The following is a 121,482-nucleotide window of genomic DNA, read 5'->3' as shown; positions in this document are numbered from 1 at the left end:
GAACAAGGGGTTAGCAACAGGGTAGTATGAAAGAAATATTTTCTTTTGGCTAATATATAGCACGCGCCCTCTTCGTATCAGACATTGTGTATGGCACATATTGATACATACTAAGGTGGAATATGTTTAGAACACAACCTTCAAAATCTTCTAGGAAACCTCTACCAGGATAATGTTGACATAGAAAAGGGTATTTTTGGTAGATTTTCATCTATCCATCTTCAACCAAGATCAGCAGAGAGATACGAGAATATAACTTGGAAGGTTTTATTCTGGGCAAGTAAGGAAATGGATTCTTCTGAAGTGTCAGGCAACATGGTGTGGAAAGGATGGAAACCACTTAGACTTGAAAAAGCAGGAGCAATCCTCTCTTACTAATGATAAATGAATTGTGGCCCAAAAGTATGTTTAGGACTTCTTCTGGAAAGCTTTGGGTCAGTTAGTTTAGTTACCCTGAAAAATTTCTGGAAACTTTGTTCTACTTGGCAGTAAAACAAAGATGATCTCTATTTAGGGTTATACCAAATTCTTTTTAATTGATTGTTTTCCCTCCCAAATGCTCTGCCTTCCAACAGCAGGGATGCTACTGATGAAATATTCAGCATTGGAATGGTATTTGATGTATAATTAAATAGAATACATTTAGAAGTTCAGTTTTATAGACCTTTAATCTTCAGGTTAATAAATCTTCATGGAAGAATCTCACAAACAAAACCAAAATATTTTTGGAAATACTATCCTCTTTGGAAAAATACATAATCTTGAACATAATTACTATACATGGAATAGGAAACATTTATCAAGTACTTTTATATACCAGGCAAGGTACTAAATGCTCTCCACAGTATTTCATTTAATCCTCATGACCCTGTGAGGCGTATTATTAGCCCCACTATACAGATAAAATAACTGAGGCTCCAAGTAGTTTAGTCATTTGCTTAAGATCACAAAGTAACATATTTGCACATCCAGGGCTGGAACTCAGGGAAGATTCTGACCCTCATGCTTTTCCTTAAATTTCTACAAGAGTTCATTTCCAAAACACTCTCATTTACTATAATTCATTCCACCCTCCCACCAACACAGTGATATTGAACAGAATCTTAGGATTCTCTCTTTTATCAGAAGTCACAGAGCCGGGGCAGAACCAAGGCTTATAGCAATTGTAACTTCAGTGGCTTTCTATTGAGTGGTATGCTTCTATGTGGTACGCTCTGTGCTAAGTTGTTTTTTTTTTTTTTTTTTTACTTTTTTTCCATTTTAATCTTCACAATAACATTTTGAGGTGGGCACTATTATTATCCCATTTGATGGATGAGAAAACCAAGACACAGAAGGGCCAACCTCTTGCCTTACTTTATACAGTAGCAAGTAAGAACTAGAATTCAAGTTTGTAATAATGATAACATAATTGATAAAAGCAGTTGCCACTCATTGAGCTTTTGTCATGTGTTAGATATTGCTTCAATTTTTTCCCTCAATATCCTTTGAGGTTTACAACTGGCATCACTCTTCTCTTAAATATTTTATTTATGTATTTATGTATTTATTTATGTATTTACTTATTTAAAAAATTTTATTTATTCATTTGACAGAAAGAGAGAGAGCAAGAGAGCAAGCACAAGCAGGGAGAGTGGCAGAGCAAGAGGGAGAAGCAGGGTCCCCACCCAGCAGGGAGCCCGATGCAGGACTCAATCCCAGGACCCCTGGATCATGACCTGAGCTGAAGGCAGACACTTAACCAACTGAGCCACCCAGGCACCCCATTAGAGATTTTATTTTTAAGTAATCTCTACACCCAATGTGGGGCTCGAACTTACAATCCTGAGAGCAAGAATTGCATGCTGTATCGACTAAGCCAGCCAGGCCTCTGGCATTGCTCTTTTAATGCTCCCAACTTTTCAGATAAGAGGTAAGATTTATAGAAAATAGATTAATGTCTCCAAGGCATACAAATGGGAAAGGGTAGAGTTAGGATTTGAATGCAGGTCTCCCAGGAGCCTGGTTGGCTCAGTCAGTGAGCATGCAATGCTTGCTCTTGATCTTGGGGTTGTGAGTTTGAGCTCTATGTCAGGTGTAGAGATTACTTAAAAATAAATCTTAAAAAAAAAACAATAAAATAAAATAAAATAAAATAAAATCTTAAAAAATGAGTGCAGGTCTCTGATTCTAAGACCTATGTCCTTAACCATGAGGCTTTGCTCATTCCTGTTCTGTCTCTGTACCCTCTTGCTACCCAAAGCGTGGTCCCATCACATGGGAACTTGTTAAACATGTAGAACTCCAAGCCATGCCCCATACCTACTGAATCCGAAGTGTATTTTGACAATTCCTGCATGATTCTTGTGTCCATTAAATTTTGAGAAGCACTGCTCTGCAGTACCACCAGCAATACACAAAATAAACAGAGAAGAGAAGCCAGATTGTCAGATATGGAGATTCTTAAGCATATCCCCTTGGAAATCAGTTTTGAGCTGGAGGAAGCTATGTTCTGCTGCTAAACCTGATAACGGTAAACTTTTCCAAATTCGTAGATCAAATTAAATCAATGAATCATATTTTCTTGTCTTTTATTCCATCATTTTCTCTCCTTTGGAGCTGAATATCATTTGCCTGTTAGTAACTTCAGAAGATGACAACAAGGGCAGCCCCGGGGCGCAGCGGTTTGGCGCTGCCTGCGGCCCGGGGTGTGATCCTGGGGACCCGGGATCGAGTTCCATATCGGGTTCCCTGCATGGAGCCTGCTTCTCCCTCTGCCTGTGTCTCTGCCTCTCTCTCTCTCTCTCTCTCTCTCTCTCTGTGTATCTCTATGAATAAATACATAAAATCTTAAAAAAAAAGGAAATCTTAAAAAAAAAAGATGACAACAATTGAACAGTACTAAAGAAATACCTATGGAAAACTAGAAATGTTGTTCGTTGTATTTTTTCCTTTAAGGTGTAGGTTTTTAAATTCTCAGATTTTTTTTCTTTAAAGATTTGATTTTTAAGAAAGCTCTATACCCAGTGTGGAGCTCATACTCACAACCCCAAGATCAAGAGTCACTTGCCCTACCAAGTAAACCAGACAGGCCCCCCCCCCCTAAATTCTTGGATTTGTGATTGTGATTTTATGTTGCATAACAGAGAACAGTTATTCTTTGTCTTAGTAAACTAGTTCCTAATTCACACTACAGAAACAAATGTTCCTGTCTTTTGGGATTCCGCAAAAAGCACCTGATTTCCACCTATAGGAACATGAGGCTCAAAATTCCAGAATTCTGGGGAACCTGGCTGGCTCAGTTGCTGGAGCTGATCTCTTGGTCTCAGAGTCATAATTTCAAGCCCTGCATTGGATTTGGAGCCTACTTAAGAAAAATGAAAAGTAGGGCACCGGAGTGACTCAAGTGGTTGAGCGTCTGCCCTTGGCTCAGGGTGTGACCCGGGGTCCTGGGATAGCGTCTCAAATCAGGCTCCCCACAGGGAGCCTGCTTCACCCTCTGCCTATGTCTTTGCTTCTCTCTCTGTGTCTCTCATGAATAAATAGCTACAATATTAAACAAAAAAGAAAGAAAAATTAAAACTATAAAATAAATAAACTTAAAAGACCAGAATTTCTCTAGAAATCAAATCATCTAACTAAGAGGAACTTGTCATAGTTCCAAGAGGAACTTGTTCTTACTGGATAGTAAAAATATGAGTAGTTTTTATGTTCTCCTTTGTGCTTTCCTGAATATTTAAAAATATCTACAGTAAAAAAAAAATATCTACAGTGAACATTCATTCATTCAACAAGTATCTAAGGAACACCTACTGACAGGCACTGTTCTAGGTGCTGAAGAGAGAACAGTGAACAAGCCAGAAAAAAAATCCAGGCACCCCTAACCTGGAGATTTTAAACAGCTTTCAAAATTCTTATTTTAGGGATCCCTGGGTGGCGCAGCGGTTTGGCGCCTGCCTTTGGCCCAGGGCGCGATCCTGGAGACCCGGGATCGAATCCCACATCGGGCTCCCGGTGCATGGAGCCTGCTTCTCCCTCTGCCTATGTCTCTGCCTCTCTCTCTCTGTGACTATCATAAATAAATAAAAATTAAAAAAAAATTCTTATTTTAATCCCTGCCCAGGATGCAACCTGTATGTGGTAGCCCTGTTGTCCTATATCTCCATGGTGGGCAGCAGGGAGGGAATTACTGCCACCAACTCTGGAGACTTGAGGTATTCAGCAGGTATAAATCAGGTTGGGGACTGCCTCAGTGGCTCAGTCGGTTAAGCGTCTGCCTTCTACTCAGGTCATGATCCCAGAGTCCTGGGATTGGGCCCCACATCGAGCCCCACATAGGGCTCCCTGCTCAGTGGGGAATCTGCTTTTCCCTCTCTCTCTGCCCCTACCCCCAGACTTGTCCCTCTCTTTTTCTTAAATAAAATCAATCAATCAATCAATCAATCCAGGTTGGGCCTCAGCTTTTCCACTTTTTTAGGGTTCAGTTTTCTCCAGATTAACTTAGTTAACACTTGTCTGTTTGCTTTCCGGCTTCTACTTTTTTACTTTTTTTTTTTTTTTTTCCGGGGATTTTTTACTTTTGTTTTTCCTACTGGCTTCTCTCATTATTGTGGGTTTGTGCTTAAAAAAAATCCCATTATAGTCATATTCGTAGTGTCATAGGAGGGAACAAACGTAGATCTGTGTATTTATCCTCATTAACTGCTTAACTCTCATCACTTTTGAGGAACATTTTCCTACCCTAGTTTATTTTTTATTTTTTTAAGATTTTATTTATTTATTAGAGACAGAGAGGCAGAGACACAAGGCAGAGGGAGAAGCAGGCTCCGTGCAGGGAGCCTGACATGGGACTCGATCCTAGATCTCCAGGATCACGCCCTGGGCTGAAGGCGGCTCTAAACCACTAAGCCACCGGGGCTGCCCCTACCCTAGTTTAAATTCTCTCTGGATGCTATTCAAATCCTTATTCTCCTCCATTTGTCCTTAGGTACTTGAAAAAATATTTATTCTTATGTGTAGGGGATTGTGATTTAGGAAGAATTCACTGTCATTTACATATTTAAGATTTTAAGTAGCAGTAATTATCTGCTAAGATAAGTAATTATCTGATAAGAGGAAATTATCTCTTTCCTCAGCAAAGCATTAATAGAGATGAGACATACACATATTCAATTTTTTTTTTCAAATTTTTAAATTATGTGTGTAGAGGGATCCTTATGGCAGCATTGTTTGTAACGGCAAAGGACTGCAAAAAACCTACAGGCCCATCAGTAGAGGACTTGTTAAATAAAACATACCAATCCACGTGGTAGCATATTATACAGTTAAAAAGAATGAGGCGGATCTTTATGCTCTGGTATGAAAGAGTCTGTAAGGCAGAATTGAGTAACTAAGGTATGCGCTATCATCTCCATTGAAAGATACGTATCTATTTCTGCAACAGGGTTACCTCCTGGGAGGGGTACTAGGTGACTGGGAGACAGGAAGTAGAAGACTTAGTTTTTCCCTTGTATAACCTTTGTAGCACGTGCATTTTATACTACAGTTATATATTACTTCTTTTATTATTTTTTAAAAAGATTTAATATACTTATTCATGAGAGACACAGAGAGAGGCGAGACATAGGCAGAGGGAGAAGCGGGTTCCTCGCAGGGAGCCTGATCCGGGACACAATCCCCAGACCCGGGATCATGCCCTGAGCCGAAAGCAGAGCTTAACTTCTGAGCCATCCAGGTGTCCCTATATCACTTTTTTTTTTTTTTTAAGATTTTATTTATTTATTCATGAGAGACAGAGAGAGAGAGAGAGAGAGAGAGAGACAGAGAGAGAGGCAGAGACACAAAGGGAGAAGCAGGCTCCATGCAGGGAGCTCCACATGGGACTCGATCCCTGGTCTCCAGGATCAGGACCTGGACTAAAGTTGGCGCTAAACCGCTGAGCCACCCAGGCTGCCCCCCTATATCACTTTTTAAAAAAATAAAGTACTAGCAAATAGTTTTTTAAAGAGTGAGCAGGAGCGCCTGGTTGGCTCAGTGAGTTGAGTGTCTGACTCTTTCTCAGCTCAGGTCTGAATCTCCTGAGTTCTGGCCCCACGTGGGGCTCTGTGCTGGGCATGGAGCCTACTTAAAAAATAATAATAAATAAAAGAATGAGCTCCGTGGCCTTTATCTGACATAATGCTCTCTCTTGATGACATCCACCTTTCCAAATGTGTTACTTCTTCAAGATGGATGTTAATTCCCAAATCCCTTTCTGGACAGCTCCAGCTCAAGTACTCCCTCACCTGATCTCCTTTGTTAGAAATGATTGTGTGTGGTAAAATTGCCACACACTAATTTGCTACCATACTGCTGCTGCTTTTCTTTTTCTTTTGTAAGATTTGAGAGAGAGAGAGAGAGAGAGAACACAAGTGGGAAGGGCAGAGGGGCAGGGAGAGAGAGAATCTCAAGCAGGCTCTGTAGAGTGCGGAGCCAGATGTGGGGCTAAATTCCAGGACCCTAAGATCATGACCGGAGTCGAAACCAAGAGTTGGATGCTCAACCGACTATGCCACCTAGGTGCCCCTGCTGCTTGCTGCTTCTTTTAAATACAACCATCTTGTATTAAACTTTCCATCTTATATTTTGTTTGTGTTTTACTGAGCCTTTAAGGGGTTGCATGGGGGTCTTGCAAAATGAGGAGTGGCCAGTGGAGAATATGTGAGCCAGTAAAAGGGAGAGAGTAGATGAGAAAGAGTTTGAGGCTCCCCTCCTGACATATAGTCTTTCACAGGCACACACTGAGCGGAGATTCTTGTGAATCAGGGACCCCTTTTATAAACTCCTGCAAGTCCTTGTAAACATAAAGCCTTCACGTTTTACATTGAATCCACCCAATTATCGTGACATCACTTTGCTAAAAGCACTTGCGTTCAAGGGGTGAGAGGCTGGGAAACAGAAGCAAACATTTTGAAGCAAGACTCACAACATTTTAGATCCAAAAGGGCTTGAAGGTCAACTAGTCCAGACCCTTACTTCCTATGTCCAAGACAAGACATTGGAGGAATTCAGGCTCAAACTCAAGGTCTCTTCTTGAATTCGGTTGCAGGACACAATCCCGCCTGTTGGAGCAGAGGTCTGGCCCGGGTGAAAGATGGGGTCTTTCCATAGCTAGAAAGACAGGAGGGAAGAGGAGCAAGCAGGAGGCGAGAAAGAGGTGATTATTTTGTCTCCTCCATAATTGTGTCCAGGCTCCGTGGCAGTCTGTGTCCATAAGATTCTCTATTAGCAGAAGCCAAGTCAAGATAATCAGAACTGGTTTGGAAAGCTGAAAACCTCAACTTCCCCTAACCCAGCCCAGTCTGTTGACTTCCAGAAACCAATGACCTTCAGGTTCCAGCTCTTTAACGGCCCTTTCACATCCCCCCCCTTTTCCACACCTGGAGAAGGAATGTCAAGGAAAAAAAAAAAAAAAAAAAAAAGAGGACGCAATACAAACGGGGGCGGCTTCCCTATGTCTGGGGCATTTTCAGCAGATTCCCCAGTATCTCCTGTATCCGGAAAGTGAGACCCATTTAGCCATAGAGATGCTACTGGCCTCGGACTTTGTTTCCTTCCTTTTCTTGGCTATTGAAATCTTTGCTCTGATTTCAGGAAGACAGCTCACTCTCTTTCTCTCTCGTCTCTCTGCAGGGCGCGGGAGCGCGTTTTAAAACAGAGAGAGCGCGAGCACCCGAGCCGGTGAGGTTCATACGGGGAAACGGCCCCAGCCCTCGGTCTCCCCGGGTCGGAGCCGGCCCCGCGCAGACTACAAGTCCCAGGAGACCCCGCAAGGGACGGCGCGCTCTAGTGATCCTTCCGTCACTCTCCGGGGGACGGAGACAAAGGTTCCGTTGGCGGCGCGCTGCGGGTTGGTTTGCTTTCAGCGGCGGTGACGGAGGCTGCCGCCCGGCCGACTGAGGCGGGGGCGTCGGGAGCGTCGGGAGCGTCGGGGGGCGGGGGCGGGGGCGGGGCGGGCGGGAGGGAGGGAGGGCGGCGGGGCCGGCGGCCCGGGGACCCAGCCGCGCGCACGGAGCCGGCCGCGAGATGGAGGGCGACGCGCCGCAGCGGGGGAGCGAGCGCGTGTCGGGTCCCGGCCCCGGCGGCGGCGGCGGAATGATCCGCGAGCTGTGCCGGGGCTTCGGCCGCCACCGCCGCTACCTGGGCCGCCTGCGACAGAACCTGCGCGAGACCCAGAAGTTCTTCCGCGACATCAAGTGCTCGCACGGCCACGGTTGTCCCTCCCCCTCCACGGGCGGCGGCGGCGGCGGGGACGGCGGCGGGGACGGGGACGGGCGCGGCCCTGCCGGCGACGTCGCCGAGACCGGGCTGCAGGCGGGTAAGGAGGGCGGCGGCGGCGGGGACGGGCCGGAGGGTCGGCGGGGGCCAGGCCGCGCCGCTGTCCCTGCAGAGCGAGCGGCGAAGGGACACGGAGCGGGGCGGGCGGGCGGGCGGGCGGGCATCCCTCGGGCCGGGCGAGGGGCGCCCCGGGTCAGAGGGCGGTGCCCAGGCCCCCCCCCCCCCGGGGAGCAGCGGGAGTCCCTGGGGGGAGGGGGGCGCTGGGGTCGGCCGAGAGCGGCAGGCGGGGGCGCCCGCGTGGGTCGTGCGTGCGGCGCGCGTGGGGGCCGGTGCGATGCGGTTGGGGCGTCCTCCGGGTGGGGCTGGGGTCGCCCAGGCACGGCTCTGGATGCCGGGGAGTCGCCTGAGCGGTTGCTTGTGCTTATGCTGAAACAGGGAACATACAGTAGGGGAGACTCTGGGGCTGTTTTTATTTATTTTATTTTATTTTTTTTTTTGGTGCTGACACTTCTTGCCTTGAATCTCTCTGGGATGTGCTGGAGTCTCTAAAGCACTTAAAGTTCTTTTAAAATTTTTTTTAATTTTTTATTTATTTATGATAGTTAGAGAGCGGGGCAGAGACACAGGCAGAGGGAGAAGCAGGCTCCATGCACCGGGAGCCCGACGTGGGATTCGACCCCGGGTCCCTCCAGGATCGCGCCCTGGGCCAAAGGCAGGCCCCAAACCGCTGCGCCACCCTGGGATCCCTCTAAAGCACTTAAAGTCGCGCGGGGGCTTCGATCTTCCCTAATTTCTTGCTGCTTCTTCAACTGCTATTGGCGGGGAACGCGAGGGTTTGTTAAGTACTGCGTCTAATTAGGAAATAACTTAGATTGGAAGGGGGAGGGGACCGGCATCCCGTGTAGACAGGTGCCCTGGGGCCAACATAGCAAACAGGTCGGTGGGTTTAATTTAGTGACTCTCAAACGCAAGTGTGCACTAGAATGAAATTAGCATTAAAAGTGTCTTTTAGCTCTACAGATAGAGTAGGTTTTGTGGGTGGATCCTGAGAATCTACACATAAAACGCTGCTGCTGGGGATTCTCTCGCAAGTGGTCTGCAGACACGCTCCGGGAAACAAATTTAGATGCTAATAGCACATTTGAACGTGAAGCTCAGAACAGAATGAATGGTTGGACTGTTCCACGTTTTATGTTGGGTCCCCGTGTTTCCAAAGTTGCATGTCTGATATCCTAAATTTGTCCGAGACACCAGAAACGGTGATAAACATAAGATAGTAAGATTCTGATATTATCTTAAATTACATTATCCCAGTTAGTTGGGTTGGGTGTAATAAACATGGGAAGAAAGGCCTGATAGCTTTTGTGGAGCTGTGGTTTTGACATCATATGCGCAGAGATTTGCTGCTCTGAAAATGGAACTATGGAGGCTGTCAGAGAACTGGCAAGAAGGGCTAATGTTTTCAGAGATGATCCTCAGAATGTGTACTTTCACCCTCCCCCTTAGCAAAGCTTTCCAGCAGCTTCCCTGCTCCCAAGTTTTTCTTATAACTTACCTGAGAGAGTCTTTTTATTGCTGTTACTCTATAACAACTCTTTATTTTAGAATCACTACTGAAAAAAAAAAGCAAAAACAAAAACAAGAGATGGAGGTTATCAAGGCACCTGGACACGCTCTTGTTTTTTATTCCTTAAAAGCCAAGTTAAGAAAGACAAAGGTACCCTTTGTATTTTGCCTCATTGGCTTTTCTAGTTGACTGCATCATGAACTAATCTTTGCATATTGTATTTAACTCTTTTCACCCTCTGGAGCCTGTCCATCTGAAATAAAAACTAGGGTAGAGTGCAGATGACTGAACTAGGAACAATTTGATTTTTTCCCATAAAATGCTTCCATTCCTTTCAGTATGGAGAGTTTTGTCTTTGGAGGTGAAAATGAGCATTAGGGAAAATTAGTGAGGTTCGCTTACTGTGTATATTTTGGGAATGCCATGTTTCCAGTTGTTTAGGTAACTGTTAGAAAGTGGAAGCCACTCCTTAACTGACAACTAGCTCTTGTTTTACCATTTTACAGGCTGTATGTGCAAAGTCAAGTTCACTCAGAGCCTGTCTCAACTTTCTTTTGTGAATGTTTTTTTCTGAATAAGAACTCTAAGAGAACACTCAAAAAGTTTTTTAATTCCCTTTATCTAAAAAAAAAAATTAATAATAATAATTCCCTTTATCTATTTCACCCCAACCCCCCCACCTGCCTCCTCTCTGGCAAACACTAGTTCTGTTTTGTCTCTTTTTTTCTTTTGTTTCTTCAGTTCCACATGAGTAAAAGGAACAGTCAATTCCTAACCTAACAAACCTCTAGAAAGTTCTGTGTTTTTTTAAAAAAGATTTTATTTTTTTTAAGAGAGAGAGACAGAGATAGTGAAAGACAACATGAGCAGAGAGGAGAGGGAGAAACAGGCTCCTGGCTGAGCAGGGAGCCAGAAGATAAGACACGAACGAACATACGGGGCTTGGGATCCCAGAACCCTGGGATCATGACCTGAGCCAAAAGCAGATGCTTAACTAACGGAACCACCGAAGTGTCTCAAGAAAGTTTTAATCGTCATTTCAGAGTGGAAGCGTGCTTCTAGTTTGGATGTAGTGTATTTGAGCAACTGAAAATCATTAACTCCAGATTTTTATTATTTTACTTTTAACCACAAAGGAGATGGGAAGGGCCCCCAAATAATGTTTTCTTCTTAATTTTGACAGTTTCGTGTTGGAGGCAGTTTAGAGAGTATATAATGTATATGATGTTTTAGGAGCTAAAAAGTAGATTTGTAATCAAACTCTTAAAATAAGAGCAGCCTGGCCTGTACAAAGCAGAATGAATTACAAATGAAATTTCTTTAATTCCATTTCTCCTCTGCTGCCCAAATCATTGGCCTTTTCACTAGTTTAACTACAGGGTATGAGAGCCCCTTTATCTGTTAATTTTCCTCTCAGAAGCTTCAGAAGTAATGAGATAAAGGCTTTGAAAACTATTTTGAAAAAACGCAGAATGGAGTGCTACAAAGTAGCAAAGGGAAAAGTATTTTTCTTGTTTTGTGATCCAACAGATCCTTATTTGTTGCAAGGCATCATAAACATTTGAAATGAAGACATTGGAATGATCAAATGCGTCTAGTTGGAATGCTCTCTGCTGTGCTGCATTCCTTCCATCCTGTTTCCACTCCTTAGTAACTAGATGACCTTGGGCACAACTGTGCTGTGCCAGTTTCCTCATCTGGAACCCGGGATTATAACAGTAGTCTTGCCCCTAGGGTTGTTGGGAGTTGATATACTTTAACGTGTGTGCTTTAGTGTAATGCCTGCTACCGCGCTGTGTAGGTATTATAGGTAGGTCGTGTAATTCCATAGTTATTCAGTAAACATTTAAGTATCTGGTGTAGGGAACAGAGAGTCAAAAAAGACATTGGCCTTTGGTTAGTGGGAATCGGTCTTTCCCTTCTATACTTTTCTCCTAGGAAAGCAAAAAGAATTACAATTATCATCATTCCGAATGATGCACGAATGAGTGCACGAATGAGTTGTTTCTGTTGGAGAAGGGATCCAAAGACTAGGAAGACCTGAAGTCAGTCCTCTAGAAAGGTCCAGTCTAACTGCAGCCCTATATGTAGGCAGCACCTAAAGCAGAAAAATGGCAGAGAGCTAAGTAAGGTATGGTAGGTTATAGGCATTTCATGGGAGTTACAGTTCTTAGGTTTTTATAGCCCTTTGCCTTTGGTTAGTGAACAGATTTGTGTCTCTAACATTCTTTACCCTCTCTTTTTCACACCCTTATAAACTGGCTGCCAGAATTTAAAAGAAGAGGAAAAGCACTAGTGCAGCTATTGGAAGTAGACATTTTTCTTGGACTCCTTAGATGGAAATCAGAATAGGGAGTTAAGTGGCAGAGTGACATCTGGGGAAGAGACAGAAAATTGGGAGAGCGGAGATTATTTACAGCCCTGTTCCATGTGGCTGCCTTCTTTGGGGGCTCTGTGGTGGGAAGTCGGTGTGCAGGGTGAAACAGCAGGAGCCTGCAACCAGCATGCTCTCCAGTAGTTCATCCTGGTCTGTTCTTGCCCTTCAATATAATCTCTGCAGGGATGGTGCTATAACTGGTTCTTATTATTATCTCAAGCATATTGAAAACTTTTGCTTTCTCTCTCATTCTCTTCATATATGGAAGCAACAACAGTGGTCGAAAAGCGAGCACAAGCTTTGGAATCAAACCTGGGTTTCCTGTTGTAGTTTAGCCTCTTATTCACCGTGTGACTTGGGCAAGTTGCTCAATCTAGTTGAGCCTTGGGTTTCTCCTATGTGAAATGGTAGTGATATGACATGCTGTATATTGTATGATTCCATCTGTGTGAAATACCCAGAATAGGCAAGTTCATAAAGATAGAAGGCATGTTAGTGATTGCCAGCAGATGAGGAGAGAGGAAAATGCGGAGTGACTGCTAATGGGTGTGGGATTTCTTTTCGGAGAATAAAAATGTTCCAGAACTAGATTGTGGTGATGGGTGCACCACTTTGTGAATATTCGAAAAAAGACTGAATTACACACTTAAAAAGGGTGAATTGTATCTAAATACATACATACATACATACATACATACATAAAATGAGAGTGCTAATGTCTATCTCCCAAAGTTGTTGTGACATTTAGGGATGATCTACTTTAAAGCACTTAACGCAGCCATGTAGTGAGTGCTCAGTATATGCAGCTGTTACTGTGTATGTATGTAAGTTGGTGAGCACTAGATTAGGAGGTTGGAGCATGTTGGGTTGGTGGAAGAATAAGGGGATCAGAAAGAGGGAATGTGGGACAGAACAGTTTTGAGCTGGAGCCAGATACAGTCCCACGTCTCTAAACTCCCCATCTAGTCCTGCTTTTGTGACTCCTTCCTTGTTCATTTCTGACCTGGCCATGAGAATATAAAATGCACCCTGGCAGTGAAGAGATTTTGTTACGAATGAGTTGTAGCCCAGGCTCCATAGCTTGCCATGGAGCCGTAATTGACTTAAGTGGGAGACGTTATCTGATTGAATTGAGTATAATGTGACACTACCTACCCTAGCCTCCTATTCCAATTTCCAGTCCCTGACATTTAAGGTACCCGGCCCCTCTGTGCAGATTTTGCTACCTCCCCTTCCCTGCTAAGAGCCTGGGAGGAAGTAGCCTCCCCCAAACACAGTGGCTCTTTGCACCTTTCCCCTTTATAGCCTCTCCCTTCCTAATCATCCCTTCTAGGGATAATCTGTTTCCGTGGCCCAGGGCAGCCCACTATGAAAAGGCTTGGATAATTCTGCATGCCTTTAAAAGAAAAGACATACAGAAGCCTGGGTGGCTCAGCACCTGCCTTCGCCCCCGGGCGTGAGAAAAAAAATAGGAAAGAAAAGACATAATTACCTTTAAGATTTGCCATATATGAAAAAAAAAAAAAAAGATTTGCCATATATGGGCGGCCCCGGGTGGCTCAGCGGTTGTGCCACCTTCAGCCCAGGGCCTGATCCTGGAGTCCCAGGATCGAGTCCCACGTCGGGCTCCATGCATGGAGCCTGTTTCTCCCTCTGCCTGTGTCTCTGCCTCTCTCTGTATGTATCTCATTAATAAATAAATAAAATCTAAAAAAAAAAAAAAGATTTGCCATATGTGTAGTTTAGTCTGAAATGTCATCACTGATTTCAATACTTAGTTTTTCAGCCTTCAAGTGGTTTTAAGGAAAGCATGGATTTTTTTTTAAAAGATTTTATTTATTTATTCATGAGAGGCAGAGAGAGAGAGAGAGAGAGAGAGAGAAAGAGGCAGAGACACAGGCAGAGGGAGAAGCAGGCTCCATGCTGGAAACCTGACGTGGGACCAGATCCTGGGTCTCCAGGATCACACCCTGGGCTGAAGGCAGCGCTAAACTGCTGAGCCACCCGGGCTGCCCAAAAGCATGGATTTAAACAAAAATCCACTCTGGTATGTATGTATGTATGTATGTATTTATTTATTTATTTATTTTTTAAGACTTTTATTTATGCATGAGAGCCATAGCGAGAGAGAGAGAGAGAGAGAGAGAGAGAGAGAGAGGCAGAGACACAAGCAGAGGGAGAAGCAGGCTCCATGCAGGGAAGCCCGATGTGGGACTCGATCCCAGGTCTCCAGGATCAGGCCCTGGGCTGAAGGTGGCGCTAAACCACTGAGCCACTGGGGCTGCCCCACTCTGGTCTTTACATTTTGTTTTGCTCTGTCCACTTTCCAACACCTCTTTTTATTTCTGTATGCTTCTGTTCTCCATCTCACTTCCTACATTAAATGTACTTCTCAAAAACAGTCTCTTGAAAATAAAACCTCAAAAAAATATGCCATCAAGGTAAAGGGAAATATGAATTTCACCTTGAACCTTTTGTTCAATTTCTGTAGGTTCTGTATGTTGTTTCGTTTGTATGAATGCTATGCATATATTTGTTTTATCCTGCCTACTAGATTGTGAACCCCTAAGAGTAAAGACTCTTTTATTCATCTTTGTATCCCCTGCAATGCCTGCCTACATAGAGCTTTATATTTAGTAGGTAAATAAATACCTGTTAAATTATTTCCATGGCCGGTAGATCTTGGGGTGATGTTTTTTTCCACTTCAGAAGGACATTTCCTCCCCATATAAGATAGGGATTTTTGTAGATTTACCTGCCTTTTACTAGCTGGACCTCTAAAAAAGAAGAGTGATGCATTTGAGAGATGACTGATTAGGCTGGGTTGCATTCTGTGCAGATACCCAAATGATTTTCATGCCCCAAAGAATAAGTTGCATGTGATCCCAGTGTGCCAGAGCTTCTCTATGATATGGGAAGTTAAATCCTTAATATTCATTCACTCAACAGATCTTTATTAATGCCTAATTCAGTACTGGGTCCAGGATACACAGTGGTGAACCACTGTCCTACTAAGTGATAATATTCCAAGTTGATGTTACAGAAGGAAGGATTAGTGTTTTGTCATGTTCCCTCTAGAGGATTTTTTTTACAAATTGATTATTTACTTAACTATTAGCTGTCTTTGAGGGCATGAGATAGGCATATGGGAAGTTGTCAGATGAAATGACATTGACAGGAAAAGGAGTTGAGTACTAACTTTCTGACAGAGTTCAGGAAAATTAGCCCCCATCTGTCTTTGATGGAGTAATTGTAATTGTCTTGTTTGTATGGCTCAAAAGCAGAAAGCAATCACGAAGGTTAGAGCGGCTTCCATCTTCATATCTTTTCTCAGAGCTTACTCAGAGGGAAGCTGGCATGAAGAACATGAGTGTGTGGGTATGTATGGTTTTCTCCCTAACAGTCTTAAGACCTAAGGTGAGTTTGCTTCTTATGTTTTGTAGGAAAATAGTTCACCTCTAGGGATGAAGGGTTTTGCTTCCTGCACCATGCAGGGAGTCTGGTGGTGGTATACCTAGCAAGGGTGGAGAGGGTGAGTCCACGTGGGAGATGCAGGTTTTCTTTCTTGGCTCTCCAAAAGGTCTGCCTGGAGTCCCTCATAGGACTTAGTCCAGTCTAAGTCTAGGCTACTCCTTGCTTGAAAACAGATTCAGTTCTTTCCCAGAGGAGGATCGTGGAATCTAATACCTGAACAGAGAATAGCTGAAGCCGTGGTGGAGATCCGTGCCCCTTGCTCAGAGCCATCAGCCAGCCTCTCTGAGAAAGTCCCCTTAGAAGTGCTACTCCTCCAAAGCCTAAACCAGAACTCTCTAAAAGAAAGTTGATCAGAGCATGGAGACTCCTTAGTATCGCCTGTGGGCCCCTGGTTGGAGTGCCCATCACGTGCAGTGCCTTTCTGTGTCTTCTTTAGGGGTTGGCTGTATTCCCCAGCCTTGTGCCATGCTGCTGTGGGAACCTTTTGACCACAATTCTCTTTGGAGTTGGGCTTTGTAATGTGCTTCCGTTCCCTGGGGTGGTGTTCTCTGGGCAGGAAGATGGGAAGTAGGACTTGAGGATTGTTTTGCTTTTCACTTGTCTAACTAATAATGCCTCAAAACTATCCCAAAGAATGATGATAGGTTATGTATTCATAAAAGCTTTTGATTAAAAACACATACACAAAACTCACACTTGTTTTTTAAAAATGCTTTTATCCCATTCTTTATTTAGATGTAAAAAAAACCCCAGACAAACCCAAGTCCAACTTTAGCTTCATCAGATTAAGAACTTTAGTGCCTTATTTATGCTGGACATATTTTATGGTGTTTTTTACCCTTTCCAGTTGATGTGATAGGGAGAGAATTACATTTCCCAGGATTTTTTTTTTTTTTTTTTTTTAATCACGCCAAACTTTCCAAAGCAAAGACTAAGGGCCTGTCATAAATGCAGCTAGAGGGATCCCTGGGTGGCGCAGCGGTTTGGCGCCTGCCTTTGGCCCAGGGCGCGATCCTGGAGACCCGGGATCGAATCCCACATCGGGCTCCCGGTGCATGGAGCCTGCTTCTCCCTCTGCCTGTGTCTCTGCCTCTCTCTCTCTCTGTGACTATCATGAATAAATAAATAAAATCTTTAAAAAAAAAAATGCAGCTAGATTCAAGACTGATTTGAATAAAAGCTCACAGGCACCTGGGTGGCTCAGTGGTTGAGCCATCTGCCTTCGGCTCAGGTCATAATCCTGGGGTCCTGGGATCAAGTCCTGCATTGGGCTCCCCTTGGGGAACCCTGCTTCTCCCCCTGCCTATGTCTCTGCCTCTCTCCTTGTCTCTCATGAATGAATACATAAAATATTTTTTAAAATATTTTTAAAAATGAATAAAAGCTCACTATTTAAATTAGAGGGACGGTGTCTGAGCCAATATGGAGTGTATTTTTAAAAATATTCTGTACAACATACTGTAGCCTTAACTTTTTAAAGATTAATTTATTTGAAAAAAAAAGATTAATTTATTTGAGAGAGAATCCTCAGCAGGCTCCCCCACTGAGGCACAGAGCCTGAAGGAACTGGATCCTAGGACTCTTGAGAGCATGACCTGACCAGAAACTGAGAGTAGGAGGTTCAACTGGTTGAGTCACTCAGGCCCCCCACCCAACCTTTTTTAAAGGTTTATTTACTTAGAGAGCCAGGGGGAAGGGCAGGGGGAAAGGAAGAGAGAATCTCTAGCAGAGACTCCCTGCTGAGAATGAAGCCCTATGGGAGGGCTCAATCCTATGACCCTGAGATCATGACCTGACCCAAAACCAAGGGCCAGGTGTGCAACCTCTTGAGCGACCCAGGCAGCCCTAGCCTTAACTTATAATATGGAGATATATATGTGCAAGGGGGAATGTAGAGGGGAAACAGCCAGTAGGAGAAAAGTAATTTACTCTTTGGGCATATGAGACCCCCCTGGGGGAACCTGTTTCAGTTTCTCCTGAGGGAGTGATTGGCTTGTTCTGCTGCCTCTTATTCCATGGAAAGAAATGGAGGAGTTCTGCTACCTCAACTTGGAAACATGTTTTCCTTTCCATCCTTGGAAACTATAGGATACAAGTAGTTAGATAGTAAGGAGGCTTGTCCTTCAGAAGAGGTGGAGATATGTTTCCTACTGCTGAGTGATCAGAAGGGACCTCTGCAAGCAGTGTGAAGTCATGCTGCTTCTGGTGGTTTCTTGTTCAAGGAACGGGATGGTTATAGGTAACTTTTAGCATTGGAGCTAAGAGTTCGTCTGTATCGCTTAGCCCTTGAAGATTTAACATCCCTGGAGGTGTTAAGCTTGATCACTGGTTGTGTTAGTGTCCTCTAGGTCTCTCCACCTTAAAGTCACCTTTTTTTTTTCCCCTTTGCAGTTGATTAGTCTTTTGTGGGAGGTGTTCTAAGATTTCACTGAGAATCCTGTTCCTGAAAACAACTCCTTCCACTAGACCTTAGCACCCATTGACAACTCCCACTTGGCTTAGTGAGGTTTTCATATCCGTTGTCCCTTCTGTATTTCTTAATTGGTATTCTGTGGTAAGGAAGGGTTTTCCTTTTCCCTTTTTTGTTTTTAAAGATTTTATTTATTTATTTGAAAAAGCACACAAGTGGTGGGGGGAGGGGCAGAGGGCGAGGGAGAAGCAGACTCTCCGTTGAGCAGGGAGCCTGATGGATACATGGGTTGATCCCAGGACCCTGAGATCATGACCTGAATTGAAGCAGATGCTTTACCAACTGAGCAACCCAGGTGCCTCTTCCCACCCTTTCCTTTTTTGCTTAGCAGTTTATACCAGTGTGGACTTGTGAATTTTTTCAGTGAATTATAATCCCTTGCTATCATTTAAGAGAATGTTATGCCTAATTGTCCCTGATTTGGTCAGTGAGCTCCACTCTGAGCTGGTTCCTGTGTCCTTTTGACCCATTCCCATCATGGAATCATTCGTAATGGTTACTAGGTATCAGAGGCTACCTCCCAAATGACAGACGCTAAGCCCTCTGTGAAGCTTGGGGTTGGCTTCCTTGGAGGAGCTGCTTCCATCTCTGCATCCCATAAGCTACAGCTGCCCGCTGCCTTTCTGTTCCCTCTGTAGCATGACCAGCTGAGTTTTGCCCAGAAGGGAACTTGTCAGCAGGCTGCTGAGTGTGGGCTCTTCATTTCAGGGCTCCCATGGTATATAAGCTTCTGGGGGTGGTGGCCATCTCTCTCTTCAGATTCCAGGACAATCTACTTCTTAAAAACTCTTAGAGACCTTTACATGGCCTCCAGGTAGGAAAACTTACTGACATTTCTGCCAGCTTGACTTTTCAGCTTTCACCAAGAGTTTAGGCTACTTGAGAACATCTCAATCTCTAACCTCCAAAAACCATTCCCTTCTACCACAATGTCCTTGTACTGCTTGGATCTGAGGATCCTGAAAACCAGACTATTTGGGTATGTTTTCCTTAAATTCTCCTGGGCTCCTAATGTCTCCTCTGTAATTCAGAATCTTGTAAATTGGGCTGACGGTCAGAGCTTGCTTGGGAATGATAAATAAATGTTTCATGGCAGAGTCCGTTCTCGCAGCTCCTGGGATTTTTGTAGCTCAGTACTTTGAAGCTTGTAATAGAATTGATGGTAGTAGAAAAACTGTGACATTCATTTCTCAATTTAGGAGTTTGTCCTTTTCTTTACTCTTGGCACATGTAGTTTGTAAGAAATAAAAATGTCTCACTGCTTATTTGTGGAAATGCATATTTGTGTCACTGATAACTTGAGCGAGTTATTAAATTCTCCCATAAAATCCTGTATATGTTACTCCCTTTCCAAGAGGACTACAAGTTCACTGTTAAAAGCAAGGTAAACAAACTGGACCCAGTGGAGGGAAATCTTCAGGTGCCAGGAACAAGGCTGGCAGAAGTAACTATTGGGACCCTGAACTGCCTGTGAGTGGTCATAGTATGAGAAGACCAAGGTAGAGTCCCATTCACCTACTCCATGTCAGGCCTTCCCAACCTTGGCCATGGATTGCACCCACCCTGGCCCTCACCTCTCCAGTGTGTATTAGTGATGGGAATGGAAAACAGGCAAGGAGCATGCATGGACATGGATCCATTGTCATTACTCCGAAAACAATTTATTTTATTTAAATATTTTATTTATTCATGAGAGACACACAGAGAGAGGCAGAGACACAGGCAGAGGGAGAAGCAGGCTCCATGCAGGGAGCCCAATGTGGGACTTGATCCTGGAACTCCAGGATCATGCTCTGAGCTGAAGGCAGACATTCAACCACTGAGCCATCCAGGTGTCCCCACTCCAGAAACAATTTAAATAAAGTACCTATCCAAATGGGTCACTAGAGACATCAAAAGGTCATTAGCATTTCTTCCCTCCAGTTCTTCCTGTTTATAATAGTCTTAACCTCAAATGCAAAGGATAAAGAGAAGCATGAAAAATGTATCTCTGAAAATATATTTTTATTTTTATTTTTTTAGAGATTTACTATTATTTTAGGGATACCTGGGTGGCTCAGTGGTTGAGCATCTGCCTTCGGCTCAGGGAGTGATCCTGGAGTTCCAGGATCGAGTCCCACATCAGGCTCCTTGCATGGAGCCTGCTTCTCCCTCTGCCTGTGTCTCTGCCTGTCTCTGTGTGTCTCTCATGGATAAATAAATAAAATCTTTAAAAAAAATAAAGATTTACTATTATTTTAGAGCAAGTATACAGTGATGGGGGGGAGGGGCAAAGGGAGCCTGAGAAGGGGAATCTCAAGCAGACCCTGTGTTGAGTGTGGAGCCCAAAATGTGGCTTGATCCCATGACCCTGAGATCATGACCTAAGCTGAAATCAAGAAATTGATGCTCAACTGACCAAACCACCCAGGTGCCCCACCCCCCTCCTTTTTTTTTATTTTTTTATTTTTTTAGAAAAGGGACTCTAGAGATCTTAGGCAGAATAACAACTTTGTTTAAAAATGTGCACCAGCTAGTGTGCTTTTTCCCCCCAGGCTTTATTTATTCCTCGTGATTTTAAGAGCTTTTTTTTTTTTTTTTTTTTTTGAGATTTTATTTATTTATTTATGAGAGACACACAGAGAGAGGGTGCAGAAACACAGGCAGAGGGAGAAGCAGTCTCCCCGTGGGGAGCCTCATGCTGGACTCAATCCCAGGACCTTAGGATCGTGTCCTGAGCCGAAGGCAGACGCTCAACCACTGAGCCACCAGTGCCCTTGAGAGGGTCTGTATGAAACTTGACCGTTTTAATAGAGACTGCCAGTCTGCTTTATTTATTTATTTATTTTAAAGGTTTCATATACTTGTTTGAGAGAGAGATAGCAGAGCAAGAGAGAACGCGAGGGAAGGACAGGGGGAGAGGAAGAGGCAGACTCCCTGCCCAGCTCAATCCCAGGACCCCAAGATTACAGCCCAGGCGGAAGACATATACTTAACCAACTGAGCCACCCAGGCACCTCTATCAGTCTGCTTTAGATTGGGTTCCTGGGGCACCTGGGTGGCAGTACACACTCTCAAGTAAATAAATCTCTAAAAAAATAAAAATAAATTGGGGTCCTGCAATCACCAAATTATATTTGTTTCCTAATTAGGAAAAATGTGGTAGTGAGTGTAGGGGAGGAAAAGTTTCTCTGTCTTTTTGGAGTCTCCAGCCGGGCCTAAGAATTAAACTGGTGTAAGCAGGTACACAAGAGAAAAGCATTTGTGTTTTATTACGTTTTACATGTACATGGAGTCCCCACAAGAGATGAAGGACTCAAAGAAGCAGAGCTGAACATTTACATAATGAATTTTTTTTTAGATTTTATTTTATTTTTTTTTAGATTTTGTTTATTTATTCATCAGAGACACAGAGAGAGGCAGAGACACAGGCAGAGGGAGAAGCGGGCTCCCTGCAGGGAGCCCCATGTGGGACTGGATTTCAGGACCCAAGGATCACACCCTGAGCCAGAGGCAGATGCTCAACCACCCAGGGGCCCCTGCAAACTGAATTGGACAAAGAGAAGTAAATTATGAAAATGTGACAAGACACAGTGGGTTGGGCTAGGGCAGTTAGTGGTGGAAAAGTAACTAGGAAGATAAGGGTTAGTTTAACAAGACTTATTTGTTCTGATTTTTCTTGGCCTCGACTCCAGGTCTCTGTAGATAAGAATGTTGCTTTCCTTCTGGTGTAGGGAGTTCATCATCCGATGGGGGTTTTATCTCCTGCTTTCAGGAAGAAAAAGGGGAAGTCAGAGGGCTCTTCTTACAATGCTGTGTGTCAAGTGAGCCTTTGGGCCACCCTTCATGGCCGCTGTTGACCACCACGTATTTTTATTTTTAAAATATTTTATTTATTTATTCATGAGAGACGCAGAGAGAGAGGCAGAGGCAGAGGGAGAAGCAAGCTCCACGCTGGGAGCCCAATGTGGGACTTGATGTCAGGTCTCCAGGATCACGCCCTGGGCTGAAGGCGGTGCTAAACCGCTGAGCCATCCGGGCTGCCCGACCACCACATATTGAGCTGGCCCCTGACACCTAGGTCCAGCGCTTATACCGTCCTGTGCTCCAGTCTCTTATCTGCTTAGATAAATGAGAAACATGGGCTCTGTTTCGTTTTGTTTTTTAAACTACTGGCTCCTCATCTGTAAATGGGGATAATAATAGTCCTTGTCTGGTAGAATTGCATTAAATGAGATGAGGCAAATAGAGACTGTTACTTAGAAATGACTTAGTAAATGTTACCGGGGGGAGGGCAGTACCGGGGGGAGGGCAGTACGTTTTCCTTTGCCCTTCTTGGTTCTTGGCCAAGACACCCCTGTGATAAAAAGACACATTCACAGGAGAAAAACAAACAAGTTTAATAATGTGTATACCTCCTGTATGCCTGTTTTTCCTCCGGGAGAAATTCCAAAAAGACCCTATGCCACCACCTTAAACATTTCCAGCTAAAGACAAAGATATTGGGGCTGGGCGGGGGGTCAGTTATGGGAGGTTACCAGGAGGAACACTGTGAAAAGGGTAAACGTTATGAGTTAAGATAAGGGTCTCTAGAGATTTAGACTGGTCTTTCTCTTCCTGGTACAGAAAGGGAGACACTCTTGCAATGGAGAGTCCTCAGTTTACTACTATAAGTGTAAAAGGGTAACTTGTGCTCAGTTTTCAGAGTTTCATCTGTGTCTGCTGTTCGTTTAAAAACAACCAGCTTAAAATGACCTGCCAAAGAGACTTATCTTGGGTTGGTATATATGGCTCCCCTTTGTGATTAAAAAGAAATAAAACGGGTTGCTGCTATAGTTGATTTTCTCCTCCCCCTTCTAGTTAGAAACCTCTGTTTAGAAGTAACCCTGATCAAAATGATCTGTATTTAAGAAGCATCAAGGGAAAAAAAAAAAAAGAGCCTTGGCTTGCACGTTAGATAACTTGAGTTGAATTTTCCTGCAGCTAGAGCTGGCAGGGTTAATGTGCTCCAGCTGAGAAGCCCTGCTGGTCCCTTCTGGCAGCCCCAGATGCAGATACTGTTATATTAATTACAAAAGAAAACCCGATTAACTCGGAAGTCCTTAAACTATCTGTGAGGCAGCTGCTCCAGCTCTGAAGCAGGTTTTCTTCCTCCCTCCTACTGTCAGGCCACAGTTTGGAATCTCTTCTTTATAGAGCTGCTGAAACTGCACTTCTCCGTAGGTCCTCAGAGCCCCTGGTTAGTTCAGTCAACTTTTTGATCTGTTGTTATAGTAGTCCAGGGAGAGCTAGCATGATTAAATTCACAGATAATTTAAGATAAAAACAACCAGCCCAACCATCCGTCCCCCTCAATGGTTTTTCTTGCACCAGTTAAAACCTGATGGCGTCCTGGAATTTTAGAACTGGAAAGGATGTTAAAGATGATGTCATGCACCTCCCTGAGTTCACGGATGAGAAAATCCAAGGCCAAGAAAATTCGAATGAATTGGCAAAGTCACAGAGCTAGTGAGCAGTGGAGCCTGGGATTCACAATCTGCCCTTTTCTTCCTCATGCTTTTTCTCTTGCATGCTTTGCTCCTCCCTCCTGGACCATTTGCCTGGGAGAGGCAGGGAGGGAAACGATCTAGTGTTGACTATTTCTGTTTGTGCCCTTATTCAAATCTGGTAGACCTATGCCAGAGATCTAAAAGTGGAAAAGCTAACGATTAGTGGTGGAAGCGAAGAGCTTGAATAGTGACATACTGAAAAATGATGGCAATACCCATATTGCAGATTTTCTTCAGTCCACTATTTGCATGAAGAACCCCAGTGGAATGCATGGAAATGAAAATTAAAACTGGGCTCAGCACCAGCCCCCTCTCCCATGGTCCTGGTCTATGGTGGTTTATTTGTAGTAGCTGTTTTTGTCACGACAGATGGCGGGGGAGGGTGATCGTTTGGGTCAGATGATTAATGGGGTGTGTCTCCTGTGGTTTTGGCTGATGCAGCATGTTTTACTAGCTTTCCTATAGTTGACATTTTGTCCCAGAGGTTTTGTGATCTCACCCTCCGGTCCTGTAAAATGATGAGCTGGTGTTAGTTCTATGTGACCCACTCTTCACGTTCATTTTAGCTTCTTTTAAAAATTATATATCAACTTATGTTGTAGGAGTTATGAAGGTCGTCAGTGTGGGCTTATTATACCTGGGCACCTCTCTGAGCATCTGAGCGGCACTGGAAAAAGAGGAAGGGATAAGAAAGGATGGCTGAAAGTGATTCTATCTGGTGAATCTACCTTGCTCACAGCTCACGCTGACACCATTGTAGTTAAATTCTTTGAGGTGAACGGAGAGGTCCTATTCTGTTGTCCACGTCCATTCTGTGTTGAGATGAAGGTTTTTGGGAATGACCATTGCCCCTGGACCTTTCTGAGTACTTAGTGGAACTACTTATAGCTTTCAATAGATAATTCTCCACAGTAAATGAGTTCTTACATAGAACAAACAAGTGCATAACTTGAGTACTTACTAAGTGTCAGTCACTGTGTTAGGTGTTGAGGATACAGAGAAAAGTATGATGGTTCTTCCTGCTTTCGATCATTATAAATGGATAACTAGAATAGACTCTGGTAAGTGTTGTTTAGTTGTGAACAAGATATGAAGGGACTCAGGACTAGCCCATTGCTACTTGCTCAGTGGCCACACAAGCAATTGGCTACATCCCCTTGCTTTTATTTATTTATTTTAGAGATTTTATTTAAATAAACTATGCACTGAATATAGGGTTTGAACTCACAACCCCAAGATCAAGAGTTGCATGCTCTGCTGACTGAGCCAGCCAGACACCCCTGTCCCCTTGGTTTTATTTTATTTTATTTTTTTTATTTAGAGAGAGAGAGAGGCAGAGACACAGGAGGGGGGAGAAGCAGGCTCCATGCCAGGAGCCTGATGCAGGACTTGTTCCCGGGACTCCAGGATCGCGCCCCGGGCCAAAGGAAGGCGCCAAACCGCCGAGCCATCCGGGGATCCCTGTCCCCTTGGTTTTAGATTGTGGGTCAAAGATTAGACCAGTGGTCTGGTGTGTTACTCTTGTGGTTGGTAAATGCCTTGAATACAATTAGGCACTCTGTTACCATTCCTTGCCTTTTCAAAGGAACTGGTCTCTTTCCCAGAAGAGTCGATTTCCTTGTCTTGGTATCCTGATGTACATAAGCAGGCCAGGTGATGGACTTACAGACAGGCATGAAAGGACAGGCTTAATGTAATGCATGGAGGGGTTTGGGTGAAAGCAAAACCTTCTTGAAACCTTTTGGTGGTGCCATTTGTGGAAAAGAAGGAGGTGTTTGAGGATTTGTAACAGGATAGATAGATACAAACTGGAGTAGAAGAGCCTCTTAATTAAATCAGACCTCCCAAATAGGGTATGGATAGTTTAACAGCTCAGGGCAAAGTGATGAAAATGAATACTTTTCATTTGGTGCTACACCAAGTTTCTTTCTTTTCTTTTTTTTTTTTTTTACACCAAGTTTCAGTAAGGTTCTATTTGGCCCAGAGATAGGCTTCTTACAGCCTAAGAATCCTGTGTCTGTGTCTTCATGAATAAACACAGGGGTTGCCTGAATCACACACAGGAGTGGCCCCTGAACCAAATAAGTGCCTCTGAACCAAATGATTGCATTCAGAATCTGACACTTTCAGGTCAATGCGTTCCTGGTTCCTTTTCCCAGACAGCAGTTTCTCCTACTTTAGGAGGCTTTGTCTTCTCTCTTGAACACCATTTAATGTGTTTGTGGAAGCTCGCCATTTAGATGAACGTGGTTACCCTAAGTGGATGTTTCTGAGCTAGATCATGTTCTTCCTCGATTTACCTGGATTTTCCCCTAACAGGCAGTTCCTCCCTTTGTCTTAACTCAGTAGGACATGGCAGCTGGGATGCTGTCACCAGCTATTAGAGATATGAACTGGAAAAGATTCTGGAAATAATGCAAACTCAAGTAACATTGTATCTTGATGTATGTATATGTAAAGATTTGTTCTCACACACATACCTAGGAAAGATTAGCTCACACATTTAGTTATAAAAGATGTCATAAATGAGGAAAGTAACCAGCTAAAACTGCAGATGGTAGAGACATATAAAGGAGCCTTCTATGTTCAAGTGTTAGGTCTTCTGTCACGAAGGTTTTCATTTTGACATCTTTAGATATGGTTTCTCCTTGGATTCACGTCCTAGTTAGTGGAGTCTTTAGTGGCCCTGTCTGTTTAAGGACCTCATGATTGTAATGGAGTCCTTGTGTACGTGGGCTGGTCATTCACTGGATGAAAAAGGAGCGGGGAGGGATCAGGTCACTGACAACTTTCTAGGTAGAGACAGTTGCTCTGGGGACAAGTCAGGAAGGGGACTTCTTTTTGATATTTGAGGAGTCTTTCTGACCAAGATGTTTTCCTGATGTCTCCTCCAACCAAGAGCTCTCTAGAAATTTCTAACCTGGGGCCCTGCCATCCTGACTGGGTCTCTGGAAGAGTCTCCGTCTACCCCTCCTCACTGTCTCTCTGTACTCCTTTTTCCTTCTCCATCCTCCCCTTCCCCAACCAGGCCAGCTGAGCTGCATTGCCTTCCCACCTAAGGAAGAGAAGTACCTCCAGCAGATTGTGGACTGCCTTCCCTGCATCTTGATCCTCGGCCAGGATTGTAATGTCAAGTGCCAGCTGTTGAACCTGCTGTTGGGGGTGCAGGTGCTTCCCACCACCAGGCTGGGCAGTGAGGAGAACTGTAAGCTTCGACGCCTCCGCTTCACCTATGGGACTCAGACTCGGGTCAGCCTGGCACTCCCCGGCCAGTATGAACTAGTTCACACGTTAGTTGCTCACCAGGGCAACTGGGACACCATCCCTGAGGAGGATTTGGAGGTCCAAGAGGACAGTGAGGACGCTGCCCATGTTTTAGCTGAACTGGAGGTGACGATGCACCACGCTCTCTTACAGGTACCAGTCTCGGATTTATACAACAATTGCTCACATATGTACCAGCTTTTCCTGATTTGAGCTTTCTCACAGAGTGATTTGGCAATATATAGTCTGGGCTCTGAGCATTAGCTGATGGAGCACATAATCTAGGAAGTTGAAAAACAGACAAGGCCTGAACGCAGCAGGACTCTAAGCTATTCACTTATCTCCTTGCCCCCTTATCTCCCTTTCTACAATAGAAGGAATGTGCTGCTTGCATCTTGACAGGCTTTTACAGAGTAATTATGATCAGAACCAGAAATCCTTTTTCATTTCTCAGCAGGAAGGCATTGCTAGAATTGTCTACAGCCATCCCTGTCTGAAAGGAATGGTAAGATGGTGGATTATTCATGCTCCTAATCAAGTTGAGACCAAGTAAAGAATTCTGTGAGTTTTTCCTTAGATCTAGCCATTATTTACTAAGTGGGACAGATCATATCTCCTACTTCCTAAGGAATTGGAGAACCTGGGGACAGATCTGGCTCAGTGTAAGGAGATAGGGAGATCCTATCATCTTAAAGGATATCTTCTTGACTTCTCTCTTGAAGTAAACTCCTAAGAGAGAGCACAGCTCTTGTGGTGTCTTCTAAGAGATCATATCGACTAGTATTCATATCTCCGCTTACGAAGGATTCAACTCTTGTGCTAGGCTTCCTCTCCTCTACAGCTGGGGTCGGGCTATGTGATTAGACTGAGTGGGGATCAGCAAAGAATGTGACTATATCGGGTCAGGAGTGGGTAAGATGAAAAGAATGCAGACTTGCTCAGAACAGAGTCCCATCACCTTGATTAGCTGTGCCAGGAAGGAAGGGCTAGGTTAACAGGACTAGGAAATTTTGTTTCTTCTTTCTTACAACCTCTGCACCTACCCCTGTTCTAAAAAGCCTGATCTCCCAGTCAATGAATGAGTCCTTTGGTTGTGGCCACGGCCTCTGACACTCTAGAACTAGAAACTGTCATCTCATTTCCTTCCAGAGACCAGATTTCTTTTATCTTGATAAATGCTAGAGGGGCTATTTACACAAGCCAGCATTTTCTTGGAGCAGAGTTTCAGTGGTACTTTCCTCCGTTTTCAGAGTGAGAGCTCATACTCCTGAAGTCCAGGATGCTGAGAGGGTTCTTGCATAACGCTGACAAATAGCTCTGACAGTAATCCTTGTTTTTTGACTGAGGCTGCTGGGTTCGCTATGAACTTCTTTGTAGTTAGTAAGTATTTAAGCCATACACAATCTCTCTGACATACTGGTCCAATCTGGTTCCTTCAGGTTCCAATGGCTTTCAGACTTTTCTAGAGTTTCTTTCCCTGGGGTCACCTGGCTGGCTCAGTTGGGAGAGCATGATCTTGATCTTGGAGTTGTAAGTTTGAGCCCCACATTGGGTGTAGAGGTTACTTTAAAAAATTTATATATATATATGTGTGTGTGTGTGTGTGGTGTGTGTATTTATATATATATATATGTATATATGTATATGTACATATGATTTTATTCAGTGTAAGAAATAATATTTTCTAACAGGATCTAGTACGTATATACAATATACATTAAAATAACATTTCAGGGATCCCTGGGTGGCGCAGTGGTTTGGTGCCTGCCTTTGGCCCAGGGCGCGATCCTGGAGACCTGGGATCGAATCCCACGTCAGGCTCCCGGTGCATGGAGCCTGCTTCTCCCTCTGCCTATGTCTCTGCCTCTCTCTCTCTCTCTCTCTGTGTGACTATCATAAATAAATAAAAATTTAAAAAAGTAACATTTCATGAAATGATACTTTTACTTTTTATAAAACACACTATTGTCTGTTTTATTTGATTTCATTTTTAAAAAATGATCGTAGCTGCTACATTCTGTGTTACTGCTTAAAAAACACTGTTAGTAGCTTTCCTGACTGCTTGCTATAGGTTGGGTGGTGGTTCTTCCTGTTCTTGCCTTTTAAAAAACAATCTTGGAATGTGAACAAAGCCATGTGCAGGAGAAGCACATCACTTGATTGATTTCTCTGGGTCCCTTCATTTTATTGGTTTTAATTTTTAATGCTCATTTACTTTTGTTCCATGAATTGAGGCAATTGGAGCAAGTGCAAGGCAGGAGAAGGAGAGCCGTTCCCCAGGCGCACATCTGAGCACACAGCTCACCAGGGAGAGCTCCCCTGGCCTGCTCCTGATGTGTGTGAAGCACTGCACTGAGCTTCTGGTTGAGGAGGCTACTTGGTTGGGAAGTCAGTATACCAGATCAGCTTTCTCTCTGTACAGCTGAAATACATATTTTATTTCTTGAGGAATATTCTTCTCTTGTCTTGAGGAATTCTCTAGCCTCTTATGTTCTGTTTCATGTGGTTTTTGAGACTTCCTTAGCCAGTATTTCTCCGCATCTGCTTTATTCTCCAGTGGTTTTGATGTAGAAATAGCAACGGGCCCCAACGGTTCTAAGTTTGGAACCCCTTGATGCCAGGCCTCAGGGAAACCTGAGTAGCCTTTGTGGAGCTCAGGCCCTGCTCTCCCACTACAGTTGGGCTCCTGTCTTCATTACACTCATGGACCTCAGTGCTGGGGGCTCACAGCCGGGGGCTCTTCCTAGCTAATCTTGAAGATTTTTGTGTCAGTGAAAAAGATCTTTTTGTTTAATTCCAGCTATATTTAGGACCAGTGAGATAGCTCTAAACAGACATTGCATTTGGTTTGCAAAGAGGGTGGTAAAGAAAGGAAAACTTAGCTCAAGGAAACCAAGACTGAATTAGGGGAAATGAGATGTTCATTTTCAACTGTCAGATTATCAAAGCAGAGTTTCCCACTACCCCCTTATACAATGGTCATTCTTTTGATACGGTGCTTTAAAGTCCTCATAAATTAGCCAGTTTCAGTGTGTTCCAGAATAGTCTAACCCATGTGGACCCACAGTGCTCGGTATTCCCAGCTTTTTAGCTCTGGGTCTCCTGAGATTTTCAGTTCATAATTCAACAGCAGAGGAACACCATCACACTGTTAGTTTCTGTAACCTCATTTCATGTGGAAACATAGTAATTTTCCAACTGGCAGCACATTTCACCATTGACCAGACTTACTAGGTGTGTCTCCACATATATACTTCCCCTACCCCCTTCCTGGCATGTTTACTACCACCCCTTCCTAAGAGTCCAGTGGAACACGAGTGTCTGCTTTAAGTTGCCTCAGTCTGATATGTGTGTGTGTGTGTGTGTGTATTTTTCCCATGAACACCCATAAGAAAAGGGAGTATCAAGGAGCTGAGATGATGAAACGTTCGCAGTGTGAGGGGGCACTCCTGTAGCCTGCCTGTGGTGTTTCACTTGTGTTAACTTACAGAGCTGTCAGTTGTTCTGCTGGCCTGTTTATCTCCACCCTTTGGACAGATGTACATGTCACCTGGCAGCCAGACTGCCACATGCTGACATGATTCTTTGCTCAGAATGATGTCTGATGGGGTATCTTTGAGGAAACTGAGGTAGACTGTCATGTTTGCAAGTAAGTCTGATGACTTGCAAGTAAATTTTATTTTTAACTCTAACTAGTTGAAATAGTAAAGTTTTCTCTTTATAAAACCCTCAGTACTGGGTAGCCCAGGTGGCTCAGCGGTTTAGCGCCACCTTTAGCCAGGGGTATGATCCTGGAGACCCGGGATCGAGTACCGTGTCAGGCTCCCTGCATGGAGCCTGCTTCTCTCTCTGCCTGTGTCTCTGCCTCTCTCTCTCTGTGTCTCTCATGAATAAATAAAATCTTAAAAAAAAATAATAATTACATTATAACCCTAGTACCCTCTGTCTCAGTCAATAACTGGCAATGGAAATAATCTATTTTTAATATCATACAGACATTGGTACTTCTAAGTTCTCAGCCATTAATACTTTCACAACCCAAAATTGTTATAAAGGATTTTACTTAAAATGACAAAGGTTTATGCAAGACTTTAACCTCCAAATTTACTCAACATTGTTGCTAGAAAACTAGCCTCTCTCAATTTTTATCTATTCATTGGCATTTATGATGGTGCCTATAAAACTAAATCTGTTGTGTGTTGTTCACCTTTAGTTAGATACCATATCTTATCTTGAGTGTCTCTAGATTGAAAGATAACAGTTGATTGGTAAAAAAGGCGGAAAGAAGGCTGTGTGAAGGTCCTTGGGGCAAGAAGGTAACCTTTAAGAGGAGATAATATATGGAATTGGGTAAAAAAACAGCCCTTCCAAGGGAAAAGACCCAGAGTTGGGGTAATATGTATATGATGGAGAATGGCACTCTTGAAATACAATTACAGTAAAGAAACTGTGATTATACGGGGCAAAGAGAAAGGGGAGCTAAAGTGTTATGTTAAAAAAGGGTATTGGAAGTTCAGGCAAATGCGAAATTATAAATTCCTTCTAGGCAGTGAGCCTGTACCCTTCATATTTAACATCTCTCTTGGCTCTCCCCGAACACATACTAACAGATGTAGTAGAATATAAGCATCCTGCATATCTGCGTATGTTGCAGGTTAATTTCTCTATTAAGGAGGTTGGTGGTTTAGAGGCAAGTTTTGTTGTTTTAAATCCCTCTGCTCACTAAAATAAAAGTAAAAAAGAACAGCTTGGGGCAGCCTGGGTGGCTCAGTGGTTTAGCTGGTTTAGCACCGCCTTCAGCCCAGGGCGTGAACCTGGAGACCTGGGATCCAGTCCCATGTCAGCTCCCTGCAGGGGACCTGCTTCTCCCTCTGCCTATGTCTCTGCCTTTCGCTGTCTCTCATGAATAAAAAAATATATAATCTTTAAAAAAAAAAAAAAAGGACAGCTTGAATCTGAGGCTGTGTGTTTTTTCAGTTTACCACCAGTGATTCATTTGTGGCCTCCCAAGGTTAGCTCTTGGGGAGAAAATCTGGCAGAGGTTATAGTCTTAATCTTCCTCTCTTGTGTTGTTTCTGGGGTCCCATCTATCTCTTTCTTACACCCAGAGGCTTCCCTGTTTTCACCACCTCAAAGATCTGTGTGTGTTTCACCTTGAATCAAGGATGGTAGGGGTAGGGAATTCAGAGACTCAAGGGCTGAAAATACTGTCAACAGGCAGAAACTGTTGTTTGGGCTATTGTTCTCTTTTGGACTTCTTTCATGGTATCTCAATCAGTCCCTGCAGGATTGCCTCATGGCAGAGCCTTTCCTTTGTAGGATATATTTCTTCATCTAGAACACTAGGATCGTCAGGATCCCTAAAGTCATCTTGTCCTTCCTTTATTCATCTTTCAGAACCTGCCTAACATCAACCCAGACAATTCTTGACTGTTAAAACATCTCTTTATAGTCTAGTGGACCTGGATGTACATCCTGGCTTGTCATTTAACTGACGGTGTGACTGGGCTGGTTCCCTCTTTTGCAAGGTGGGGGAGCAATCCATATCTTCTAGGACTGGTGTGAGGCCACAATATGAGGGTGTGTGTGAGGATGTAGCACAGTGTCTGTCACAGAATAAGTCAGCTTCCTCCTCACCCTCCCCCCCTTTTTAAAAAAGATTTTATTTGAGACATAGAGAGTACACAAGCAGGGGGAGCTGTAGGCAAAGGGAGAGGGAGAAACAGACTTCCTGCTGAGTCAGGAGCCCGATGCGGGACTCGATTCCAGGACCCTTGGATCATGACCTGAGCAGAAGGCAGACTCTTAAATGACTGAGCCACCCAGGTGCCACTCCCTCCACCCTTTGAATGTATTAATCAGCATCCTTGAGAAGAGAATTTATCCCTCTCTCAGTCACCCATCCCTTCCCTAACAGCCATGGGGGTTAGGATGGTTAGCCATCCCTTCCTTTTGTCAGTCCAAAGTCCTTCTGGTTCCAACTTAGCTATCATTACTGTTCTGCTCTAGTTAGAGTCAAAGTTCTTCGTCATTCATTATGAAGTTCTTTGTAATGAAAGAAGAGAAAGATGTTATTAAAAGGTAAATAAGACAAAAGTCATAAGGTTAAAAGGTAAAGTTTTCCCTTCCTCCTTCTCTCTTTTCCATTAACCACTTTGTCTCTGCTTTGATGAATCTAGTAAGTGACAAGAATAAAGCTTCAGATTCCTGCTTTCATCTGTATCTCTGGGTACTGGATGTTCGAATACCCACAAGGTAGATCACATAGAGGCTATTCGATATGTATTCAGCCAAGTATTTTCTACAGTGTAACAAGAACAGAGACATATTTTCCTTCATATGTAATTAGTACTTAAGAGTAATCCTTCTGGGAACCATGTAGAAATGAAGAAAAATCAACCTGTGTAAAAACAAACAGGAAAAACATCTCAACTGCCCCATGAGAATGGCACGGGAGGAGAATGGACAGTAAAGGTAGGTAGACTAGAGGACAGGGATTGAGGCCATGCGCGACGTGGTCAGTTGCTGAGCAAGGGCACGGCTATATTATGTAGTTGTGTACTTCTTTTCTGTGTGTTGTCAACCCAAGGCTTCAGAACTGTAGAGGAAGTAAAGACCTTTGTGACCTGCCTGATCTCCTGGCAGTCTTATGTTTAACCATCAGTTTATATACTTGTCCTTGGCCAGAACTGAATTTCAGGGACGTGCTATGAGCCATAAGAGCCAGTGTTTTTAGGAAGTGGTCAGGCTTCTTCAGCAATCAAGCGATTTTTCTTGGCATTTGAGGTAATGTCATTTTATATCAAAGACAAAACCTAAGAGGGCAGTTCTAGTGTTTGCAGAGTAACAATCTCTGAGAAAATTGATGATTGACACACCAACCTCTGTAGATTCCATAGATTTGTGCAGAATGCATTCTATGAGAGAAATCTCTTTAGGAGTTCACTGTGACTCCCACTGGGAATTCTGGGGATACTCTTATTCCCTGAGATTCTTTTTCCCTGAGTCAGTTAGGAGCAAAATGCTTATTCACCACTTTATTCTTGGAGGAGGAGGCAAACAGCAGTTGTAGCTAAGTGTGTGGGATATGGGTTGAAAGATAGGAAGTTTTACATATGAGTATTGAAAATGGTTTTGAGCAGGTAGTGAAGGTGTTATTTATTCATCCATTCATTCCACACGTATTTCTTGGATGCTTACACAGTGCCAAGCACCATTCTAGGTGCTACGATGGCCAATAGCCTTTTACAAAACCGTCCAAGGTCAGGCCTCCCTCTCAGGTGGCCATAATAGGGCCCAGAACAGGCCTGGCTCATCCTCTCTATATTAATTGTTACTTTTTCACTCCTTGTCTCCAGGAGACAGTGCTGGCTTCCCTTTTTGTTTATAACTGTCAGGGATGAGTCATCCTTCACCCCAAGTGTCACCGAATCACATAGCACATTCCAGTCTGGTTTGTACTGCTGCCAGGATGTCAGGCAGGAGGCTCTTTCTGCCTGGCTCCCAGTGCTCATGGTCATCAGCACGGTGAGACCAACTGCACACATTAATTCACTGGGGAATGGAGAAGAACAAGTGTGGTATTGTTTTCTATCCATTTTTGTTTAGTACAAGATACATTTAGGAGTGGACAAGTTCTTTCTAGGTGCCAGTATATCGAACAGTACCTACCATTAGAAAGCCCTGAATCCATTTTTGTTAATTTATTTATTTTAAAGATTTTAATTTACTTATTTGACAGAGGGAGCAAGGGAGCACAAATGGGGAGCAGTAGAGGAAGAGGGAGAAGCAGACTCCCCACTGAGCAGGGAGCCCAGTGCGAGGCTGGCGCCCAGTGCAAGGCTTGATCCCAGGACCCCAGGATCATAATCTGATCCAAAAGCAGACGCTTAACTGGCTGAGCCACCCAGGCGCTTCCTGTTCCTTTCTTAAGTGAATTTGTACCTGTGAGCAAATAAAGTCAGCAGTCTCCTAGGGAGGATATTGGTTCTGCAAGTGGACCCCACAGCTTTTGGTGTTTGTGCACACAAAATGGTTCTTTGAAAAAAACCTAGAAATTTATTTTAGAATTTTAAGAAAATTGAGGTGCCTGGGTGGTTCAGTTGATTGTCTGTCTTCAGCTCAGGTCGTGATCCCGAGGTCCTGAGATTGAGCCTCACTTCAGACTGTGATCAGTGAGGAGCCTGCTTCTCCTTCTCCTTCTGCCCCCTGGCTCCTGCTTTTTCTCTCTCACTCTCTATTTCAAATAAATAAATAAATAAAACATTAAAAAAAGAATTTTAAGAAAATCTGTTATAAACAAGCAAACAAAATTATTCCTGACAAAAAACAAAACAAAACAAAACAAATTATTCCTGACAATTTTCTATTTAGAAAATACCTCTTATTTTGGTTTGCTTATTTAGGCTTTCTTCTCTTGATATTCCTGTAATAAATTAGACTGATTTATATATATATTTTTTAAGTTTTTCTTTATTCATGAGAGACACACAGAGGCAGAGACATAGGCAAAGGGAGAAGCAGGCTCCTCACTGGGAGGCCGATGGGGACTCAATCCCTGGACCCCTGGGATCATGCCCTGAGCCAAAGGCAGACGTTCAACCACTGAGCCACCCAGGCGTCCCGGTTTATATCTTTAAAAATGGTTTGCAACTTTACTTATTTATTTTTGTTTTTAAAGATTTTATTTGAGAGAGAGAGAGCTTGCGCGCATGAGTTGTGAGGAGGAGGCAGAGGGAAAGAAAGAAGCAGACTTACATTGAACAGGGAGCCCCAGTGCGGGGCTTGATCCCAGGACCCTGAGATTATGAACTAAACTGAAGGCAGAGGCTTAATCAACTGAGCCATCCAAGTGCCCTGGTTTGCAACTTTAAAATAAGTATTTTAAAAAACATTTTCACCTATAGTTCTCTACCTTACTGTAATGTTTCATTTTTTAGGATTCTCTCCTAGTCTTTATCAAATTATTATATGTATTGTAACATTGGCATTTAGGCAATTGCGTGTTCTACTCTAAGCCTTAAAAGTTCTTACCCACTTTTTGAATATGCCTCATGAAGTGATTCATACTCTAGCAGTGTGACTCAGGGTAGTGAAAGGAGGTTTGTTTTGAACAGTGGGATGAGTGTCAGACTAGTCTACCAACCAGAAAACATTTCATGCAATTCAAGGCTTAGATGAAACAGCAGATTTCTTCTTGGCCTAGTCTTGGATGGAAAGTAGCTGGATCTTTAGCTCAAATTAGAGATGATGAGATGCTAAAAGCACTTTTAGCTTTGGGAAGTTCAGAGTGGCCAGCCAAATAACAAGTGATCTACCTTAGAATTAAACTTACTGGTTCTTTATTGGGGAAAATGATGAGATCTTTGTAAAGCTTTTTTGGGGATGGGAGATCTCTCTCTCTCTCTCTCTCTCACACACACACACACACAAACACACACACACGGTACATGAAACAATAGGCTGACATTTCCCAGCCTTTCTTACTTATCTAGGGAAGGAGATCAAAAAGGAAAAGGTCCTAGGTTTTTATTTAAATTTTTTTTTTCGGGGGATCCCTGGGTGGCTCAGTGGTTTAGCGCCTGCCTTTGGCCCGGGGCGCGATCCTGGAGTCCCGGGATCGAGTCCCGCGTCGGGCTCCCGGCATGGAGCCTGCTTCTCCCTCCTCCTGTGTCTCTGCCTTTCTCTCTCTCTCTGTCTATGTCTATCATAAATAAAAAAAAAATAAATCTTTAAAAAAAAAAATAAAATAAAATAAAAATTTTTTTCATCAAAAATACTAAATAAAGAATGAAAAGAGAATATGAGTCTGAAAGAAGAAATAATTGCATATGTTTTACATTTTAAATAAGTACATTTTCAACATCTGATAAATGTTAAAGACACAATTTTGACAGTTTGTGTTAAATTCTTTTATAGCTCTGTAGAATGTGCTTGAATTCTGTGGAGGATTGATTTTGAGTTTGTAGATCCCTAAAGACATCCCACTTGGTGTGCATGCAATGGTGATACAGGCATGGGTTTCCAAGTTGACCTTTAGGTCTGGAATACCAGGCAGAGTAGACATAGATATAGATGAGCAACCTATGCAGTGGATAGAACCATATGCTCTTTAAGTGCCTCAAGATCCTCAGGAAAGAAGAAGAACACAAAGTAAAAACTATTGGCTATAAAATGACCTGTAGAGGTTTGTTTCTAAACCAAAAATCATACTTGAAACTCACTTTAGGATCTTGGCTATAACAGTCATGATTGGGTTCGGTCATATGTAACAGACGATCAGAAAAGTGGGCTTGCTTAAACAAGATAGAAGTTAATTCCACCCCCCCAGCCCCCCACCCCCCCGCACATGAAAGAAGTCTGAAGCTAGGATAGTGAAGTAGCTCTGGGGGTCCACTGATCAAGCCCTGCAGTCAGGCTCCTTGCTCGGCCAGGAGCCTTCTTTCTTCTCCCTCTCCCTCTGGCTCTACCCACTACCCCCAGCTTGTGCATGCTCTCTCTGTCTGTCAAATAAATAAATACAATCTTAAAAAAAAGAAAAAGAAAGAAAAGAGAAAAGGCTTTCCTGAAAGCCCACCCACTTATTTTCAGCCTTGTCTGTAAAGGCCATTGCCTTCCCGATAATGCAGAGGCTAAGTATTGGATGGGCAATCCTTAGTCTCTGTCATACCAAGTGATCATGAAAATAAAGGTATTATATTACCAAGACTTAGGTGGCTAAGACTTTGGGATACCTTCAAACCTTTAGAATAGGACAGTAATAATGTTTGGCAAACCTGGCTTAGTTTGTTGCTTGATTGATTCAACAATATTGAGGACTGTGTGTTAAGCACTGGAGTTTACCACAGTTAATAAGGTAGACATGGTCCCTCCCCTCAAAAGCATTGACAGGGTATTGGGGGAAAAATGACTTTTTATTTATTGTTTGTTCATTTATTAAAGATTTTATTTATTTGACAGAGAATGAGAGGGAAAGAGAGCACAAGCAGGCAGAGGGAGAGGGAGAAGCAGGCTCCCCGCCGAGCAGGGAACCCAACCTGGGACTCCGTCCCAGGACCCTGGGATCATGACCTGAGCCAAAGGCAGACACTTAACCAGTGTCTGGTTAACTGAGCTGCCTAGGCGCCCTGAAAAATGGGTTTTAAATAATTTTATAAATGTGTTGAACATTTTTAAAAAAGTTTTTATTTATTTATTCATGAGAGACCGAGAGAGAGAGAGAGAGAGAAAGAGAGAGACAGGCTCCATGCAGGGAGCCCGACGTGGGATTCAATCCAGGGACTCCAGGATCATGCCCTGAGCTGAAGGCGGATGCTCAACCGCTGAGCCACCCAGGCATCCCTAAATGTGTTGAACAAGTGCTTGGGATTGTGTACTAGGAAAGACTAAGGGTGTGACAAGCGTACACAGGGAGATTGGAAGATTGCTTGGGAATTAGCCACCTTAGAAATGTGGCTGGGAGTATGAGCAAAGATGAGAATGGGAGGAATGTTCCAGGCAGCCTCAATCCCGATCTGATCATTCCCACATCCATTCTTTCTCATTCCATTGTTTGTCTTACCCCTTCATCTGAGGGCATCAGTGCGTTCCCAAACACAAAGGAAGCCAGGGACTCAAGTCTTTTTATCTGAAATGACTAAAGAGACTGCCATCCTTTCTACGGACTTTTTTCTCACTCTCTCTAGATGAGTGTCTGCCTCTTAGGCTGCAGCAGGGAGTGTTGGGAACCCAGGAAGGAGGCAACAAGTGATTGGGGCAAACCGAAGCCCCACTGCCTAGTCACAGATCTGGATTTTGGTCTCAGTGTGGGACTTTGGGGAGGCCCTGGATTGGTTCTGACCTGGAAGTGCTGATATGAACCTCCCTTCCCCTTCCAGGATGTGGACATTGTGGTAGCACCGTGCCAAGGCCTCCGGCCTGCAGTGGATGTTCTGGGTGACTTGGTGAATGATTTCTTGCCTGTGATAACCTATGCACTCCACAAAGACGAACTGTCTGAGAGAGATGAGCAAGAACTTCAGGAAATCCGAAAGTATTTCTCCTTTCCCATATTCTTTTTCAAAGTGCCGAAGCTGGGCTCGGAGATCATTGCCTCATCTACCAGAAGAACAGAGAATGAAAGATCACCCCTCCATCACCAGCTGATGGACCTGGGCTATCTGAGCAGCAGTCACTGCAACTGTGGGGTCCCTGGCCAAGACACTAAAGCTCAGAGCATGTTGGTGGAGCAGAGTGAGAAACTGAGACACTTGAGCACATTTTCTCACCAGGTGCTACAGACTCACCTGGTGGACGCAGCCAAGGCCCTGAACCGGGTGCACTGCCACTGCCTCGACATCTTTATTAACCAGGCCTTTGACATGCAGCGGGACCTGCAGATCACTCCCAAACGTCTGGAGTATACTCGAAAAAAGGAAAATGAATTGTATGAATCATTGATGAATATTGCCAACCGAAAGCAGGAGGAAATGAAGGACATGATTGTTGAGACGCTTAACACCATGAAGGAGGAACTTCTGGATGATGCTGCCAACATGGAATTTAAAGGTAGGTCCCAGAGAGCTTGATGTGGGCTGCTCGGACCACAGGATTCTTTAACCCTTTTCTAGCTGGAAATCGAGTCTCATTAATTCTGAAGGAAACTCAGGAGAATCTCATAAACCTAACTGTCATTAGTAGGAGCCCACCTTAAATCACTTAGCCAGAGGCCTTCCTGGAAGATTCCACTGTTGTTCCTTCCCGGGGTTGGTAGTCCAACTTCTGATAAGTTCATCCTAATAGCGGTCTTTAATCTCTAGTTTGTATCTGTATCCCCTTGAACTTGATGGAGCTGGAAAATGTTACTAAGTCATGCTTTAACCTTGGCTTTAACCTTGGCATGGCCCATGCTTCCTTATTGGTTCTTTTTGTGTGTGTGTGATGGTTCTTCTTTCTAGGCTGCTCCTGAAACCCAGCTTAGGAGTATTTCCCAAAGTCATCTTTTCAGTCCCATTCTTCATGAATGGCTGTTTTTTTGTTTTTGTTTTTAAGATCTTATTCATTTGACTAGAGAGAGAGCACAAGCAGGCAGAGTGGTAGGCAAAGGCAGAGGGAGAAGCAGGCTCCCCACAGAGCAGGGAGCCCGACACAAGGTTCGATCCCAGGACCATGGGATCATGACCTGAGATGAAGGCAGGTGCCCAACTGACTGAGCCATCCAGGCACCCCTTATGAATGGCTATTAACAAAACTGGGCCAAAATGATTAGTCGGGTCTTTTAGGGCTGAAGTTTAGATGCGGCTGACTTTGTATACTGATTGCTCTATAAACCTCCCTGCAGGAACATTAGCCCTACCACCTATTAATTAAAGTGATGTGGTTTGCAAGTTACCCTTGAGGTTCTCACTCATGGCTGTACATCCAAATCTCCTGGGAGGCTTTGAAAATTGAGATATTTGCATCACCCCCCAAAGCACTCCAGACCGATTAGTCACAATTTCTCACATGGGATCTAGCATCAGTTTTTTCTTCAGTCCCCTATGTGGATTCTGCATATTGCCGTCTTCTTGATGAGAGAACTGAGGCTTAGGCAGGTTAAGTAATTTGCTCAAGGTCACAGCTACTGAAAAGTAAAGGAGAGTTTGAAACTAACGGTCTGATCCTGAGCCCAGACTCTGAATTTCCGTGCTTTATTGCCTCTGACTGTGTTCCCAGGCACTGCCACTACCATCCTCCTGGTAACCAGTTTCAGCACTTCGGTGTGGTCTCCGACTCTTAGCTGTCCCTTGTGCCCACATCCCGTCAGCAGCCGAGTCCCGATGCACTGTCTTTCATATTTCATATCTGCCTTTGCTATTCTGGTCCCCTCTCCTCTTTGGTCAGCCTGAACTGCTATTACGTATTGCTCTCCCAGACATCTTTCTCTCCTTTCTCCACCTCCTCTGCATTGGCTCCCTGTTCCTGTAGACGAAGTTAGGACTTCTTAGCCTAGTGTTACAGATCTTCCAAAGCCTAGCCCTGCTCAGCTTTCCCAGTCCTGTTTCCCCCTGGGCACCTTCCGCAAATTCCGATTTCAGTAGCTCTGGACTGCTTGCTGTCCTCCAGCTGCTTGCTCCTGTCCTGCTCTAAACCCAAAAGGTCTTTTATTTGTGAATTTCTAAATTCTCCTACCCTTCAAGGCCTCTTCTAAATAGCATTTTTCCTGAAGGTGTCTTTAGTTTTCTTAGCTAATAGTGATCGCATCCGTCTGAACTCCCACCACATTTCATGCATACCTGAAATTTCTTGGCGTATTTCATTTTCTTTTATTACAATTATTTATGTTCTTCTGACTGGCATCTAAAATTCTGGAGATAGGATCCCTGGGTGGCTCAGCGGTTTAGCACCTGCCTTTGGCCCAGTGCGCCATCCTGGAGTCCCGGGATCGAGTTCCGAGTTGGGCTCCCAACATGGAGCCTGCTTCTCCCTCTGCCTGTGTCTCTGCCTCTCTCTCTCTCTGTCTATCATAAATAAATAAATAAATAAATAAATAAATAAATAAATAAATAAATAAATAAATAATAAAATCTTAAAAAAATAAAATAAAATCCCGGAGATGTAGGAGAACAGGATCTGGTTTATCATCTTCTCAGAACAGGTAACAGAGAGTTTCTGTACACCCCCTCTTTGGAGTGTGAATGAGCATGTGAATGATGGTGTATGGCAGCGTCACAGAGGAAGCAGAGTCCACTTGAGCAGGCACAGGATGCCTTATTTCTTAGAGGTCTTTCAAAAGATGAGCAGAGAGAACTCTTTGGTGAATTCCCACTGTGGGGAAGACTTGCAGTGAAGATCTAAGAAGCCTTCTGACCAACTTAAGATGCTGGAGCACCAGCGCCGGCATCACAGTGCATGTGATAAAGGGTGGGCCAGCAGGTAGGTTGGACAGACTGTGAAATATTTGGTAGTTTATTATGTACCAGGTGTACCATGTCTGGGGCCTGGGATGCAGTAGTTAGTTTCACAGATGTGGGGGGAGCTGAGAACAAATAGATCAAACGTCTGGCCCGGTTAACTACATGGTGGATTTGCGAAGTCACTTTCCTACTTATCTGTGTATTAGGACTTCCATGTCTGCTTCTTCACCTTGTTCTAAGTTCTCTCTGGGGATCCTTGAGGCAATGATAAGTAGATTTAGAAGAGAGCTACCACATAGCCTAAGAAGCCAGATTTCTGGTACTGGTTTTTGTTTTACTATTTTTTAAAAGATTGTATTTATTTATTTGAGGGGGAGAAAGAGAGAGAGAGCATGAGTCAGGTGAGGAGCAGAGGGAGAAGCAGACTCCCCGTTAAACAGGGAGCCCAATATGGGTCTTCATCCCAGGACTCCAGGATCATGACCTGAGCCAAAGGCAGATGCTTAGCCTACTGAGCCACACAGGTGTCCCTGGTTTTTGTTTTAAAATAAAGGTAATGTTGGGGGCTCCTGTGTGTCTCAATTGGTTAAGTGTCTGACTTCAGTTCAGGTCGTGATCTCAGGGTTCTGGGATAGAGCCCCATGGCAGGTTCCCCGCTTGGCAGGGAGTCTGGTTATCCCTCTCCCTCTGCCCCTCCCCCTGTTCCTGTGCTTGCATGCATGTGTGTGCACATTCCCTCTCTCTCTCTCTCAAATAAATAAATACAAATCTTAAAGGTAATGTGTGCATGCCAGCTATATTACATATATACTCTAGAAAATGCATTTTTTAAAAGGTAATATCTACATACATAGTACTTCACTTAGAGGTATAAAGATACTGTCCTCCAGCCACTTAGTTTTCCTTCATATGCTCATCTGCCCTTTGCTTTTTCACTGAACTCATAGGTTAGAAATCTTCCCAAAAATGTACATATGGATTTATCTTCTAATAGATGCACCTGGTTTTATTTAACTATACCCCTATTGATGTACATTTAGGCTCTTTCTTTCTTTTTTCTTTTTTGTTATTACAAACTCTACTGCATTATCATTTACATACATATCTTTGGGACTTGTGTAGGTATATTTCTAGAAAAACAATTCTTAGAAGCAGAATAGTTAGGTCAAAGGGTATGTAGATATTTTTGTTAGTTTGATTAAACAAAATTTTTTTGATAGATATTATGAGATTTCCTACAAAGAGGCAGCACTGATTTAAATTCCCACAGTAGACATGAGAGTGCCTTTCTCGAAGTGGGGTTTTTGCAGGTAATTGGTCTTCCCTTAGTTCTGTCCTTTGACTTGCAGAATTTCTAATTCTTGGAGGTAGCAGGGTGGTAATGACATTTCAGTTTTACTTTTTATTTAGTAATTGATTGGCATTGAATCCCTGACTCTTGAATTTTTCCATAGTGTGAAATGTTACAAAGATCCAAGGCTCTGCAGTCCATGGCTTTGGGTTCAAATGCTAGTTGTATTACTTCCTAACTATACCATCTCCTTCCCAGTGCCCCCTCTGTCCTCTCTTTGAGGCTGTTTCCTGACCTATGAAATATGACCAGTAACCCCCATCTGACAATGTTGTGAGGATTAAATTTGATTACATACATGAAATTATTATGGTGCCTTTCTAATAGTCTGCACACAATAAATGTTCCTACTGTGCTATAAATGTGACATAAAAGCTGACAAAATCAATAGGCTCATTCTAGATGCAGCTGTTCCTTCTCAGTACTCTTAGATGCCCTGAGTAGTAGAGGACCATGTGGCCCCCGATCACGCTGAGGGTCAGCATTTGTCAGCCAGCTCTGTGTTTATAGCCATCATCATGGTGGCTCCTTGGCTTTGATTGGGAGAGGCCTTTATTCTGAGTGCCTGCCCTTCCTTCCCCTCACAGCCCACTGGCTTCTTTCTTTGCCCCCGTAGATGTCATCGTCCCTGAGAACGGAGAGGCAGTGGGCACCAGAGAACTCAAGTGCTGCATCCGGCAGATCCAGGAGCTCATCATCTCTCGGCTCAATCAGGCTGTGGCCAACAAGCTGATCAGTTCGGTGGATTACCTGCGCGAGAGCTTCGTGGGCACCCTGGAACGCTGTCTGCAGAGCCTGGAGAAGTCCCAGGATGTCTCCATTCACATCACCAGTAATTATCTCAAACAGGTACTGGAAGACTGGCTAAGACACCATGTCACAGATAGCACGTGAAATAGAACCCGCATGTACGTCCAACCCCAGTTTAGCCAGGAATTTCCCTTCTACCTTTTTGCCCACTGAGTTTGAATTTTATTTGGTTTTTCCATCGCATGACGACTGTCTGTCACAGGTGCTGGTGAACTGCAAAATTGCAGTTAAGGCAATATGCAGGATGGTGCAGTTCGAATAAAGGGGCCCAAAGAGACAAAATGGATGATCAACCTGCATTGACTCTGCACATTTATGGAAGGATGTATTTGGCAACCTTGAAACTGGGCTCTGTGCTTTAAGTAAATATTCTTTATCAGATTTTTTAATCGGCCACTCTACCCAGGGCATACTGATTTTCTTTTGTATGTTGTCTTTCAGATCTTAAATGCCGCCTATCACGTTGAAGTTACATTTCACTCAGGGTCCTCGGTTACAAGGATGCTGTGGGAGCAAATCAAACAGGTGGAGCTTATTAGACATTTTCTGCCCCCACTTGGCTTACATGAACCTTGGTCACTCCAATAACGACTGGTGTGTAGGGCATTCGGTTGGTGTAGGGTGGCCATTTGTCTTGGTTTTGCTTCTTAGGAGAGTTCTGGTTATGCCTGTTCTGAAATAATTAGGAACACTGCCCCTTTAATGATTAAAGTGATGCATTTAAATGAGATTTTATGCAGCCATAAGACCCTCCTTCACTAGCTTCTTCATAGTCTTTCTTTTCCCCAACCTAAATGTTTTCTCAGAACCAGGCGTTGTTGCCAGAGGCCATTTGTGTGGTTTCTTTTCTGGAATTTGATGTGACTCTTATTCCATGCTGAGTTCAGAAAGGGAATTATCAGCACTCCCCCCCGCCCCCGGCACTGACCATAGTCATGAGGGTTTGTGAGCATGTAGACTAGGCCTAGTGTTCTTTGATGCTTTCCCTTGGTCTGAGCCCTGAATGATGAGTCTTGGCCTTCACGTGGCTTCTTTCTTAATGGCCTACTCCTAATGCATGGCTAGCCCCTCAAGGAAGGGTTGTTGGTTCTTTTTGGTGGCTCCTATCTCGCACCCATGAGTGTTTTCCCTGACTTCATCCTGCAGATCATCCAGCGCATCACGTGGGTAAGCCCACCTGCCATCACGCTGGAGTGGAAGAGGAAGGTAGCCCAAGAAGCCATCGAGAGCCTTAGTGCCTCCAAGTTAGCCAAGAGCATCTGCAGCCAGTTCCGAACTCGGCTCAACAGTTCTCACGAGGCTTTTGCAGCCTCCTTGAGGCAGGTGGGTATGTGGGAAGAGAGAGAAGAACCTATCCGGTGGGGAATATTTTGCCCACTGCTCTTGATAATTTCTATAAAATCATCACTATATTTTCTTCCTGTCTGTTAAATGATAATATTATGTTACAAGAAGTTTCATCAGTACATTTTTCAGGGCACCTGGGTGGCTCAGTCGATTAAGCATCTGCCTTCAGCTCAGGTCATGATCCCAGGGTCCTGGGATACAGCCCTGCATTGGGTTCCCTGCTCCACAGAGAGCCTGCTTTTCCCTCTCCTTCTGCCTGCTGCTCCTGCTGCTTGTGTGCACATGCTCTCTCTCTCTCTCCAATAAATAAATAAAATCTTTAAAGAAAAATAAATTTTCATGTGGAGATTTTCTACCTCCAGGGAACATGGAGGGAAACTCAGTTAATTTGTCCCCATTTCACTGAGTGTGGAATGAAAATAAAGGGGTAGGAATTTTATTTAAGTTACTTAGTATTTTAAGAATGAGTCAAAGGAAGGGGGATGACTTTGTAACTTTCATACTGATTAGCAACTATGTGACATCTGCTTGTCCCCTCGGTGTATGTGTGTGCAGGTGTGTATGTGTGTACATATATAGAGGGGAGGGTGTGGAGATATGGTTCTACATCCAGGAGAAACAGCTATTATTTCCTGAGACCTCAACTGTGTACCAGTCTCTGAGCCATGTTAGGACATCTTGTGTAACTCTCACGGTTGCCCTTAGGAAGCAGCTGTTATTACCTCATATAATAGGTGAGGAAGCCAAACTGGGGACTTGATAAATCACATGACTTTTTTTTGTTTCCCTCCCAGCTAGAAGCTGGCCACTCAGGTCGGTTGGAGAAAACAGAAGATCTGTGGTTGAAGGTTCGAAAAGATCACGCCCCACGCCTGGCTCGCCTTTCTCTGGAAAGCCGTTCTTTACAGGATGTCTTGCTACATCGTGAGTCCTTGTTTTTCCCAAGTAAATGGGAAGAAGGTTCTAGATTCCTGACATTCTCATGTTCACCTTGGAGAATCCCAGTGGCTAAAGCTGCTTCCTTGCAAAGCTGCCTCAGCATCCCCTGATGTGTTTTTGAATCCCTAAAGTCTATTTGGTCCTGTTATTTACACAGTTCAGACAACATGACTGATGTTTATTTAAATCAGATCAGTTAGGTTAATTTTTTTAAAGATTTTTTTAGTTATTCATGAGAGACACAGAAAGAGAGGCAGAGACATAGACAGAGGGAGAAGCAGGCTCCTCACAGGGAGCCCTGATTGGGACTCAATCCCAGGACCCTGGGATCATGCCCTGAACCAAAGGCAGACGCTCAACTACTGAGCCACCCAGGCGTCCCAGTTAGGTTACTTCCTACTCCTTTCCAGTAGCATCAGAATTTCTGCCCCTTGCGTAATATGACTTTCTACTCCTAGGTCCACGTCTAAGAATCTTTTTTTTTTAAACAAGATATTTTATGTATATTTTTCAATGCGGTCTTCAAGATTTTATTTTTAAGTCATCTCTACACCCAACATGGGGCTCGAACCCACAACCCCAAGATAAAGAGTCACGTGCTTCACTGACCAAGGCAGCCAGGCTCCCCACGTGTCTGAGAATCTTAGGGAGGTTGCCCAGCAAGTTCGCATTCCTCCTGCCTTATCTCTGTCTTCATACTTTATAGGTAAACCGAAACTAGGGCAGGAGCTGGGCCGGGGCCAGTATGGTGTGGTATACCTGTGTGACAACTGGGGAGGACACTTCCCTTGTGCCCTCAAGTCAGTCGTCCCCCCAGATGAGAAGCACTGGAATGACCTGGCTTTGGAGTTTCACTACATGAGGTAGGTTCTCTTGTTCTTCATCTCTGTGGGAAAAGATCCAGAGAAGAAGCCAGAAGCCTGGTAGGAATTTTGTACAGAGAGCTAGCACACCTCATGTCTCCATTCCTGTGTCCCAAGATGTCGTAGACAATCCTTCTGTGTTGGTCCCAGGAATGTGCTCTCCTGCAGGCCTTGTCTGTGCTGTCCTCTCCCCTCTCCTCATTTCTCGGACTCTAACTTCCATGGGACTTCTTCCTTAGCCCAGAAGGCCTGTCAAGTTCTAGATTCCGTAATTCTCGGTCCTTGCTGGGGAGGCCATTCTCTTTGCCCTCCCTCTGGGCCTGGGCCGAGTGTGCTCCAGGTAACTGCCGCCCACATTGTGGCGCGCTGTGCACGCTGGAGCCAGAGTGTTGCAGCTGGGCCTCTCTGGTTGCCACCAGGTCTCTGCCGAAGCACGAGCGCTTGGTGGATCTGCACGGCTCGGTCATAGACTACAACTATGGCGGCGGCTCAAGCATCGCCGTGCTGCTCATCATGGAGCGGCTACACCGGGACCTCTACACGGGGCTGAAGGTGAGGTGGGGCAAGGGGCCGAGGCGCAGCCAGCAACCGGATCCGCAGGCTCCTCACTGGCCTGTCATCCTTTCTTGTTTATCCAGACCTTCTAGCTTTCACAAGACCGTGTTGGAAAAAATCAAGCCTTATTACTCTACTTTCCAAAAAACCCTTAAAAATTTCTCAGAATCTATTTTTAGCTCCAGTTTACATCCAGAATACTGCCAGTTCACCACTTACACAAATCCTTGTGGTGGTAGTAAAAATCTAGACTACTCAGAAGAGCAGAAATGCGTTCTGTAACTTTGCTATTCTTTCTTTTTTTGCTCTTGATGGATAAAGCCAGTTTTTGTTTAGTCAATAAATATTTATTAGTGACTACTTTGTATAAGACCCTGTGTAAAGCACTGTAAGGGGATATCAAAAAGTGTGATTGCCAGAGGTCCCTGGCTGGCTTGGTTTGTAGAGCATGCAACCCTTGATCTCGGGGTCATGAGTTCAGGCCCCACATTGTGCATAGAGCTTACTTTAAAGAAAATGTATTCACCAGAAACTTTTAAGAGACATGCAGTCAGTGACTATTTTGTGAAGATTTGGTATTTGAGTTTGATAAATCCACCTTGATGGGTAAAATTTGGGCAAGTAGAAGGAAGAGACCATAGCAGGGGGGGAAGGAATAGCATAATGCCCAGTGCATTTGAAGAATACTAGTCCTGTTGGAGCAGCTGTCTGGGAATAGGGGGGCATGATGTGCAGGGAAATGTTGAGAACAAATTCCAGAACACCAAAATGAAGAATTTCCATATTCAAATTTTGTTGTAGACCATGAAATGCTGAAATGCATGAAAGATTTTGAGTGAAGTACCCTCAGTAGGATGTTGAGTTTCCCTTACCCATAGCAGCCACCACTAGGGACATGGAGATGTTCCTTTGTCTGATCCCTCCACTGCAGCTGATTGGGGCTGGGGAAACTAACCCCAGAGTATCTGGGTAGGCCCCTTCTCACTGATGTGTCTTGTACCAGTTTACATGGAAGCTTCCTGATATAAGACAGGAACCCGGGCAGCCCCAGTGGCGCAGTGGTTTAGCGCTGCCTGCAGCCCGAGGTGTGATCCTGGAGAGCCAGGATTGAGTCCCACGTCGGGTTCCCTGCATGGGAGCCTGCTTCTCCCTCTGCCTGTGTCTCTTATGAATAAATAAATAAAATCTTTATTTAAAAAAAAAAAGGCAGGAACCCTAGAAATGATTGCAAGAACCATGAGAAATTAATAGGTTGGAGGAAATTACTCTCCCAGTAGCTCTTCATCTCAGAAGAGTTAAGCTCAGCACCTTCTGATGTTTTCCCATGAGTGGGCTAAGCTTTGGATGAGTGAAGTAGTTTTCTCTGGAATTCAAGAGGACCTAAGTTGGAGGCATGGTGAAAGTAAGATGAGTGACTTTGATATTTGAATCTGTAAAACCACACCTTGGCTAACCAGGCTTAAAAAGCAGCGGAAGTCAATCTGCTCAAGACCTAGAATCCTTTTTTTTTTTTTTTTAATTAAAAAAAATTTTTTTTAAGTAATCTCTACACCCAACATGGGGCTCAAACTCACAACCCTGAGATCAAGAGTCACATGCTTTACTGACTGATCCAGCCAGACAACCCAAGACCTAGAACTACTTTGAGCCTCAAGGGTAGTTCCAGGGTTTATTCCAGGATTGGAAATGAGCTCATGCCTTCAGTTGTTGGACTGCAGCTCTTCTAGTCATGTTTGGGTGTCATCGGCTGTCCTGAGTGCAACACTGAAGAGGCGTTATCTGGCCTCACAGCTTGTCCTTCCTCACTTTACCTCTGCTTCCTTCTCCTAACTGCTGTCCTCTTCCCTTCTTCCCTCTGCTTCTCTGTCTTTGTCCTCTGAGTGCCCTAGTGCAGACTGTCCCTCGGTGCCCTGCAGAAGGAACTCTTAGCTGCTTTAAGCACGTTGGACGGAGGAGTTGTCCTGTTAGTGATGAGTGAGCCCTTTTTTCTCCCTAAGGCTGGGCTGACGCTGGAGACCCGTCTGCAGATAGCTCTAGATGTGGTGGAGGGGATCCGCTTCCTGCACAGCCAGGGACTTGTCCACCGTGATATCAAGCTAAAAAATGTCCTGGTAAGTAGAGCTGTTTCCCTGAGATAACACCCTGCCCCTGTGGGTTAAGTGGCCTTTGCAGGGTCTGCCAAATGTGAGCTGGATCACAGGAAGTACCTGCCAGGAACGCAGCAGAGTTGATAGTGGAGTGGATTGATGGTGTCTTGGATGTAAAGCTTGGGGAGTATCCAGCCATGTCATAGACTGAGCTTATGTTGCTTAAAGGTTTTTTTCCCAACAGTGTTGGGAAAATGTAAACTTATGGAACAGAGTAGTCCAATGGACCCATATACTTATCATTCATCCAGATTCACGTTCTCTTTCTCCTGGGTTTGTCCCTCTCTCTCTCTCTATCTCTATCTTACATACACACACATTCTTTTACTCAACTATAGAAAGTAAGTTACAGTTAGCACATTAAATACTTGAGCTTGTATTTCCTAAAAACGGCATTTTTCTGGGTAATTAAATACTATTATCACACCAAAGAAATATAACATTGATAATGATGCTATTAATTAATATACAGTTTATATTAACATTTTCAGGTTACCCAGACACAGCTCATGTGTTTGCTTTTTCGATCCAGGGTTCACTCCAGGGATCAGAGAGTGTACTTTGTTGTCATGTTTACCTGTCCTTTAGAATAGTCCTTCTACCCTTTCTTTGCTTTTGTGACATTGATATTTTTGGGGATTCCAGGTCAGGTTGTTGTTTAGGGTTTGATCAGAGGTGCTGGATGAGGGCTGTGATGGGTAAGTGCACCATAAAGGGGAAAGTAGTCATGAACCTACCAGCCCTGGTATCTCAATTCTGAAGAACCTTCCGATGTACTCCTCTTGGAACTGTATTGGATTATCATCGAGGTGTCTCTGGCAGCAATTCCCTGACAACGGTGTGGGGTAAGGGGAAGATGGTCCTAAAATCATAGGCTGAAACCTGAGAGGCTTATCAGTCGTCAAATGAGGCACAAATTTATTCTCTTGGTCCTTTAGGAAAGGAGACTGCAGGAAATTCAGGCAGCTTCCTTCAGCTGACTGGAGGTCCTCAGTTTTTTCCTTAGCAACTTTCTGCCCCTGGGTTCTGGAGGTCAGAGGAGAATAATCAGGAACTGAAATTCTTTCCTCTATGTCCTTCACATTCATTCTTCCAAGACTTACTAAGCTTCTGTGATGTGCCAGGCACTACGCTAAGTGTGAGGTATACAAAGATGAAAAAGACAGCCCCTGCCATCAGGTTGCTTACAGTCTGGGGAGAAGATAGGTAGTGGGAATGAATCCGGAGACAGGGAGGCCTGCTTCTGAGCTTGTGTATGCAACTGAGTGCTGTGTGTAGGATCAGATGCAGGTTGACTCACCCTGCTTTGTTGGCAGCTGGACAAGCAGAACCGTGCCAAGATCACCGACTTGGGATTCTGCAAGCCAGAGGCCATGATGTCAGGCAGCATTGTGGGGACGCCAATCCATATGGCCCCTGAACTTTTCACAGGTAAGCTCAGGGCAGGGAGTGGGCTTCAGTGGGGCTCCGTACTTTAACCCTGAGTGCTACCCTTTGGGCTAAGTTGTATCCACAAGTACTACCAACAGGTCTGGGGCAGGTAGGGGACAAGCAGAGGAGGGAAACCTAAGGTAGGTGTAGAGGGAAAAGTAAAAAAGGGAGAGTGGGGAGAAGGAAGAGCACACACGGGAGTCACCAGGTCTTCTTTTGGATGTTTCTCTGAGCTGTTTGTACCATAATTGCCATAATCAACCAATTGATTGATCATAAAGTACTGATTGAATGATTTCCATATGCAGGGAGTTGGCCCTGATCATTAAGGAACCTGTAGATAACAGATACATTGAGAGAGGTAAAGTAATCAGGAAGCAGCCATTAAGGCAGCCTGTGACGAGGTGCTAGGACAGGCGTCACCTAACATGATGTCGGTATTCAGACAAGCGATACATGAAGGCTGAAACGTTTGACAGTTTTGTGGTAGAAGTGAGATGTTGGGTAGAGCCTGAGTCAGGTCTGGAAAAATTGGTCTTTGGGAAAGGAACTCATATGAAGTGTGGTCTTTGAACTGGGCAGTATGAGCATGCTTTTTCACAGCACTTCTGTCGTGATGGTGATGCATTCGTATGCCTACGTCACAGTGTAATGTCAAGTCCAGATTGGTGAATGTCAGAAAACCACCCCCCCAAAAAAAAAAGAAAAAAGAAAACCACCCCAAAACCCTGAGCTAGAGATGATGGAGCTGGGATTGGAATCTAGGTTTTTCTGGCTCTAGAATCTAACCATGTGTCATGAAGGAGAGAACATTCTGGAGGGTGGGGAAAGGGAAATATGAGGAAAATTGCAGCATAAAAATAAGCGCAACAGGAAAGAAATCTACATTGGGAATAACAGCAAACAAGTTTGGAGACGAAATCCGCCCAGAGGAGTGAAGGCTTGATGTGGAAGCAGTAAGGAACTTGAACTTTTGCGCAGGTGAGGGATGAAAACATCTTCACGGAAGGTTCACTTAGCAGCAGAAGGTGGAGGGGGTTCAAGTGGCAGGAACCAAGGTAGGCGGAGCAGTGGTACTTGTCTCCAGGGTCAGGCTGCTAGTAGCACTGAAACAAAACAAGTGTGCCAGGTGCAAGATCAGCTCAGGGGAGGAGTGGGCGGGATCCCGTGACTAACTGGATTGAGGACAGACAGCAAAGAAGGTCTGGACAAGGACCGGAGGGCTTGAGCCTGAGAGGGCGGGGGATGGGTGAGGGGGCATTGCTGAGGCAGATCTGAAGGCCTTAGCGGACCCCTCGTCAGCGTGGGGAAAAGTTAGAATCAGCGATCTGTGCAACCTCCTCTCACTAGCCTCACGCACAAGTCTGCCCCCAGCCCTTCTCGGAGCTGGGCATGTGAGGGTTAGGGGTTAGTTGGACCCACACAGCTAAGCACATGCTCGTTGTTTTTCTTTGTCTAGATTTACTTCTTAAAGAATTTCTATTCCTACTGCTGTTGTTTTGTTTTGGCTACTTCATATTTCACTTCCCTTGATTGTTTCTCTGCAGTCCTATTGCTGTCAGAAGAATCTTTCTCAGGGTGCCTGGGTGGCTTAGTTAGTTAAGCATCTGCCTTCAGCTCAGGTCATGATCCTGGGGACCTTGGATCGAGTCCTGTGTCAGGCTCCCGGCTCATTGGGGAGTCTGCTTCTCCCTCTCCTCCCTGCTCATCCTTTCTCTGCCAAATAAATAAAATCTTTAAAAAATAAAATAGAATACGTTCTTTGTGTCACCTCTTGCCTTAAAACATAAAGGACTTCTTGCTGTCCATTGACTCCAGACTTTTCTAACTTTTAAAGATCTTTATATTCCAGTTCTAGTCTCCCCACCCACCTGTTTCCTAACCTTATTTCCCAATCCAACCTTTCAGGATGAATCTTCTTGGCTGTTCTATCAAAATCAAAGGCTTGTCCTCCTCCTTTGTCAGGCTCTAGCCTTGGCTGTCCTGCCATCTAGCACTGCTTTCTCAGGGCTATGGTTTTGGGTATAATAAAAAAGGCATTATAAACAGTCCTGCCTGCCTGGGTTGTTAGGGGAGACAGTGGATGTTAAAAGCTCTAGAAAACACATGGAGGCCCCTGCAGATGGGGGATGGATGTAGCCACTCCCTGTCCCTGGCTCACTACTGTCACCCTTTCTCACTGCAGGAAAGTACGATAATTCGGTCGATGTCTATGCCTTCGGCATTCTCTTCTGGTATATCTGCTCAGGCTCTGTCAAGCTCCCTGAAGCCTTTGAGAGGTGTGCCAGCAAAGACCATCTCTGGAACAACGTGCGGAGAGGTAAGAGCCACGAGCCCTACCTTGTCCTGACCCCCCCTGTTGAGAGCAGGCACTGGAGGGGGCTTCGTGTCACCTGCTCCGGCCACCCCACTGCAGGACCACACACCATCATGGAAACCAGGAAGGGCACTGAAGTCCAGCCTTTGCTTTCAGGCAGCATTGTACTCAATGGTTTCAAGAAAGCTTTTTTTCTTTTTTTTCCTTTTTTTTAAGAAAGCTTTTTTTCTTGAAAATTTCCAGTTTTTCAACTTCCTATGCTAGTGCATTCCAATTTTTGTCAACGTTATTCTTAGGTTCTAATTGAGGTGTTTGCCGTTGAAGCCAGAACTCCTGAGCCCCGCCTGGGTGATCAATCTGTGAGCTGGCCAGGCCTCATAGTTGCACGGGCCCTCTCACTGACTCTGACCTTGTTTCCTTGTGCCTTTTTCAGGGGCCCGGCCAGAACGTCTTCCTGTGTTTGACGAGGAATGCTGGCAGTTGATGGAAGCCTGCTGGGACGGTGACCCGTCTCAGAGACCTCTCTTGGGCATCGTCCAGCCCATGCTCCAGGGCATCATGGAGCGGCTATGCAAGTCAAATTCTGAGCGGCCAAACAGAGGACTAGATGATTCTACTTGAAAGCAGAGACCTTTCTCTTTTACTATTTCTTTCCTTCCCCTCACCTTTTGGTCATGGGAAGAATTTGACATTTATTCAGAGAGCTCCCGAGGGAACTGATGCTTGTTGAGCAGCTTGAGACCTTTCCAGGCAGAGTTGCCTCCCGGATAGTGAAGAGTTGGCTGGCTGTTGGGGCACATTCAGCAGCTCACTGATGTCCCAAGCCATCCCATTAGTAAAAGATTGTCTAGGATGTGTAAATGCTGAAGAACGCAATGTTCCAGGCTCAGAACTGAAAAGGAGGCAAATGTACCATTGTCTGTTCACTGTATGTTGCTAAGACAGGTGGGGCACTGCAGTGGCAATAGTATTAAAAACTATATTTTCATAATTTTGTCTCTAGCTAGAAGCAGTTTGGTTCTATCCAGTCATCAGGACCCTTAGAAAATTTGAACTTAGTTCTGGGATTGTGAGAACATAGGAGCAAAAAAAATAACTTCCTGCTACCTGCAACCAGAGATCTCAGGTTGTAACAGCAGAGGCCCCAGTGAGGGAGCTAGAAACAGAGCTGTCAGTTCCTTACGGTGCCAGCGTGTTTACATTTATAGGACTGAATATCCCTGACTTCTGGGGAAGGGTTTCATGGTTACATCACCAAGAGGCCACAAAAAGAAAAAAAATGTGTACGTACACGTATGTATATATATACATATGCGATTGGATTCTGAGTTACTGCTAACTCCAAGATAGAATCTCTTCTTCCCTTTGTCTTGATTTTTTATTTTCTCCTTTTTAGTCTCAAGATGGGAAAACTCCAGTTAACATGGTATCTGGGGATGAGTGTCTGAGTAAAAGTGATGGGTGTGGAGTATCTGGTGAGGTCTGAGAAGTGGGCAGTGATCTGGAAGCATGGGCTTCCATGCAACCTACGAGAAAGATACCAGGCTGTTTCTAAACTTAGAAGAATCAAAAATTCCTGTTTTTGTGTTTGAATCTAACACACTGATGTTTTTAAACTCTGTCCATGAGCTTTTTAACCAAAATTTCTTTTCCAACTTGTCCCTTTTTACTTAGAATGTAGCGTAAGAAGAAAAGCACCAGATGAAAGAGAAGAAATGCTTTTCATAGCTCTGTTTGTGTGCCTCTCACCTCTGCGTGTTAGCATCTGGGATGGTTCTCCCTTGCAGTTGGGAGGTGTGGGGGTGGGCTTTTAGAGAGTTTGTCAGGAAGGGTGCATAATAAGGGGAATTCTGAAGGGGAATGATTTAAACATCAGTGCATCTCAGATGTTGACTTAAAGCCTCACTCAACCAAAATGGTCCATTAGATTTAGAATACCAGGTGGGTGAAGGAGTAGACAGTGGAGGTGAACAGCCTCCATCCGTCTGCCTAACTCCAAGCACTGTGGTCCCTGCCCTGTGCGTGGCCCCATTTCTGTGAAGCAGGTCCCTGAGTAGGTGTGTAAGAAAAAGGGCAGATTTGCTGCTGGAATTTTGTAGCGTTGTTTCTGAGAGAGTGACCATCTCTTAAACATTGACAGGGTATAAATGGCGTCTGCAAGAAATTTCTCATAAAACTTTTAAAGTTGAGTTTTAACCCTTTGGATGCACTGGGCTCTGATTATGATACTTTTGAGCATAATAAGCCTCCAAGCACTTGGAGCCCTTCAGAAACTTCATATAGTGCTTTTCACTTGCAAACAATGAAAGTGACTGAACCAGTGTCTTTGGGTTCTATGGGTTCCAGGCTTGTTTTGGTAGAATGTTCAGTAAATCTCTTAAAATTGTTAATACCCATTTATAGATTTACTTTTTCAAGTCACTCTGTTCTTGTCTGCATTAACTCGTTTGTCCTCCAGAGAACTATGATGGGGCTTCCAAGGAAGCCAGATTTTCAAGTTTAAAAAGAAGACGTGAGTAGTGTCTACTGGCCAGAAAATCAGTCTAAGTGTCTGTTCTGTATGAAATTTCAAGAAAGGTCTTCTGTAATTCCCTTTTCCAGAGAGTCTTCCTTGACTCCAGCTGGAATCAGGAGCCTGGCTTCCGGCGTGGAAGCCACATTCCTAACATTCTTCCAGAGCCTTAGCAGCGACCCCTATTCACACAGGGGCGGGGCCGGTAGGTTTTCCTGTACCTAGGGTTCTCTTTCCCTGCAGCTTAGCTGCTCCTCAGACACCAGTTTCCTAGCAGATTCCATTTGTTTGCCTGACTGAGGAGGGCCTAGATGCTAAGTAAGACAGGAGCTGTGTTAACAATTCATTACAAAAAAGGTATTTTGAGAAAAGGTGCAAGATACTCCTGAAGCTCGCCAGGCCAGCCAAAGTCCATGTAGAGATATTTGGAAGTGTTATTTGAACACTCAGCGGGCTGAGTGCAGGAATACATATATATAACATGCACATACTTTGCTTTTGTTTGATAACATTGTCAGCTAATTTTGGATTCTTTGTTCCTTGGCACCCATTATTATTAAAGTGATGGAATGCCATGAAATGTACTGTACTGTATATTACTTGGGAAGACACTAGGTATTCAAAGAAGTCTGGGGGCACTTGGGCTGTAGTAGGCTCAACAAGACCAAAGCCCTAAAGATTTTACCTCCTAGCTTTGGTTGTACGTGCTCCCAAGTGGTGAGGTGAGATTGTGGCTGGGGGAGGAGGAAGGACGGAATGGATTACCCTTACTGCATTCTATCCTTCTAATCAACTTTATTAGGGCAGTTTATCCCAGCCTGAAAATGATCGCCTGGCCATTTTTAACATGCTTGAAGTCCAGTCACTTATGTGACTTCAGAACTGAGTGAGGGACCTTCTTGCAGAGCAATCAAGAAATGGAGCCTGGGGCCCCAGAGGGGCTGACCCTGTGCCTAGGAAGCTGGCAGCCTGGCGTGAGTCAAGGAGTGCTCGTTTGGGTGAGGCTTCCACAGGCATACCCTACCCTGCTTCCTTGATCCTCTGTAGAGAGTGGCTCATGGAGCAAGTCTTCCACTTCTCTAGGAAGGAGGGCTGTGCTGGTTCTTCCCAGACCAAAGAGAATCACTTGTGACTCCCATCAGTTTCAAGGGGACAGAGCCTAGGCAGCAGCTTCTCCTCATTCTTAACACTAAAACTCAAGGAAATGGTGAAGGAAAGGATATATTGCTACCACAGATGGAAACGGGGAATGGTAGGACTCCCCACTAGTACCTGTCAGCTCTCCTGTGCATTTTGAAGCATCTTTGCTGAGCTGCCAAAGAGGGGTTGGAAGTTTTTTCCTGATGAGAGAAGGGGTTTGAGGATGGCAGGGCCCCAAAATAATAACTGCACTGAATGACACTTTATTTTTTTTTTTTTAATTTTTGGCTTAAAATTTAGCACTGAGAAGCCAAGAGGGATTGGTGATTACAGTAGCCCTCGAGGCTCAGAGGCTCCCTCTGGCCTTGCTTTGGAGAGAAGGCATGGTTGGTATTACCATCTGGCTGAAATCAGGGAAACTCCAAAGTCCAAACTGCCTCAGAGCGGGATAAATGGTCCTTCGCCAAAAGAGTAGTCACTTTCTTTGAGTTTTCAAAGTTTGATTTTTGGATTTGCTGGATCAAATGACCCACTTTTTCTTTAAAAGAAAAAAAAAAGGTGGATTTTTCCTTCTAAATAATGAGGGGAGTAGTTAGGGCTAGTGCCGGGTTAAAGTGGGTAAGGAGGGAGTAACCTTCAGAAACTTGTATTGCAAACTCCTTTGGGTGTTGCAAGTAGCACTACTGTTCTTAAAAGGGTTTTATTTTTAACTTCATCTGCTCTGTTAACAGCCAGGCCAGTCGAGATGTGCACAGAGACTATGCAAACACTCGGCATTGGGGGAGGCCACCTGACTCAGAGGGTTGAAGAGAAAATTGGTCTGGACAGCTTGTTGTCTTTTATCTTAATGTAATATTTTTGTTTGTTTTAAAGGACTAATGTCTATTACGGTGTTAATAAAGGTGTAACATACTAAGTGTGTAGAATAAAAGTGCAATGACAAGAGGAAGTTACCTTGGCACGAACCTCAGTCTTCGCTTTCCCTCCTTGTGCTCTTTCCATAATATGGCAACCAGGACCGTGTTGTGTTTTCAAGAGACAGGACTATGGGTTCAGCCCTCATCTAGTGTCCTTTCGAATGGTTGGCTTTGGTTTTATAGAATATTCTGTATCCTTGTGGGGATGCACACATACCACATATGCTGTAGAATAAAGATCACATTAACATTTGAAGTTTACCTCTCTTTGACTTTGTTTCCCTCCCCTCCCTGGGTTGGAAGGATGCCTCCCGCTTCTGTGGGACCTCTGCAGTCAGAAGTCTTTCAGCTTGCCTTGGAGAATGCTGGAACGTCCTACTCCCCCCATACACTACTCTGATTTCTGGGTATTTGACGTTACCGCTGCCAAAGGGTGGGAAAGAGAATGGGAGGAAGGCAAAGTAGGGTGATAGCAGTTTATCCTGGGGTCACGCCTTTTGCTGCACCTTCTCTCCAGCACGGACTTGCATGAGCCTGGCTACTCTATTTCATTTTGAGAGAATCCGAGGATGGAATCTACATGCTGGCCTGTCTGCATTTGAGATGTCTGCATTTTCTATTTGGGTTCACCCCCACTGTTTGGATCTGCTTGCTTGGCATTGCCTGATGGGCACCACCATCTGCCCTCAAGGCAGCCCCCACTGCGTAGTCCCCAGGGAATGTCAGCAGGCAGCTCACGGCATCACTTTTTGTTACTTGGCTTGTGCTGACTGCAACACAAGCTTGGCCAGGGGGTGGCAGCACACCTCAAGCAGTTGACGTGTTTGTGACAATCTTTCAGAAAAAAAGCTGCAGGGAACCTGAGTGGTTCTTAGCCCCTACACGTAGACGTTTCCTGCAGATAAGCCTCTTACCCTGGAGAAACTTTGACCGGCTCCAGCGACCCTTCACAGCTAAATGTACCCCATCTTAGACGCACATACTCTGTTCTAGTGTAAAGTTCAGCATGACAGTTTGCTTCACTTCCTCTCTTACCAGGATTACCTTGGAAAAAATAGCTGGTGGTAACACATTTTTAGACTGGGCATGCTTTCCCAAGAACAGCTCCCTCAGGAGGCTTTCCCTTGAGTAGCAAGGGATCTGGGGCAACTGTGGTGGCCTTCCTGGTCCTGTGTTTGGGTGGGGCTCAGATGGGAGAGCCACCGAGTTTCTGAACATTATTAAATTCAATTTCAAAATGTGTGCCTTTAGCAGGATTCCAAGGAGGCCACAAAGTACTGACCGAATAGCCTTCTTTCCAATGTGGGTACCAGGGGTGGCTGTTCACTGGCTGAGCCTCCCAGGGCCCTCCTAGGGATGGCCTGCTCCTCAGTCTTTTATTAGAGTAGCTTTTTCAAGTCAGACTATTTTATGAAACTGGTTATCCACCTGAGGAGAAGATCATGCAAAAGAGAAGGTAGAAATCTAAATGTAAAAAAAATGAAACGAAGGAGTTTTCTTTATGTTAGGCACTATTCGAAATGCTTTACATTTATTAACTCAATCCCCACCACCACAACCCCATGTTACCTATGAGAAAAGGCATAGAGAGGTGAACCAGGGTCCTGCAACTGACAAATGCCAGAGCTAGGATTTGAACCTAAGAAGTGCAGCTCCAGAATTTCTGCTTCTACAACTAACCATTACACCATGCTGCCTCTGGGGGAAAATGTACGTAAATATGTTCATGTATAGTTTAGGGGCAGGGAGAACTTTCTTGAGGGTGGTTAGGAACCCAAAAGCCATAAAGAAAAAAATTATAGAACTTACAAAGAATGTAGGGGCACCTGGGTGGCGCAGTTGGCTGAGTGTTTGACTCTTGGTTTCAGCTCAGGTTGTGAGATCGAGCCCCGTGTTGGGCTCTGCACTCACCGCAGAGTCTGCTTAGGACTCTCTCCCTCTGCCCCTTTCCCCTGCTCTCTCTATCTTTCTAAAATAAATCTTGAAAAAATGAAATTATAAAGAATGTATGTGCAGCCAAAGACACTGAAAATTTAAGACAAGTCAGTAATTTGGAGAGAATAATTGCAATATATAACTGATAAAATGTTCAGATTTCTAATACATGAAGAAATCAAGCAATAAGAAAAAATCTACAAGCAAATTATATAATACATTTTTGAAAAAGATGTGCATCCTCATCAATAGGGAAATCCATATGAGAAAGATATTTCCATCTATCAAATTACTAAAAACCTTTAAAAACTATTCATAACTGTGGGGGATGAACACTTCCCTGTTGTTGGGAAGTGGGTGTAGCTGCAGAAGGGCAATTTGGCAGTACCTATTATAAAAATTTTAAATGTATATGTCCTTTGCTCCAGAAGTGATTTCTATGTAGTCATTACCTACAAAAATATTTTCACTGGTATGCAAAACCATGTAAGTATAAGGGTATTCACAGCATCATTATTTGTAATACTAGAAAGTTGGAGGCGATGTTCATGTCTGGCAATAGATTAGGATTAAATTGTGCTCACCCGGTGGAATTCTATGCAGCCATTAAAAGGAATGACACAGCTCTCTATGCGCTGACAAGGATGTTTATCCTAGGTCATTGAGTGGAAAAGTATGTTAGTGTATATTTCATATGGTCCCTTTTTTGAATAATAATCCCATCTCCCTAACCCCAATTTCTCTAGAAATCTAGTTCCTCTCTCTCTGTATATGGCTAGAAAAAGGTTTGTAATATGTGTCAATTTGATACATATCATACTTAACAGTGGTTTTCCTAGGGAGAGAACTCTAACTCCAGTGGATCGCATTTCTGTTATTCTATTGTTATCTACTGTGAATATCTATTTTTCTTGCCACTTAAGAAAATGAATGGAATGGCTAATTCAAGAGGAAGGAAGTAGGTATTGGAAAGATATTACAGGCCCACAGAATCACTGGGTAGGAACCACAGTAGACCTGCAGGCGACTGCCGAGTGCCTGGCTAGGGCTGTGAGGAGCCACCTTCACTCCCTCATGAGGCGGCAGCCGAAGAATCTTCTCACTTGACTCGGCACAGGCCCCAGACCCATCTTGCAGCTGTATCGGCTCACAGCTGGAAGGCTCTGTGCCCTCCAGGTTCCGTGCAGGTGGCAGGGACCTCCATCTGTCTGCCCATCAAAACTGTGTTCAGTGGAGAAGATGGAATTCCTGAAAGGTAATCAAAGACTTGTTAGAAAAGGGACCCACGTTTAGGACAGGCTCAGAAGACGTATGTCCAGTGCACTTCACGTGTTGGGCTGCTCTGCATCCGGCCCCACCCTCTGGCACTACTGAGAGGCAAGGTGGTGAAGGTAGATTTGCAGATTGAAGCCCAGGCATGGAGGAGTCGCAGCTGGGTCTCTGGGAAGGACATTCAAAAGAAGACCCTCTTGAGTCTCTTTCCTTTCTGTCTTCCTTGTTGTCTCAGCAGGGCATCCTAATGACATCAAAGAGGGTCAAGCATCTAAGAATGTGCTAAATGACAGCCTTTCTATGTGTAGAATTCAGGAGTCGAAAAGGTAGAAGGATGGGGCAAAACCAGCCTCCAAGTGAAGCCACAGGCTCTGAGATTAAGTTAAGCTTCCCAGGGTTCCAGGCTGGGAACATGCAGAAAAGGTGGCTAGTCTGAGACCTCTTACTGAGCAGGATTTGCTCACAGTTTCTAAAAACTGCTACTTCTATCTGATACCTGCTAAAAATATATATGTATCATTCTTGAAAATTATGCAACACGATAAATTTTAAAACTGTGAACTTACCATATAATTTGTGGATCAGAACATTCCCACCGAGTTGATGCCCCTGCGTGCTCTTCCAGATGACAGTCCCGTGTCTCTCTCCCACCCCGGGTTACTATTGCGTTTGTCATTCTCTTGCTTTAAAAGCAAAAAGCTTTTCCAAATATACATGTGTTTTAAATGGTATATAGTTTGGGTTTGCATGTTCTTGAGCTTTAAAAATGGTATTACCAGGGCACTGGGTGGCTGAGTCAGGTAAGCATCTGCCTTCGGCTCAGGTCATGGTCCCAGGGTCCTGGCACGGAGCCCCCACATTGGGCTCCCCGCTCAGTGGGGTGTCTGCGTCTCCTGCACCCCCCCACTCCCCGCTCGTGCTCTCCCAAATAAATAAAACCTTTAAGAAAATGGTATTATTTGTATTTCATCTTCTATAACTGTTTCCTCTTCACTCATCACGTCTGCTTTTTCTCCAAGCTAACTGGCTGTCACTGCAGTACACTTACTCTCAACGCGAGAGATTATTCTCAGGTGTGAATGTACTGCGACGTGGCCAGCGACGTGGCCATCCTCTTCTTTCTCAGAGAACCAACTTTTGGTTTGCTTCTTTCTCTCACTGCACCTCTGTTTCCTAGCTCACAAATTCCTTCTCTTATTTATCATCTTGGTTCTCTCTTTAAGGGTGAGTCCATGGCCCACTGTTTTCCTTCTTCTTTTTAAAAGTTTTTATTTATTTATTAATGTATTTATTTGTGAGAAAGATAGAAACATCATGATCTGGGGGGGGGGGCAGAGGGAGAGGGAGAAGCAGGCTCCCCACTGAGCAGGGAGCCCAAGGCAGGGCTGGATCCCAGGACCGCGGGATCATGACCTGACCCAAAGGGAGACACTTAACCACTGAGCCACCCAGGACCCCTGACCCATCTTCCTAAGCTGGATGCTTAGCTCATGAATTTTCAAGTTGCTTCCTTCCTCACACAAACAATTACGTTTAGGATTTCCCTTGGATTACAACTGTTGCTGCATCCTACAAGTTTTTGTTTTTGTTTTTAAAGATTTTATTCATTTATTCAAAAGAGACACAGAGAGGGAGGCGGACACAGGCAGAGGGAGGAGCAGGCTCCATGCAGGGACTCGATCTCGGGTCTCCAGGATCAAGCCCTGGGCTGAAGGTGGCGCTAAACCGCTGAGCCACCCAGGCTGCTCGCACCCTACAAGTTTTACTATGAAACATGCTTGTTATAGTTCAGTTTCAGTATTTTCTATTTGCTGTTATAATGTTTTCTCTGCCCTAAGTTTTACATGGGTATGTTTTTAAATTTCCAAATGTGAGGAAGAATTTCTTGGTGTTTTTGTCAGTGATTTATAACAAGACATTGTGGGCAGAGAATGCGGTTTGTAGGATGCCTGTTTTTTATAAATCTGTTGGAACTTGCTCTGCGGGCTAGCTCGTGGTAAATCTTTATAAGCATTTTATGTGTTCCTGAGAATAATGGGTATATTCATTACTTTTTTTATGGTTCATTGCTGAAAGTCCAGTGTCCTCTTTGAGATTGTGAACAGCATGATGGCAAATGCTCTTCTGTTTTGCTCAGTGTCTGGCACACAGCAGGGATCGTGCTGAATGCTCTCTGCCCCTCCGCCTCCACTCTTTCCCCTCTCCACACAGCCCCCTGGCCCCTGTGCACCCCATCTTTTGCTCTGTGCTTCCAGTGGGGTTCAGCTGCACGCGTGGGAGTTTGGAGAGTGGTGGGAGAAAGGTTGGGGAATCTTTCACCCTAGCTCACCTTCCCCTGAAGGTCATAGAGCTCTGTCTGATGGCTATCCTGCAACTACAGTTGTTTTTTTTTTTTTTTTTTTAGATTTTATTTCTGGGGCATCTGGCTCAGTCGGTTAAGCATCTGCCTTCAGCTCGCTCAGGTCGTGATTCCTGAGTCCTGGGATTAAGCCCTGCCTCGGGCTCCCTGCTCAGTGGGGAAGAGTAATCTGGCCAATGTGTTTCTTCATTTCCCTTCCAGCCATGGGGTCTGGCAGTCTCTGTATGGCATCCCCATCCAATTTCAGGAATTAAGGAGGAGTGTATAGCCCTGAAATGCAAGAACAACTTTGGAAAAAGAGCTTTCTGTGCCAGAAATGGAGGTGAGGGGTGATAGTCTGGGCAGGTGAGCAGAGAGGCAGCCTGCGGATGATGCCAAGGGCCCACCAGTTGTAGAGTTGAGGGAGGTCACCAACTGGCCTGGGGTTTCTTTAAGGGGTAACTGCTCTATCCCCAGATACAGAGGAGGAGGGCCTTTGGCTGGAACACCCCATACACTGGATCCAGAAGAGCCACCACAGCAGGAAAAGGAGGGTCTGGTAGAGCAGAGAATGAGGGCTCTGGGCAGCTTAAGAAAGTTTCCATTGGTGCGGGAGCTAAGAGATTAAATCTTAGAAGGTAAGGCCTGGCCCAAGGAGGTAGAAGATTTGTGCCACTTGTGGCTTTCAATTGTCAGCTGATGGTGGCAAGGTCTGGATTTCTCAAGCTTGTGTTCAGCAGAGCTCTTTGTGCTGCCCCTCGGGTGTGGCCCTAGAAGTTGTTTCTAAGTAATACAGAAGGATCAGTAAGTCACAGGCCTGTCCCATTGGCCAAGCTACTGGAGGAGAGGGACAAAGATTTTCACATCGGCATTCAGATAGAGAAGTCAAAATGGAAGTGTCGGTGGATGCTGTCCCTGGTGCTGGATCCCTGTGGGGAAAGGGTTTGGGGGAGGTGTGAACCTGCTGGTCAAGCCGGACTGCCTTTCCATCCTTCCCTCTTGGACATGTGCTCTGCCCAGACTTGTATGCCTGACCATGAAGCATACCATTCTGTCCTTTGAAAACAGGAACCCAGATCCTCATGTTCAAGGACAAGGTAGGGGGAGAGGAGAGTGACTGAGGTACTGCCAAGATTAAGGGGCAAGTTTGAGTGGTCACTACCTCTGCCCCTCCCTAGACTGTGAACCTGGTAGGCAGAGAGGCCAGACCACTCACACCGTGGAAGGCCAAGAGCACAGGGGACAGAGGGCTGACAAGGTGGGCAGGAGCAGACAGGCAGGGGAGGAGTGGTGTTAAGTAGAGAGATCAAGAAGCTAATTCTCAGGAGGCTTGGTGGGACAAGAAGGTGGAGGCACACAGAGATGCTCCACCCTGTGCCTAACGCAGTCCTGGCCACAGGTGACAAAGAACTCAAGCACTAATGCTGTATTCTTTCCCCTGGACCAGGAGGGAGATCCACCAAGCTTGTGGCTGGTCCTCCTCACCTTTTACCCTCCTCACTCTTCCCTTCCTCACTCCTTCTGCTTCAAGTGATCTTCAGGAAGCCAAAGTAGAGGGAGAAGAAAAATCACAAGAAGGAAGGGTGGTGTAGGTTGACAATCTGCTGCATTTTGAGGCCTACACCCAAGAAGGGGTTGGCTTCAAGGAGCCGAAACCCTATAATGATGGACCTGTTAAAAAAAAAAAATCACTGACATTTGTGGAAGATGGTCTGGTCCAGCAGACTTTATTCTGGACCATTGTGAAAGGCAGAGGGAACACTGCAGGGAGATTTTACAGTGGAGAAGATAGAATGAGCTCAACTTTAAGCACAACAAGGGCAAGTGGGAATTTATGGCCAAGGAGTATGGTCAGTGGAATAGAATGTTAGTAAGAGAAAACCAGGAGGTCAGAGGGATTCAGGCTAACAGGACTCTTGCTGAAGACGGACGGGGGTGATCCAACATCACCTGGGTGTAGTGGAGGATGAGGAACCTGATCAGATATTGAAGCTGGGGGTTCTGGTTAAACTGACTTAGCAGAGTTCCTGCTAAAACTAGGTTTCACAAGGAAGTACACAGATGGGCCTAGGATGGGGTTCAGGAGTCTGACTAATTTCTGATCAGGCAAAGAATCTTTATCAGGCCCCACTCCAATACATTTAAGGACTGTGTCTGTTGAGGGATGGCAGGCTTCCTGAGGCGGGGGGGGGGGGGGGGGGGGGGGGGGGGGCAGTGGTGGTGGTGGTGCTCTGTCCATACTGTGGGCTGGGGCCATCAGTGAGCCTTTGAGGCTGGTGTTTCAGGAACAGATTAGCATTTGAATTGGTGAATTGAGTAAAGCAGACAGTCATCCCTTAGTGTAGGCAAGTATCATGAATCCATGGAGAGCAGAGGAAGGGTGAATTTACTCTCTCTGGGGCAGCCCAGGTGGCTCAGCGGTTTGGCGCCACCTTCAGCCAAGGGTGTGATCCTGGAGACCTGGGATTGAGTCCCATGTCGGGCTCCCTGTGTGGAGCCTGCTTCTCCCTCTGCCTGTGTCTCTGGTTCTCTCTCTCTCTCTCTCTGTGTCTCTCATGAAGAAATAAAATCTTAAAAAAAAAAAAAATTTACTCTATTTGGGCTGGGCCATCCATTTCTCCTGCCCTGGGATTGGAACTTCTGGTTCTCAGGCTTTTGGACTCAGACTGAATTACATCACCAGTTTTCCTGGTTCTCCAGCTTGCAGAAGGCATATCATGGGACTTCTTAGCGTTTATAATCATGTGAGACAATACATAGAATCTCTCATATATATTACACACACACACACACACACACACACACACACACTCCATTTCTCCGGAGAACCCTAAGCAGCACTTAGAGGGAAATTCATAGTACTGAATGCATATATTATTTTTATTTATTTATTTATTTATTTATTTATTTATTTATTTATTTATTTATTTATTGAGAGAGGGAGAGAGAATCTTTTTTTAAAAAGATTTTATTTATTTATTCATGAGAATACACAGAGAGGAGAGAGAGGCAGAGACACAGGCAGAGGGAGAAGCAGGCTCCATGCACCGGGAGCCCGACGTGGGACTCGATCCCGGAACTCCAGGATCAGGCCCTGGGCTGTAGGTGGCGCTAAACCGCTGAGCCACCAGGGCTGCCCAGGAGAGAGAATCTTAAGCAGACTCCATGCCCAGCTCAGAGCCCACGACTGAGATCATGACCTGAGTGGCAATCAACGGTTGGATGCTTCCCAGACACCTTTGAACGCATATATTAGAAAAAAAGAAAGCTCTAAAACCAATCATCTAAGTTTCCACCTTAAAAAACTAGAAAAAGAAGAGATTAAATCCAAAGTAAGCAGAAGAAAAGAAATAATAAAAAGTCATACTACATCACAAATCAATTACATTGAAACCAAGAAATCAACAAATCCAAAAGCTGGTTCTTTGAAAACATCAATAAAATTGATAAGCTTCCAGCTAAGCTAACTAAGAGAGATTAGTAATATAGAAGTATATTACAAACATCAGAAATGGAAGTAGGGACATGAGTGGAGGACATGTGGACATTAAAAGGATAATAAAAGAATATTATGAACAACTCTGTTCCCACAAATTTGATAACCTAGATGAAATGAAACAATTATTTAAAAGATATACTTTGCCAAAACTCACACAAGAAAAAACAGACAATCTGAATTGGCCTACACATATTTAAGAAATCAAATCAATAATAACCTTTCAAAATAGAAAGCACCAAGCCCAGTTGGTTCACTGGTGAATTCTATACAGTTAAGGAAGAAATCATACCAGTTATCTATAATCTTTCTAAAACAAACAGAGAGATACTTCCCAACTCGCTTTACCGGGGCAGCATTTCGCTGATACCAAAACCAGACAAAGACATTACAGAAAAAGAACTGCAGATTAATATTTCTCATGAACCAGATGTAAAAATCCTCAACAAAGTACTAGCAAATTAAATCCAGCAATATAGGGCAGCCCTGGTGGCGCAGCGGTTTAGCACCGCCTATAGCCCAGAGTGTAATCCTGGAGACCTGAGATCGAGTCCCACGTCGGGCTCCCTGTGTGGGGCCTGCTTCTCCCTCCTCCTGTGTCTCTGCCTTTCTCTCTCTCTCTCTCTATCATAAATAAATAAATAAATAAATAAATAAATAAATCTAAAAAAAACAAAAAAAAAACCAGAAGAGCCAGCACAGTATTAAAGGAAAAGAATGAAGTCAGAGGATTGACACTTATGTGACTTGCTATAAAGCTACTCTAATCAACACAGTGGAGAAAGACTTTCTTTCTTTTCAGCAAATGGTACTACAGTAGCTGGACATCCACGTGTAAAAAAAAAAAAAAAAAGAATCCAGGAGCACCTGGGTGGCTAAGTCAGTAGAGCATGCAACTCTTGATCTTCAGTTTGTGAGTCCAAGCCCCACAATGGGCATAGAGCTTATTGAAATGAAAATGAATCTAGACACAAACACCTTATACCTTTTTCAAAAGTTAACCCAAAATGGATCACAAAACTAAATGTGGAGCGCCTGGGTGGCTCAGCTGGTTCAGCAGCTGGTTCTTGATTTTGGCTCAGGTCATGATCTCAGGGTCGTGGGATTGAGCCCCACACTGGGCTCCGTGCTCAGCACAGTCTGCTGGTCCCTCTCCCTGCCCTTTCCCCCACTCTCCCTCTCAAATAAATAAATAAAATAAATGTAAAATACAGAAATACAAAGTTTCTAGAAGTTAAAATAGGACAAATGTAGAAGACCTTGCACATTGGAGTAACTTTTAGATACAACACTAGGCAGGATCTATGAAAGAAAGAATTGATAAACGGGACTTCATCAAAATTATAATGCTCTGTTCTGTGAAAGATGCTGTTAAGAGAATGAAGATAGAAGTCACAGACTAGGAGGAAATGTTTGCAAAAGACACATTTGATAAAGGACAGTTATCCAAAATATACAAAGAATTCTTAATACTCAACAAATAGAAAATGACCTGATTTAACAATGGGCAGAAGATCTAAACAGACAACTCACCAGAGAAGATATATAGATGGCAAATAAGCATATGAAAAGATGCCCCACACCACATGTCACCAGCAAAGTGCAAATTAAAATGAGCGAAACCACTACACACCTACTAGAATGGCCAAAATCCAGAAAACGGACAACACCTTATGTTGATGAGGATGTAGCAACTTGTCATTGTTGGTGGGAATGCAGACTGGTAGTCACTTTGGAAGACAGTTTGGTGGTTTCTTAGAAAACTAAACATATTCTTACCACACAAACCAGTGATCATACTTATTGGTATTTATCCAAAGGGAGTGAAAAGTGTGTCCACACAAAACCTACACATGAATGTTTTTGGCAGCTTTATTCCTAAGTGCCAAACTTAAAAGCAACCAAGATATCCTTCAGTAGATGAATGGATAAAATAAACATTGGTACATCCAGACAATGGAATATTATTTGATACTAAAAAAAAAGCCATCAAGCCATGGAAAAACATCGAGGAAATTTAAATGCATATTGCTAAGTAAAAGAAGCCAATCTGAAGAGGCTACATATTGTATGACTCCAACTATATGATGTTCTCTAAAAGGCAAAAAACAAAACAAAAAAACAAACCTATGGAGATCGCAAAAGGATCACTGGATGCCAGGGGGTGTGGGTACGGCAGAGTAAGTTGGCAGAGCCTGGAAGGATTTTTAGGGCAGTAAAATTACAGTGTATGACGCTATAATGGTGGATACATGTCATATCTTTGTCAAAACCCATAGAATATACAACAGCAACAGTGAACCCTAATGTAAACTAAGGACTTAGGGTGATAATGATGTGTCATTTGTTGTATGTTCATCAAATGTAACAAAAGTACCACTCTGGTGGGGGATGTTGATAATGGGGGGGGGGCTATGTATGTGTGGGGGTAGGTGGTGTATGGGAAATCTCTGCATCTTCTGCTCAGTATTGCTGACTACCTAAAACTGCTCTAAAAAAATAAAATGTATTAAAAAATAAAGACATCTGAGGTGTGCCTGGGTGGCCCAATCAGTCAAGCATCTTCCTTCAGCTTGAGTCACGATACCTGGGTCCTAGGATGGAGCCCTGTGTCAGGCTCTCTGCTCAGTGGGGAATCTGCTTCTCCCTCTCCCTGCCCCCTACTCATGCTCTCTCTCTCTTTCTCTCTCTCTCTCTGAAATAAATAAATAAATCTTAAAAAAAAAGATATTCACTTTTGACTAAAAAAAAACTATTTGAACTAGGAATAAAAAAAATGCTAACTTTTCAACTCATTTGATGATGCTAATGTGGTATCAATAGCAAAATCTGATAAAGATACTAGAAAAACTATATAGACCTATCTCAAGACCCAGAAATCATGACCTGAGCCAAAATCAAGAGTCGGACGCTGAACTGACTGAAGCCACCACCCTAGCACCCCTGTGTTTCTTTATATATTCTGTATATTTTCTGGTTGAATAAGCCTCTCCAAGAGAACCTTCCAGTTTCTGGGAGAACCGCATCAGAAGTCTCTGCGCCTCCTAGCAGATGAACACTGTCAGTACTTGGATTCTGGCCTGGGATGAGACAGACTTCAGATTCTGGTTATAGATCACTGAAGGTGAGGGACACTGAGGAATAAACTCCTCTTCCTTCCTCCTCTACGGACTTATTGCCAAACATGACAGTTGTTCTCTTTCCTTGAAGTGCCTGTAGCTTGAAGTCTGACTTGTATAACAAGTTACATAAGCTTTCTTTAAAAAAAAAAAAAAAAGAAAAGAAAAAGGTAAGGGGCATCCGGGTGGCTCAGTGGTTGAGCGTCTGCTTTTGGCTCAGGTCGTGATCCCGGGGTCCTGGGATCGAGTTCCACATCGGGCTCCCTGCATGGAGCCTGCTTCTCCCTCTGCCTGTGTCTCTGCCTCTCTCTGTGTGTCTCTCAGGAATAAATAAATAAAATCCTAAAAAAAATATTTTTAGAAAAAGGGCAAAAATAGGGAGTATAGAAGGAAAAATAGGTAAATGGGGAAAAAAAAAAACTACGCTGAAAACCGTATATCAGGGGTTTTATCTAATGTTTTTTTAAAGGTTTTGAATTTCACCAAGTATATTAATTAGCATCCAGTGCAGTAAAGATGATTGAAATGATTACATTGGATTGGAGACTCAGAGAATTGAGAGAAAAACAATGTGCTGTCTTCATATAATGTTTTTGTCGTTGTTGCTTTTTCCTTTATGCAATGTTTTCCTTTGTTTTTGGAAAGGAGCAACTGTGGGTTTTCTTTACTTAAAGCAACTTCGGGGGCACCTGGGTGGCTCAGTTGGTTAAGCGTCTGCCTTTGGCTCAGGTCATGATTTCAGGGTCCTGGGATTGAGCCCTGCATTGGACTCCCTGCTCAGCAGAGAGTCTGCTTCTCCCTCTCTTTCTGCTGCTCCCTCTGCTTGTGCAGTCTTCTATCAAATAAATAAATACAATCTTAAAAAAAAAAATAAAGCAACTTTGAATGGTTGTTTTGGTTTTAGAAATGGTTTTGTAAATCTTTTCAGTTTGAAATGATACTCCCTTCCCTCTTCCCTCCCAACAGAAGTGGGGTTTGAGCATTCTGCATCGTTGGGGAGCAGAATGAGTTAAGACTTTTGTAATCAACAAAACAGGTTTTGTACTAGCACAAGCAAAATGTTATCTGTTATAAAGGTCCAAGGATATTTATTTATTTTTTATTTTTATTTTTTTAAAAAGATTTTTATTTATTTATTCATGGAAGACACAGAGAGAGAATGAGAGACAGAGGCAGAGACACAGGCAGAGGGAGAAGCAGGCTCCACGTAGGGAGCCCGACGTGGGGCTTGATCCCGGGACTCCAGGATTGCGCCCTGGGCCAAAGGCAGGCGCCAAACCGCTGCGCCACCCAGGGATCCCCGGTCCAAGGATATTTAACAGAATGAGAGGATGTTCTTGGGAACAGATTGGATACAGAAAGTATTACTTTGATTTGCTTCTGAATCTCTGCTTTATTGCTCAATCAGAAACCAACTACCATGGCTTCCATCTGTTAGACGCCAGTAGCCCTGTCATTCATATCCATTCTCTTCAACAGACATGCCAGATGATGGGGGCCTCTCAGTCCACATTCCAAATTCTTGGAAAGGAATCTAATTGGGTTCAGCTTGGGTCAGAGGCTTATCCACAGAGCAATCAACTGTAGCCTGGCGGGACAGGGTGCACCATATGAATGAAGCTTCTCTTTCTGCTAAATTATGGTTGGCAAGTGAAGGCAGACTGAATTAACTACCTAATTTTTGGGGCCCTATGCAAAATGAAAACCAGGGCTCCCTTGTTCAAAAATTATCAAAGATTTCAAGATTGCAACAGCAGAACATTAAACCAAGGGTGGGGGCCCTTCTAAGTGTAGGGCCCTGGATGACCACACAGGTCTCGTCTCGCCCAAGAGGCTGCTCCAATGCTCTGCACCTGGAGGAAGAGCCCCCAAAATAAATTTCTAGACCTCATATGTCAAAACTTGGAACTAGTGACTCTTGTTTTTGAAATTTGTAACTTTGAGCGTTATGCTTTCTACCTTCCCCCATTCACTTCCTTATGTCCTCCTCAGATTCAGTAACTTTATGTGGAATTGCTTGAGTGTGAATAAGTTGTATTTTTAAGTCTTCTGTCTCTTCCTATTTTTTTTTTAAAGTGTTAAATCTTTTTTTTTTTTTTAATTTTTATTTATTTGTGATACTCACAGAGAGAGAGAGAGAGAATGAGGCAGAGACACAGGCAGAGGGAGAAGCAGGCTCCATGCACCGGGAGCCCGACGCGGGATTCGATCCTGGGTCTCCAGGATTCGCGCCCTGGGCCAAAGGCAGGCGCCAAACCGCTGCGCCACCCAGGGATCCCTCTTCCTTTCTATTATTAGGCAATGATCTTCTGGAAGGTTGTACAAAGTATGCATTTGGCTTGGGTCAGTTGTCCTCATAAGAGTTGATGAAGAAGCAGTTAATGTCCTTTTTACTGTTTTTTTTTTTTTTTTTTTTTTTTTTAGATTTTATTTATTTATTCATGAGAGACAGAGAGAGAGAGAGAGGCAGAGACACAGGCAGAGGGAGAAGCAGGCTCCCTCTGGGGAGCCTGATGTGGGACTGGATCCCAGGACCCTGGGATCATGACCTGAACCAAAGGCAGACGCTCAACCACTGAGCCACCCAGGTGCCCCAGTTAATGCCCTTAAAAAAAACTTTTACCTGGAATTATTTTAGACTTATAGAAAAGTTGCAAAAATAGTTTTCATATATTCGTCTCAAATCTTCTCTTAATGTTAACATCTTTTTTTTTTTTTTTTTAGATTTTATTTATTTATTGAGAGACACAGAGAGACAGAGAGGCAGAGACACAGGCAGAAGGAGAAGCAGGCTCCATGCAGGGAGCCCGATGTGGGACTCTATCCCGGGACTCCAGGATCACACCCTGGGCCGAAGGCAGGCGCTACACTGCTGAGCCACCCAGGGATCCCCTTAATGTTAACATCTTACAGAACTCTAGTACAATTGTCAGAACCAAAAAGATTAATGTTACAAAACTACTAACTAAACACTTTTCTTGAATTTTACCAGCTTTTTTGCTAGTGTCGTTTTCTTATTCTAGGCTCTTGACTGGATCCCACACAGCATGTAGTTATTTCTCTTAGTATCATGCAGTCTGTAAAAACTCCTGTGACATTGTCTTTCCAGACTGACTTTTTTGAAGAGTACTGACCAGTTATTTTGTCAAATGTCCTGCAATTTGGGTTTGTCTGACATTTTCTTATGATTAGGCTTAATATTACGGGTGACACTGTGTCCTCCGTGTATCCTATCAGGTTCATGATGTTACTTTGTCTTGTTACTGGTGATGTTGACCTTTATCGCCTGATCAAGGTGGCTTCTGCCAGATTTCCCACTGTAAAACTACCCTTTTCCTTTGTAGTTAATAGGTATATTGCAGCAGATATCTACTCAAATTCTGCTTCTCTTCACACTTCTGTCCACTTACTTTTTGCACTCATCAGTGGAGCTTGTGTGCAACAAGTACTAGTGTCTAGCTAATGGAGGTATTTTCTGCAGTTCTGTTTTTGTCTCTAGGCTTGTGGTATCCAACCTACGGCTCATGTTAGTTCTTCCCATCCTTTTTAGTGTAGCTTTTTTTTTTTTTACTTACAGTAGGTTCGCTTTTTAGTATTTTTTATTCCATTTGGGCTCTCTCCATGTCCCAGTTGGTTTTAGTTATTTATTTTGGGGGCATGGGAAACATTACCATTGTTCAGTCAAAACTACACAAATATGTACTCTGAGCATCACTACCCCCTCACGCCTGCTACCCTATTCTCATTTACCCCACTTTCCCATCTTTTTCCCACCTATCCCCTACAGGAAACAAATCTCCTTATTTTCTGACTTACCTTTCTTGCACAGCAGGTCTCTTGCACAAACGGACAAATACAGCGTATTTTCTTATATTCCCTTCTTTCTTAGGGTGGCATTCGTGCTTTGCTTTTTTCACTTAGAAATGTGTCTTGGCAACACTTTACATCAGTTCACAGAGTTCTTCCTCATTTTTTTTTAACAGCTGCTGAGTGCCATTGTATAATTTATCATAAATGTGCACTTAGATTGTTTCTAAAATATTGCAGTTACAAATACTACTGCAATGAATAACCTTATGTATGAGCCTTTTTCCCATTGTTGGAGTGTATCTTCACGTGAATGTCACAGATACATATATACACACATATCTTTCTTTCCTTCCAATCCTTCTCAACAGAACTGAGAACAGTGTTGATGTTATGGTCTCTTTCATGCTTTCTTTCTTAGCTCTAACTGCTTTGAAGTCTGTAATCTCTGACAGTAAGCATGAGTGGTGGTCATGAGTACATTTTTTCAGAAAGTCTTTGCTCCCTCACAAGGCCAATAATTTGAGTGACACCCCCAGTCTTGTACTACAGTAATGGTTCTCAACCTTGACTGAACATGACAATCACTAAGAACTTTTTAAATATACCAATGCTTAGGAATGCTCTCGGTAGGTTCTGCAATTAACGCAGAGTCTTTGGGTGTGGGACTCAGGCACCTGTATTATTCTAAGGTGCTGTAGAAATTCCAACGTACAGATAAGGTTGAGAATCACTGGGTTAAATCCTTGAAATGTGACAAAAATCTCCTGGCCCTTACTATATTCCCTGTGATTTGAACCAGCTGCCAGACTGTATACTGGGTGACTGGGACATATTCCACTAAGAGAATTCCTGACTTTTACCTGGAGGAGAGGTAAGTACCAGTGGCTTAATTTAGGGAGAGGTAAAGGTCTTTAATGAGGGGCACCTGGGTGGTTCAGTGGTTGGGCAGCTGCCTTCGGCTCAGGTTGTGATCCCAGGATCCAGGATCGAGTCCCGCATCAGGCTCCTGAGAGGAGCCTGCTTCTCCCTCTGCCTGTGTCTCTGCCCCTCTCTCTCTGTTTCTCATGAATGAATGAATGAATGAATGAATGAATAAAGTCTTTAATGAGATGTAAGTTCAACCCAGACAAGAAATAAGTTTTTTTCTCTCACAGAATCTGAATAACAGTGACAAGTTGCTTCAGGCCAGGAAGAAAGGATGTTCAAAATTTCCTTTTCTCCCCTTCAACACACAGATTGGGGAACCTTAGTTTGTAGTGGCAGTATTAACAAGCTCCAACCAACACTTGTAAAGCAGACTCCACTAATTATACTATTTTTCATCAAATCAAAGATAGTATGACTTATAAGACAGTTATCTTATGCAACACTAAAAAAAACAACCTCACTGCTAAATAATTGAGATACAATTAAATATAAGAGATTTAAAAAAAAATTTTTATTTATTTATGATAGTCACAGAGAGAGAGAGGCAGAGACACAGGCAGAGGGAGAAGCAGGCTCCATGCACCGGGAGCCCGACGCAGGATTCGATCCCAGGTCTCCAGGATCGTGCCCTGGGCCAAAGGCAGGCGCCAAACCACTGCGCCACCCAGGGATCCCCAATATAACAGATTTTTAAATGTAGGGAAATGTACATATTAGAATCGAAGTATAGTAGATCTTTACGCTAAACCTCTTCTTTGAACCCCAGGTTAGTATGGTCACTTGAATTTCTCAGACTCTTTAAATCTAACATGTCCCATGCAGTGTCTGGGTGGCTCAGTTGGTTAAGTGTCTGCCTTTGGCTCAGGTCATGATTCCAGGGTCTTGGCATAGAGTCCCGCATCAGGCTTCTTGCTCATCAGGGAGCCTGCTTCTCCTTCTCCCCCTCCCGTCCCCCTGCTTGTGCTCTCTCTCTCTCTCAAAAAAAAAAAAAGAAAAATAAAAAATAAATTTTTTTAATAGAAAGAAAGAAAAGAAAAAAAAGAAAGAAAAGAAAAGAAAAAAGAAAAAGAAAGAAAGAAAGAAAGAAAGAAAGAAAGAAAGAAAGAAAGAAAGAAAGAAAGAAAGAAAGAAAGACCGACCTGACAGGTCCCACTCTGGACTCTCCACCTGCCTTGCCAAAGCTGTTCCTTTTCCTGCATTCTCTGCCCTATCAAACCGAGTCCCCTGTCAAAGCAGAAGCATGGAAGTTGAGCCAGTCTCCTGACCTTCTTTGCTTTCCACATGCAAGAGGCCTCTCCCACTGTATCAGTTCTGTCTCCTCCCCCTCTCCTGAATGCATTGCCTTCCTCTTCCCCTCTGCCCCGACTTTGGGTCAGGTCTCCCTCATCTCTCCACAGGATTACTGCAGTGTTTTCCTACCTGTTTTCCACTCCTCTCATCAATCCTACTCCACACTGTCCTTGTTTTCCTTCCTAAACATGGATCTGATCTTATTCCTCCCTTAAGTATCCTACAAGGCAAACACCGCATGATCCAAAATACAGGCAAAGTGCTCCAACAGGCCACCTCCCAGAAGAGAAAAAGGCTCAACCTCTGAGCCACGCAGGCGTCCTCAGGACAAAAATTTTGGATGAAATCCTCCCCACGTTGTGGTCATGCGGACGAACGCACTTGTTCACATGGGGCGGAGAGCCACCTCCGCGGCCTCCAGGGAATGGAATAATTCTGGGTAAAATAATTCGTAAATAATAATAGCTGAGGTTTAGGGGGAGCACCTGGGTGGCTCAGTGGTTGAGCGTCTGCCTTTGGCTCAGGTCGTGATCCCGGGATCAAGTCCCGCATCAGGATCCCCATCTCCCTCTGCCTGTGTCTCTGTGTTTCATGAATAAATAAAATCTTTTGAAAAACGTAAAAAACACCAGCTAAGCTTCTACGGGACGCTTGCTGTTCCAAGCACTTCCTACGTGTCAGCTCATCGACCCTGCACAATAATCCTGCAGGTACTCTTATCAACACCCTCATTTTCACCTGCAAGACCCTCCCCCCCCCCCCCCCCCCCCGCAACAGGTCGGGTTGGTCAGGGACGGAGCTGGGATTGCAGGCTTTAAATCTGCATACAGGGATCTAGCTCCAGCCCCCCCCCCTTTTTTTCCCCCTTTTTTTTTTTTAATAGAAAGCCTATGCCATTCTTTTTTCCTTTTTCCTTAACGATTTTACTTATCTATTCATGAGACACCCAGGCAGAGGGAGAGGAGGCTCCCTGCGGGGAGCCGGATGCGGGACTCGATCCCGGGACCCCGCGGTCACGCCCTGGGCCGACGGCGGGCGCTGCAGCTCCACACGAGCCACCCCAAGCCCGGCCCACTCTTTTCCTCCGTCTGACAGCCCACAGACCTCACAGCGCAATCCAGTTTCTAGGGAATCCGCTCCTCGCGCGCGCCAGCTCCGTGTCCCATCGCAGTCCCGCCCGCCCGAGCCGCGGGGCGCTCCGCCGTCCTTCCGCTGGGTCCTCGGCGTCCGGTCCGTCAGGCTCCGAGGCCCGACTAGGGCTCGTGCGCGCTGCGTGCGACCAGTGGCCTATCTGTACGCGAAAGGGGTGACGGCCCCGAGACCGAAACAGACACGGCGAGCGCAGCCTGCAGGGCGGAGAATGGGCGCCCCGCCCCCCGCCCCAGCCCCGCGGCCGCCCCCTCCCGCTCTCCCGGGGCCGTCGGCGCCGCGCGGAACCTTTCCTGCAGCCCCGCGCGCAGCCGCCGGGGACGTCGCCGCGAGGCGCACCGCACGGCGAGGCCTGGGAGCTAGTAGTCTAGCCACATGCCTGAAACTTCCGGCTCGCGTCCACGATTCGGGAGAACGCGGCCTCCGATGTTCGCCCCTTCTCCAGTACCAGGCGACGATTACGTTTTTGTGCCTTAGTCAGTGGCGTCCTCCAGCGGCTCCGCGCGAGTTTGTTCGCCTTTTTGATCAGGCATCTCTGCGGACGGCCCATCCGAAACGAACAAGGAAGGCGGGGGAAGAAAGCGGAAGCCGCGGGGTCCTGGAAGCCAGAAAGTGTCCGGAGCCTGCGCCGAGCTCTCGGCGGCGCCCCCCGCTCTTGCGCGCAGGTCTCGGGAGCAGGCGGGGGAGAAGGCGTCGTTCCTGGAGCGGAGACCCGGCGGCCGGAGTCCTCAGGGATGAACCTCGAGTTGCTGGGTGAGGAGCGCTGCGCTTGGTGCGGGAGGCGAGGGCACCCGGGCGGGCGGGCGGGCGGGCCCGAGGCTGCACCCGTAGGGCCCCCGCCGGGCTGCGGGTCACTGGGCGCTGCTGTTAGGGAGCAGCAGCGGGGGGACGAGCCTGGCCGCTGCCGGAGCTGCATGCATGGTTCCCCGGCGCCGCTTCCAGACCAGTTGTGGGGCGGGGGGGACCGACACTTTGTGACCTGGATTTGATTAAAGGTGCTCAAGTCCCCCAGAGCAGCGGGATGGAGGAATCTGAGGATGCGAGGCTTGAGGTGAAGCTCTGCAGGCTTGGCAGGGGCTTGGGGACCTGGAAAGCTTGGATCGTTCTGTAGAAACACGGGATGCCTAAGGAGGGGAACGTGCGGATGTGAGCTGAAATTCCTCCTTGGGCGGATGAAAAAGGTCTCCGTGGGCAGGGACGGGGAGGCGCTAAGCGAGTTAATGGCATCGTTGACGCTGGAATCCAGGTACCTCGAGCTCCTGTTTAAGCTCCTTAACCACCAGGGACGGCGTGTAAGACACTGGAACTGAGTCATTTCCTCCCTCTTACCCAAGTTGTTAAAAACAAAACAAAACAAAGAAACTGTAGATCCCTTCTTTTAGGTTTTCATTAGGTGTTGATCAGGATAGCCTAGGGAATGGCTGAGGTTTTCCAGAATTCCTAAATGACTTGCTGTAAAGTTTCCTCTAAAAACAAACAACCACGAACAACAACAACAACAACAACAGCAAAAACTCAGAAGTCGTGCTGAGGGATCCCTGGGGGGCGCAGCGGTTGGGCGCCTGCCTTCAGCCCAGGGCATAATCCTGGAGACCCGGGATCGAGCCCCAAGTCAGGCTCCCGTGCATGGAGCCTGCTTCTCCCTCTGCCTGCGTCTCTGCCCCTCTCTCTCTCTCTCTGTGACTATCATAAATAAAATTTTTAAAAAATTTAAAAAAATTAAAAAAAAAAAAAAGAAGTCGTGCTGAATGTTTAAAGGGTTTCGAAGATTTTGAAGAAATGGTCCTTAACTGTAAGGAGCTTTCTGTTAAGCAAGGAGGTTAAGGTGGTTATCTAAACAGTCCTACTATATTGCAGAACATAGGCCTTTAAGGGTCATGACCAAATGCTAAGAACCTTGAGAAGGGGGAGTGGAATGTCTTTGAGGTGGGGGAGGAAGGATAACCAGGAACAACAACAACAACAACAACAAAAACCTATGGAGGAGTTGAAGTTTTGAGTGGGCGTTGAGGATTGGTGAAAAAGAGATGGACGCGTGAAGATACCAGGAGAAAGAGGCTTATTAGGAATATTTGAGCTGAGACGTCAGTGAGAAAGAATGTTCCCGCTTGGCCAGGTTGTGGGTACTGAGTAAAGAGAAGGCCAAGAGATGAGGTTGCTGCCATCTGTTCTGTGGAGGCTCTTGAATGCCCAGCTGAAAAGTTTGTGCTTTTTTTTAAGGAAGGTAGGGCAGATCCAGTGAAGGGTTTTGACCTGGTGAGTGACTTCATCACAGCTCTGGTTTTAAGATTTATCCGCCAGCAGCATGTTGTTGAGTCTTGGGTGGTGTGAGACCACTTTGGAGGGCTAGAGTAAATGAGTGATAGAGAAGGCCCGAGCTAGGAAATGGAACGAAGAGGCACCGAGGAGGTAAGAGTTGAGACAGAATTTGAGAATTGGTTGCATGTGGTGGGGGTGGGGAGGAACAGCGAAATGAAAAGGATGGGAGCCAATGGTGATATTACTGGTGACCATTTAAGGAGATTGGTCAGAGACCGCTTTGGACATGTTGAGTGTGGATCTGGGATTCAGGGGATAGCTTTAGATTTGTGAGAGTGATGGGTACTTTTCCTGCAGGTGGGCTTGTTGAAACATTGCTGAGTGGATGACAAGGCCAAGGGAGAGAGTGGGTGGGGCAGAAAGGGAAGACTGCTGAGGGCAGAATCTTGGACAGTTAGTTACGTATATTTAGGGGTTAAGAGGAGGAATAAATGATAATAAATTTTTTAAATTTTTTTTTAATTCATTTATGATAGTCACAGTGAGAGAGAGAGGCAGAGACATAGGCAGAGGGAGAAGCAGGCTCCATGCACCGGGAGCCCGACGTGGGATTCGATCCCGGGTCTCCAGGATCGCGCCCTGGGCCAAAGGCAGGCGCCAAACCGCTGCGCCACCCAGGGATCCCATGATAATAAATTAAGAGTTACATAGTACTTATGAGCTAGGCATATTTTTGAAAGGTTCCATTTATTTACCTACATAGAAGTGGAGGAGGATACACGACGTGCTCTCAGAAGCCAGTTGTAGAGCACTGGAGGCTGAGAACTGACAAAGGGCTGCTCTGTATAGTCCTTAGGCAGCTTGGCACCCCCCTTGGTGACTTGAGCGGAAGCTAGAGGCAGAGTGGAGGCCAAAGGTCCACCCTTCAGGATGGAGGAAAGGTGATAGGCTAGTACATTGAAAGAAATAGTTATGGGAAAGGTTTTTCTTGAATGACACAGAAGATTCTTGAGGGTGAAACTTACTAATACTTATCATTGGAAAGTTAGACAACTTATATATATATTTAAAGATATTATTTATTTGAGAGCGCGCGCAAGCGTGTGTGCCCCTGTGAGTGGGGGAGGAGCAGAGGGAGGAAGAACACACAGACTACACTGAGTATGGAGCCTGACTTGGGGGCTTGATCCCTCCATCCTGAGATCATGACCTGAACCAAAATCAAGAGTCAGATGCTTTTTTTTTTTTTTTTAAGAGTTTATTTATTTATTCATGAGAGAGACAGAGAGAGGCAGAGACACAGGCAGAGGGAGAAGCTGGCTCCTCACAGGGAGCCTGATGTGGGACTCCATCCTGGAACCGGGATCACGCCCTGAGCCAAAGGCAGAGGTTTAACCACTGAGCCCCCCAGGCATCCCAGATTTGAACTTATTTTATTTTTAAAGATTTTATTTATTTATTCATAGACACACAGAGAGAGGGGCAGAGACACAGACAGAGGGAGAAGCAGGCTCTATGCAGGGAGCCCGATGTGGGACTCCATCCCGGGTCTCCAGGATCACACCCCAGGCTGCAGGCGGCCCCAAACCGCTGAGCCACCGGGGCTGCCCAAGAGTCAGATACTTAACTGACTGAACCACCGAGGTGTGCCCCAGGAAAGTTAGACAATTTAAAAGAAGGCTGGACCCAGTAGATCTGCATTTCTATGGAAGTGACTGAGTTTTAAAGGAGAAGGTTAATTGCAGATAAAAAGCATGAAGGAACAGAAATGATGTGATTGTGGGAGCATGCCCAGGAAAGGATATCTGGCTGGATAAAGGAAAGGAATGATAATGTGTTCTTAATGTGAACACTCAAGATCCTAATCTTCTGCAGTCACCTTTAAGCCCTTGCTGTGTATCTGACAGTATGCATCTGAGATACAAAGTTAAGGAAGTTTTTCAAAACTATTTTTACTACAACTCACAGTAAGAAATCTTTTTTATTTTCCTTTTTCTTTAGAGAGGGAGAGAGACAGAAGGAGAGGGGAGGGAGGGGCAGAGAGAATCTTAGGCTCCTTTGCCCAGTGCTGAGCCCAGCCAAGATTGTAAAAATGAGTCCACTAGAAAGTGTTTGTAACACTGTGTGGAATGTGAAGAGTAAAAAAGTTTCCTGCTTCCTTGGATTGTGAGCCCAGCCCACAAGCTCACCATGAGATTGTGATCTGAACTGAAATCAGGAATTGGATGCTCAGCTGACTGAGCCACCCAAGTTGCCTAAGAAATCTATTTTCTTTCTTTTTAAAGATTTATTTATTTACTCAACGAGAGACACAGAGAGAGGGGCAGAGACACAGGCAAAGGGAGAGGCAGGCTTCTTGCAGGGAACCCGATGTGGGACTCCGTGGTCACGCTCTGAGCGCATGACCCCTGAGCCGAAAGCAGACAGTCAACTGCTGAGCCACCCAGGCATCCCAAGAAATCTATTTTCAATCACAACCCATCATATATACAAATATATATAACTAAGTTTTTCAAAATTATACTTAATCCCTGTTATGCTCAGTGTCCTCTGATGTCTTCTAATCTTTTAAAAAACTTGTGGCTCACTAAATTGATTTATCTATTTATGGTGGATTGGACCCTACTGTTTGAAAAACACCGAAATAAGATACAGCCTTTGCCCTGAATAAATACGTAGAACTAAGAGGAGTGAGGCATAAATAATTGTGTATAATACGGACCCATAATAAGTGAATACATTATGGGAGTTCAGCTGAAAGCAATTTATTCTGCATCATTGAGGTTGGCAGTAGAATTTAGGGATAATTTTACAGAGGAAGCGTCGTTTAACCCAGACAGTACAGTTAAAGTAGGGTTTTTCCAGAGGGTCAAGTCAGGGGAGGTACTTAGCAGTGCAGAGAATAGTTGGGACAAATGTTCTGAGGCATGACAGTGTGGTATGTTCAAGAAATGGTTAGTAGTCTACAGCTGGTGCTCAGGGTGGGTTATGTGAGGTTCTAAAGTAGGTGCTGATGGGAAGTTAGCCAAACATGCAGTGGAAAACACTGCTTGGGGCCAGAATGAAATCACTTTATAAAATTATACTTAGAAGTTTGGTATATTGTTGGGTGAGGAAGATTTTTAAGCAGTTAAGTGAGAGGTGACAGTCCGGTCTTAGAAAGTTGGCTGTGGCAGTTTTGTGAGGGAAGCGAGACCGGAGCCCAGGACCTGTAGTAATTATGATAGTGAAGGCATTGGATGAGGGTGGGATCTATCATCTGGACACCTGCAAGTTGCATTTCTCTAAAAGAAAAGCCACCGACTGTGTCCTCACTTGTTAGATTGAGGAAACAGAATGGAAACTGCTGCTGTGCACCTAACCATTACAACAGGGAAGAGTTGGTTGGAATCGAAAGTAACAGGGCCATTGGGGAAAAGATCTGTGCTGTGGTTTGAGAGCTTATGATGATCAGGTCTTCAAGGAGGTGGATGTTCAGCAGTGTAGAGAATAGACATTATTCCAGGTCATGAGAGCAGGAGGAAGAAGGCTAGAAAAGGCTTGGATGGCTGTGGGGGTGGGGCACAGTGTTTTAAGAACGGGGTCAGGAAAGCTAATGTAATGAAATATGTAATAAAGCCAAGATTGTAAAGATGAGTCCACTAGAAAGTGTTTGTAACACTATGTGGAATGTGAAGAGTAAAAAAGTTTCCTGCTTGATTGGACTGAATGGTGCAATACCAAATTTATTCATTTAGCACTCAGCAAATACCTTTTGTGGGCCTACGGTAGGCTTTATAGGCAAAGAGGCGGCGGGATGCTTGACTTCTAATTTTTCTTTTATCTTCTCTGAGAGAAGGGATGGTTTTTTTTGGAACAAATAAAGTGAACACTGGTTGTTGCCAAGAAAACCCCTCAGTAGGTAGAGATTCTAGGTCACTTACTCCTTTTTATTTTATTTATTTTATTTTATTTATTTATTTATTTATTTATTTATTTATTTATTTATTTTCTTACTTCTTTTGATTGACTTATATTTCTTGGCCTTGAGATTCGGAGAGAGAAAGGAAGATGTACTGAAGGAAAACAGATGGACACATTTTGATTTTCAGTAAAGGGTGTGTGATGTTTTACAGATAACCTTGAGGTCAAATTCCAGCAAGATTCTGGAGGCTTTTTAGTGTAGTTATAGTTAAGAGTGTGGTATCTGGATCAGGTTCCAGTTTTGCCACTTTTTAACTGTGTGAGCAGTTCCCTCCTTGGGAAGTGACTTTGTAGCCTAACTTTGTTCATCTGTGAAATGGGTTGTAATAGTGTCACTGAGCCAATGGGTGTTTGCCCCTTGATGAGTTACAGATCCACCAGGTAGTTGGTGCACAAAGGAAACTTTATTTGCAGCAAGTAAGATCATGGGAAGTAACTTCCAAAGCTGTCTCTCTGAGAGAGTGTGAATGGATTCCTTCTGTTTAGGGTTAGGATGAATATTTAGTTGGGAGGCCTTGTCCTCACAGGTATAGGTGAGCTCCAGGCCACACATGCGCCTTAAGGAAACATGCTTTTATCCATATATTGTTATGTAAATGAGGTTTGTGCTCCTCCTTAGGCAGGAGATTTTAGTATTATAATGAGGTAAAGGTATTAGGAGGTCCCTCTGAGGTCCCTGTGCACAAGCTGGAGTCCAGGGTTACGCTCAAACTGGTCCAGGTTGGGTGGTCTGGACCCTGTTGTTTGAGGGGTGGTTTCAGTATCCATTTGTCTGAGTGAAGAGATCAAAGGGGAAAGAAAAGAGCTTAAGGAAGAATGTGGGACAAAGGTTGGTGAGTACAAGCAGGTGGGCAGTAGAGATCAGGTCTTGGGGTCTAGCGGGTGACAGCAGTGGTCACTGAATAGTGAAGTGAGAGGACTGAATGAGAATTCTATAGAAAAGACCTTCGTACAGAGTCTGACACATAAACTCTCAGTAAGTAGCTAATCATAAATGCAGGTTTGCGCACTTCAGAGAAATGGTGAGCCCACTTGAGATTGAGTCTGGAAAGCTCATTGTGGTTCTTTCATTTCTTTTCAAAGAACAAATATAGCACGTATTTATCACAGCAGTGCAAACAGTTCACATGCATACAGATAAAAACTTTCTCCTGTTCCCCAAAAGGTACTGTCTAGAGTTTATCCTTTTTATTCCTTGCTCACGCAAACATTTAAACCGGTTTATTAGGGCTTTGTTTTTGCTTTTTTCCAGAAATAGAACCTTTTTATACACATTACTTGAAACTTGCTTTCTTCACTTAACACTATAGGATGCTATTCCTACACATTAGGAGATAATAGATGGTAGATTTTTTTTTTAATTTTTATTTATTTATGATAGTCACACACACACACACACACACAGAGAGAGAGAGAGAGAGGCAGAGACACAGGCAGAGGGAGAAGCAGGCTCCATGCACTGGGAGCCCGACGTGGGATTTGATCACGGGTCTCCAGGATCACGCCCTGGGCCAAAGGCAGGCGCCAAACCGCTGCGCCACCCAGGGATCCCTAGATGGTAGATTTTAATGCATTCATGTAGATACACATTCATTATATATAATTTTAACATTTTTAAAATGTATATGCTTTTTTAAAAAAAGTGATCTTTTCTTCTTCTCCTCCCTTTTGTTGATAATCCCGCATATTTCCTCCCATATTTTTCTCTATGCTTATATATACTTGTGTGTGTATGTGTGTGCAGATCAAGTTTTCCCATCTCAGAATGTAGATTGTCTTTTCATTTGTTTAGATTTTATGGCCTTAGCTAAGATTTTATAGTTTTCTTCATACATGTCTTTTGTCCTCCTTATTAGCTTTTTCCTTAAATATTTTATATGTTTGTAGCCATTGTGAATGGAGTTTTTCCTTGTATTTCTATTTTTGGATACTAATTGCTAAAGTAATCCCTGCACCCAACATGTGGCTGGAACTCATGACACTGAGATCAAGAGTTGCACGCTCTCCTGACTGAGCCAGCCAGGAGCCGCTTTCCTATTTTCTTATTAATTTAAATAATTTTCTTATTAGAGCCTCTTGTGTTTTCTGGGTATTCAGTGATAGCAAAAGAGTAATTGGTTTATCTCCTTATATTCAGTGGTTAAACCAGCTATCATTTTATTATTCCATTGGCTGGAGCCACCAAGATGGTATTAACTAATATTTATTGGCTTATATATATTATATATGACATATATAAAGTCTTCCTCATTGCTTAATATTAAAACCATTAATTAATGGTTTTAATTGAAATGGTTTTAAAGGACAGCCCACGTGGCTCAGAGGTTTAGCGCCGCCTTCAGCCCAGGGTATGATCCTGGAGACCTGGGAGTCCCACATCTTGCTCCCTGCATGGAGCCTGCTTCTCCCTCTGCCTGTGTTTCTCTCTGCCTGTCTGTCTCTGTGTCTCTCATGAATAAATATATAAAATCTTAAAAAAAAAGTAATGGTTTTAATATTTCACCTTTTGGAATGATAATCGTGTTTTTGTTAGAATGTATCATTTATTGTAGTCTTCTGTTCCTTTTATTAGAAATGATTATGGAGTTTTAGTAAATGTGTTTTTAGCATCTGCTGATAGGATTGTGGCTGTTACAAACATTCTTGACTAAGGATGTACATTGTGCCATGAAGGTATGTTAGGAGTGCCCTTGCCATAACCATGTTCTTTGTTTTTTCTGCTATACTGTAATGCCTTCTTACATGGTACAATAACAAAATCCAGATGCTTTGTGTTTAGAAATTGGGTATAATTGTATATATTGTTAGAAGTTACTTTTCAGGGCAGCCCCGGTGGTGCAGCGGTTTGGCGCCGCCTGCAGCCCGGGGTGTGATCCTGGAGACCTGGGATCGAGTCCCACATCGGGCTTCCTGCATGGAGCTCGCTTCTCCCTCTGCCTGTGTTTCTGCCTCTCTCTCACTCTCTCTGAATGAATAAATAAATAAAAATCTAAAAAAAAAAAAAGTTACTTTTCAAGTCTGTAGAATGTAAGGGTAAAATATCATGTACAGTTTATGTTAAGAAAATTCTTATTTTCTTTTTTGTGTTGTCTCTGATGTTTTGGTGTCAGTTATTTTGGCTTTGTAAGAAACTATATTTTTTTCTGCTCAGAATAGCTTGAATAACATAGTAATTGCTGCTTGAATCTCAAGGAGATTGAGTCTTAGGAGAAACTGCTCACAAAATCTTTATGGGCCTATTCCTTTCCCCCTCTTTTAATGGTTTGTCTTTAACAACCATTCAGTGTGTTTTTTACTGATTAGATCCAGTCAAGGATTTTTCTTCTATAATCCATTTTGGAAATGTTGTTTTGCTATAGAAGTCACTCATGTTTTTTGTATCAGGTGTATCATGAAGTGAAATTTCTGACCAGGGTTTTATTTCTCTTTGGCATCCACATCTTTGGGTATCTTTTCTTTCCCCCTATATGGTTTTTAAAATCTCAGAAATCTAATTGTCACATAAAATGGTAGATGGTAGCAAGATGGAGAATATAAATGATTTTGAACATTTTCTGAGGAAAGGGCCTTGTGGTTTTGTAATCCTGCTTGACGGCAATCTTGCTCAGGCCCTCCAACAAAACTGTTCTAGATTAGCCTAGTCTGTTTTTTTTTTTTTTTTTTTTTAAGATTTTATTTATTTATTCATCACACAGACACACACACACAGAGGCAGAGGGAGAAGCAGGCTCCATGCAGGGAGCCAGACGCGGGACTCGATCCTGGCCAGGATCACGCCCTGGGCAGAAAGCAGGTGCTAAACCGCTGAGCCACCCAGGCATGCCCTAATCTAGTCTTTTTTATATTTCACTTTCTCTTTATTCTCATTTAAGCACCTTATTGTAATTCTATTAACTAGCATGATTAACTCGCAAAAAAGAAAAGCCCATCATAAAAAACATAAATCAGAAATACAAGGGATAGTCTGTGTTGAGAGGTAGTCATACATTTAAATGGTCCATGGATTCTGGACTAGCTCAGAATCTTCTACGTGGCTTTACTTACCTCAACACAGCATATCACACTGTGCTCCTTTCCCAGTATTTTATATTTTCACATTGTGGTTTTTTGTTTGTTTTTTAAATTTTTGGATAAATGCTTTTTTTTTGTTTGTTCCTTAATCGTGTGAATATAGATCTGTCTTACTGATTTGGAAAGATGTATAAGCCAAATTACTGATAATACAAGTCACATTGTATGCGTAATGTGGCTTAGTGGTGTAGCGCCACCTTCAGCCCTGGGCGTGATCCTGGAGACCGGGATGGAGCCTGCTTCTCCCTCTGCCTGTCTGTCTGTCTCTCTAATAAATAAATAAAATCTTTAAAAAAATACAACTGTAAATATATGAATGCTTATATAAATACATGCTTCTATATTTGCTTATATAAATAGGCATATAGAAATATATGGAATATTTAACCTTGGTGAGTGGGTTGCACAGAGGAAACGATTTTTTAATTACACATTTCTGTATTACATGTATTACTTCAGTAACTTGACAAAAGTTCTTTCAAAAACCTTTTTTTTTTTTTTTTTAAGATTTTATTTATTCATAAGAGACACAGGGAGAGGTGCAGAGACCCAGGCAGAGGGAAAAGCAGGCTCCTTGCGGGGAGCCCGAAGCCGAACTCCATCCCAGGACCCTGGGATCACGCCCTGAGCCAAAGGCAGACACTCAACCGCTGAGCCATCCAAGCGTCCCCAAAAACCTTTCTTGATCTGGTTTCAGCATTTCAGGTCCTTCTTTCATAATTGAATGCAGTCAGCCACTCTAAGTCTGGTTCACATTAGATAAATCAAGATAATTACCTTTTGGGGACATTTACCTTTAGTGTTCTTTACTGTAGGGCTGGTGCTTTTTGATTACTTCTAATGTTTTCACTGTGGTTTTTTTTTTTTCTTCCTTTCGTTTTAAGTAATCTCTACACCCAACAAGGGGCTCAAACTCCCAACCCAGAGATCAGGAGTTGCCTGCTCTTCCAAGTGAGTCAGCCAGGGATCCTTCACTCTTTAGTTTTCAATCAATTTTTATAAAGGACAGAATAGAATGTCACATAAAACTGGTTTTCAGACTTTTTTTTCTTTTAAGTAGACTTTTTTTTTTAAGATTTAATTTATTTATTCATGAGAGAGAGAGAGGCAGTCAGAGAGACAGGCAGAGGGAGAAACAGTCTCCATGCAGGGAGCCTGATGCAGGACTCCATCCCGAAACTCCAGGATCACACCCTGGGCCAAAGGCAGGTGCTAAACTGCTGAGCCACCCAGAGATCCCTAGACTTCTTTTTTATTTTAAATGAAATCTGATTTGGGTGCCTTATGTGTGAAACAGCTTTCATGGACCTGTAGTTTTCAGTATAAAGACCACTGTAGTAAAATACTTAGGTAATGTTATAAGTAAATCCTGACAAAGATAGTGTTGCTGCTGATGTGACAGTTCTGAGAAGTGGGCGGTATCATCATGCCATCATCTGCAGCTTGAAATGTTTTTGACTTGTGTGTGAACACCACATTTCATATAGGAAAAGCATTTAGGCGTGTTGACCCCCAACTGTCATTTGCTTAAGAAATTAATCTAGAGAATTGCATCAGTAATCAACTACCAGATGATGTGACAATGCACATGTCATTAATAGGAAGGTAGATGACCACGGCTGGTTGGCTGCTGCTAATGAAGGTTTCAGAGAGTTCATCTGACTTAAGATAGTTTGACAGATTGGGTTTTTAAAAGTTTGTAATTCAGAATAACCAGCATAGCCCCGTTACCTGTTTATGTAAGTAACATTTTTATGAAAAATAACTTCTCTAAAAAAGAGTGGGAAGAAGAGCATTGTTTTATGAGTTGTCTTTTTAATGCATTGCCTAAGTAGAAGTTGGCAGAGTTCTTGCATCTACTTTTGCATGAATTCTGTTACAATATCACTGCTGATGTGGCCTCAGGAGAACTCATCTGTAAACTTAGGAGGTAGGAGAGTAAAGAGGCAGATGCCATCTTGAAATGATAATGAAAATAGGTGTGTCCCCCTCCCCCCCCCCCCCCCGCCCCCAAGTCCCAGAGCTACCCCCTGCTACCAAGTAGTTCCCCATCCACACTTTGTAGACCACTGCATCCACCAATTATGAGTTGGAGGATCCTTGGTATGTTGCACATGCTCCATGAATTCTTTCTTTGCTTTGTTGCAGAGTCCTTTGGGCAGAATTATCCAGAGGTAAGAGTATAGTATTATTGTGAATTTAGGAGTATGGTAACTTGATAGCTTTTGTGTTTGAATGGAAAATGTTGTTTGATCCCCCCCCCTCCTTTGACAACAGGAGCTTTAAGTATAATGATACCTCTTTTGCTATAATATGGAATTCAGTATTGAATTTTGAGGAGAGAAGATATAGATAGACAATATTGGTGGAAAATCTCACCATAAGGTTGTAAATCTTAAAAAAAAAGGTGAAGAATCTTTCACAAACAGTACCATCACCTGTACATAGATTTTTTTTCCTGTGTGTTTTTCTAGCTTTAGTCAGTGTTTTTGCATAGTAATAATGTGTATGCCCTAAATGTGCTTTACTTTTTTAAATGTAAAAATATCTTGTAATACTTTAAATATTTGTTGGTGTAACCATTATGGTTATTTTAAATGGGTTGACATGAATATAAAATAATGTATTTAACTTTTCCTGATGTTGCACATACAAGTTGTTCTAGGGGTTTTGTTATAAATTATTTTTCTCATAATAAATCCCAAGACTATGATTACTGGGTCAGTGGGATGACTCTTAATGAATTTTGTTATATTTTGCCTAATTGCCCTCTACATTGAGTACAGTTATACTAGTAATGTATGGGATTAATCACATCTGTTTCCAGAAATTAGCTTTTATAACTATTTCCTCGTTTTGGCTAGTTTAATAGGTGTAAAAACACAATAGAGTTTCTTTTGGTACACATCATAATTTAAATTAAACAAAAGTGTCATAGATGATAGAGAACCTTTGAGAAATAATTTGGATATCTTGGTATTATTGTCTATATCCTCGTATTCATTTTAATTTTTAGGAGGCCGATGGAACTTTGGATTGTATCAGCATGGCCCTGACTTGCACCTTTAACAGGTGGGGCACGCTGCTTGCAGTTGGCTGTAATGATGGCCGAATTGTCATCTGGGATTTCTTGACAAGAGGCATTGCTAAAATAATTAGTGCACACATCCATCCAGTTTGTTCTTTATGGTAAGGAATTTTAACATTAATATGTTTAATATGAGTTGAATCAGGGGGATGAATGGTGACTCTATAATTGCCAATCTCATTGTACTAGATTTTAATACTTAGAGTTTTTAAGTGTTCAGTCTTTAGTAGTACAATTTCTCATAGCATATGTAGACCTGGAATCCATGTTATCCTTGAAGTACCTTTGTGGGGGAGAAATTGAGTGTACTTGTAGATTTATATCAGGCTCTGAGAATATTGCAGTACTGAAATGAGATATTTACAGATTGCTGCTGTAGTAGTATTTGTGATATTGACTTTTCATTTAGAAAAGAAAATCTTGATTAGGGAAGCTAATCCCTAATTAGCTTGGAAGGGAAGCTTGGAAGTCTTCTACTTCAGCTTTGTCCAGGTTCCTGAATTCCAGCAGTTTGAATGATCATGAGCATGTCTGTTCCTTCACTGAATTATAGTTGAGGCTTTTTATCAAATAAATTGAGCTAAAATCTAGTTTAACATAAATTCCCATTGATTTCTTTCTTCCTCTCTGGGACTGCTGTATTTACTTCAGAAATTTTAGGACACCTTTTCTTCTAAATGAACTTGGGGCCAAAAAAAGGACCTAATCAAATTTAGGTTAAAAAGAAAAAAAGAGGGGATCCCTGGGTGGCTCAGCGGTTTAGCGCCTGCCTTTGGCCCAGGGTGTGATCGTGGAGTCCTGGGATCGAGTCCCACATCGGGCTCCCTGCAAGGAGCCTGCTTCTCCCTCTGCCTGTCTCTGCCTCTCTCTCTCTCTCTCATGACTAAATAAATAAAATCTTTAAAAAAAAAAAAAAAAGATTTTATTTATATGTTTATTTTAGAGTGAGCGAGCAAGTGTGCAAGTGTGCGAACTGGGGAAGGAGCACTGTAGGGAGAGAGGGACAAGCAGACTCTGCAGACTTGGGACGAGCATGAATCTGATGTAGGGCTTGATTTCATGACCTCGAGATCATGACCTGAGCCGAAATCAAGAGTAAGATGCTCAACTGACTGAGTCACCCAGGCGCCCCATAATCTGATCTGGATTTATGAAACTAACTTCAGCTATATTGTAATGGCAGCTATTGTAGATTGGGAGGAGGCCTGAATCCCAGTAGGTTTGGCTGCTAATGAACTCTCTTTGGCCAAAACTTGTCCCTAATATGAGAGAGTACCAGCCTGGAAGATCCCTTAGGGTTTTTCCATGTCCTTTGCTTTTTTTTTTTTTTTTTTTTAAAACTGTTCTTGCAGTAAAGATTTAAATAAACCTGTATGTTTTTAATAGCTTTATTAAAATATATGTAATTCACATACTATACAATTGACTCAGTGTATAGTTCACTGGTTTTTATATATTTAGAGTTGTGCAACCTCATCACAATCTTAATATTTCCTACCTGTTAAAAATACACAATTTATTTTTATTGTTAAATAATATGTAATCATTTAGAATATTATGGAAAATACACCAAAGCAGAAAGAACAACTGGTATCTCCCATAATCCCAACCCAAGTATTATTACTGTAAAGATTTTAGTATGTTTCTATATATAGTTTTTAAAGAGCAGAATTTGTAATTGTGCTCTATTTTATTTTTTTAAAGATTTTATTCATTGAGAGAGAGAGCAAAGGGAGGGGAAGAGGTAGAGGGAGAAGCACACTCTCTGCTGAGCAGGGAGGCCAACTCAGGGTTTGATCCCAGGACCCCAAGACCGCAACCCAAGCCGGAGGCAGACGCTTAACCAACTGAGCCACCCAGGTGCCCCTTTATTCTGTTTTACTTTATTTTATTTTTTTATTAAAAAAAGTTTTTTTTAAAATTTATTTATTTATGATAGTCACAGAGAGAGAGAGAGAGAGGCAGAGATACAGGCAGAGGGAGAAGCAGGCTCCATGCACTGGGAGCCCGATATGGGATTCGATCCTAGGTGTCCAGGATCGCGCCCTGGGCCAAAGGCAGGCGCCAAACCGCTGCGCCACCCAGGGATCCCTTTTCTGTTTTATAGTTTGCTTTTTTTCTCCCTAACACTGGATAGTTTCCTGTTTACATAGCGTCTTTTTTTTTTTTTTTTTTTAAGATTTTATTTATTTGAGAGAACAGAGAGTGAGAGAGAGAGCACGAATGCTGAGCAGGGAGCCTGAATTGGGGCTCGATCCCAGGATCATGACCTGAGCCAAAGGCAGACACCTAACTGAGCCACTAGACACCCTCTGCTTGCATAACCTCTAAAACTTTATGGCTCTTTATCTTCTCATAGATGAACCATCGTTTACTTAACAGTTTATGCTAGTTTCCCTGCTACATGTTTAATGAATATCTTTGTGCATAAACTTATATATTCATTCATTTCAGCAAACATGAATTACATAGTAGTTGCAAGTACTGAAGCTTTATGGTTCCTGTACAAGAACTGTGTTTTTAGATTTAGTGGAGGTGATGATTCATGTACTGGAGAACAGTAGTACAGAAAGGCTTTGTAGGTGAGATGATTTCTAACCTCAAATGTGTATGTAGATGTTTACCAATTGTATTCTACACAGAGGACACTGCACAGGCAAAGGTACATCAGCTTTAAGACCAGCACGATCAGATGGGGAACTGCAGGTAGTTCAAGATAGATGGATTGTGGTGTAGGAGATGTGATATGGCAAGAGTCAGTGAACTGAGATCCTCATGGAAGGTGATGAGCTTTTAATTAAAAAAAAAAAAAACAAAAAAAAAAACCTTTAGAACAGCATGTGGAAAAGAGATTGAAGGAGACGGAATGAAGATAAGGGAAATGCAGAGATCTCCGCTAGAGATGATGAGCACAGTTGCAGCAGGAATGGGGCTGAGCAGTACAGATAGGAGAGAGGGTAGAGAAATAAGAGTCCTGGTCATTAGTCAGATAAGGAGTCTGAGCAAAGTGCAGAAGTTATGATGACCCTCAGATTTCTGGGTTGGATGAAGATACTGATATAAACTTGAGGGGGAAATGGTAAGTTTGAGATCATGGTTGCATCTTTCTTATTCTGTTGCAAAAATTTGTTTTATGAGTATCTTCCTTGTGAGACGGTAAGTGCTGATTTATGAACCTTGTCTGCCGCTTTCCTGCTATATTCTCAGCCTCTAGTTTTTGTATTTGTGTTTGTTTTTTCCCCAGCTTCTAATTTGTGCCTGCTCATTTAGTTTGGAATTGTTGGGTATATTGTTACTATATTCTATTATTATATATTTTTTCAGTGGGAGAACCCCTCTTAGTTTTCATTTATTTCACTTAAAAAATAAGATTCCTTTTTTTTTTTTTTTTTTTTTTAAGGATTTTGTTTATTTTGGGGGGTCCCTGGGTGGCTCAGTGGTTTCACCTGCTTTCAGCCTAGGGCATAATTCTGGAGACCAGGGATCAAGTCCCACATCGGGCTCCCTACATGGAGCCTGCTTCTCCCTCTGCCTGTGTCTCTGCCTCTCTCTCTCTCTCTCTCTTTCTCTCTATGTCTCTCATGAATAAGTAAATAAAATCTTAAAAAATTTTTTTATTTATTTGAGAGAGAGAACCAGAGAGAGAGCATGAGTGAAGGGAGGGGCAGAGGCAGAAGCCGACTCCTCACTAAGCAGGGAGCCGGATCCAGCTTTAACTGATTGAGCCACCCAGGCACCCCATAGATTCTCTTCTATTTTAACAGAAATGCAAGCTTGCTATGGGAAAAAGAGAAAAGGATATTATAGCACAAGACGGTTCAAAGAACAAAATGGAATGATAGTTAACATTCTGTTCAGTTGAAAGAACAAAATGGAATGATAGGTAACATTCTGTTCAGTAGTCAGATGCTTCTCCCTCTGCTCCTCTACCCATCCCTTCTTATGCACACTCAGCAGCCTCTTTTTCTCTCTCTCTCTCTCTCAAATAAATAAAATATTAAAAAAAAAGAAAAAAGCTCTCCCTTGTTTGTCCCCACTCCCAGTATGGTCTGGTTCCCTGTGTGCTTTCATTTTTTTTGTCCTTCTGATAATTATTTTCATATATCTAAACAACATGTATATGTTACTTTTTTGGTTTGTTAATTTTGCTACTTATGATACATACTGTTACAGTGTATGCAAGTGTTAGCTCACCCTGTTACTCTCCTATCATTTGCTGAAATAGGTGGATCGCTGGCTTTTTGTTGTGAATCCTAACAGAAGGGCATCTTTATGCCTCATCTCTTATTAGATTCACATTCTCTAGAAGGATCCTGTAATTGCCTTTCTGAGGGGTAAGCATGACTGCAAGTGTTCTTGCAGTATGAGAGAGGTTCCAAAGTTCTTTGGTATGCAGACTTGAACTTCATCCCTTTATATTCGCTTCCTTATTTTACTCTTGCTTTTGCTCCTTGAATTCCAAGTCTGGAAATACATTCATCTTGTCTCTGATACAAATAATTGTTAATGATTTTTGAGCACTCATGATGTATCAGGCATTGACTAGGAGTTTTATATATACTGATCTTAATTCTGTCAATAGTCTTCTGCTGGGTAGGTAATATTATTGCTCCTATGTTGTAGGTGAGGAAATTGAAGCTCAGAAGGGTGTATAACTTGCCCAGGATCTCACAGATAAAAGGTGGTAATGTCTAGGCTTCAGCATAAGTCTGACTCTTGATCCTACCTTCTTAACCATGGAGATATACTACCAGCTAAGTTCCTCAGTAGCAATTTCTCTTCATTGTAAAATTTGGGTAAATACTGGTTGTGGGTTTCCTCCTCCCTTCTGTTTTTCTTTTTTTTTTTTTTAATATTTATTTATTTATTCATAGAGACACGAGAGAGAGAGAGAGAGAGAGAGAGAGAGAGGCAGAGACACAGGCAGAGGGAGAAGCAGGCTCTATGCAGGGAGCCTGATGTGGGACTTGATCCTGGGTCTCTAGGATCACACCCTGGGCTGCAGGCGACGCTAAACCGCTGCGCCACCGGAGCTGCCCCATGTTTTTCTTTTTTCTTTTTAAAATTTTATTTATTTTTGTCCCTTCCCCCCCCCCCCCCCCCGCCTTCATGTGGCTTTCTTGAACATTTTTTAGAATTTCACTTTATCTGTAATAGTCCCCCTTATCTGTGGTTTCCCTTTTTGTGGTTTCAGTTACCTGTGGTCAACCACAGTTAGGCAGCAGATGATTCTGACATACTGTCAGAAGGCCAGTAGTAGCCTAATGCTGTGTCATGATACCTACGTCTTTCCCCATGCTTCTTGTCCTCAACATAGGGATTTTATCATCTTGTACTATCATAAGAGGAGTGAGTGCACTGAAAGATTTTGAGAGGGAGACCACATTCACATAACTTTGATTACAGTATTTGTTATAATTCTGTTTTATTACCACTCGTTGTTAATTTATGCCTAACATAAATCAAACTTTATAATAGGTATGTTAGCTACAGGAAAACACAGTCTACATGGCATTTGATACTATGGTGGCTTTAGGAATCCATTGGGGGGGTCCTAGTATCCCCCATGGCTAAGAGAGCTACTGTATTGTATTTTTGAGGGTATTTGTATAACTTTTCAGTGGTTACTAGGTATTATATTCTATAACACCTAACTAATTGCAGTCTACAAGTGTTGACATCTTACCAATTCAAGTGAAGTGTAGAAACCTTACCTCCATTTATTCTCCTTCGTATATAATCGTCTTAGATATTTCCTCTGTATACACTCAGACCCACCATGTAAGACAGTGTTCTAATTTTTGGTAAGTGTCAAAACTAAAGGGAAAAAAACCCTGATCTTATCTTCCTATGTTTTTATTCTTTTCATTGTTCTTTTTCCCTCATATTCTAAGATTCTTCCTTTTATCATTTCCTTTCCATTTAGAGAACTTCCTTGAATCAGTTTTTGAGGGTAGATCTTCTGGCCAAATGTCTTGATTCACTTTTTTATACCTGAAGGATATTTTTGCTGATCATAGAATTTGAGTTATTCCATCTTCCAGTTCACTGATTCTTTCCTCTTTTTTCTTCATTGGCTGCTGAAACTGTCTATTGGGTTTCTTATTTTAGTTCTGTGTTTCATTTCTAAAATTCCCATTTCTGGTCTTCTCTGTATCTTTTATTTCTTTGCTAAGACTTTTTGTTTATTTTATTTTATTTTTCACTTATTTCAAGCATTTTCATAATTGCTTATGGAAACATATTTATGATGACTGCATTAAAATCCTTGTCAAATAATTCTAACATCAATGTTATCTCGGTGTCTTTTCTCTTTCAAGTTGCGATGATTTTTGTTCTTGAATTTTTTTTTAATATAAACTCAGTTTGCCAACATACACTGTAACACCCAGTGTTCATCTCATTTGCCGCCCTTAATGCCTATTACTCAGTTACCCCATCCCCCATCCACCTCCCCTTCAGCAACCCTTTGTTTCCCAAAGTTAGGAGTCTCTCATGGTTTGTCTTCTAGTTTTGGATTGATAGTGATTTTCTTTTGAAACTTCTCTTTTGGGATACCTGAGTGGCTCAGCGGTTGGGCGCCTGCCTTCAGCTTGGGGCATGATCCTGGAGTCCCGGGATTGAGTCCCGCATCAGGCTTCCTGAATGGAGCCTGCTTCTCCCTCTGCCTGTGTCTCTGCCTCTCTGTCTGTCTCTCTCATTACTAAATAAATAAAATCTTTTTTGTGGTTGTTGTTTTAAGATTTTACTCATTTATTCATGAGAGACCCGCACACAGAGAGAGAGGCAGAGGGAGAAGCAGGCTCCACGCAGGGAGCCCGACGTGGGACTCGATCCTAGGTCTCCAGGATCAGGCCCTGACCGAAGGCGGCGCTAAACCGCTGAGCCACCCGGGCTGCCCAATAAATAAAATCTTTAAAAAAAAATACAACACCTGTTTTGGATTGACAGTGATTTTCTTTTGAAAACTAACATTTTGGGTGTTGTGCTATGAGACTGTGGGGCTTTTTTAAATCTTGTGTTCTAGGGATCCCTGGGTGGTGCAGCGGTTTGGCGCCTGCCTTTGGCCCAGGGCGCGATCCTGGAGACCTGGGATCAGATCCCACATTGGGCTCCCGGTGCATGGAGCCTGCTTCTCCCTCTGCCTGTGTCTCTGCGCCTCTCTCTCTCTCTCTCTCTCTCTCCCTGTGTGACAATCATAAATAAATAAAAATTAAAAAAAAAAAATAAATCTTGTGTTTTAGCTGGCCTCCTCTGACACTTGCCAGCAAAGAAGAGAGAGTGCCATCTTGTTAATTGCCAGATGGGTGGAAAGTCCAGGCTTCTTACTTGGCTTCATTTTTTTTTTCAATATTTGTTCTTTTTGTTTTTTTTTTTTGTTTTTTTTTTTAAGATTTTATTTATTTATTCATAGACACAGAGGGAGAGAGGCAGAGACACAGGGAGAGGGAGAAGCAGGCTCCATGCAGGGAGCCCGACGTGGGACTCGATCCTGGGTCTCCAGGATCACACCCCAGGCTGCAGGCGGCGCCAAACCGCTGTGCCACCAGGGCTGCCCCTTACTTGGCTTCATTATGTTAGGTGGGGTTGGAAGTTCAGGCTCCCCACTGACCGCCTAGGCTGATACCATCCTGGCTGGAAGGGTAGAAGTGCCTTGTTCCTGTTCTCCATGTGGGCTCCACTAACACTGCAGTGGGAGTCCTCATTACAGACTGGTGGGTATGAACATCTGGCTGCCCACTGAGCTTTCTTTGACAGTAGTGCAGTTAGTGGGGAAAGGTGCCTTTCTATAAATAGGCAATAGTGAAGTTCTAGACTCTATTTAGATTTTGTTGATTGGGATGAAGGTGGAACTACGCTATTTTCCACATTGGTTGCTAGAGTATAGTAATTCTTGCCTAAAAGTTTTCTGTCTCTGTGAGCTGTCCTTTCCTGATCCTGTGGCCAGTGAAAGCAGGCTTGTCTTGAGGCTTTATTTGTGTGAGCCTGTTGGTGTAACAGGACTGTTGGCTTCTCCATCATTCAGTCTGGGATGTATAAGGCAAAAAGAAAATCCTGTGTCATTCCTCATATCCTGTAGTCTCTAGCCAGTCTGTCCTTGCTCTGCCCTCCAGAGTTTTTTTTTTGTGTTTATGTATGTTGTCCAGAGTCTTTAGCTGTACTTAGCAGGAGGAATTAATTCCTTTCTTAGTTATTTTATTTTGTTTTGCTTTGTTTTTAAAGATTTTATTTATTTATTCATGAGAGACACACACAGAGAGAGGCACAGGCAGAGGGAGAAAAGCAGGCTCCATGCAGGGATCCTGATGTGGGACTCGATCCCGGGACTCCAGGATCATGCTCTGAGCTGAAGGCAGGCACTAAGCCGCTGAACCACCCAGGGATTCCCCCCTCCCCTTTTTTAGTTATTTTAAGTAACAGGTACTAATTTTTATTGTTTTATTTACACTGTGATGGTGCTATTTCTGGGACAACCTTCAGAAAGCTCAGATACTGCCTGCCGACCCCAGTTGTTACATCAACATTTAAGGGCTAGCAGATTGTAGACTTTTTTTTTTTTTTGGATTGTAGACTCTTCTTAATGTTTGAATCTTTTATTCCTGGGGCCACTTGTAGTATTATCTTGAACTATTAAGAGCTTTTATTACTACATACAAAAATGTCATGAAAACATTCTTTTATTTACTGTTTAGTTGGAAAAGCTTGTGGATTTGAGTATATGTAAAAAAAAAAAAAAAAAAGAAGAAGAAGGGATCCCTGGGTGGCGCAGCGGTTTGGCGCCTGCCTTTGGCCCAGGGCGCGATCCTGGAGACCCGGGATCGAATCCCACGTCGGGCTCCCGGTGCATGGAGTCTGCTTCTCTCCCTCCCTCCCTCCCTCCCTCCCTCTCTCTCTCTCTCTCTCTCTCTCTCTCTGTGATTATCATAAATAAATAAAAAATTAAAAAGAAAAAGAAAAAAATAGTGTTGATACCTGCACCAAGGGCAGGATGTGCAACTCATGTATTTTTATCCATAAGAGTGGTACAGTGTACTTTAACTTAGGATATGTACTAATTTACTTCTTTTTTTTTTTTTCAGCTGGAGTCGAGATGGTCATAAGCTCGTGAGTGCTTCCACTGATAACATAGTGTCACAGTGGGATGTTCTTTCAGGCGACTGCGACCAGAGGTTTCGGTTCCCTTCACCCATCCTAAAAGTCCAGTACCATCCACGAGATCAGTATGTTTCACTGGCACTGTTCTTTCCTGGGGCAGGGTCTGATTCTTTGTGGCCTAGCTCCAGGCTCATGACAAGTTCAGTTTAAGGTTTAGGAGGCAAAAGCACACATCTATTCAAATCTTCTACATAAAATAATGTTGGAAGTTCTTTAGGTTGGCTTTACTGAATAGATTTTAAGGAGAGTGTTATTGTATTATATAATTAAAAACTGGGCAATATTAAGACTTTGGAAGTGGGCAGAGATAGGAATGAGAATAATAACTGGTCCTTGACCTGGAGCTTTTTGCCTGCTCCACCTCCCCAGTTATTTGAATTTCTTTAGAGGGAAATAGTTCAATATTAAAACTCATATAAATAAATAGATAGATAGATAGATAGATAGATAGATAGATAGATAGATAGATGGAAAGGGGAAAGGGAAAAGAAGAAAAGGAAAAAGAAAGAAAGAAAAAGAAAGAAAGAAAAGAAAGAAAGAAAGAAAAAGAAAAAGAAAGAAAGAAAGAAAGAAAGAAAGAAAGAAAGCTACATTTAAAACCACGTTTAAGAGAAAGAGTTATACACCATTCCATTACCCAGACATAACTGTCTTCATTTCTCTTGGCTCTTTAGTAGTCACGCTCTCTTTAAGCATAATGTTTATTATCTAGTGCTTTATAGTTCATAAAGCACATTATATACATATGAGATGTACATAAGTAATGTATTTTTGCATCATTTTATTTTATTTTAAAGATTTTATTTATTCATGAGAGACAGAGCGAGGCAGAGACATAGGCATGCTGGGAGCCTAATGTGGGACTCGATCCCGGGATGCACAACCACTGAGCCACCCAGGCATCCCTTTACATCATTTTAGTTAGCATTTTGCCTTTTTACTTTATTGCATACATATTTCTACTGGCTTGCTACTTCTTCGTATTTATTTTTTATGATTACATTTTGTTTTGTTAAGCTAGGATCTGGTAGCTATATTCAGTCGTTTCCCTGTTATTAGACATTTGGATTTTAGGCTTTCTACTGTTTTAAATTTGCTTGGGCCGGGATAGGTGATGGAGATAGCAAGAGATCAGGGAAAAGGGCAAGAGAATCAGCCTTTTGATACCAAAGCAACAGCCAATGTATTATTCATATTTTTAAACAGGAACAAGGTTCTCGTGTGTCCCATGAAATCTGCTCCTGTCATGTTGACCCTTTCAGATTCCAAGCATGTTGTTCTGCCGGTAGATGACGACTCCGATTTGAACGTGGTTGCATCTTTTGATAGAAGAGGGGAATATATCTATACAGGAAATGCAAAAGGCAAGGTAAGCCTGCAAGCAGAGCAATGGGCATCAGTCATCCTGTGCAGTGGCTTATTTTGTGTTTACTTGTTCTGCTTTCTTTGAAATATCTTTTATCCCTGGACTAAGCCTGTCTCCTACCTGTGGCAAATGTGACCTATTTTTTCTCACATGCCTTCATAATAGTTTTTTGGATTGATTTATTAAAAAAATTTTTTTTAAAGATTTTATTTGACAGCATGCACAAGCAATGGGAGAGGGAGAGGGAGAAGCAGGCTCCCCCCGCCAAGCAGTGAGCCAGCCATGGGACTCTGGGATCATGACCTGAGCTAAAGACAGATGCTTAACCGACTGAGCCACCCAGGCGCCCTGTTCTTTTTTTTTTTTTTTTTAAAGATTTAATTTATTCATGAGAGAGACAGCGAGAGACAGGCAGACATACAGGCTCCCCGCAAGGAGCCTGATGCAGGACTTGATCCCAGACCCCAGGATCACTCCCTGAACCGAAGGCAGATGCTCACCCACTGAGCCACCCTGTTGTTTTTATTTAGAGTGATCAGAGACTACTTGGCTTAGAAAGGGTGGAGGGGCCTTTTGCTAATAAGGAAGGCCATTACTCATTTATAAAATTTAAAAGTCATAGTATAAAATGGAACACATCTGATCAGAATGTCTTAATGCCTAGTTCTGTAAATATTTAAAATTCAGGCCAGCTTAACCTGTAGTTTTATAGAGTAAGAAGTTAGGTTAGCTGAGCTCTCAGGTCCCTATTTTGCTTTGATTTTTTTAAAGATTTACTTACTTATTTTAGGGAGAGTATATGTGCATGTGCAAGCCAAGGGGTCAGGTGGGGTGGTAGGGCCAGAGGGAGAAGGAGAGCATGAGAAAGGGAGTAAAGCAGACTCTGCTGAGTGTGGGAATCGACGCTGGGCTTTATCTCAGGACCTTGAGATCATGACCTGAGCTGAAACCAAGAGTTGTACACTTAGCCAGCTGAGCCACCCAGGTACTCTTCTAAGGTCCCTTTTAAGCTTAGAGTTTGTAGTTCCATTAGGCAGTTTGATTTTTTTTTTTTTTTTTTTTTTTAATGGTGATTGGAGCATATAGGCTAGTATAATTGTATGGCTATCTTAGAAAGTGGCCATTTTTGGAAATTGTGGTAAAATGCACAACAAAAAGTCTATGATCTTAACCATCTTTTTCTTTTTCTTTTTTTTTTTAAGATTTTATTTATTTATTCATGAGAGACACAGAGAGGCAGAGACACAGGCAGAGGGAGAAGCAGGCTCCATGCAGGGAGCTCGATGCGGTACTCGATCCTGGGACTCCAGGATCACGCCCTGGGCCGAAGGCAGGTGCTAAACCACTGAGCCACCCAGGGATCCCCCATCTTTTTCTTTTTAAGATTTTATTTACTGGAGAGAGAGTGAGGGAGACCGTGAGAGAGCGAGAGAGAGAGAGGACAAGCAGGGGGAGGGACAGAGGCAGCCTTCCCATGGAGCAGGGAGCCTGATGCCGGGCTCCATCCCAGGTCCCTGGGATCATGATCTGAGCCAAAAGCAGATGCTTAACCAACTGAGCCACCCAGGCACCCCGTCTTAAGCATTCTTAAGTGCATAGTTTAGTAGTATTGAGTACATTCACATTGTGTACCTATCACTACCATGTGTCTCCAGAATTGTTTTCATCTTATGAAACTAAAACTCTGTACTTGTTAAGAGGGAACCTCCTATTCCTTGCTCCTTCCCACCTCTTGGTGGCAAACAGCATTCTTTCTGTGTGTATAAATTTGGCTACCCTAGGTACTTCATGTAAGTGGACTCATACAATATCTATCTTTTTGTCACTGGTTTATGTCACTTAGCCTGATGTCCTGAAGATTCCTTCATGCACAGCATGTGCCAGAATTTCCTCCTTTTCACAGCTGAATATATTCCACTGTAGTCATTTACCCCCTTTTATCCACTCATCTGTTGATGGTACTTGGGTTGCTTCCACCTTTTGACTATTGTGAATAACACTAAACGTTGTAGTTTTTTTAGGATTTTATTTATTTGAGAGAGCGATAGAGTGCACAAGTGAGCATAAGCAGGGGCTGAGGACAGCTGGAAAGAAGACTCCCCTCTGAGTGGGGAGCCTGATGCAGGGCTTTGGGATCATGACCTGAGCCAAAGGCAGACGCTTAACTGACTGAGCTACCCAAGCACTCCTAAACATTGTATTTTTAGAATAGATTAAAGAGATGGTCCTTTATTTGAAGAATTAAAAGGTAATTAATCAGGTTGAATCAATTAATCAGGTTGAATATATGAGGTGTTTATATTTTTACCTAGTCTCTGCTCAGCTTTAGAAATGGAAGCCAGATCTAATTACTGTAAGTTATCAAAATACTTAATTTTTTTTTTTCCTTTGAACTTTAGATTTTGGTCCTAAAAACAGATTCTCAGGATCTTGTTGCTTCCTTCAGAGTAACAACTGGAACGAGCAATACCACAGCTATTAAGTCCATAGAATTTGCCCGGAAGGGGAGGTGAGACCTTGTCTTTTTAGGGACAGTTTTAAAAGTGAGTAGAATGCAAAAATACATTGAGATTCACAGTTTTTGTGTATATTATACTTAAATCTTTAAGAAAGTTTACTTGAAAATAACTAGAAACTGTCAGTATTTGATTCTTAAGTTCATACAATTTTATTGCATTGAACCAGCAGTTACATCCTCTTTTCTGGCAATTACTAGGCAGTTCCTTTACAGAAAAGATATCTGGGTGGTATGTGCTTAGAAATAAAATGTCTGGCATATATATGTACTGGGTAAAGATGAGCTATTTTAGTAATCAGAACTGAGGTCACAGAATTCACATAATTAAACATACACTCTATTTACACAAAACGTATGTACTCTCTTGCTTTCAGATGTTTTTCTGATAAGTATGGTTGCCCAGCTAGAAGTAGATAGGTCAACAGAAATGAGAAGAGTTAGGTTGTCAGTGTCAGGAGGGCAGGTAACAGTCCTCTTATCTTGTATAGGAGCACCCACGTGTACTTAGAGGACACTCATGTTCAAAGTTCTCTTGAATTAAGAAAAGCCTAGTGAAGTCTGTAGGAAGGTAGTGAAATAACTTAACATTTTGGACAGATTTCCAAGTGTAACAGTAGAAAGTTTAACATTTTAAAATGACATATTTAGTTTATCAACTCGTTAGAAAGAATATGTCACGTATAAAATGGGCCAAAGAAATGAAGTACTCACTGTACGTCTTACTACGTAAGTTTGTGAATTCAGCAAGCTGGTTTCATTTTGGAGATCTTGAATTTCAATCAAATACTAAAGATTAAAAAAATACTGAAGATCAGTTTGTGTATATAGGGTTCAGGGATACACAGAAAGTATAGAACATGTTTTCACTTCAGCTTCTATTTCGCTTTGGAAGGTGACAAGTAAATACATAAGTAAGCTAGCCTGTCACTGAGTCTTCTCAATGGAGTAGTTAGTTCTGTGGTACTGTTCTAAATAACAGGTAGAAAATGTTAACAGAAACTGATTTCTGACCTCTTGTGTTAATGTCTTTATCCCTTCTCTAGTTGCTTTTTAATTAACACAGCAGATCGAATAATCCGAGTTTATGATGGCAGAGAAATCTTAACTTGTGGAAGAGATGGAGAGCCTGAACCCATGCAGAAGTTACAGGACTTGGTAAATAGGTATGTATCACCACCTAGGATAATGCAGGGGAGTTCATGAGCTGAACTCAGCTTCTGGTTCTCCTTGGGTCCTCTCTTTGTCTTTTAGGACCCCGTGGAAGAAATGTTGTTTCTCTGGGGATGGGGAATATATCGTGGCTGGTTCAGCTCGGCAGCATGCCTTGTACATCTGGGAGAAGAGCATTGGCAACCTGGTGAAGATTCTCCATGGGACAAGAGGAGAACTCCTCTTGGATGTAGCTGTAAGTAGGAGAGGTTGCCCTTGTGACTGATGTGAAACATGTAATCTCGGATCCATTCTTAGAGCTGATTTTTCTTTCCTTCCTTGCATTTAGTGGCATCCTGTTCGACCCATCATAGCATCCATTTCAAGTGGAGTGGTATCTATCTGGGCACAAAATCAAGTAGTAAGTATTTTTCTGGTTTAATTGGCTTAGAAGGTAAATATCCTCTGTTTATAGCGGAGAGCCTTATAGATAGTAAGCTAAAAACGATCTGTTTAATTTCTTTTGCATGTGATTCTTGTAACCTAATTAAATTGATTCAGTTTTGCTTTATTTTGATGGGAAGATCTTGGTCCAAAGCTTGATTTGCTACCTCTGTCTTCAGGGAGAAAGTCTGGGGTACTTTGTTATATTTTTCTGTTCCCTGAGTTATCTTTTGCTTTTCTTATTTTCAGCTCAGTCTCTGTTTTAGATCTTATTTTTATTTTGAACACCTTTAATCATGTTCATAATCGTGTACTCCTAAGAAAAGGTAACATTTTACCTGATAAGTACATCTTAAAAAGATTAAAGATGGCAGTTCTCATGAAACAACTATAGTTAATAACTTGGAACATTAAATATCTAAATACTTTAAACCAGTAAAACCTATAGGTACCTGATTTTTATGATTTGCCAAATAAAACCTCAGAGTTGAGTCTTCAGTGCTCTGTCATTTAAATCAGTAATGGCTAGCTTACACACTGTTGTTTCTCATATGGTTAAGTAGTATATTTCATTTGTGGCATAGGAAAATTGGAGTGCGTTTGCACCAGATTTCAAGGAGCTGGATGAAAATGTGGAATATGAGGAAAGGGAATCAGAGTTTGATATTGAAGATGAAGATAAGAGTGAGCCTGAGCAGACAGGTAATATTTCTGGACTGCAGTTTCTTTTCTTCAAGCCTACACGGTTTTGACAGTGTTCTGAGAGTCTCTGCATACAGTGGGCATTTTTACTAGGGTTCAGCAGCTCTTTTGCCATTTCTCCGTGTTTCCTGATGAATTGTAGATGCTCAGCTGGTCGTGCTGGGTGCTCAGTCTATATCAGGTATGGCAGTACAATGAAGGTAAACAGCACAGCTCTGGAGTTCGACTGCCTTGGGCAAAATGCTTATTCTCCAAACCTGATTTTCCTTATCTGTAAAATAGTGTTGTGGGGAATAATGAGAGAATTCCTGTAAGGCTCTCAGTGTAGTGCCTAGGCCAGGGTAAGCATTCAAATGTTATTTTTGATTATGAGTGTGATAATGATCATTGTTTATTTGATTTTTAAGTAAACTCTGTGCCCATTGTGCAGCTTGAACTCATGACCCCAAGATCAAGAGTCACCTGCTCTACCAACTAGGCCATCCAGGTGCCCCTCATTGTTATTTTTAAATCTTGTTTTCTGAACGACTTAGATAGGAAGCTCCTTTAGAATAAAGATTTGGCTTTTCAATCCCCATGGTTGTCTAACACAGGGCTTTAGTTATTTATTTTTTTAAAAAAATTTTTATTTATTTATGATAGTCAAACAGAGAGAAAGAGAGGCAGAGACACAGGCAGAGGGAGAAGCAGGCTCCATGCACTGGGAGCCCGACGTGGGATTCGATCCCGGGTCTCCAGGATCGCGCCCTGGGCCAAAGGCAGGCGCCAAACCGCTGTGCCACCCAGGGATCCCTAGTTATTTATTTTTAAAGATTTTATTTATTTATTCATAGAGACACAGAGAGAGAGAGAGAGGCAGAGACACAGGCAGAGGGAAAAGCAGGTACCATACAGAGAGCCTGAATGTGGGACTTGATCCAGGGTCTCCAGGATCACACCCTGGGCTGCCCTAACACAGGGCTTTATATCTAAAGGGGTTCATGTGGATGAATCCTTAGTATTCCTGGTTATGAATTAATTACTCGCTAAGTAATTAATGCCACAGGTCATGGCCTGCTGGACCATGGGACGGTGCCAGGAATTAGGGAATTGGGATTGAGGTTGGTTCTTCCAGATTGAAAGTGCTGGTCCTCACGTGTGTGATGTTAGATAACATATATGCCACCTGTGTTCTAGGCAGGTCATCAGGGAAGCAGCCTGTTCTGGATTATATTGATGTTGCTGGATTGTGTTGTGTGAAACCTTTCTAAACTCACCTAAGTTATTTCTCCTCCTTAGCACATCACAGCGTATGGAATTGAAATTACTTGTTGATATCTGTCTTCCTGGTTAGGGTGTGGAGTTTTTACTGAAGAACTGCATGTGGCTTTCTGGGTTGTCGCTGTATCCCCAGTGCCCAGCATGGGGTGGAGAGTCAGCACAGACTTGTGCAATGATTGAGTTTGGTTTTCCTCCTTTGTTTCTCTGGAATTTCAGTTTAGAGAAATCATTAGGCTGCAAGTAAAAAAAGCTGTCTTTTCCTTCATCTCACACCTGTGCCGCGTTTCTGCCCTGCAGGGGCTGATGCTGCAGAGGATGAGGAAGTGGATGTCACCAGTGTGGACCCTATTGCTGCCTTCTGTAGCAGGTGAGTCCTCTGTAGGCATGGCTGTGGGGTGCTGCTGCTGCTGCTACACCTCCTCCTCCTCCTCCAGCTGTGGTGTACTGCTCACCTCCCCTGGCTGTCCTCCATTCATTAGTTCAAAGTGATAAATAACTCCTTTGGTATACCAGATGTCCCTTCTCTTTTCCCCTGATAGAAAATCTTAAGAAAAACTGAAATAATTCATTTATACCATTTATTTTTACTATGGCTTTGTTATTCATTGTCTGATTTCCTTTTACTCATTTTGGCTTTCTTAAAGTTCTAGATCCATACTTGTTGCTTATGGGTTAATATAGGTGATTCTGCCCTAGAGGAAGGGTTCATGGTTTAAGCAACTGTCTCCTCTTTTTTCCAATCCCTTGCCTGATCCTGATCCAAATAGTGATGAAGAGCTGGAAGATTCAAAGGCTCTATTATATTTACCCATTGCCCCTGAGGTAGAAGATCCAGAAGAAAATCCTTATGGCCCCCCACCGGATGCGGTCCAAACCTCCCTGATGGATGAAGGGGCTAGTTCAGAGAAGAAGAGGCAGTCTTCAGCAGATGGGTCCCAGCCACCGAAGAAGAAGCCCAAAACAACCAATATAGAACTTCAAGGAGTACCTAATGATGGTAAGGGCTCTGTCTTTTCCCTGTTGCCTGATAGATACCACTTATTACTCTCTGGCACTGTCTGGTAATTTCCCATTTGAGTGATTTTACCTTGAAGGAAATTTCCTGGGGTTTTTTTTTTTTTTTTTTTTTTTAATAGTGCCTTACAAGTTTGTAATGATTTCATCTGCTTTCTCTTTTAAATTGGAGAAATTGTGCCTTCTAGTACTTGCCTAAATGACAACGTGACACCCTCTGACTTCTGGCTCAGAGTGTGTTTCATTATACCATTCTTTTTTTTTCTGTAGAGTGGAGTGGTTTTATCAAGTGGTGAAGTACCAGTCAGACCTGGATAATCTTTTGATTCTTCCTACTTGCTTTTACAGTCTGACTCTGGAAGCCTTTATCATTCATTACTTCTTGGGGATAAGTCTGGGCGTGTATGTATGTGTGTATATTTACTGTTGAACATCCTTCTCTCCCTTTAGCTGACCATAGTTACTTAATTATGCGTTTCCTTGATGTCACTTGATAGTGTGCTGTATTGTTTCAGGCACTGTTGTTTATGTGTCACTGGTGAGTTTTACATCAGCTCCACAGTTGTTTTATTATCTCTGCTTTACAAAGGAGAAAATGTAGGCTTTGAGAGGTCCAGTGACTTGCCCAAGGTCTCAGGAAGTGGGGGAGTCAGGATTGTTACCCTGGTTGTCTTTGATGCAAAGCCCCATTTCCTTTCTACTCTCACCCATCAGTGAGCGTGTGTGCATTCCTGGTCTGGCTTGCTGTGATAGGTTGCCAGTGTGTCTCTCAGCTTCTGTTTTGGTTTAGAGCTGCTATAATATGAACCATACAGGCCACTCTTGCCCTTTGACCAAGTAACTATTTCTCATTCAAGGGCCATTCTTTTCAAGTTTTATAATTAGTAAGCGCACACTTTTCTCCTGGTTTTAATGAGTCTGGGACATGAGGGCAGCACTATGCTCCCAGGGAGTAATGGTATGTGGCCTGTGCCTAGTTGGTGTGCTGGGGTGGGCGGTATGTGGATCCCTTCCCGTGCCTCTCTGTCCTTTTACAGAAGTCCATCCACTACTGGGTGTGAAGGGGGATGGCAAATCCAAGAAGAAGCAAGCAGGCCGGCCTAAAGGATCAAAAGGTAAAGAGAAAGATTCTCCATTTAAACCGAAACTCTACAAAGGGGACAGAGGTTTACCTCTGGAAGGATCAGCGAAGGGTAAAGTGCAGGCGGAGCTCAGCCAGCCGTTGGCAGGTAAGGACACATTGGGAGCACTGTCTGGCTTGCTTCGCGGCCTTGCTCTGTACAGCCCCTGACTCCGTGTAACTGCAGCACCCTTTCCTTCCTTCCCTCCTTTTCCCACTGGCCGATTTTCTCAGTGTTAGGCTGCTGCCATGGGCTAGCTACACCAGATTTGGCTTAATTCGGTGGCTTTTAACGTTGGACCCATGAAGAGGTTTCAGGGAATCTATGTATATGCAAAATACTATATGAATGTTTTTGTGGGGAGGATGCCCATAGCTTTCAGCAGATTCATGTAGAGGTCTGTGATCTCCAAAAAGGACAAGAACCCCTGGTTTAATTAATTTCTTTGCCTATATTTGCTTCTAGGTTTGTTTTATTTTGCCTCAAATTAGAGAGTCAGACAGATGACCAGAAATACAAGCTTGCTTTATACAGTCCTGTTTGTAGCGTCTTGTCTTTATTTGTTCTAATTCCAGAGGTGGTGGTTCTCCCCCTGTCAGTCAGTAGTCAGTAGTCTAGAAGTAATAATTAAAAAATTGTCAGTAGTACCGTCATGTTAAGGAAGAAGGTGAGATGTTTTTCCAGATAGGAGATTATTTGTCACGTTTTTACGATTGAGGGAGTTTATTGGGGGACAGAACAGTTTTAATTTCCTGTCAAATACTTGTGGGTATAGGCCAGATGGTCTCTTGTTTGGAAAATAGTGATCAAATTGAGTCCAATTCTATTCATTGTTGACTTTTGGAAAATGGTCTATATGTGAGCACTGCTTTAGTGAATACAGTGCTCTGGATTTCCTGCAGCTAGGTCAATAGACTCAGAGACATGACTGATCAGACACCAGTGGTTGTTTGCAGTTTTTTTTCCCTCTTGCTTTAAAATTTCAACTTGAGCGTGTGACCCCATCTGTGCTGATGGGGACACATGACTGCGGTGTGTGACAGATCCTTGTTGGAGGTTGACCTGCTGTCATTCGTATGAACCTGAATTCCCTTCCATAGGAAAGCTAAAGCAGACTAATTCACATCCCACCTCATACATGTTAGACTTAGATTGTAGGTTTTTACAGCCAACACAGAACACTGAGCACCAATGTTTTTTCCCCAACAGCAGTATTTATGGTGTTCCAGTGAGAATCAGCACTTCCACATTCAATCCACTTAAGGCTTCACTTTCTATATATTTTTAAATAGCTGGGAAAAGTTACATGGCCATTGCCAGCAAAGATGGCAGGTCGGTAATTGATTAATGTAAATAAAAGCGATCCCTCTATAACCTACTTCTTGTATAAGCTGATGCCACAGAGAAAAGCACGGCTTAAGTTTAAATAGATTTTTCTGGCTTGAAGAGCTGAAATGCTTCAGGGTGATTTAAAATGTGGCCACAGGGGTGCCTGGGTGGCTCAGTTGGTTAAGCGTCTGACTCCTGATCTCAGCTCAGGTCTTGTCTCAGGGTGGGGAGTTCAAGCCCTGCATCAGGCTCCACACTGGGTGTGAGGCCTACTTAAGATAAAGATAAATAAAATGTGGCCAGAAAAAAAATTTAAAAATTAAGTATGGCCAGACATATTGAATTAATTGAAATACTCTAGGACATAGTCCACTAGCTTCTTCAGAACCTGCCAGTAATTAATCATTTGCTTTTTAATAGTATGTGTATGCCATGTAAATCATTTAAAAGTTTTTGAAAATGAACGTTTCTCTCTTTAATCAACTTTTAGTTATAGTTGATGTGATCACTAGCAGTAAATAATTATCTCTGGCCTTTCCCACTTGGGTTTCTGTCAGAGACACCATGAACTGCTGTTAGATTTTACAGTAGCAGTGATGTCTCTCAGCTGTACTTCAAACTTGTCTAAATGAGAGTCAAAATCAAATGTCAGAAAGTCTACTCAGTCATTTTTATTTCCTAAAATTCTCAAAATACTGAATAGTTTGCAGTGAGATTTTGAACTGTATGTAAAAATAGATACGTCAGTATTAGAAGTCAGTGTTTCAAGCTCTTAGCAAGAGTGGATACGAGTCTCTAGGTCCTGTTAGGAGTTTATTTCTACTCACTTTGCTGACAAGGTTAAATGAGGTACTGACCTCAGTAAAGCTAGAACCTCTATCTTGGAAGAGCAGGGTGCTGTAAACTGGACTTTTATTTTCTGCTTTGTTTTTATTAGGTGTGTGAGTTGATGAGCCTTAGAGGGAGGCAGCTGTTTTAACAGCTTCATCCTTTAAAGGGTCTAGAGACTTCAGTGTATCAGACCGGGGGGAATGGTACCTTTTCTGACAACACACACACACAGAACAACTGCAGATAATGCACACATCTCACCAGCCTGTCATGACTGTGCAGTGCAAACTTCCCCACGTAAATTATAGTTCCTTCCTCCCATTTTCTCCTCTGGCCCTGTTAGTTAACCTTTTCCTGAATGGAAATCTCCATAACTGCAATGGCCAGATTAAACCAGAGGGTGCAGAGGAGCAGAATCTTCAAAAAAAAAAAAAAAAAATCAAAGGGTGGGAGGTGCATTGTGGTTTGCTTCCACAACTTCCTCAGAAGGGCTGCATCGAGTTTCATGGGCTGGCTGCTGTGTGGTTTGGAGCTTGTGGAGGAGGCTGTACATCGCATAGGGTGAAACTGGGTGTCTGAGAACTCCTCAGATGTCTGAATTTCAGGACAACCGATCACAGCTTTTATGTGGGATTTTTTGGGCAAAACTGGGACCTCCTCCAATACCATGGTCAGCCTGGAGGGTCCGGGACAGGTGAAGGCTGGCTGGCACATGCTGTTGAATTCCCTTGGTTCTCCCGCCACACTTCACTGCAGAGGCCGCTGAGGTGAAATCTCTTTGGCATTTGAATTTTGTACTCTTCCATACCTCAGATTGTCTATAAAAAGCATTATGTGCGCTCATTGTAGATTTTCCAGGGGATATTAAGAAACGAAACTTGATCCAAAGTGCCTGAGTTTGAAGTGTCTTCAAAAATCGATGGTCTGTAGGTTGTGTTGATAGATTCAAGGCTTTGTGGACCTCGCCTCTGCCCCAGTGCCCTACTTTTCCATTAGACCCAAACTGTTTGAAGGGATCATAGGTGTGCAGCCTGTGTCGCTGCTCAGGTTAGATAACTGTGGTGACTATTGGTTGAAATCTGCTGCTGAGCAGTTATGGAAGGAGCTAGTGAGTAAGGCCTCACTGGCCCCCCGACAAAGCTGATGGGGTCTGTTGCGTGTTGCCACAGGAGATGATGGCAGTCTTCACGGGAAGATTGGAAGACACCTGACCTCTGTAGAAATAATCTGGCCATCTGGAGTCTGGGGCTACAGAAGATTCTTCTTGATCATCAGTGTTAGCTAGCCTTATTGGACCTACATCCACGAAGACACACTTTCTCTGATGAACGAGGACCCGTCAGTGAAGCTTACTTAGTGAGGGTAGCCCTGAGCTTAGGACTTTACGAAAGGCCAGATCAACATCATTGGCACCATCTGTGGGATTCCCCTCAATTTTCTTACTAGATTCTCTCCAGAGTACAGTCCTCAGAACAGAGACTTGAGATTGGGCCGAACCACCACGGTCCTCATTGTCCTGGGATGGCTCAGGGATTCCCCAGGGACTTGGGCTTCTAGCAAGTGTGGCAAAGTTGTGGCACATTACACACATGGTCTGAAGAGCTCTTGGGGTGGTGGGCATGAAGAAGTTGGTATATACCTGGGTCTCTTGCAGGTGACAAAGGGCAGAGGCAGCAGAGGCGCAACTTCTGGGGGCACATGGACACCAGGCGAGTTTCCCTGAGTGGGGCCACGTCATTGATGTCCTGGTGCCAGCCTGCCACCCCAGGCCTCTGAGCCACCTCCTGAATCCCTTTGTTACTTGGTGGGGACTGAATACTTTCTCCACCTCTTCTCTCTTTTTTTTTTTTTTAAATGAGCAATCTTTCAAAGACTAATTTATGAACTCCTGCTAAAAATCAGCTAGTTGAGATCTTCTTTTTCATTCTTTGTGATCTAATTAGTGGACTAAGGTAATATTTGAAAGTTAATATCCATTGTTTCCTTGGGCCTCCTTCACTTTGGCTGCCGTCTGGAGGTACCAGTAACAGCTCTTCATCATGAGCTCAGTTTTTCTTATGTTACTGGTGATTTTTTTTATGTTGCAGCAAAATAATACAGATCCTTGGGGCAGATTTTTAAGTAGCCTGGAGCTCTTCTCATGTTGCTGTTGCTCTGTATTTTATCTTGCTCATAGTGTTACTGCTTGCTGTGGGTTTTGGTTTGTTACCTGATGCCTGGACAAGGCTCTTTTTTTTTTTTTTTTTCCAGCTGTCCACATGAATGAGGACAATACAGAAACATTAAGTGACCGCAAATAATCAGTATAATGTACCTCCTGAGTCATCTTGAGTGCTTATTATTACTATTGATTTGTGATCAAACCAGTTTTTCCTTTTGTGATTTGGGCTCAAAACTTTAATGGTGTGCTCATTTTTAAACGGCTAAAAGAAGATTGGTCAGGGTACCTGTGGGGAACAGCCAGTGAGACCAGCCCTAATGCAATAAAGGCATGGTATCGCAGCAGTGGAGGAGATTCCTCTACCTCAAGGATTTTTTTAAAAAATCAATTCAAGATATTGTTATGTTTTATGTTGACAGATCTGAAAAATGGCTAAAGAAATTTCTTCTCTTACTTAACTGTATAAAGTTTAAAATTGATTTTTAACAGTGTAGCATCCAGAAGAATTTGTATCTCATAACTTCTCATCTGTTCTCAGGCAAATGGAAATCTATTTTTATTGCCAGTTTTCATCTGTGCTTGAACTTTTTAAAAATCAGGTTAAAAGCAAAGTTTATAAATGGGGTACTTTTCTTTCATAACTTGGGACAGTTATTTTTTAACCATTTTATACCTTCAAGTGGCATGTGCCCTCCCGCCCCCCCCCCCCCCCCATTCCAGATGACATCTGGGAGGATTTTCTTCACCTTGTTCTCTTCTTACACTTCCTAGTTAATATTTCACAGCAGCCCATTTAAGGATGTCCCTCAGAGGTTTGAACAGCTTCTATGGAATAATCAGGGAAGTGTTCATTTGACTTTACCATTTAGGTTTTTTTTAAATGATCGGTTGTTGGCGCATAGAAATGCCAGCAGTAGATTTCATTAACATTTCATCATATTGGGACACTAAAGTGAGGAGAATGTCAGTTAAGGCACAGGGGTGCTTGGAAAGGGGTCTGTTGCTCATTGTTAATTATTTAGTAACTAATTAATATATGAAAGATTTTCCTTTCCTCTACTTAATGCATTTTTTTTTTTATTAAGCATTTGTTAACATGTCAGGGAATGGCTAGCAGCTTAGAAAATGTGTAGAACTCCGATCATTTTGCCTCCCTCCCCCCCCTCCTCCCCCCTTTTGGGGCAGTACTAAGGAAAGTATTAGGGTAGAGGTTGGGGATTTGGATTATTTGTTGCTTCAGTGAAGAGTAAATGGGAGTTAGAGTTGGTTTTAATTGAAAGGGGGAATTCTTAACCCATGTGCGCTCTTCAGGTATCATCCAGCATCCGTCAGTATTTCTTTTCTTGCAAGCTACCGGTATAAGTTGATGCTAAAAGATGTCTTTTTGTGTTTGATCTCTTTAGCAGGGGGAGCAATCTCAGAACTTTTATGAAGACACTTGAAGTCCTTCGTTCTTTCTCACTTTGCCATCATGTGGCCTCTGGACACTGGTCAGTCACTTGAGATTGACTTTAATTTAAAACAAAGGCCTTTGCCTCCTGACCCAGAGGCGGAAGGAGTGAATCATATGTTTGAATGAAGAATTGAATTATGGAAGAAGAGTATACAGCCCTTTCCTTTCAAGCATAAGTCCAAATAGGCTCTCAGGAATGAGGATTTGTGAAGACATCAAACAGAAGTTTTGACTCATTCAAACTTCAGTGCTTAGTTATATTGCTGGAGAAAAGAGACCAGTTTTGCTCATCTGTTGTACCCAGGATCATTTTCACCTGACATTTCCTATCCTATTTGCCTTCCATCCTCAGTGCATGTCCTCGAGTGACTTACTCTTATCTGAAATTTTGCTGCCGGTAACCTAGAAAAACTTGTTGCATATTCTGTCTTCCATTTTAAAACTTAATTCTTCTCACCAGATACCTCCTGTATTTCCATAGTGTGTACAACAGAGGATGGGCAGGAAAGAAAGTGCTCGAAAGCTTTCAAGTTTTCAGAAAGGGAAGAAAGATAAAGGCCCCCTCTTCTTAACATACCCCATTTTGCTCCAGAAGCTGGGCTGTAAGAGCGTCAAGGTTTTTCCTTGTTTTCCTTTCATTGCATGTTTTCCTCCGGTACTGGTACATTCTCATTAATCATGGTTTTTGAAGATAGCTCGTTTTATCCATCTTCAGCAAAGAATCATCAGTAGTACGTATTGCTTCACCCGTGCTGGCGTCCAGAGAGGGAAACAAACACGGTGTCTCTTTTTGATTGGGGTGGGGGAATCTATGCAAAGGACTAATGTAAAACCATCCGAAATCAAAGCAGCAGCAACACAGTTCAAATCAAAGATCAAGGAAAAATTTGTTTTTTTATCATTGCATGTGGATCTCTGTCTCTCCCCTTCAGTCACAACATTGTTCCCTTCCCGTAGCCCGCACCTCCTCCATCCGTCGTGTTCTCAGTCTCTTCCTTTCTGTGAAAGGTTGCTTAGCTTTTAAAAAATTTTTTTTTTACTTTCTGCTTCTTGCATTTTTTGTTCTTTATATAAAAAGTAGCAGATTGGATGGATCTGTACACAAGGTGTTTGAGATTCTCTGAGAACCCAGAGTCCCCGGGTATGGCAAGCCTTTGGCTGACTGGAAGTGCTTGACCTGGGTTGTCCTCGTCCTCACGGTATTCTCAAAGCAGAGTTTCAGCGCTGTGCTTATTGTGAGTTCTATCAGCAGCTGGGTTGCTCCTGCGGGCAGCCACACAGGTTGATTATCTTTGGGATTTTAGGATAGCAATCAAAGTAGACTTACGTCAGGAAGAGCCTCTTTCTCCTGCTCCATCTTTTGGAACCAAAACACTCAGTAGTTGAAGTAAGAGCTCCCCCTGAGTCAGTTCCAAAATGCCTGTATTTTTAGATGCCACCACTTTTTTCCTCAAATGCTCACTTTGTGAATTTCATTTCCTGTTTCATGTCAGACCAGTGGTTGAAATTGGCAGGTGGCTCACTGGGCTTGTGTTTTGTTTTGCCAACATTGTTTCCATTCCATTTCTCTGTGTACCTGCACCTTGGTCTGGATCTTGCAACAAACTGTGTGATGCCCAAGGTCTCTGCCTTATTTCAGTGGGCAAGGTAGCTTGATGTCCTCTGCCTGTGCATTGGGATGTTTAGGTTATGCCTGCCTCCTAAACTGGCTACTGAGAAAATTGGCTTCAGCCCTGTCAATTGGTCTCTGGCAGCAGTTCCTAATAATTATTTATGCTTTTGGGATTTTTTTTCAGCTCCTGAAACTCTCTATCCAGTTTGGTTTTCTCAATCTGTACAGCATATGCACATTCTCTTCTCTTTTGTCATTCCTTTCCCCCACCTCACCCCTGCCATTTCGTTTTTTAATGTTCCATAGTTTTGTACAAGATGAGACTTAGCCTTGGGTTACTTCTTGCTGAAGCTTTAATGCTTTGTAAATAAAATTGGATGTTTATTAAAGAACAGGTGTGGATGTTTGTGGACACTGACTGCTTCTGAAACTCACTAGCCCCTTTGATTTGTATGACAGGAAATACAGTTTACTATACTGATGTTAGCTCTTTCTGTGTGGAGATGTGGACCTGGGAGGAGTAGGGCGTGGTTGGGGAGTTTAGAGTTCAGCCTCCAGGGAAGATTATAAATAAATGACTGAAGAAAAGAGTTGGTGTTAAATCACAAAGATCATCTAGGAATCATCTCTCTTCAAATTCTTTAACTCCGTAAGTGTAAGTACTTGGTAGAGGCCATGGTGCAGGGGGATATTCTGGATGTTATAAAACACATATGAGGGACATTCGTCCCTTCCAAGGATCTTTCTCAAAGTGTAAGTATTGTTAAATTCCTCTTTGACCTTTTCCCCCCTAGGCTAAATTGCTTTCAAACTCACTGAAACAGCTTTCAAACTCCAGTCTGTTTATGTCTTTGGTTTTAATCATTGTCAGATCTGGGGGTCTACCGCTAATTTTTTTTTTTTTTTTTTTTTTTTGTTCTGGGACTTAGAATCCATCTTTGACGTCATAGCTGTTTCATAGCAACCCTGACCTAAGTGAATGATGCATACTCCTCTGTTCTGTAGACTTAAGGGAATAGGCCAAGGGGTAGGCAGGAAGATGTATGTATCCTTCGCCCCGTACATACGTTCACTGCCCTTGGGAAGAAAGAGTGTCTAGAATGGGGAGAGGGGCTGTATTGAGTATCGCCCTTCTTGCTGATAAACATTTGGATCCTAAAAGGGCGGCTCAGCCCTTGTCTTCATGAATTTTCATTTCTATTTAAAATTCCTTACCCATGAACAGTGTTACACACTTGGCAAAGTGTTTTCATGTACTGCTTATCATTTGATGTCCAAAGTAACCCTCCTGAAGTAGGCAAGGAGGTCTTAATTTACAAAGGAGAAAATAGAAATTCAAGAATGATCAGTCCCTTTCCTCCCGGTCCAAGAATTCTTAATCCTTTTCTACAGAAGATTTAGGAGACTTTAAAGAATAACAATTTAATGCAATGTAATCCCTCTTATTTTTTTAAATGTGGTATTTGCTTTCTTACTTGGTCACATTTAACTGGGATTTCGAAGCCCTGTAATTTGGATCCCACAATTTGGACAGGAGGGGCAGGAGAGAGGAAGAGTAGTTTCCTGCTATGCCTTTGAAGTAACTTGGAAATTCACCTCAGAAGCTGAAGTCTCTTCATCTTTGTCTTCCCCAGAGGGTGGGTTTACATTCATTACAAGGGCGTGGACAGAACAAAGACAGGAGAGGTAGTCCCCAACAAGAGCTAGTAAAGCAGCAACGTGGTGACTTTTCTCCTGCTTTGTGGACAGGACTTGTGTTTCATTGACAACAGGTGCGTCCTATCTTTTCATGTTGAAGGCTATCTTGTGTGAAAAGAATGAAGTGATGATACCGTAGAGGATTCGCCTGGGATGCCTGGGGGTTCCGGCTGCCTGTGGTGAGACATGAGGAATTCGGCCACTGGCTTCCTCCTTGGGAGCCTGGCCTTGGCCTTCTGTCTGCCTTTGGTGGTGGCGTCCCTGGAAACACTAGCCATCCCAAAGAGACTGCAGCAAGCCGTGGGGAGGGTTATTGTCCATACCACAACCTGCACGGTCACCTGTGGCCTTGGCTATAAGGAAGAGACCGTCTGCGAGGTGGGCCCTGACGGTGTGAGGAGGAAGTGTACGTTTCAGCGCTTGGAATGTCTCACCAACTGGATCTGTGGGATGCTCCATTTCACCGTTGTCCTAGGGAGGAGATTCCAGCTGAGCTGTCTGAGCTCAGACATCCTGGCGGTGGGAAAGGAGGCTTTCCGGTTCACCTGGAGATTTGCCCGTGGTATCATCTCAACTGATGATGAAATCTTCAAACCCTTCCAAGTTGATTCCCACTTCGTGAGGTTTGAGTCTGTTCAGGAGTATGATGCTGGGACATACCGGTGTGACGTACAAATGTTAAAAAACTTCAGATTTGTCAAGAGGCTCTATTTTGGGCTGCGGGTCCTTCCCTCTAACTTGGTGAACCTGAATTTTCATCAGTCCCTCACCGAGAACCAGAAGTTAGTAGATAAGGGTCTGGAAGTGAATCTGGACAACGGTTCTAAGCCTTACCACCCGTGGAAGAAGACGGTGGCTGTAGCTGTGGGAATAGGGATGGCCAGTGGAATGGTCGGTGCTGTGCTGGTGATCATCGCCCTGGGCAGTGGGCTGAGGAAGATCAACAGTGGTGCCGGCCTTGAGTCCTTAAAAGCCCTCCTCCTGAAAGGCTGGCTGCCCCGGACCCTGGACCGGCTGTTCAGGAAGCCGAGCTAACTTTCTAAGAGTATCTGGCTGGCTGGCTGTGGCCTGACCAGGAGGGAGGGCTCCCCCCACCGAAGGAGTGAATGGGGCACATGGAGAGGGGCAACATCGAGGTGGATCTCTTTTCTAATCTTCCCTGCCAGAGGCACCCAGGAAGCTCCTAACTTGGAGGTACTGTCCCTGCGCCTGAGAAGAGTTCTGTCTTCCAAGCTTGCATTCCCTATCTCTTAGAACTTGTTGCCTCTCCAGACCTCTGTCTCTTCTGAGCAGTATAAACAAGTAGAAGGGTATGTTAGTAACTTTTCTAGTGGAAACCTTTTTTCCCTCTTCAATAAAAATAATTCATAGTAGCTGCATGGACACCTTCTCTGCTCTTTAGATAAAAGTCTCTTGCATTTGTATAAATTGTCCCATAATAAGTCCAGCTTTCCTTTTTCTCCAATTTCTTAGAATAGACAACACATGCTTTGTAGGAGGCATATGCCCACGTGTGGCAGGGCCGAGGGTGTTAGTAATGACATCTGACCTGGTATGTTAACAGTCACTAAATGTTAATAAATTGCCCCTTCTGTGCTCCCTGGGCAAACTCTCTGTGATCACTGTTAAATTGATGCCTTTGAAACACTAGATTCTTCGTCTGGTAGGTTTCCTTGGCTTGCTCTCTCTTCCTGTCCTCCTCACTCTTTCAGTGCCCCGAAGTGTGTGTTCCTGGGAAGGTCATGTGTGTGGGTTTCTTGCAGCAGCCAAGGCCACCCAAGGAAGGACTAAGATTTTCCTACCTCCGTAGGGAATCAATCCTAAGATCCTCAGGCGATTCAGACTGTGTGAGATAATTGGCTTGCAGGAATGGTCGGGGAAAAGGCTCTTGGCCGCTAGCTGAGCTAATCCAGAGAGAGTAGGAGTCTTCCCCTCATTTATTCCAGCTGCACACGTGATAGCAGATATGAAGACTTAGACTAGTGGTTCTCTTCTCTAGCTGTGTATCTGAATCACCCAGATGAGCTTTTGAAGGAGATTCCTGAGCCCCAACCCTGAGAATGCTAATAGCTCCTTAAATTTTGGCTAAACTTAAGTTTTGGCTATTATTTTGCTGTTAAAAGTAATTTCAGGGGCGCCTGGCTGGCTCAATCAGTGGAGTGTGTGACTCAGTCTCAGGTTGTGAGTTCAAGCCCAATGTTGGACACAGAGCTTACTTTAAAAAGTTAAAATAGTTTCAACCCCATAGAAAGTAAAAAGGAAAATTTGAGGACAACCATAGGTCCTCTACTTAGACTCACCAATTGTGAATGTTTTTCTACATTTATGTTTCTAAATCGATGCTGATTCTACTGAACCACTTGTGAGTTAGTCACAGATATTGTGACCCTTTACTCCTAAATCATGTATGCATCTGCTAATAAAGGTGTTCTGTATGACTACAAGGTCTTCATCACACCTGAGAAAATTAACAGTTCCCTAATCTTACATATGGCTGATACTTTGTCTTCCTGGCTTCTAAAATATTAGAGCCTTGTAATATTTGATCTGGGATCAAGTGAAGGTTCACATGCTACATTTGTTTCTCATAAGTCTTACTTTATGACATTTTTGTTGTGTATCATGACATCGATTTTATTGATGAGTCAAGCTGGTTGTCTTGGATAGTGACCCACCATCCAGGTTTGTCATGATCGCCTCATGATTACATACCTGAGGAAGAGATCTGCCTCATTTTGACCACCACACCCTACACAAACCATGTGTGCTCCCTT

The 121,482-nt window shown here is 43.4% G+C and overlaps 3 protein-coding genes and 1 long non-coding RNA gene across 8 annotated transcripts; 3 read left to right on the top strand and 1 right to left on the bottom strand.

Moving 5' to 3' along the window:
* Nucleotides 1-7,885: 7,885 nt before the first annotated feature.
* Nucleotides 7,886-54,599, top strand: DSTYK (dual serine/threonine and tyrosine protein kinase). Its single transcript, NM_001025268.1, is given in 15 exon segments — nt 7,886-8,260; nt 8,262-8,286; nt 8,289-8,335; nt 26,740-27,128; nt 38,852-39,521; nt 43,816-44,048; nt 44,451-44,534; nt 45,156-45,332; nt 46,151-46,280; nt 47,002-47,158; nt 47,578-47,710; nt 49,711-49,824; nt 51,177-51,291; nt 53,477-53,611; nt 54,042-54,599. Coding segments are annotated over 15 exon segments (2,814 nt in total). The 5' UTR covers nt 7,886-8,043; the 3' UTR covers nt 54,230-54,599.
* Nucleotides 50,213-77,727, bottom strand: LOC102156359. 3 transcript variants are annotated; one of them, XR_005385584.1, is made up of 5 exons: nt 77,469-77,727; nt 60,697-61,360; nt 59,460-59,605; nt 58,215-58,402; nt 50,213-50,886 (listed from the first exon to the last, which is right to left on the bottom strand). It is a non-coding gene; the product is annotated as an uncharacterized LOC102156359 (long non-coding RNA). The 3 variants fall into 3 exon arrangements; XR_005385583.1 differs by lacking the exon at nt 50,213-50,886 and adding an exon at nt 50,893-52,397 and having other exon boundaries at nt 77,469-77,726; XR_005385582.1 differs by lacking the exons at nt 50,213-50,886; nt 58,215-58,402; nt 59,460-59,605 and having other exon boundaries at nt 59,671-61,360; nt 77,469-77,719.
* A 186-nt stretch (nt 77,728-77,913) lies between these two features.
* RBBP5 (RB binding protein 5, histone lysine methyltransferase complex subunit) lies at nt 77,914-117,399 on the top strand. 3 transcript variants are annotated; one of them, XM_038586012.1, is made up of 14 exons: nt 77,914-78,266; nt 89,955-89,980; nt 90,823-90,995; nt 99,975-100,115; nt 101,257-101,419; nt 103,816-103,925; nt 104,978-105,097; nt 105,186-105,339; nt 105,433-105,504; nt 106,112-106,229; nt 107,787-107,856; nt 108,257-108,486; nt 109,541-109,732; nt 115,349-117,399. In XM_038586012.1, the coding sequence occupies exons 1-14, from the start codon at nt 78,248-78,250 to the stop codon at nt 115,375-115,377; spliced, it is 1,617 nt and encodes a 538-aa protein (XP_038441940.1). In that variant the 5' UTR covers nt 77,914-78,247; the 3' UTR covers nt 115,378-117,399. The 3 variants fall into 3 exon arrangements, with proteins under 3 accessions (XP_038441940.1, XP_038441939.1, XP_038441941.1); XM_038586011.1 differs by having other exon boundaries at nt 78,093-78,266; nt 109,541-109,618; XM_038586013.1 differs by lacking the exons at nt 89,955-89,980; nt 90,823-90,995 and having other exon boundaries at nt 78,126-78,266.
* Nucleotides 117,400-117,543: 144 nt separating this feature from the next.
* Nucleotides 117,544-120,081, top strand: TMEM81 (transmembrane protein 81). Its single transcript, XM_038586014.1, has one exon. It carries the CDS (start codon nt 118,895-118,897, stop codon nt 119,741-119,743), a length of 849 nt encoding a protein of 282 aa, XP_038441942.1. The 5' UTR covers nt 117,544-118,894; the 3' UTR covers nt 119,744-120,081.
* The last annotated feature ends 1,401 nt before the right edge of the window (nt 120,082-121,482 follow it).

This window comes from Canis lupus, chromosome 38 (assembly GCF_011100685.1).
Source record: "Canis lupus familiaris isolate Mischka breed German Shepherd chromosome 38, alternate assembly UU_Cfam_GSD_1.0, whole genome shotgun sequence".
Taxonomy (NCBI): Eukaryota; Metazoa; Chordata; class Mammalia; order Carnivora; family Canidae; genus Canis; species Canis lupus.
Note: the sequence above shows the minus strand (reverse complement) of the source record. Positions and strands in the feature narration are given on the sequence as shown.

What these genes read in the sequence shown, in the direction of transcription:
- RBBP5 (XM_038586012.1), top strand. An exon ending in CAGTACCATCCACGAGATCA is followed by an intron (nt 100,116 to 101,256) that starts GTATGTTTCACT and finishes ATTTTTAAACAG; the next exon opens with GAACAAGGTTCTCGTGTGTC. An exon ending in AACTCCTCTTGGATGTAGCT is followed by an intron (nt 105,340 to 105,432) that starts GTAAGTAGGAGA and finishes CCTTGCATTTAG; the next exon opens with TGGCATCCTGTTCGACCCAT.
- TMEM81 (XM_038586014.1), top strand. Translation starts at nt 118,895, where the DNA reads ATGAGGAATTCGGCCACTGGCTTCCTCCTTGGGAGCCTGGCCTTGGCC.